At 39.4% G+C, this 126,020-nt stretch overlaps 1 long non-coding RNA gene across 1 annotated transcript; it reads right to left on the reverse strand.

Annotated features, from left to right (window-relative positions):
* Window positions 1-21,280: 21,280 nt before the first annotated feature.
* LOC125099938 (uncharacterized) lies at window positions 21,281-121,073 on the reverse strand. Its single transcript, XR_007127403.1, has 5 exons — window positions 120,967-121,073; window positions 62,874-62,916; window positions 35,119-35,206; window positions 24,786-24,881; window positions 21,281-21,582 (listed from the first exon to the last, which is right to left on the reverse strand). It is a non-coding gene; the product is annotated as an uncharacterized LOC125099938 (long non-coding RNA).
* Window positions 121,074-126,020: the final 4,947 nt, after the last annotated feature.

Raw genomic sequence — 126,020 nt, forward strand, 5'->3', positions numbered from 1 at the left:
AATTCATTTTTCCCCAAACGTCTCTTCTTTACGAACATGAATTATTGAAGATGACCAGGTTTGTTTTTTGTTTTCTTTTTATTATTAGGGATTTTATTAATCTTTTTTTTTAAAGATTTTATTTATTTATTTGACAGAGAGAGATCACAAGTAGGCAGAGAGGCAGGCAGAGAGAGAGGAAGGGAAGCAGGCTTCCTGCTGAGCAGCGAGCCCGATGCGGGACTCGATCCCAGGACTCTGGGATCATGACCTGAGCCGAAGGCAGCGGCTTAACCCACTGAGCCACCCAGGCGCCCCTTTATTAATCTTTATTATGTAATCAGCAGTAAAGATCTAACATGCATAACCTCTGACTTCATCTCCTATACAATATTATCTACACAGATCCAGCGGTCCTTTAGTCTTATTACTGAGTTTTAATTTGGATGGTTTTGTGCCTTCATGTGTTCCCTGTTTCTGATCTCTCTTTTCCCTATGCATGCACTGATCTCTGTGGTGATTCAGAATTTGCTGCGGACATTTGTCAAGAAAGAATTGGTTTCTCTTCCTGCTGAAACAGGTGAGTATTTGGATCTACCCATCCTACACTGTATTTTTCCTTCATGTGAATTTCTGTCAAGGGTTCAGAGAAGTAAAAAGCTTAATGTATGCTCAATTGTATTTTTTTTTAATAGCAGGAAAAAATTGGAAATCTATCCAACAAAATATTAATAGTTTGGTTATCTAAGGATGCTTATTTTTGCTTTTCTTTGTGTTTTAAGATTAACTAAATAGCATATTAACACTAATTTCGAAAAAGCCGAAGTTATTACAGACCTAAATCTGAGTTCATATTGTCATCTGGATAGTAATTCCCAACACATTTGATGAACATCATACTAAACTACAATTAAAAAAAAAAAAACAATAAAACGACTTTTTAAAAAAGGTCAACATGATAGGTTAAGACTGACAGGTTATCACAAAACAGAAGAAATTAGATTAAAATAAACCTACATAGGATTCTACTCATAGCACATTCCAACTTGACATCATGAAACAGAAAACACTAGAAACAAAAAGGTAGGAAGATTTTTTCTTATTTCTTTCCATATATTTCCAGACTCAAAGATCCAAGATATTACAACTGAAGAACAGGGTCAGTTCTCTCCCTATTCTCTTCTGTAAAAAAAGGAGTTACTATACAAATTTACCCTCCTGACTATCAGATATTCTACTCAGCTACAAAAAATAAAAACCAAAACCCAAAATAAAATTCATTTAACTCAAAGAGCAAGAACTGTACAATTTATACTTTCTCACTACAAAGGAGATTATAATACTTAATTTTTTTTAATTTAAGTACCGCTTGGAAATTAAAAGAGGAGAATTACTTGTAAATAACGCTTGGGTAAAACAAGAATCCATTAGAACTATAGACCATTTGGAAAATAACAGACATGAGAATACTGCATATAAAAACTTGGAAAATACTGCTGTATAGTCAAAGAAAGTTATTTTAAATGTTTCATTATTAATCTCTAAAAAATAAATAAATAATAATAAATTTGGGCAAAGTATCTCAAGTTAGAAAGAGTAAAACAAAACAGACTTCAGGAAAACAAGCAGAAATTATTAATAAAATACAAATCAATAAATTAAGAAATAGTAAAACAGAGATAAATTAGAATTTATAAATAAATGTAAAAGCTAGTTGTTTCAAAAGAATAGAATAAACCAATTTGGCCACATACAGTGTATTTTCCATTCCATGCTCTTGGATCGGAAGAATAAACATTGTTAAAATGTCTATACTGCCTAGAGCAATCTATACTTTTAATGTCATTCTGATCAAAATTCCACTGTTATTTTTCAAAGAGCTGGGGCAAATAATCCTAAAATTTGTATGGAATCAGAAGAGACCCCGAATCACTAAGGAAATGTTGAAAAACAAAAATAAAACTGGCGGCATCATGTTACCTGATTTCAAGCTTTATTACAAAGCTGTGATCACCAAGACAGCATGGTACTGGCATAAAAACAGACACATAGACCAGGGGAACAGATTAGAGAGTCCAGATGTGGACCCTCAACTCTATGGTCAAATAATCTTCAACAAAGCAGGAAAAAATATACAGTGGAAAAAAGACAGTCTCTTTAATAAATGGTGCTGGGAAAATTGGACAGTTATGTGTAGAAGAATGAAACTCGACCATTCTCTTACACCGCACACAAAGATAAACTCAAAATGGATAAAAGACCTCAATGTGAGACAGGAATCCATCATCTGATGGAATCTGATAGATTCTATCCATCAGAATCCTAGAGGAGAATATAGACAGTAACCTCTTCGATATCAGCCACAGCAACTTCTTTTTTTAAAGATTTTATTTATTTATTTGATAGAGAGATAGAGAGCACAAGTAGGTAGAGCGGCAGGCAGAGAGAGAGGGAGAGGCAGACTCCCCACCTAGCAGGGAGCCTGATGTGGGGCTCGATCCCAGGACCCTGGATCATGACCCAAGCTGAAGGCAGCCACTTAACTGACTGAGACATCCAGGTGCCCCATGGTCACATACAGTTTGAAAACAAAGAGATGAGAAAAAAAACACAAACATATTACCTGAAGTCAGAAAAGATGATCAAACAACAAAAATGAAAATCACTTCAATTTGGGGAAAAAAGTAAAAGATTAATAACCATGGGATAAACTGGGGAAAGTTGTTAAAGAAATTCCTTCAAAAAATAATGTATGGCCTACAACCATGCAAACTGATGGGTAAATGTTTCTGTTCTTTCAAATAACAATTCCTTTGTTAGTTAAATTATTAAAAAGTAGAGAAAAAAGGTGAGATACCTCATAATTAATTTAGTCAATCTAAAATAACCCTTCTGCAGAAGTCTGACATAGCAGATAAACCCCAAACTCATCCAACTTACAAATATTAATATAACATTTATAAATAAAATATTAGTAAATACAAACCTTTTAATGTAATGTAAACATTGAAAAAAGTAAAAAAGACCCTATAGCCAGGGCCAGTTAGTAAACATTCCAAGAGTGCTAGGAGTATACTTCTTTAATACATAAAAGAAAAATCTTTAATGTGATTTATCAGATCAGGAAATGAAAGGAGATAAAAAAACCATTTCAAAAGATGCTGGAACAACATCTGTAAATAATTAAACATTCATTCTTGATCATTTGAAAAATATTAATAAAATAGAGAAAAAAATGTTCCCAATCCAAGAACTAATAGTCAATTTCATGTTTACTGTCAAAACACAAGAAAAATTTCCACTGACAAGTGTGCCTGAAAGCAGTTATGTATCACTGTTCTAGTAGTCTGACCAAAACTAATAACATAAACTATGAATTTAAAAGAGGCAGAGATAGAATGATTATTATTACTCACATGTAGTGTGGGGTTTTTTGCCTATAAAACCCAAGAGAATTAATTCAAAAAATTTAGATGAGCTAATTATTTTAAGATCCATAGGTTAAAACATATTTTCAGCTCTTGGCTGCCCAGAGGAGTCCTCTAAGACTGTACATTCCACTTCCTAAGGTTAAGGGTTTCTACACCAAAGTGGTAAATAGAACACATGACTATTTTTCTCCATCCACTGGATGAAGGTGCACTTTGATGAGACTAAGTTCTAACTTTTTTTTAATTTTTCTTCATTTTTTTATTCAGTGGAGTAACTCAGAATCCACACCCAAGGTTTTCATTGAGTCATTTGAGAAAAATCCCATCTAAAATGGCATCATATATTCAACAGTTGCCATATACATTTATTCACAACAGAATACATTATAAGCCCTAGAGCAAGGTGATATGCACTAAATGTTTATATACAGATGAACCTGACCTCACCTGCCCCTTGTTACACAACTGCAGAAAAAGACAGCCATGAAAATTCAAGTAGGATGTAACTCACAATAATAAAAGCGTGTGCTATGAGACCACAAAGAAGGCAGAGCCTTTACTCCTAGGATCCTTTGAAATACACATTCAAAAGTGCTCAGATAGAACCACAAACCCCCTACTATGAACTAAGAATAGTTTTAAAATGAGTTTTAAAATGACTCAAAACAACTTGAAGATACGGTCCCTGATTTCAAGGCAATTACAGTCTAGTTGATAAGTCATATACTCCCATAGTACTCTAAGATTATTCTTCAAAACTCTTAATAGAATTTTAAGTACTTATTTGACTAATTTTTTAACTTCTATTTCCCTGATACTCTAAATTCCACAAGCTCAAGGACAATAATCATCTGGACTGCTACTTAGTTCCAATGCCAAGTGCATAGTAGCTACAAAATAAATATGTCTTGGGGTACCTGGGTGGCTCAATGGGTTAAAGCCTCTGCCTTCGGCTCAGGTCATGATCCCAGGGTCCTGGGATCGAGCCCCACATCAGGCTCTCTGCTCCACAGGGAGCCTACTTCCTCTTCTCTCTCTGCCTGCATCTCTGCCTACTTGTGATCTCTGTCTGTCAAATAAAATTTTTAAAAAATAAATAAATAAATATATATGCCTTGAAGAGACAAAGAAATGGGTATATAATTGACATGTTAAAAACATTTTTTAGAAATGAAATCTTGCTATTTGTGACAACGTGGATGGAACTAGAGGGTATTACGTTTAACGAAATAAGTCAATCAGAGAAAGATAATTATCATATGATCTCCCTAATATGAGGAAGTTGAGATGCAACGTGGGGGGTTTGGAGGGGTAGGAAAAGAATAAATGAAACAAGATGGGATCGGAAGGGAGACAAACCATAAGAGAATCTTAATCTCACAAAACAAACTGAGGGTTGCCAGGGGGAGCGGGGTAGGGAGAAGGTGGTTGGGTTATGGACATTGGGGAGGGTATGTGCTATGGTGAATGCTGTGAAATGTGTAAGCCTGAAGATTCACAGACCTGTACCCCTGGGGCTAAAAATACATTATATGTTAATAAAAAAATTTTTTTAATTAAAAAAAAAAAACACCAAAAAGAAAAAGAACAACGACAAAAAAACATTTTTTAAGGGACACTTGGGTGGCTCAGTCAGTTAAGTGTCAACTCCTGATTTTGGCTCAGGTCATGATCTCAAGGTCTTGAGATCAAGCCCTGACTCCTCCACATGGGTCATGGAGTCTGCTTAAGATTCTCTCTCTCTCTTCCGCCCTCCCCACCCCCCCAAATGCATGTGTGCAATCTCTTTCTGTCCCCCACAAAAAAATCATTTTTCAAAAATGAGTATTACCTGAATTGTGTTTAGTGTAAATAAGCACAAAGAACAGAGAGAGCTCTAAGGATCCGAGTAGTGGGGGAAAGCTAATTACTACCTTTAATATCATCTATAAAGATTAAGACAAAACTGAATATACCCAAATATAGGAGCTCAATATGTCTATTTGATTTGTTAGTTAGAATCTAACCCTGGGGACGCCTGGGTGGCTCAGTGGGTTAAGCCGCTGCCTTCGGCTCAGGTCATGATCCTAGGGTCCTAGGATCGAGTCCCGTATTGGGCTCCTTGCTCAGCAGGGAGCCTGCCTCTCTCTCCGCCTCTGCCTGCTTGTGTGCTTTCTCTCTCTTTCTGACAAATAAATAAATAAAATCTTTAAAAAAAAAAAAAGAATCTAACCCTGTATCTCTTGGCATCAGGGAAATACAAATCAAAATCCCAATAAGATACCACCTCACACCAGTCAGAATGGCTAAAATTAACAAGTCAGGAAACAACAGAGGCTGGCGAGGATGCAGAGAAAGCATAACCCTCCTACACTGTTGGTGGGAATGCAAGCTGGTGCAGCCACTCTGGAAAACAGTATAGAGATTCCTCAAAAAGTTGAAAAAAGAGCTACTCTATGATCCAGCAATTGCACTACCAGGTATCTACTCCAAAGATACAAATATATGATCTGAAGGGGCACCTGCACCCCAATGTTTATAGCAGCAATGTCCACAATAGCTAAACAATGGTAAGAGCCTAGATGTCCATCAATGGATGAATGGATAAAGAAGATGTGGTATACTATATATATATATATATATATATATATATATATATATATATGTCATTTGCAATGATGTGGACAGAACTAGAGGGTATTATGCTAAGCAAAAGTAGTCAATCAGAGAAAGACAATTATATGATCTCACTGATATGTGGAATTTAAGAAACAAGAGAGCAGATCATAAGGGAAGAGAGGAAAAAATGAAACAAGATGAAACCAGAGAGGGAGAGAAAGCATAAGAGGCTCTTAATCTTGGGAGACAAACTGAGGGTTGCTGGAGGGGAGGGGAGTGAGGGGAATGGGGTAACTGGATGATGGACATTGGGAAGGGTATGTGTTGTAATGAGCATTGAGTGTTATATAAGACTGATGAATCATAGACCTGTACCCCTGAAACAATACATTATATGTAAATAAATAAATAAATAAATAATGTGCAGGGCAGGGGGAAAAAGACTCTAGGACTGCAGCTCGACAGCCCCACCAATCATGCCCTGCAGCTATGCTTTCCCTCTATTAGTTTGCTGAAAGTGTGAATAGAGTCTCATCCTTAATTCCCCCACAACAAAAACCCCATGAAGTGTAATAAACCTTTATGAATTTGAAGAATAACATAAGTAAATCCCAGGGGAACCTACAGTGTTAGTAGGGGTGGCAACTCATAAGCACTTTAGAAGTCCAAAGTGTCCAGCAAACACCTTTTCTGATGATCCCCATGAGGGTGCGGGTGCTTGCGTGCACTGCCTCACTCTTCACTTTGCCGTGTGTACAGAGGGTACCAGGCCTGGAATTACTGAGAAAAGCTTCATCAGAGTCCTATCACCAATGCCCAACACACAAGTATCTTCTTCTGAATTCATAATACCGTAACTGACCTGCAGTGGTAATGGGAACCTCTAGCCACATGCTTAAAAGGTTGTGTTGTTTTCTGGGGAGAGTTTTGTTTTGTTGTTTTATGTTTTCTTTGTCCCTTTTTCTGACATTGCGGAGAGAATCCAATCAGCTTTTCACAGTTGTCTGATTTGCCATTTCTTCTTTCAGAATCATTCTTAATCTTGCATACACACATGAACTTTATTCATTTTCTCCTTTTTTAAAGACAATTAGCTCTACTTTGATTTCTAGTGTAAACCCACACCCCTACTTATAAGGACTCTAATTTTTCTAACTGCTTTTGCTCTACTGGATCATGATGTAATTAATACTATTCATAAAATATGGTAAATAATCAAGGATCTCTAATTGGATTGCAAGTAGCCGAGTTTCATAACAGAGTCTCAAGAGTAGGCAAGCATGGGTAATTTCCAAGCAATGTATTACCAGATCTTCAGCTGCATTCTTAAAATACAGCTACAGCAGAGACATCTTGCTGGAACTTTCCTTCCTAGTACACAATGAAAATCCATATGCATATTTGACTTGGGAACCAAGTCTCCTAACAACTGTCATTCATCAACCTCTTCCCTGATTTATTTATGTATTTATTTATTTTTTTTAAGATTAATGTATTTATTTTAGAGACAGAGAAAGGGAGAAAGCACAGAGGTAGGGGCAGGGGGAGAGGGAGACAAGCAGACTCTGCTGAGCAGCTGAGCCTGTCTCCAATCCAGGACCCTAAGATCATGACCTGAGCAGAAATCAAGAGTCTAATACTTAACCAACTGAGCCACCCAGGTGCTCCCCTCTTATCTGATTTCTTATTCGTTCTCATCATATACCTGGTAGATTTACATTAATGAGAATATGCTATGATTAATATACCATTTATAGATTAAGTATCTTCCACATTTTTGGCTGTTGGAAGTCCACGGAATCCTACCCCATTCCAATAATCAGTAATATTCAGATGCAGGTAATGAGTTGATGTACCTCATTTTGAGCATTGGGGGAGGGGGGTTAGTTCCAGATGGCTATGTAAGAAGATCCTGAATGGCCCTCCTCCCATAAATACACTAAATCTATAGCTGCACATGGAACAACCGCCCCTGAAGAAAAACAACAACAAAGAACAAAACCCTAAAACCGGACTTCTGCACATTGAGCCTGTATCAAACCACTTACGAAAACCTGGGACACAATCATGCCATAAATTTCCATCCAGCTTGGGGCAACCCAGTGGGGAGGGAACTCAAAACCTGGAGCTTCTCCCTAAGAGGTGAAAAGTTTCAATCCCACATGGAGCATCTCTGACTTTGAAGACCTGCTCCTAAGAAAGGAGCCCCCAAAACACCAAGCTTAGGGCACTAACGGGGGGCTGGCGCTCCAGAACTCACCAGTCCCGGGGTTCCGGTGCAGAAGCCGCCCACAGAGGGGAGCCCGGACATGGCGAGGGAGAGGCTCGTTTGCTGGTCTTGGCGCTTTGGCCTGAGGGCCAGGCATTTGATTTACACACATTTAGGGGCCTGTGGAGGAGCTCTCCAGAGGGAGACTGGAAGGCGCCATCTTCACGCTCTCCCTCTGCCAGCTCCAGGGCAGCGCGAGTACTTTCCCGAGCTTTTACGGCACCAGCCCCGGGTTTTGCGACGGTGCCCAGCAGACGCCTCCAGCTCTGGACAAGTGGCCAGCTAGGCTTATGCTCGTGGTTCCGTAGGACTCTGCATATTTTTTTTTTAATTTTTACTTATTTATTTGACAGACAGAGATCACAAGTAGGCAGAGAGGCAGGCAAAGAAGGGGGAAGCAGGCTTCTTGCTGAGCAGAGAGCCCGATGTGGGGCTCGATCCCAGACCCCAAGATCATGACCCGAGCCAAAGGCAGAGGCTTTAACCCACTGAGCCACCCAGGTGCCCCGGACTCTGCATATTTGTATGAGACTTTTTCCTATGAAATCTGCTTTTATAAGTATAGTTATACAACCATAAAGTAAGGTACTTTGTGTCTAATGATAATAAAGTTAAGTTTATTCAGAATAAAATTGTTACTACTTAGAGACTTCTCAGAAAAATGCTAATTTCACATTTCATTTATTTACATAATGTTTGCAAAGTGTACGTGATCAGTAAAAGACATCCAAGCATTAAAAAATTACATTAGATTAAAAATATTTTGGGGGGTCCTGGGTGGCTCAGTTGGTTAAGCGGCTGCCTTCGGCTGGAGTCATGATCCCACGGTCCTAGGATCTAGCCCCGCATCGGGTTCCCTGCTCGGGAGGGAGTCTGCTTCTCCCTCTCCCTCTGCCTGCTGCTCTGCCTACTTGTACTCTCTATCTGTCAAATAAATAAATGAAATCTTTAAAAAAAATTTTTTTTAAATACTTGGGGGGAGGGTGGCTGGAAATGAATTAAAAAGAGAAGAAATGGTATAAAATTTCTGACCATTAAAATGACCTTATCCACATATTTTTTAATGAGACCTTACGGCTACTGGACTGCTATTTGTTGATTCCCCTAGAAAATGTTTACAGTGATTTTGATAGTTTATTTTAATGTTAGTATTTACAGTTGGGCAGGAATTACATTATCTTGAACAACTTAGAGTAAAACATTTTAGCTATAAATGTGAAAGAAATACATAGATTTTTTTTCAGTATATTTTAATTGACATGCAAGCAAAAAGTTTGAAGTCCCCTATGATAGACCAGGAAGACTAATGTGGATGTACCCTAGGCTCTGGTTCATCCTGAAATTCATCAGTTGGAGTACCTGGGTAGCCTGCATTAGATTCCCCAGAAATCTAGTCCAGATAGCCCAGCACCAAGTCCAGGCTAATCCCTTTCATGGTCATTCCCTTAACATAAGAGAAGAAAATGACAGACTGGTAGGTCCCTCCTGCAGGTTTTAAATTTTAAGGTCTATTAAAAATAACATATTGATCAATAATAAGACACACAGACACACACAGAGCCAGATGAGTCTAATTCTCTATTCCTCTAATTCCATAATGATATGGTTTTGCTAACAGTACACTTAATTTATATTATTAAACACAATACTTAATGTACTAATTTTCAACTTAAGAATTCAGATTTAACCAGGTTTTTTGTTTTTTGTTTTTTTTAGTTTGTTTATTTGACAGAGAGTGAGAGAGAGTATATGAATAGGGCAGAGGGAGAGGGAGAAGCAGACTATCCACTGAGCAGGGAGCCTAATGCGGGACTCAATCTCAGGACCTCAGGATCATGACATGAGCCAAGGCAGACACTCAACAGACTGAGCTACCCAGGCGCCCCACATTTAAGCAGCTGTATGGTTTTATCCTAAGAAAAATGAGTGGTTCATGTAGTATGTTAGTATTTAGGTACTGTATCAGATATAACTCAGGCACCATTTCAGATGTCCTCAGCTGCACAGGTCTCATTCCAGCCATTGCCATAACAGCCAGTTCTGCACAGATTCTGATCCAGTTTCTTGCAGGTGCAACCAGATGGTGCTTTGTGTCAGTCCTATGCTAATGCACACCTTGCCTTCTACCTTGGGCTTCTCTGTTGACAACACAGAGTGAGACACCACAGGAACCTGTTCATGCTAAACCACTTACAACCCAGAAGTACAGACACTTTATCCCAGGAGATGAACCTTTGACAAACAGGGGGTGGAAACTGATGGATAAATGTTTCCCTCTCTTTTCCTCAGGAGAGAAGGTCCTGAGATGCATTTTAAAAGATTTCTAGGATAATCCCATGAAGTGATGACCAACTTGATAACACTTTCTTATATAATCTCTCCCTCTTTTTCTCTTCACTGCCCCAAAACTCTGCTCTATGGAAATATACTCCCCAGTAAGGTATTTGTATACTTAGTTCAAGGATATAAAATCAAACAAGGGAAAACTTATTGAAAAGGAGGCCAGTCCTAATATACCGCTGAGATGCTTTCTTGAAGCTAAGACATGATGGGTCCATAGTGGATGAAGTAGACATGCAGAACTTTCTTAGCATAATACTAAGAAAGGGATCAGAAGACTCAGGGAGGCTGGAATGTTAAAGTGGACTTATTGTGTAAGAATCCAACCCATGTCTATGTTTCTTAGGAAGGCACAGGGGATAGCCCTTCACTAGAGCCACAAAGTGCATGGGTAAGGCAAGAAGGAGATTTTTAAGAAATATTCTTGGGGCGCCTGGGTGGCTCAGTGGGTTAAGCCGCTGCCTTCGGCTCAGGTCATGATCTCAGGGTCCTGGGATCGGGTCCCACATCGGGCTCTCTGCTCAGCAAGAAGCCTGCTTCCCTCTCTCTCTCTCTCTCTCTCTGCCTTCCTCTCTGTCTGCTCATGATCTCTCTCTGTCAAATAAATAAATAAAATCTTTAAAAAAAAAAAAAAGAAATATTCTTAAACTCAGTGAGGGCTGTCCTCTGAATTATAGTATTGACTATAGAAAATGGCACCATAAAGCTCTGCACCCTAGTGTCAAAGGGATGAATACTCCAGATTAACAGGTATCAGGTATTGACATTTACTCATTAAAAGAAAGTCATAGTAATTTGTTGATTTACTGACAAAACGTTAGAAATAATACATTCAGGACCAGATCCAGAAGGCACCAGTACATTATACAAAAACACAGCCCAAACTCCCATGTCACATACCTTTGTTGTACTAACACCAATCCCTTAGTTTACATATACCGTCTCATGGGGTAAGGAAGAGGTGGTCCTTTCTAACCAAATGATAGATGAAGAAAAACAGTCCTGGTGTACAGATGAGTCAGTTCAATGTTGATGTTGGCAAAAATGGACTTCTGTTGTAACACACTCCCACTCAGGAGTGGTCCTAATAGGCAGTGATGAATCTTCCCAGTACGTACTTCTGCAAGCAGTCTGTTTGGTTGTTTACCTCCTGTGCAGAGAGAAGTGATCCAACATACAGATATACATGGATTTCTGAGCAGATGAATGGCTTAGATGGTTGTTAGAGGTCAGGAAGTAATTATACTAGAAGACTGGGAACCAAAAAAAAAAAAAAACCCACCTGGTAAAAGGTATGTGCATGACCCATGGAGATGGCTAAGGCATGCAGACTTTTTTGTTTTATGATACCCACCTCTACTCATTGCGATTGAAAACTAGGTACTCAGGATGACTTGTTCAGTAAACATCAGCTAGCCTCTATCTTTGGTCAAGTCAGTACTGTTGTAATAACCATATGAACATAGTAACCATGTTGGCAAGAATGAAGATTTTGCTGTGATTAACTCCCACAAAATCTGATCTAGCTACTGCTATCACTGCAGATTGTCCAAACTGCCAATAGTCAAAATCAATGTTGCACATTCAATAACGAGTAATCAAATATGGAAAAATGTTTCAGGAGAACAACCAGTCCCTTGGTGGCAGGTGGATTGCATTGGACTCCCTCACCTTAAAAGTGCTGTAGTTTGTCCTTTCCAGAATTTACATCTACTTTCAGAAGAGTTTGTCTTTCCTGTCCTTACAACAGTACCATCTGAGACTTAAGAGAATGCCTGATCTATCATACGGTATTACATACAACCTTGTTTTAGATGAAGGGGCCCATGTTATTGCAAAGAACGTGTGACAGTGAACACAAGACCATAGAATCCCTTGGCCTTACGGTGCATTGCATTAGAAGTAGCTGACCCAATAAAAAGGGGGAGGCCTGTCAAGGACTCAGCTAAAGCACGAGCTCAAGGTGAACACCGTAGGATTGGGATGTTGACCTCCCTGATGTGATATATGTGCTGAACTATCCACTGAAAAATTACGTTCTCTCCTCAACAGCTGTAATCCATCGGTCTCAGGACCAAGGAGTAGAAATCAGATTGGCTCTTCTCACAGTCACCCCCCATGCTCCATTTCTGGAATTTGCACCACTGGCCTCCCATATTGGGGGCTTCTCTTTTGATGACAGAGCAAGAGCCACCATGGGAACCTAACTCAGAAGTGCAGTGGGGTTATTCCTTGTGGGGCAAACCCTTGACCAGTGGGGATGAGAGCTAATGGAAAAACATTTCCCCTAAAATGCATTTCATATCGCTCTGCATAAGCTTCCTTGGGATTGAACAACCTGTTTTTCCATAGTGGTTCCAACTTGGTAACACTTCCTTGTTTTGGCTTTTCTTCCTTCTTTGTTTCACTTGCCTTTCTCTCACTCCTGTACCCTGCAATAACACCACCAGTAAGGGACTGCCCAGGAGGACTCAGATTCCACTTTGTGGAGAAATCTGAATAGGAGAGGTCCTATACCAATAGTTTCCTAGAAAAAAAGGCAATTTTACTCCAAAACATAATTAGCCTCTCCTCTGCTAGAAACAAGGCTTCTAGCAATTTTATTTTTTTCTATCCTTCTTGCCAGCAAACTTAAAATTCTCTCATCCCAAAATAATTTAAACTCCTATCTCCAACAGGTGCTTCATTACATGTGGATTAATTCTCTTCTTTCTATAAATAAATAGCACTGCTCTAGATCAGGCATTCAGCATCTCTCACTACAACAGGCCTCCTCCGGTGTTAACTTCTTACATCAGTCCCTCACTGCCACTGGAGTAAGCTATCTCAAAGGCAAATCTCATCTTGTCAGTATCCTGCTTAAAACTCTTCAGTGGCTCCTGGTACCTAAAAGATGACACTGACGTTCCTTACCCTCATACACAAGACCCTCCAGGATCCAACCCCTGCTGGCCTTCCTAACTTCATTTTCTGCCACTCCTTGGCAGTTCTGGCCCATTTTACAGTGCCCTTCCCCCTGCTTCTCTACCTGAATAAATGTTACTCTCCCATTACACTTCAAACTGTAGCTGTCCCAACTGCAGGAAGCCTCCCCCAGCTACTTCTTCCCAAGCTCTCCCCGTAGTATCCTATGCACATCTTCCTTTTTATACTAATTGCTGGATATTTTAAGTAACAATTCACCATCTGCTTGCTTCTAAAGGCAAGTGTCATGTCATATGCACCCATATATCCCCAGTGCATGGCTTGTTACATAAGTCATAATATGCAATTAATAAATTTTTGAGCAAGTAAGTTAAAAAAGGAAAGAATATATGACACTTTACTCAACAACTCTGTTCCTAGAAACTTAAACAGAACTGCTTTTGACAAAATCAAATCCCCCATGATTTGAAATTCTTGGTTAAGGAAGAGAGATCACACCTGTAATCATATGTCTGACTTCCCATCCTTCTGATACGCAAACACGTGTTACCAAGAGAGAAAACTGCTCTGACGCAGGCCTGAGGCATGAGTACCTGGCATGAGGCCTGGTACTCTAAGGTGCCCTGGTTACCCACTGCTCTCTGAGTCAGCGTGGAACAGTTCTCACTGATGATCCATGTACCATAGGTCCCAACCTACTGGTTCTCATGTCCCGTGTCCCTGGTATTCAGTTTCAGTGACTGCTTTCTTTTTCATGTTTCTGCTTGATATTCTAGTTCTTGTGAAGTCTAGGTCTTTCTCCCTTTATCCTAGTCTTTCAGAGACTAGGTCTATGCTCCCTGCTGGCCGCCTTCCAACTGTACCTGGATTAACTGTCTGACCTCTGAATCTCTATGAGTCACCCCTTCCAGACCTTAAGCTTGGCTTGGACCAAAGGTCCATGTGTGTTATCTGTCCCTCCTGCCTGTTGGCCTGATCCAGTTCTGAACCTTCCTTCAGGCCCATTTCATGTCAGCTTGCCTGGACTTATAATCTTGAACTTCACCTGGCCATTCTCACCCTCCCTCTCAGAACCCAGTCAGAACATCCGCAAATTATTAAGCTTTTGTATAAATCCATATTTTATTATGTGGAGCTTCCTTAAAGTGAGTTATATTTATGATACAAAGAAGAAAAATGTTTTAGGAGTAAGTTCAGGGGTAATAACTCTCTCTGACTGGACTCAACAGTTCAGAACTTTGTGCAAGATCTAGAGGCATGGTTCCTCGGCTGAAAAACACCTCGCAGAGCCCCACTGGGTGTAAACAAGCTTTTTGACATCAAGCTTTCAAGGAGTCCTCAGAAATTGTACATGTACCTAACAGCCATTTCTTAGTTTATCAGCCTCCTTCTAACTACCTATCTTAAATTATTTCATTACCAAGATTGATTTAGCTTATCCGAATGTCCTAAAATGCAAACCATTTTGGCATCCCCCCTAAATTTCTGGAATAATATTGATAGGAAAAGGAAATGGAAACTCTGTCCCAAATAAGATTTCAGCCTGATTTGTAGGTTCTTATGTTCACCATGTTTCCTTTATGCTCAGAATGAATTTGTTGATGTTTCCCTAATTCATCTGCATCCTTCTTTCAAGTAATGAATGACATCCCAATTTAATGAGTTGGCTATCTTCTTAAAGAAACACTTTATCCCTGCCTTTCCCTGTTACTATTGAGTTGTTTTAAAGTCTACCAAGTCACTACATTGTTTAATCTGCAGCTTTTCACTGAAAAGAATTGTGTTTTGCCGAGTAAAGTACAGCATGCTGCATTCTCTATGCTGAAGAGCGGCTATTGATTTTTCTTTAATGATATTTGATTTGGGGGCGTAAATTACTGTTAAATTGTCATGTCTTTTCGAACTGAACACTTCGCAAATGGATTCAAGATGGCCCTTTATGGATTAAAACACTTCCAAACAGCACATTATTTGTAACAACAAAATAAATCACCAGTATGTGACTAAAATATCGATTATATCTTTCTTTCCTGCATTAATTTGAACTTTACATCTAGCATTTCAGCTTTTATGTACTGACATGCACTATGTCCACACTGATGACAGCTGAGAAATGTTTCCAATTAAAATTCCAACATAAACAGTATTTTCGTTTCAGTTAAAACTGGTTTGAAAACGGAAGTTAACGTGGCACTTTCAAAATAATTTGATGCCAATAGCCTGTCATTGACTTTTTCATGAACTTGGAACAATCTCGTTGGAAAAGTGTCTATCTCATGAGCTGCCACAAATAGCTGAGAAAAGAAATTTCAGCCTGGCTTTAAGCATAGCTCTTGATTCACTCAAAAAGAGGATGGAGGCACCTGGGTGGCTCAGTGGGTTAAGCCTCTGCCTTCAGCTCAGGTCATGATTTCAGGGTCCTGGGATAGAGGCCCACATCCGGCTCTCTGCTCAGCGGGGAGCCTGCTTCTCCCCACCCCCACGCCTGCCTCTCTGTCTACTTGTGATCTCTCTCTCTGTGTCAAATAAATAAATAAAATCTTAAAAAAAAAAAAAAAAGAGGAAACATCCATAAAACTTATTTCACCCAATGAAGAAAAGTGTTTTTTCAACTCATGTTCTCCCACTTAACCCACAATGAAGGCTCTTTTGTATTGTAATTGCAGTGAAGGGTCCTGGAAATTGCATCACTCACCATCCTCATCACAAGCACTACCCATGTGTTACAATCTTAACAAGATTAAAACTAGGGATTTTCAAGGGGTTAATTCTAAAGAAAGAGGATATCAATATCAAATATAGTTCCAAAATACCAAGGAAGGAACTGACAAGGGCTCAAAGCCAAGGATGGTTATCAGAATAGCCCAACAGACACAAGATCTCATTTCTTGACTTTCGAACTGCTCCCGGCTATTATCATCAATCACAGGATATAAAGTGCTGGTATGGGGAAATATTGACATTGTTTTAAAAGATTATTTATTTATTTATTTATTTGAAAGAGATCACAAGTAGGCAGGCAGGCAGAGAGAGAGTGGGGAAGCAGACTCCCTGCCAAGCAGAGAGCCCAATGCGGGGCTGGATCCCGGACCCTGAGATCATGACCTGAGCCAAAGGCAGAGGCTTAACCCACTGAGCCACCCAGGCGCCCTGATATACTGACATTTTAAGAAGACAAAAGGAAATGACACTATTGGCTAAAAGAAAAAAAAAATGTCACCAGTGAAGAAAATTGGGACTGTCTTATTAGAGGGTTGTACTTGGAGTTAAACCTCTATTTGAGCCTACAAAGTGCTAGACATGTCATGTCTAGCTTTTCTGGTGGTGACACAATTTGTGGGTTGTACTTGGAGTTAAACCCCTATTTGAGCCTACAAAGTGCTAGACTCGTCAGGTCTAGCTTTTGTGGTGGTGACGCAATTTGTCCTACATTACAGAGGAGGAATTGGCCTCTGAATGTGTAAGAGATATGTCCACTCAGGCAAGTATTAGGAGGCAGAAGTGAAAGCCATGTTCAACTGAGACGAAGATTTGCTCATCCCAGGGCAGATGTCAGTGGTTCTCAGACTTAGCCTCATGTTGCTATCACCAAAGGATCTTTGGAAAAGTACCTCTGCTTAGGCACCACTCAGGGTCAGTCAAACATGAGTCTCTAAGGGAGCCAAACATGAGTACTTTTAAGAAGCTTCCCCTGTAATCATAATGTGTAGCCAAGGTTGAAAACACTGTGCTAGTAGGGAGACTACCTAACCGCTGTGAATTAATGGGCAGTGACAAGGCCACCTGTCCAGGACACAGAGTAACCAATATTTCTAAGACTTATCAACCGAGTTCCTGCAAGTGGCCAAAACAAATATTTTTGGCCAGAAGCATAACTGCAGATGATTCCTTTCAGCCTGTTTATAGCTAATTCATAGCCCAAAAAGGAAGTTGAAAAACAATGATAAGTGGATATAACTTCCCGACAAAAACTTAGAATTGCATAGATACTTCCTGTAGGAAATATCTAAGTTAATTGAGGCCCAAGAATTCACTCAAAAGGCCACTGCAAGAAAACAAACAGAGCTTAAAACTTGCCCCTTCCCTTGGCAATAAGGCCTCTTTACTTTTCAGAATAATTCAGTATCTGAAACGTTAAGAAATGCAGAGAACAAGAGGAAAAGAGGGATACAGTTGGAGTCTAAGAAGCATGTAGAGCTATTTAAAGATTGGGAATGAGACCCTCACTTTAGAGAGATGACAGCCACACAGAGAAAGCAGGCTAGGATAGAAGTTTAAGTACCTCAAGAGACTCTTAGAAAGAGGGGCAGACAGGTAGAAGGAAAACAGGAGAATGGTACTCGAAGGTACTCGAATAGGTACTCGAAGCTTTCAGAGGAAAAGGTTTCCAGAAGTGAGGAGTTTTCATCTGATCAATTGCTGCTCAGAAATCAGGGAGGATAAAGACAGAAAATCGCCCACTGTGTTTGGCGGTATGGACGTCACCAGTGACCAGGGATGCTTGTTGCTGTCCACTTCTTTCTATTCAATAAAAGTTATACCTCATTTGTGCTCTGCCAGGAAATTATACCTCCTATTGTGTTTGATGGTCAAGTAAGTTGGGAATCCTGATGTAGATCAGTTTTACAACCAAAAATTTTAAGTTCCTTTTAAACCTCAGTTCTCACCCTCACGGGGTGGTGGGGGGAGGGGAACAGGAGCTGGAAAGGCTAAACTAGGAAAGAGGAAATACATATTTAATCTTAAAATTTATCTTGCCAGTTCTGAAAAATTAACCAGCAATATAATTCTAGTTATTTGTCTTGACTCAAAAAAATTATAATAAAATGTGCTGTAAGTTTCTTTAAATTTCTTCACACCGAATATCTGTAAATGACAAGATGCTCTTTAGAAAATTGGGTTGAAGGTCTGTTTTTAAAAGTGTGGGTTTGGCACAGACATCAAACTGATGGTTGCCAGCATTGGAGGAGGGGTAGGAGGATGGTCAAATTGAGTGAAGTGGGTGGGAGACACAGGTTTTCAGTTATAAGGCATGTAAACTGATGAAGTTATTTCCCACAGGAGTACAGGGGTAAGGGACGATCATTCTGACACTGCTATACATATGTATTATGACTGCACATAAATAAACCGATAGATAGTGGGAACCAGGTTTCTCAATGTTGGTGTGGGAAATCATGGAAGGGCAAGGGGAAGAGGCTAGCATGAGCCATTTGGTAATTGATAAGAACTGGAGATACCAGTATGAACTAATGCTTGACCTAACAGAGACACATATGGTTACACATAGAAATAGTTACAGATGCTATAAATCTGTACAATATATAATGTACAAATACACACACACATATTTCCTTACTCCATTGGCAGAGAAGACCTAAAGCAACAATACATCAGTAATGAAAAGCACACTTAGCACCAAAATTACAGTGGAGAAATTAAACCTACTTCACCTCAGCCAGGTGATCAAGGTCAATATCAATAGTGATAAATCATGTTGATAGGATGGACCTTTGACATAAGGTGATAAAAAAATGGCACTTTATCCCTGTGAACTTCCTCCCCTAAACCCACAACTTCAATCTCATTACAAGAAAACCAACGGACAAATCGAACAGGTGCCATTCTATAACATGCCTGACCAGTATTCCTAAAAACTAGCAAGGTGTCCAAAAACAAGAAAAGCCGAGGCTGTTGTAGGCGAGAACTGCCTAAGGAGATACGATGACGAAATGTAGTGTGGCATCATCAATGAGATTCTAGGAAATCCAGCAAAGGGACATAAGAAAAAAAACTAAGGAAATTTAAATAAACTATGGACTTTAATAATAATGCATCCATATTAGCTCATCAATTGTAACAGATATACTATATTAATGCAGGATGATACAAAGTCTATTTTTTTAAAAAGCAAAGGAGTATCTTACAGAATCATTCAAGGCAATACCAATTTGAATTACTAACTGGATTATGATGTAATAAAATAAACCATCTTCTTAAGAGAGAACATCTATTTATAAGGCAAAGGCAGTAATAATCTCTGATAATCCTGTTTATCAAGTTGCGATATCTGAGTGTCTTTTTGGTTCTTGGACTCAATTCCAATGTGTGCGAAGGGTGTTCCCCCCACAACAAGAAACAATTCTTGGCCCCCCAGCAAGTGTCCGAGGATTCAACTCAATTCTCTCAATTCTGACACCTTCTGGCCAGAGACAGCATCAAGTTCCACAGATGAAGGGTTCAGTCCTACAAGACAGCCCTCCCTACTTCGGATGTCAATTGCAAACCCATGTTTTATCAGTAATTCTGACCGACCAGCTATAAATCAGAGGTTCCCAATCTTGCTCCTTGGATTTGATTAATTTGCTAGAACAGCTCACAGGCTTTGGAAAAACATTTTACTTACTAGGTTGCCAGTTTAGCATAAAAAGATATAACTCAGGAACAACAGATGGAAGAGCAGCCCAGGGCAAGGCTTGGGGAAAGGGAGAGGAGCTTCCATACTCTCTATAGGGCACCACTTTTCCAGTGCTTCCAAGTGTTCACCAACCCAGAAGCTCTCCAAATCCTGTCTTCCCGGTTTTTATGAAGGCCTCATTCCATAAGCATGATAGATTAAATCATTGCCCTTTGATAATGAATCCAACCTTGAGGGGCTCTCCCCTCCCCAAAGGTTGGGGAGTAGAACTGGGAGTTCCAACCTGATCATATGGTTGGTTCTCCTGGAAAGTACCCCCTAGCCTTAGGTGCTTTCCAGAAGTCATCTCATTAACATAAGACACCTTTGTCACTCTCAACGCTTAGGAAATACCAAGGGTTTGCAGAATTGTGAGCCAGGAACTGTTGACCGAGACCAAATATATATGAAAAATACAGTAGTCCTCCTTTATTCGAGGGGATACATTCTAAGATTCCTAGTAGATGCCTGAAACTGCAGATAGCAGAGAACCTTGTACACCCTATATTTTTTCCTATACATAAATACCTATGATAAAGTTTAATTTATACAATAGGCATACAAAGAGCTTAGCAATAACAGTAACAAAATAGAACAATTATAACAATATATTGTAACAAAAGTTACATGAATGTGGCTTCTCTCTCTCAAAATTTCTTATTGTGCTGTACTCACCCTCCTTGGGATAACGTGAGATGATAAAATCCCTACACAATGAGGTGAAGTGAGGGGAATGAGGTAGGCACTGTGACGTAACATTAGTCTCCCGATGAACTTCTGATAATGCGTCAGGAGGATCATCTGCTTCTGGACCCCGGATGACCTCAGGTAACAAACTGTGGAAAGCAAAACTGCAGACAAGGGGGGCTACCTTATATCATGGTCATCTAAATGGCCAAACACATATTTCTTATAAATCACAGTCTCACAGAGTGTGTCCTCCCAAAATCCATACATCAAATTCTTACCCCTAAAAGTGATGGTATTAGGGGGTGGGGCCTTTAGAAGGTGATTAGTGCTTTATAAAAAAGACTTACATGAGGATACAAGAAATCTGTAACCTGAAAGAGAGCCCTCACCTGACCAAGCTAGCCTTAATTTCAGAATTCTGGCTTCCAGAATTGTGAGAAATAAATTACTGTTATCCACAAGTGACTCAGTCTGTGGTATTTTGTTATAGTAGCTCAAATGGACAAGACGTAAGTCTTTCAAAATAATGATCTTATTCGATGTTCACCACACCTCTGAGAAGAATGAAAAAGAAAAAAATTTGCACTCCAGGTTTGTATTTATTGGAAAACATAAGAGATACTAAAATGTACAATATATCTTCTTAATCGCTGCACATGAAATGAATAAAGCAAAGACCATGGAAAATGCAACATACAATTAAGTAGGCATATTTCTTAACATTTGTGAAGCAACTTGGGCGATTTCTCCCTGGTGAAGTACAGTGCCTCTTTACGGAGCATTCTCATTACCCAGCCTTTCCCACATCTGTAAATTTCTGTGTGGACACTCATAGGTAACGGTAAAACACCAGGTCCCACTTCTCAAATAACCTTGATTGTAGCCTCCCAAATCTGAAAATAGAAATTTAAACAATTTTCACTGAATTGAATAGTTACACCTTATATACTATGCAATATGTTCTATTTTTTTTTTTTAAGTTAACATTTCGAGTTGTAAAATCCAAATAAATTTTACTGGATTCTATGGTATCTGGTGATTAGTGACTAAATATCTGGAATACTTAACAATAAAAATTCCAAAAATCCAATAACTTCTTAACAGCTTAAGAAGTGAAAATTCTGGAGGTGCCCTGGTGGCTCAGTGGGTTAAAGCCTCTGCCTTCGGCTCGGGTCTTTATCTCAGGGTCCTGGGATCGGGTCCCACGTTGGGCTCTCTGCTCAGTGGGGAGACTGCTTCCCCCTCTCTCTCTGCCTGCCTCTCTGCCTACTTGTGATCTGTGTCTATCAAATAAATAAAATCTTAAAAAAAAAAAAAAGAAAAAAAAAAGAAGTGAAAATTCAGGAAGTTCTCACTGGGTAAAACATCACATGAAGTTTCTTCTCAATTAACTCATTTTAGATATGTCTGCAAAGCCCCTGAAATTGGCCATTGTGTCCAGTACCTGCTTTGTTTCTGACCTTTGTCTTGAGGGAGTGGCTCAGGCTCCTTTTTTTTTTTTTTTTAATTTTTTTAAATTTTATTTTATTTTTTAATATTTTATTTGTTTATTTGACAGAGAGCTAGAGAGAGAGCACAAGTAAGCAGAGCAGCAGGGAGAGAGGGAGAGAGAGAAGCAGGCTCTCTGCTGAGCAGGGAGCCTGATGCGGGGCTTGATCCCAGGACCCTGGAATCATGACCCGAGCCGAAGGCAGCCGCTTAACCAACTGAGCCACCCAGGCGCCCTAAATTTTATTTTTTATAAACATATAATATATTTTTATCCCCAGGGGTACAGGTCTGTGAATCGCCAGGTTTACACACTTCACAGCACTCAATATCCCCAATATCCATAACCCCACCCTCCCTCTCCCAACCCCCCTCCCCCCATCAACCCTCAGTTTATTTTGTGAGATTAAGAGTCACTTATGGTTTGTCTCCCTCCCAATCCTATCTTGTTTCATTTACTCTTCTCCTACCCCCTTAACCCCCCATGTTGCATCTCCTATCCCTCATATCAGGGAGATCATATGATAGTTGTCTTTCTCCGATTGACTTATTTCGCTAAGCATGATACCCTCTAATTCCATCCACGTCGTCGCAAATGGCAAGATTTCATTTCTTTTGATGGCTGCATAGTATTCCATTGTGTATATATACCACATCTTCTTTATCCATTCGTCTGTTGATGGACATCTAGGTTCTTTCCACAGTTTGGCTATTGTAGACATTGCTGCTATAAACATTCGGGTGCACGTGCCCCTTCGGATCACTACGTTTGTATCTTTAGGGTAAATACCCAGCAGTGCAATTGCTGGGTCATAGGGTAGTTCTATTTTCAACATTTTGAGGAACCTCCATGCTGTTTTCCAGAGTGGTTGCACCAGCTTGCATTCCCACCAACAGTGTAGGAGGGTTCCCCTTTCTCCGCATCCTCGCCAGCATCTGTCATTTCCTGACTTGTTCATTTTAGCCATTCTGACTGGTGTGAGGTGATATCTCATGGTGGTTTTGATTTGTTTTTCCCTGATGCCGAGTGATATGGAGCACTTTTTCATGTGTCTGTTGGCCATCTGGATGTCTTCTTTGCAGAAATGTCTGTTCATGTCCTCTGCCCATTTCTTGATTGGATTATTTGTTCTTTGGGTGTTGAGTTTGCTAAGTTCTTTATAGATTTTGGACACTAGCCCTTTATCTGATATGTCATTTGCAAATATCTTCTCCCATTCTGTCAGTTGTCTTTTGGTTTTGTTCACTGTTTCCTTTGCTGTGCAAAAGCTTTTGATCTTGATAAAATCCCAATAGTTCATTTTTGCCCTTGCTTCCCTTGCCTTTGGTGATGTTCCTAGGAAGATGTTGCTGCGGCTGAGGTCAAAGAGGTTGCTGCCTGTGTTCTCCTCAAGGATTTTGATGGATTCCTTTCTCACATTGAGATCCTTCATCCATTTTGAGTCTATTTTCATTTGTGGTGTAAGGAAATGATCCAATTTCATTTTTCTGCATGTGGCTGTCCAATTTTCCCAACACCATTTATTGAAGAGGCTGTCTTTTTTCCATTGGACATTCTTCCCTGCTTTGTCGAAGATGAGTTGACCATAGAGTTGAGGGTCTATTTCTGGGCTCTCTATTCTGTTCCATTGATCTATGTGTCTGTTTTTGTGCCAGTACCATGCTGTCTTGATGATGACAGCTTTGTAATAGAGCTTGAAGTCCGGAATTGTGATGCCACCGACTTTGGCTTTCTTTTTCAATATTCCTTTGGCTATTCGAGGTCTTTTCTGGTTCCATATAAATTTTAGGATTATTTGTTCCATTTCTTTGAAAAAAATGGATGGTACTTTGAAAGGAATTGCATTAAATGTGTAGATTGCTTTAGGTAGCATAGACATTTTCACAATATTTATTCTTCCAATCCAGGAGCATGGAACATTTTTCCATTTCTTTGTGTCTTCCTCAATTTCTTTCATGAGTACTTTATAGTTTTCTGAGTATAGATTCTTAGTCTCTTTGGTTAGGTTTATTCCTAGGTATCTTATAGTTTTGGGTGCAATTGTAAATGGGATGGACTCCTTAATTTCTCTTTCTTCTGTCTTGTTGTTGGTGTAGAGAAATGCAACTGATTTCTGTGCATTGATTTTATATCCTGACACTTTACTGAATTCCTGTACAAGTTCTAGCAGTTTTGGAGTGGAGTCTTTTGGGTTTTCCACATAGAGTATCATATCATCTGCGAAGAGTGATAGTTTGACTTCTTCTTTGCCGATTTGGATGCCTTTAATTTCCTTTTGTTGTCTGATTGCTGAGGCTAGGACTTCTAGTACTATGTTGAATAGCAGTGGTGATAACGGACATCCCTGCCGTGTTCCTGACCTTAGCGGAAAAGCTTTTAGTTTTTCTCCATTGAGAATGATATTTGCGGTGGGTTTTTCATAGATGGCTTTGATAATATTGAGGTATGTGCCGTCTATCCCTACACTTTGAAGAGTTTTGATCAGGAAGGGATGCTGTACTTTGTCAAATGCTTTTTCAGCATCTATGGAGAGTATCATATGGTTCTTGTTCTTTCTTTTATTAATGTGTTGTATCACATTGATTGATTTGCGGATGTTGAACCAACCTTACAGAGTGGCTCAGGTTCCTGAGCAGATTGGGGTTTTGTCCTCTTCTGCATGGGCTTCTAAATGGCTCCTTTGCATGTCACCCCCTCTCAGTTCTGCATGGGAGAAGATTAGAACTCAACTAAAATCTTAATATTACCATAAAACAGTAAAGTCAGCATTCCAAATCCTAAAATGGTATCTTATTTCACTGGAATTTTCATTACCTCTTAACAATTAGTTCCTGAAAACTTACTTAAATTTTACAGACTTGAAATTTTAGACAGCTAAACTTATGGCTTGGTTTAGAGCTGCATAAAATGGAATGCATTTTCCAAAGTATCTTCCTTTGCAAATTCTTTTAAAACTAAAAGACTGTATGTGCGTTGTCTCAGGCAGCAAATTGCTCAGAACCAGGATCTTAAAGCAAGACTTAACTTTTACAAGTCATCTTACCTACTTCACTCTCCCTTCTACCGTCAGGGAAAAAATTACCTGAGTTATTATTTGCTGAGTTCCCTCTTTGTGACAGACATTGTGCTAGATGTTGAATATACATGATATCATTTAGCCTGGTCAATAACTTCATGCAGAATTCAATAGTTTCGCTTTTTTAAAAAAGCAAATTAAAAAAAAAATTAAATTCCAGAAGTTTAACTAAAATAGCTGAGTCACCCTGGAAGTAAAGTCTTCAAGGAGACTCGAACTCAGAGTGGTAATTCAAAGGCTGTGTTCTCCTTCCAACACCACACAGTTCAAGGAGGTAGACAGATTGTTAAGCCAGGAAGCCCACTGCAAAACTTTCACCATCCCTGAATTAAACATAGCACTTCATTCCACTATAAACATGGACCAGTAGTCACTAGTAGCCTCAGGTATTCAGGCAATTTTAACTTTACCTCCAAAGAAACCTCAGATATTTTAATATCACAGGATAGTTGTTGCAGAGAACTTAAAATATTATTTGTGTTCATCACCACTATGAAGTTATGAAATCATCAAGTCTGTGGACTAGATCTTGTTTTTAATTCGTTAATAGAGCCTATCACTACTTTTTAAAAATTTTGATGAATGCCTTTCTGTACTATCTGTTTTCTTTGAACTTTTAAGTGTTTGATTTGATGCACTAAAAATGCTATTCTGGGGGCATCCAACTCTTGGTGTTGGCTCAGGTCATGATCTCAGAGCATGAGATGGAGCCCCATGATGTGAGGAGTCTGCTTGAGATTCTCTCCTCCTCTCCCTATGCCCCTCCTGCTCATGCTCACCATTTCCCTGTCAAATAAATAAATCTTTAAAAAATAAAAACAAAAATACTATTTTGTCAAGGGACTGACCCAAAGACTTCACAAGACTGCCCCAAATTTCACAGCACTAACAAGATAAAGAACACCTATCTAAAGCCATATAATTAGAAATATTTGAATAAATAATGACATACATATTGGTTTTGTTTATTGTATTTTGACGGAGCTAAGACATTAGTTCTACTAGTCAATGATCCCCAATCTGGGCATCCCATATTTCTCACATAGTTCCTCATAATATATACTCCATGAAAGGATCTCTTTTGGTTAACTTAGCAAATTAGCTTTTCACACTTGCATCATCAGAAGAAACTCCATTGTTCTCTGCTACGCCACCTGTTCCTAGATACTCACCTTACACAAGGCAGGACTGCAATGGGACGTCAGGGACACCCGGAAAGATTCTGTTCCCTTCTTCTTTCCTCCTCCACCAGATTTATGTTAATTATGGGTACCTCTGATCTCTTTAGGAATTTAGGGTTTAGGAGAGCCCTTCTAAATTTTTCGTATCATTATTAGAGGTGAGAATCTATAGTCAAGTGTCCTCTAGGAGGATGATTAATATTTACACAGAGGTATAAAAAACACACCGTTTCCCCAAGGAAAGTTTTAATAGGAGAACTATGCAATCAGCAAGAAGTATCAAGAAGGGAGGGAAAAGAGCACAGCAAGAGAAAAAAGGTACCAAGGTCTTTCTCACAATTTTGCCCTGAACTTCAGTGATTCATTTCATTCTAGTTCCAATTTCCAGTTCCTCGGTTTCCCATTTGCCAAACAGGAGTAGTAATATGTGCTTGCCACTCAGGTACTGGCCGTGCAGTGAAGACTACCAGCCTCCCGGGCATCCAGTGCTTTGCAGTCAGTCAAGCAAATGTCACATGCACAGTCAGTGATGGCTAAAACCAGCTCTTCCTTATGATGGATGTCACCATGGCCTGTCCTTTCCTGCTAATAATGTAGTTCTTCAATCTCTAGGCTTCCCACAACACAGGAAGACTGCAATTACATGTGTTTTTAGGCTGACTCATTTTCTAATGGTAACAATCAGTATTTAAGTTAATTAGGAAGATTCTTTTGATGTCCTTTATTTCATTCACAATTAGTCTCCTGATTTTTTTTTTTTTTAAATAAACTCTCAGCCAGTGATGGGAGGAGAAGGAATCATTTTACTATCCTCAACTTCATCTGCTTTCAGAGACTTGCTCATCCTCTGGCTAGTTCTCACTTGAAGCGCCTAAACAGAGTTTGAATTACTCTGAGCTGACTCTGATAATGGAATTCTGAATCCAGGTCTAGAACGGGTGCTTGATGTGAGAAAGGTCAAAAGCTCCAGAATGCTCTCTCTCTGTTTGGGGGCAATTCCCTGTTTTAAGCTGAATTTCCAGACTCTAACACCTTGGCACAGATGACTTTAGCCATTAGCGCAACTTTAGGACCTAAGGGAATGGACAAAGAGATGGGTAAAATTAGATGAGATGCAAAGCTTGCAGATTCTGCTAGAGAAGTGCGAGGTGAGGGGTGCTCTTCAGGAAACAGCAGGGATAGGAGGGCCCTACAAAGGTCTGCAAAAGAGGTGAGCCCAGCCCTCCCAAACAAAGTCTTCAGTGTTTTAACCACTGGCTTTTTCATCAAATGACTGCTGTTCCCGCAGCTTGAAACAAGAGAATGTAGAACATTAGTCTCCAGATGAATGTTTTTTCTAACAGGTCACAGAGGCAGAATTAGGGGCTGTCAATGGCAACCTGGACAAAGAGGATGAGTGTGGTCAGTAGCCAAAGCCAAGGTCAGACTACTCATAAATTCTCTAGGATGGCCTGTGACTGGAATTCATTCAGTCATTCACTCCACATTTAAGGCAAATCCACGCAAGCTACAGAGAATCTGAAGGAGTGATCCTTCCGCTGAAGGTACTCACCACCTTGGGTGGGAATGAAATGTTCCGACCACTCACAGACACTGACGGAACTGGGGTGAGACTCCGTGAGTGAGATATTATAGGGCATGGTAAATGGGGCTCAGCAAAAGCACGCCACTGAGCCCTCAGCAGGAAGCTCCATTTCTATTTAAAGATAACACCACAGATGGAGATCACTATCTTGTGTGTGCGGATGTGGCTGACAAAACAATAAATGGTCTCCTCTTCATTGCCTGCACATGAAGACTGGCATTTGGTTTACAGCTGCAGAAACTGCTTGCTATTCCAGATGTCTGGGGCTCCATTACACTACTTCACACACAATTACATACTGCTCCAACACAAACACAGGGCACCATCCCCACCCCCACGTTGATAAAGCTGTGAACATCTTCTTTCTCTTCTTTGCTTGGTGAAATCCTATTCATCCTTCAACACCCAGTTGAGCCATGACTGCTACTGTGATGCCTCTATCACTAAAAGTCATCCCTCCTCAGTCACCACATTTGCCTCTTATCTCTACTGCAGCACTGATACAGCATTCGGTTATGTTGTTTCTTCAAGTGCTTATCTCTCCAAAGAGTAATCATTATTTTTCAAGCATTTAGAATGGTTTCTGACAAGGCCAAATGTCGATTGATGAATGGATAAAGAAGATATGGTATGTATATACAATGGAATATTACTCTGCTATCAAGAAGAATGAAATCTTGCCATTCGCAATGAGGTGGATGGAGCTAGACTGTATTAGGCTAAGTGAAACAAGTCAGTCAGAGAAAGACAATTACCATATGATTTCACTCATGCATGGAATTTAAAAAACAAAACAGATGAACATATGGGAATGGGGGAGAAAAGAAAAGGAGAGAGGGAAACAGACCATAAGATACTCTTAAGGGTAGAAAGCAAACTGACAATTGATTGAGGGAGATGGGCAGGAGATGCCCTAAATGGGTGCTGGGTATTAAGGAGGGCACTTAATAAGTGATGAATCACTAAATTCTTCTCCTGAAACCAATATTGCACTATAAGCTAACTAAATAGAATTTAAATAAAAATTTGAAAAAAAAAAAAGAATAGTTCCTAACAAATAAATCACTGATAACTTAATGAAGAAATTAATAGCCTACTCTGATAAAATTGTTTTTCAGGGTGTCTGGGTGGCTAAGTTGTTAAGAGACCAGCTCTTGAGTTCTGCTCGAGTCATGATCTCTCAGGGTCATGAGATCGAGCCCTACATTGGGCTCCAAGCTCAGGAAGGAGTCTGCTTGAGAGTCTCTCTCCCTCTCCCTTTGCCTCTGTTTCTCTCCCTTATTTATTCCATCTCTTCCTCTCTCTCTAAAATAAATAAATAAATCTTTAAAGGAATTGTTTTTCAGCAAGAATTTAGTCCTGGCATACCAACTGTCCTACAACATATTTGGATGATCTGAACTTGTCATTTGAAGCCATCATTGTAGCTCAGAGATGAAGCTAAAATAAAGGATAAGAGGTTGGGTGCATGTTTGTTTCATGAAGAAGTCTCAGAGTTCTTTGAAAAAATAAGACAGAGTTTCTCCCCTATAGACCTCCGGTTTGCTCTATAATTTGATTTACTCATGGTCGCAGACTCAATCTTAAAGACAGAGCAAGACCACTCTGAGCTTGATTCAGGTCAATGAGAGCAGCATCAGTAATAGCCCTCATCATCTCGAACTTGAACCAATCACTACTTCAAAGCAAGAGAGAAATTCAAGTCTTCGTCAGTCCTTGTCAAACATTACTGACCACTCTAGATATCCACCCCTGTACTCCATCATTAGCTGGTGCAATGCTAAGCACTTACACCTGGAAAGGATCTGGTAATCACCTGTTCTGACTCACCCCCCAAAGTAGGAACATTTTCTATTCCATTTAGAGCAGATGGTCACCAACATCTGCTTAAAAACGTCTACAGCCAAGAAGCTCCTTCCTCTGTGAGGTATCTATGTAACTCTGAACAACTGTAGAGATTAATGAGCAAATACCCAGGAAGCACATAGTACCTGGCACCAGTAATTGCTCAGTACGTGTGACTGACATTATTTATCATTATCTACTCTCAAACCCCTTTTATTTCACTGACAATCCCTTCTTTTAAGGTATGAAACAATGTACAAGTGAGCAAAATGTTATGTCTAGTACACTTTGGTTTATGTAAAATATAAAGAACCTACATATATGTATTATGATGTATGTGTGTGTGTGTAACGATGCTTACAAAGCTTTCATTTATTTTTTATTTATTTGCTCACAAAGCTTCTTGAAGGAGTCCCCAGCTGCCACTGCCGATGATACCCATTGTGAGAAACCAAATGCCCACATCAAAGATTCTGTCTCCAGTCCTTTGATGCCAGAAAGGTGCTGAGCTCTGTGTCAAAGGTGAGATAAAAAGCCCTCCCACCAGTCTTATGCTATACATTGTCACCTGGACCTTGAAGCAATATGTCTATATCCAGAGCCCTACAGAATCCATCATTCATCTAAGCTGACCCAAGACACCGGGCATGGTGCCATCTTCCTATCTCCAACTTTTCCAAAGCTCAGCTACTAACTTCATTTGGAGAAAATGAATACACACAAAATATGTGCACAAGAGTAAGAAACTATTTCTGTATTGGTAAATTTAGAAATTATCTAAAGGGCATCGTATTCAGAGATACAGCTTTGGCTAGAACATAAACACCTTTCAACACTGTCACACAGAGCAGTTTAGTTACTGAGAGCCATAGCTCTCAAACATACACTTTTCTCATTATGGGCAAAGCTCTGTAATTATAAAACCAACTACCCCAGTCCTGCGGTTTCCCTAAGAAAAGAACTCTTCTGCTAAAGATGTCTTCAAGTCTCCAGTTCAAACTTTGAAATGACAGGTTGGTTTTGTCCTCACCTTCTACCTTTGCCATTCAGCTCTAAACTCTTAGACTGAAGGGTCAAGTTTCAATCAGAACTTATATCCTGGGTATTTAGGTTGGGAAACGGTATATTAGCTTTACCATCCAGTCATCTAAAATTTATTCATTAATTCATTAAGTAACATTTTGAGTACCTGTTTTGCATGAACCATATACGCTCACTACTGCGTTCCCCTGGATATATTTCCATTTACAGAATACCCCTATGAAGTGTGGGAAATCATGAAGAGTGCTCTTCCTGACAATTCCATGAACATTCTGTTTGGCTTATTTTTCATGACCATGGGATTTTTCTCTGAATTTGGGACAGAAATCAATGCAAAGGTGTGGTATGTCTAGTATGTTACTATTCTGTAAGAGGAAAAGACTATACATAAGCATGTGCTCATATAGACATGAAATACGTCTGAAAGGAATAGTGTTAGTGATGCTGCTGAGGAGAGAAAGTAGATAGCTTAGTGAAAAGGTAACATCCTATGTGATAAGAAAAAAACAAAGTAAAATCCTGTTTCTGCCCTTGAAGCCTGAAGAAGCAAATACTAAAAAGCAAGTACATGCTTATCACTGTATGTTCTACACTTTTTCAATCTCTATGTCCAAGTATGGAGCATTCAAAAAATCATAAACATTGCATAACACGGACATAATCTCAGTAAGTTTAGAATTAACTTTTGAATAAAAAAATTCTGAGGTCATCTCTTTCTTGACATAGCAATTCTTAGATTTTTCTTTTCTCTCCTATCAGTAACAAGTCCTATCTCCCACCCACCAGACAAATTACCAACTCCTCACTTACTGTAATTAACTGAGTGTATTACTTTCCTATTGCCAATGTAAAAAGTTACCACAATGTCTCAAAACAACACAAATTTATTATCTTATGGTTCTAGAGGTCAGAAGTCTGGCAGGCTAAAATAAAAAGGTAGCAGATTTGCAATTCTTTCTTGAGGTTCTAGGGGAAGAATCCATTTCTTTGTCCTTTCCACTTCTAGAAGGTGCCCACAATTATAGGCTTGTGACCCGTTATAATCTGTAAAGCCTACAATGGTGTCAGTCAAAACTTTTTCATATTTCATGACTCTAATGATGACACTTTTGACTCCCAATACCACTTCTAAAGAACCTTTATGATTACATTGGGCCCAGCCAAATAATTCAGGATTATCTCCTAATTTTAAGGTCAGCTCATTAGGAAAATTGATTCCAGGAGCACCTGGATGTTCTGTCACTTAAGTGTCTGCCTGCAGCTCAGGTCATGGATCCGGGGGTCTTGGGATCGAGCCCTGCATCAGGCTCCCTGCTCAGTGGGGATCTTGCTTCTCCCTCTCTCCCCTGATCGTGCGCTATCTTTCGCTCTCTCTCTCTCAAATAAATAAATAAAATATATTTTTAAAAAAATCTTGATTCCATCTGCAACCTTGTAACAACATATGCACAGGCTCTAAGATTAGGACACAGACATCTTTGGGTGGCCACTATTCTGCCTACCACAGTAAACAGTAAATAGGTTACATAGCTAGCTAGCTAGATACCTACATACATACATTAATACATACATACGGTTTCTGAAGAGATATAGCCTCTTCCATGGGATGACTTTTAAGTTATAAAATGTAACAGTCAAAGTCCTTGTCTGAAACAGGTGCTGTTGAAGTCCTCTGGCGCTGTTGGGAGACATTCCAAGACAAATGAGGAAGTAGCTGATATAGGCTATTAATACATGCTCTGCAACCTGACTTCCTGGTTTCAAATCCCAGGTCTACCAGTTAGACAGTGTGACTTGCACCTCAGTTTCCTCATTCATAGAAGGAAGTCAGTATTAGTACCTCTATCATAGGATTGCTGTAAGGCTTATACAAGTTGCTACCATTTAGAACAGTGCCAGCACATGATAAGTACTCCATATGCTACTTAGTTTAACTTGATTCACACTTCCATGACTCAGAGTACTCACAAAGGAATCCCTGCCAAGACCCAGAAACGTTCAGCCCCAGAGCGAAAATCCTGTCTCTGTCCTAGGAGTATTGAGAAGAAAATATTGATGGTGTTTTGGGGCTTCTGGGTGGCTCAGCAATTGAGCCTTCAGCTCAAATCATGATCCCAGGGTCCTGGAATGGAGCCCCGCATGGGGTTCCCTCCTCCACAGAAAGCCTGTTCTCCCTCTGCTACTCCCCCTGCTTGTGTTCCCTCTCTTGTTATCTCTGTCAAAAAAAAAGAAAAGAAAAAGAAAATATTGACGGTGTTTTAAAATCCACCTTGCCATCTAGGTTTTCCCTTTTTCCTTTTGATTTTAAAAAGGAGAGTTAAAAAAACAGCCTGTCCAATAGAATATCAGGTCAGACCCTGTTGAGCCTACTGGCTTCTACTACGGGTTACATGGATTGAGCTAGACAGTCTTTGCCCTCAAGGAAATTGCCACATAATGGGTTGGCAGAACAAACAAAGATAGAACATAATTAAGCAAATTTAACAAAAAGTTAATTTCTATTGCCCCAGATAAGCTGAATCTAATAAAGTAAAGGGAGTGGCTCTCCACTTTGTTCTGTTTGGCCCCCAATGTCCCAAATCTAAAAGGTCTGTATAGCAATTCTCATTGCTAACACCAAAGAAACAGAATGCAAGTGTCAATCAAAGTACCTACTTTTTTTAAAATTTTATTTATTTATTTGAGAAAGAGAAAGTGAGAGAGAGCATGAGAGGGGAGAAGGTCAGACGGAGAAGCAGACCCATTGAGCTGGGAGCCCAATGCGGGACTCGATCCCGGAACTCCAGGATCATGACCTGAGCCGAAGGCAGTTGCTTAACCAACTGAGACACCCAGGCACCCCAAAGTACCTACTTTAAACTGTAACCACACAATTGGACCAAACTATCTTTCATCAGTCTCTCAGTAAATTTTTCCTCTAGTTTCTAGGGACTGTTTCCAGGAAATCACTAAAAAGATAGCTAATTCATCCCTCTGGACTCATTATGCTAAAGTATTATCGAATGCACAAAGCTCAAAGACAATTGCAAGAGCCCATGGTATCTTAGTTCGACAACTAAACACTCTTTAAAACATAAAGATTACACTGAAAACCGTATGGAGTTTTACTATTAGAATGTTGTAACAGCCTATCCTCATTTCTGTAAAATTACTGCCAAATTGGAATCAGTAAATCTCTCTTTATCCTCCTTTCGAGTACTTTGGCAGTCACTCCAGCATATAATTTAAAGTACTAAGAAAACTGATAATACCTGAATGTCAACACCATGGAAGGGGAGAGCATATTTGCTGTTTTGTACTTCATCATGATTGCCAAATGAAATTCAATTTTATACTGTCAAATACAGTGATTTCTCTCAATGTGATAAGCTATGTTAACTAATGATCTAAGGAGATATTAAATATTGCCTGCTAAGTATACTACTATAATCTGATTAAATCCAGTCTTCAGCCAATCCATAATTTTCATTACCCCTATGAAAATGTTCTGGACTAGGATCTTTTAAGTTTCCTGTAAGCAAAATGAAATTTCCTTTGAGGTGAATAATGTAGCCTGAATCTATGAAATAAATGTTTGGTAAAATTTGTCTATAGCTCCATTTACAAATATCAAAGTTATAAAGCATATTAGTTGGTAATATCACATTTATTGGCATTTATGTTATATCGGCTTATAAGCACCTTTTTTGAAAGTTTTTATTTATTTTTATTATTACTTTTAAGTAGGCTCTACCCCCAGAGTGGAGCTCAATGCGGGGCTTGAACTCGTGACCCTGAGATCAAGACCTGATCTGAGATCAAGGGTCTGTTGCTTAACCAACTGAGACACCCAGGTGCCCCAAATTACAAGCACTTTTAAGTGAAAAACACCTTTCCTCTTTGCTCAGAAATTGTCCAACTCTCCTGGTTCAGTGAGGAGAGAAGCAAAGCTTTATCAAAGAGGTTAAGAGTTTAAACCAAATGGGATACTGTGTAATCACAGCAGAAGCCTCATTCTGACTGTTTTTTTGTTTTGTTTTGTTTTGTTTTGTTTTGTTTTGTTTTGTTTTGCAGGGTGGGGTGGTGGGGTGGGGTCAACTTATTTGGTCAAAGGGAGTTTTTGATTAAATTAAAAAAATTTTTAAATAACACCTGAATCTCTGCGTTCATTCAAGAAACATTAAACATCACCACAAAGCATTAGATACTATTCTAAGAACTAGGGATACGTACCTGAGGGACATGGCCAAAGAGAGGCATTATCAGGATTCCAAACATCAGGCAATGGCTAAAAGTGGGTGCTTGAGAGCAGCCGAAATGTCTGCTGAAGAAAAAAAGTGCCATATTCCAGGCGTAGGGCCCAGCCAACTAATTTTTTAAAAGACAGAATGATGCTTCAAAGAACTGCTGTCAAAAATAATTACAAATTAATAAAAAAATTTCTGAAAACAAGGAGAAGATGCACAGCAGACCAGACAAGCTCAAGAAGAAAGTGGTCAGCAAATAAAAAATAAAGAATGGGTGCAAAGAAACCCAGAGCAGAAACTTCTGGTGATGAATGAGACTCTCTGGAAAACTACATCTGATGACTTGGAGTGTATCAGTCTCATCTGACTGTGTTTATAAAAAGGAAAAAAATGATGAACTTGGGATCGTTTCCCCTCATATTGCAATCAATAGAAACTTCCTTTTTGCAATGAGACTTTAAACAATTAGGGAAACATTTTGGTTTCCAGCTAATGGGTTTAATAGTGATTGCCGTTTCAGGAAAAGCACTTCATCCAATTGTAGACATGCCAAAGGTGGAAGAGAGGGGAGCAGAAGCAGCATAAACTGTACTAAAGGCCCTCACAGCTGGCTTTGAGTCACTGAGAAAATAATATCCTTCCTCTAATAATCCCTTAAAGACTTGGGTTTGCTTTCGTTCGGGAGGAGAATGTGCTGGCCTAAGAACAACTGTTGTTTCAGCACTTGAGCATCAGGGAGCTAGATGTTCTATTTATTGTACCAATGCCAGGCATTCCTAAGTAATATGTGAGCTGACCTTGAGAAAATACACATATAGTGGAGGTTCAAATACAGAGAGACCAGTTTCTAGTTAATGGCGGTGTCAAACCTCCCACATTTTTTCCTTCTGTTCATCATCCTAGGGTCTCTAAATATTTTCTTGTTCCCTCACTCTTCACTGGGGACCAAAGCTGGGCAGAGAAAGGACACATACCTTGGCCATAGACATCTTGAGCACCATAAGTAATCTGTAAGTTTGGAGCCTGCTTTTCCAGAATTAACCACCGCATTTGCCTCCACCAGACCATATTGTTCTAAATGTACTGAATTTATGATCTTGCTTTATGTAGGCATCAATATTAAAGTCAACCTACAAACACAGGTATATAAAAATTTGCCATAAATACTGATGTTAATATGATATAGGAGGATGATAATTAAGACTGGATTAAATATAATGGATTTATATTCATGAATTAAAAATAATTGGCATTGAACCAATAAAGCCTACTTATGCATTATGTATTCACTAAGCTAATTTCTTGTTTAGTTCCTTAACAAAATATCCAAGTGTCCTCTCAATTTTGTGTCATTGGATTATGCCATTTGCTGTGCAAACTGTACTTTTAATTAGTGTAAGAACTCCTGTAGTGTGAAATTGAACGTTTTGAAAAGCAACATGTAATACACAATTCCCCTTTAGGATATTCTATCAAGTAGGAATAGTTTCAGCTGCAAGTAATAGAAAACTTGACTAGTGGTCTTAAACCAAAGGGACATTACTTAACAAAAAGACCAGAGAAAAGCCATCCCAATGTTGAATCAGTGGCTCAATGATGTCACCAAGTATGCAGGTTCCTTCAAATTTTCTGTTCAACCATCCTTGGTATGCATTCAGTATTTTTCTTCAAGGTATAACTCTCAAAGCATCTTGTTCACATATAACATCAAAGAACAGTAGGATTTTCCTGGGGCACCTGGGTGGCTCAGTCGTTAAGTGTCTGCCTTCAGCTCAGGTCATGATCCCAGGGTTCTGGGATTGAGCCCCGCACTGGGCTCCCTGCTCAGTGGGAAGCCTGCTTCTCCCTATCCCACTACTGCTTGTGTTTTTCTCTCTCTGTGTCTCTCTCTCTGTGTCAAATAAATACATAAAATCTTTAGAAAAATTACAGTAGGACTTTCCCAACTTCCTAATGTATTACTTAAAGATTATTTTCCAGAACAGGTTCGTGTGCCCACTCAAACAAGTCACTGGCAAGGAACAACAAGACTGTCATTACTGCTTTACACCAAATGTGACTTACACCCAGGAGCTTGGTACATTGGCATGGCAGGTAAGCCACCAAGGGAGTTCACCCTATATATGGCCCCTCTGAAGCCAAGCATTTAATGCAGGTCCTTCTATGCAACTAAATGGTGATATTCTAACTCTTGCACACTAGAATCAAAGCTGAAAAGATGCTTACTGGCTTGGGCATTGGAGTGTCCCCACTGATTTATCTCCAAGTCAGGAGGTCCTCTCTTTTGCATGGAGAGGCAACAGCTCTAATGTCAACAGTAGGAAACAAATGCTACTGTCTCCCATCCCCAGCTAGGATTTGACAAGGATGAGAGGGGAAGCAAAGAGACAAGGAGTGAAGAGCATCTTCATTTTTGCAGATGGAAATGGAAAAAATTATGAAATCTTAGGTCTAAAACTTTCAGCAAGAACCCAAGATAACATTTTCTTCTACTAACTGCCCTGGGAAGACTACAGGAACTTTGAAGTAAGGATCAGAACACTGCTTCAACTCTGCAATCAAAGAGCTTAGGAATGACATCTACCCTCATCACCGTAAATCATCTTTACGTAAGTAATGGGTCAAATTTCTGGGTTAAACAATACTGTTTAACTACTAAATATACATATATTGCAAAGTAATTCAAAATTTATGCCAGAGCATAAATCTGGCATTTTGGCCTATTAAGAAAGAGCTTTCTAGATTTGTCATCAGAATGTACTAAAGGGAAAGAAAACAAAATATGAAATTAAAGCCATAATCAGCTTAAGTGGAAACAATACTATCTGTTCATGATTGCCATTCCCATCATCAGCTGAATTAGCAAAATCCCAGACCGCATGACTCCAAGCTTCAAATGACTTAGGACTTATAGTAATGCTGTGTAATGGAAGGAAGACAGGTGGTTCACCAAGGTGGCCAGTGGTGAGCCTTTAGAAAAGCCGCTTCAACTTTATGGGTCTTGATTTCCTTATCTATAAAATTATAAAAACAAAGTCCACGCTATAGGGTTGGAATGGGACCAAGTCAAATAAAGGGTTCTTGTTTATTATCATATTGATATATCAGGTTAAGTTCCTTTTATTTATTTTTTAGTTTTTAGTTTCTTGAGAGAGAGAGAATTTTAAGCAGGCTCTATGCCCAGCCAGGAACCCTACCTGGGGCTCAGTCTCATCACCCTAAAATCATGAGATGAACAGAAATCAAGAGTTGGAAGCTTAACTGACTGAACCACCTAGGCAACTCCAGGTTACATTCTTTTTAGGAACATCTTAAATATATGGGACACTAAAGAAAACAAATATGTGGTGGGGGGGAAAGCCAAGAAAAGAATCCTTGTGCGATGCACTGTTCTGCCAATATATTTTTTCCAGCACAGTGGTTTTTATCCAGACAGTCATAGTGTCCCATAGGACCTGTTAGCTACAAATTACAGATATTTCATATATGTCAAGAAACTGAAGAACGAAAATGAGATGAAATCCCAATGCAAGTCTATATGCCAAATGTGATTAGAAAAATTTTGACATTAAAGCCTGATAGTCAAAATAAATCTCTGAAGTTTAAGCATACGCTTAAGGAATTTACATATTAAGCCATTTGGCATTTCATTTTCTTGTCCTTTTCGCACATCAACTGGGATATAATTGACACATTGTAGGAAAAAGAAATGAACAAACGCTCTTGCCATTTGCTATGTCTCTGTTATTTTCTAACTTTGTCTTTATCTGAGTTATCTCTGTAACACACACACACACACACACACACACACTTGTGGACTACGGAGGCAGGCATTCATTTACAGAGAGTGGCCAGAGGGCATCTGGATGGCTCTGACTGTACAGCGTGCGACTCTTGGTCTTGGGGTTGTAGTTGCAAGGTCCACATTTGGTGTAGAGATTATTTTTAAAAAAAAGAGAGAGAAGGCCAGGAAGCCAGATCACACTAAGAGAGGTGAGTTGCAAAGTAATTCATCAACAGTTTCCCCTCCGGCTGTAAAGCCCTCTAGGGTGTATGGGTATGTGTGTTTAGCCAATATGCTCTCATTTTCCTACTTTCCTCCTTAAGTGCTACCTCAGGGTTTATTTTAGTCTGCAAGAGATTAGGCAGGTAGGGAGGGAAGATAATTTCCAATATAAGATGCCAGTTCCCTATATCCATAGGCTATCCTCCTAGTGCCACCATTGCTGAACACTGTCTCTGCTTTATTTCTCTGGTTGGGAATTTACATACCACGTTCCTCCCCTTCTCAAAACTGAAAGGTCTTCTCTAAGCTACTAGTTCACTTATTATCTGCAACTGATCCTTAACAGACATCTTCAGAATCAAATTTTCATTTTCTCCCATTTTTAATGATAAACCACATACAGTTCTACTATTTTGACTTTGTTTCTCAACTTCCTGCTTTTTCCCTGATTAGAGGCATGAGTTCCTTAATGAAGTTCGTTTTCTCATTCTCATTCTTAAACACTATGTGTACTTGTGGTGATATCTCTTCCCTTGTTGACTTCAAATTAGATTTTTTTTAATTAGGCAGGCACCCTCTAGATATGTACCCTTGAGAACAGATGGGTGCCAAAGTCTGCAATGTACACAAAAAAAATTTCAAGAGACAGTTATTATATATATTTTCTTAGGATCCCAGAAATTGATATTAAGAAGGCATTAGGTTCAACTGCTTTATAGAACACCCACCCCAATCTATAACATGTTAGAGTAAATGGGGAAATTCAAAAGACATATTTACAGAGCATATATATATACAAGATAATGTAAATCATCCACAAAAGACAACTGATCCTAAATTATGGATGATTCTACTTTTTTAAATGGTCACACCCTTCAAGTGATGGTTTTCCACTGAGAAGAAATGTAAAGAGAAGAAAATGCATCTCTTTCTTTCTTCCTCTCTTTTTTTTTCACCTAGAGAAAATAAGGAAGCAAAGAAGTTTGTCAACAGATTGAATCTCTTCAGGCAATTCTGTTTAAAGGTAATGAGATTGTTTAGATTGTTTCAGATGCTCCTGAGCAGAAAGAATAAGGGAACCTTTGGCTCATACCCACTTTCCCAAGCTGCTGCCTTTGATTCTACGAGAAGAGACTTTTCAACTCCACAAACTGCATGAACTACCTATGCTGTGCCAGGCCCTAAGCTAGGGTTTGGGAAGAATAATACATAGTCACATCTCTAATGAGTTCCCAGCTTGGAAGGAGAAACAAACATATGAAATAATAATTAAAATACCATGTGCTGAGAAGTGTAATAGAAGTACAGGCAAGTACAGGCAAAGTGTTCAGGGCTCATAGACAGTTCTTCCAGCTGGCATCAGGGAAGGCTTCCCGGAGGCAGTGGCATATTACAGAGAATAAAGAATAAAGAACAAAATGTATACCAACGAGTCCTCGTTCTCCCTCCTAGTTTCCCCAGAAGGATTCTGTAGAGAGAAGCCCAACAGCATATTTCTGTAGCATGAATCACGAGAGTGCTAGGCAATTGTCACCCCAATAGCATTTCTAAGGAAAGCAATTAACTAGCAATTTTCCTTTATTATTTCACTCATTCACATAATTAAATATTCTCAACATACTTATTTCATAGTACTTTATGAAGAACGATAACACTATCTACTATATACTAATGATAATATAATTGGGCACCAGTTTCACATGCTTTGATGTACCCTTTCAAAAAATTATCTTAAAATGCAAGTTTAATGTGAGGTTAAGATTGCCCTCTTTTCTCCCAAGACGCTAGTGCATGTCTTTATTTCACATGGGTAATATGCTAAAGGCTTGCTTAAATTATTGCAGTTTTCAAGGAAAATTTAAAGGTTTATATGAATATATTTGGGTGAGCCTGGTGGTGGGTATTATGGAGGGCACGTATTGCATGGAACACAGGGTATGGTGCATAAACAATGAATTTTGGAACACTGAAAAGAAATAAAATAAAATAAAATGGAAAAAAAAAAAGACCAGTACTAAAGCTAACCAAAAAAAAATAAAAAATAAAAAAAATAAAATGTCACTGGTCCCTCAAAATCACTCCCAAGGGATTTTGTCAGTTTTTCCGTTTTGTTTTCCAATATATGATTACTGTCATTGTGCTGCATTTATTATACTGTATAGACCTTCACACATATATATACACATACCTATGTACAAAACTTCTGTATGTTTTATATATACAAACATATACATATATGCTTATATAGATGATGCATAAATATAATAAAAAGTCCCTTAACCTTGCCTCAGATCTCATCTCTAGGTCTTACAAATATCGAAAGCTATTTTTCCTCAATCCCTTTCCTGAGGTCTTCATGTGCCAAGATAAAAATGTTCAACCCTAGATATGGTTTCCTTAGAGTTATGGACTATGAGGCTCATCCTAACTCCACTACTGGACCCTCTGTATATGACTTTAAGTCCACTTTTCTCAAAGTAAGGAGGCGTACATTTGTTTCATTTACTTTCCCCATTATTTGTGCAGTTTCAGGCCATGTTGACACCTAGTTCAGAGCAGCAGAGCAAGACTAATAATAAAACAAACTGGTCCCAGTTAATAATTATACATACAGCTTGGCCCTTTCTATCCTAGTATCTTTTATGAGAGTTTTCTTTGAAAGTGAATACCTCTTGCTTTTTGAGGCAGATCAAAGCCAATTTTTGGTGTGCTCCATATTTCAAGAGATGTCTTAACATTTCCAGTAATACTATTTCCCTTATATATATTCTTGTTTTCAATGCATTTTTGTAACTAGCTTCCTAATTATGCCCACAAAATGTGGGCATGATCAGGTGAAGCAATTTAAGATACAAACCCCTTGAAAGTCAGGAGATAAGCTTTAATAGCTATATTAAAGTCCGTGTTATAGGAGGAGTCAAGATGGCGGAGAAGTAGCAGGCTGAGACTACTTCAGGTAGCGGGAGATCAGCTAAATAGCTTATCTAAAGATTGCAAACACCTACAAATCCAACGGGAGATCGAAGAGAAGAAGAACAGCAATTCTAGAAACAGAAAATCAACCACTATCTGAAAGGTAGGACTGGCGGAGAAGTGAATCCAAAGCAACTGGAAGATAGACCATGGGGGGAGGGGCCGGCTCCCGGCGAGCAGCAGAGCAACGGAGCACAAAATCAGGACATTTAAAAGTCTGTTCCGCTGAGGGACATCGCTCCAGAGGCTTAACTGGGGTGAAGCCCAGGCGGGGTCAGCGCGGCCTCAGGTCCCGCAGGGTCGCAGAAGGATCGGGGGTGTCTGAGTGTCGCAGAGCTTACCGGTATTAGAACGGGGAAGCCGGCTACAGAGACAGAGCCGAGGAGTGACTCTCAGCTCGGGGTTGCCTTGAACCGGTCGCAGGCTCGGTCAGCTCGGAGCGTGGCCGGAGGCCAGGGTGACGGGAGTCATTGGGCGCTGTTCTCTGAGGGCTCACTGAGGAGTGGGGCCCCGGGCTCTCGGCTCCTCCGGGCCAGAGACCGGGAGGCCGCCATCTTCATTCCCGTCCTCCGGAACTCTACGGAAAGCGCTCAGGGAACAAAAGCTCCCGAAAGCAAACCCAGCAAACCCGAGCAGATGACTCAGCCCGGCCCCGGGTAAGGGCGGTGCAACTCCACCTGGGGCAAAGACGCTTGAGAATCACTACAACAGGCCCCTCCCCCAGAAGATCAACGAGAAACCCAGCCAGGACCAAGTTCACCTACCAAGGAGTGCAGTTTCAATACCAAGGAGAGCGGCAGAATTCCAGAGGAGAAGAAAGCAAAGCACGGAACTCATGGCTTTCTCCCCATGATTCTTTAGCCTTGCAGTTAATTTAATTTTTTTTTTCTTTTTAAATTTTTTTTCTCTTCTTCTGCTAAATGTTTTTAACTTTTACCATTTTCTTTTTTAACGTTTTTTAAATAGTTTATCTAATATATATATTTTTTTTCCTTTTTATATTTTTTATCGGCTTTCTTTTTTTAATAGTTTCTTTTTTTTTTTTCTTTCTGAACCCCTTTTTATCCCCTTTCTCCCCCCTCACGATTTGGGATCTCTTCTGATTTGGCTAAAGCATATTTTCCTGGGGTTGTTGCCACCCTTTTAGTATTTTACTTGCTCCTTCATATACTCTTATCTGGAAAAAATGACAAGGCGGAAAAATTCACAACAAAAAAAAAAGAACAAGAGGCAGTACCAAAGGCTAGGGACCTAATCAATACAGACATTGGTAATATGTCAGATATAGAGTTCAGAATGACGATTCTCAAGGTTCTAGCCGGGCTTGAAAAAGGCATGGAAGATATTAAAGCAACCCTCTCTGGAGATATAAAAGCCCTTTCTGGAGAAATAAAAGAACTAAAATCTAACCAAGTTGAAATCAAAAAAGCTATTAATGAGGTGCAATCAAAAATGGAGGCTCTCACTGCTAGGATAAATGAGGCAGAAGAAAGAATTAGCGATATAGAAGACCAAATGACAGAGAATAAAGAAGCTGAGCAAAAGAGGGACAAACAGCTACTGGACCACGAGGGGAGAATTCGAGAGATAAGTGACACCATAAGACGAAACAACATTAGAATAATTGGGATTCCAGAAGAAGAGGAAACAGAGAGGGGAGTAGAAGGTATGTTGGAGAGAATTATTGGAGAGAATTTCCCCAATATGGCAAAAGGAACAAGCATCAAAATCCAGGAGGTTCAGAGAACCCCCCTCAAAACCAATAGGAATAGGTCCACACCCCGTCACCTAATAGTAAAATTTACAAGTCTTAGTGACAAAGAAAAGATCCTGAAAGCAGCCCGGGAAAAGAAGTCTGTAACGTACAATGGTAAAATTATTAGATTGGCAGCAGACTTATCCACAGAGACCTGGCAGGCCAGAAAGAGCTGGCATGATATATTCAGAGTACTAAATGAGAAAAACATGCAGCCAAGAATACTATATCCAGCTAGGCTATCATTGAAAATAGAAGGAGAGATTAAAAGCTTCCAGAACAAAAACTGAAAGAATTTGCAAATACCAAACCAGCTCTACAGGAAATATTGAAAGGGGTCCTCTAAGCAAAGAGAGAGCCTAAAAGTAGTAGATCAGAAAGAAACAGAGACAATATACAATAACAGTCACCTTACAGGCAATACAATGGCACTAAATTCATATCTCTCAATACTTACCCTGAATGTTAATGGGCTAAATGCCCCAATCAAAAGACAAAGGGTATCAGAATGGATAAAAAAACAAAACCCATCTATATGTTGCCTACAAGAAACTCATCTTAAACCCGAAGACACCTCCAGGTTTAAAGTGAGGGGGTGGAAAAGAATTTACCATGCTAATGGACATCAGAAGAAAGCACGAGTGGCAATCCTTATATCAGATCAATTAGATTTTAAGCCAAAGACTATAATAAGAGATGAGGAAGGAAACTATATCATACTCAAAGGAACTATCCAACAAGAAGATCTAACAATTTTAAATATCTATGCCCCTAACGTGGGAGCAGCCAACTATATAAACCAATTAATAACAAAATCAAAGAAACACATCGACAATAATACAATAATAGTAGGGGATTTTAACACTCCCCTCACTGAAATGGACAGATCATCCGAGCAAAAGATCAACAAGGAAATAAAGGCCTTAAATGACACACTGGACCAGATGGACATCACAGATATATTCAGAACATTTCATCCCAAAGCAACAGAATACACATTCTTCTCTAGTGCACATGGAACATTCTCCAGAATAGATCACATTCTTGGTCCTAAATCAAGTCTCAACCGGTATCAAAAGATTGGGATCATTCCCTGCATATTTTCAGACCACAATGCTCTAAAGCTAGAACTCAATAACAAGAGGAAATTTGGAAAGAACCCAAATACATGGAGACGAAACAGCATCCTTCTAAAGAATGAATGGGTCAACCAGGAAATTAAAGAAGAATTGAAAAAATTTATGGAAACAAATGATAATGAAAACACAATGGTTCAGAATCTGTGGGACACAACAAAGGCAGTCCTGAGAGGAAAATATATAGCGGTACAAGCCTTTCTCAAGAAACAAGAAAGGGGCGCCTGGGTGGCTCAGTGGGTTAAGCCGCTGCCTTCGGCTCAGGTCATGATCTCAGGGTCCTGGGATCAAGTCCCGCATCGGGCTCTCTGCTCAGCAGGGAGCCTGCTTCCCTCTCTCTCTCTCTCTCTGCCTGCCTCTCCGTGTACTTGTGATCTCTCTCTGTCAAATAAATAAATAAAATCTTAAAAAAAAAAAAAGAAACAAGAAAGGTCTCAGGTACACAACCTAACCCTACACCTAAAGGAGCTGGAGAAAGAACAAGAAAGAAACCCTAAACCCAGCAGGAGAAGAGAAATCATAAAGATCAGAGCAGAAATCAATGAAATAGAAACCAAAAAAACAATAGAACAAATCAACAAAACTAGGAGCTGGTTCTTTGAAAGAATTAATAAGATTGATAAACCCCTGGCCAGACTTATCAAAAAGAAAAGAGAAAGGACCCAAATAAATAAAATCATGAATGAAAGAGGAGAGATCACAACGAACACCAAAGAAATAAAGACAATTATAAGAACATACTATGAGCAACTCTACGCCAACAAATTTGACAATCTGGAAGAAATGGATGCACTCCTAGAGACATATAAACTACCACAACTGAACCAGGAAGAAACGGAAAGCCTGAACAGACCCATAACCAGTAAGGAGATTGAAACAGTCATCAAAAATCTCCAAACAAACAAAAGCCCAGGGCCAGATGGCTTCCCGGGGGAATTCTACCAAACATTTAAAGAAGAACTAATTCCTATTCTCCTGAAACTGTTCCAAAAAATAGAAATAGAAGGAAAACTTCCAAACTCATTTTATGAGGCCAGCATCACCTTGATCCCAAAACCAGACAAGGATCCCATCAAAAAAGAGAACTACAGACCAATATCCTTGATGAATACAGATGCAAAAATTCTCGCCAAAATACTAGCCAATAGGATTCAACAGTACATTAAAAGGATTATTCACCATGACCAAGTGGGATTTATTCCAGGGCTGCAAGGTTGGTTCAACATCCGCAAATCAATCAATGTGATACAACACATTAATAAAAGAAAGAACAAGAACCATATGATACTCTCCATAGATGCTGAAAAAGCATTTGACAAAGTACAGCATCCCTTCCTGATCAAAACTTCAAAGTGTAGGGATAGACGGCACATACCTCAATATTATCAAAGCCATCTATGAAAAACCCACCGCAAATATCATTCTCAATGGAGAAAAACTGAAAGCTTTTCCACTAAGGTCAGGAACACGGCAGGGATGTCCATTAGCACCACTGCTCTTCAACATAGTACTAGAAGTCCTAGCCTCAGCAATCAGACAACAAAAGGAAATTAAAGGCATCCAAATCGGCAAAGAAGAAGTCAAACTATCACTCTTTGCAGATGATATGATACTATATGTGGAAAACCCAAAAGACTCCACTCCAAAACTGCTAGAACTTGTACAGGAATTCAGTAAAGTGTCAGGATATAAAATCAATGCACAGAAATCAGTTGCATTTCTCTACACCAACAACAAGACAGAAGAAAGAGAAATTAAGGAGTCCACCCCATTTACAATTGCACCCAAAACTATAAGATACCTAGGAATAAACCTAACCAAAGAGACTAAGAATCTATACACAGAAAACTATAAAGTACTCATGAAAGAAATTGAGGAAGACACAAAGAAATGGAAAAATGTTCCATGCTCCTGGATTGGAAGAATAAATATTGTGAAAATGTCTATGCTACCTAAAGCAATCTACACATTTAGTGCAATTCCTATCAAAGTACCATCCATTTTTTTCAAAGAAATGGAACAAATAATCCTAAAATTTATATGGAACCAGAAAAGACCTCAAATAGCCAAAGGAATATTGAAAAAGAAAGCCAAAGTCGGTGGCATCACAATTCCGGACTTCAAGCTCTATTACAAAGCTGTCATCATCAAGACAGCATGGTACTGGCACAAAAACAGACACATAGATCAATGGAACAGAATAGAGAGCCCAGAAATAGACCCTCAACTCTATGGTCAACTCATCTTCGACAAAGCAGGAAAGAATGTCCAATGGAAAAAAGACAGCCTCTTCAATAAATGGTGTTGGGAAAATTGGACAGCCACATGCAGAAAAATAAAATTGGATCATTTCCTTACACCACACATGAAAATAGACTCAAAATGGATGAAGGATCTCAATGTGAGAAAGGAATCCATCAAAATCCTTGAGGAGAACACAGGCAGCAACCTCTTTGACCTCAGCCGCAGCAACATCTTCCTAGGAACATCACCAAAGGCAAGGGAAGCAAGGGCAAAAATGAACTATTGGGATTTTATCAAGATCAAAAGCTTTTGCACAGCAAAGGAAACAGTGAACAAAACCAAAAGACAACTGACAGAATGGGAGAAGATATTTGCAAATGACATATCAGATAAAGGGCTAGTGTCCAAAATCTATAAAGAACTTAGCAAACTCAACACCCAAAGAACAAATAATCCAATCAAGAAATGGGCAGAGGACATGAACAGACATTTCTGCAAAGAAGACATCCAGATGGCCAACAGACACATGAAAAAGTGCTCCATATCACTCGGCATCAGGGAAATACAAATCAAAACCACCATGAGATATCACCTCACACCAGTCAGAATGGCTAAAATGAACAAGTCAGGAAATGACAGATGCTGGCGAGGATGCGGAGAAAGGGGAACCCTCCTACACTGTTGGTGGGAATGCAAGCTGGTGCAACCACTCTGGAAAACAGCATGGAGGTTCCTCAAAATGTTGAAAATAGAACTACCCTATGACCCAGCAATTGCACTGCTGGGTATTTACCCTAAAGATACAAACGTAGTGATCCGAAGGGGCACGTGCACCTGAATGTTTATAGCAGCAATGTCTACAATAGCCAAACTATGGAAAGAACCTAGATGTCCATCAACAGACGAATGGATAAAGAAGATGTGGTATATATACACAATGGAATACTATGCAGCCATCAAAAGAAATGAAATCTTGCCATTTGCGACGACGTGGATGGAACTAGAGGGTATCATGCTTAGCGAAATAAGTCAATCGGAGAAAGACAACTATCATATGATCTCCCTGATATGAGGGAGAGGAGATGCAACATGGGGGGTTAAGGGGGTAGGAGAAGAATAAATGAAACAAGATGGGATTGGGAGGGAGACAAACCATAAGTGACTCTTAATCTCACAAAACAAACTGAGGGTTGATGGGGGGAGGGGGGTTGGGAGAGGGGGGGTGGGGTTATGGATATTGGGGAGGGTATGTGCTATGGTGAGTGCTGTGAAGTGTGTAAACCTGGCGATTCGCAGACCTGTACCCCTGGGGATAAAAATATATGTTTATAAAAAATAAAATTTAAAAAAAAAAAGTCCGTCTTATAATAACTTCTAAACCATGACATGGTCACATTTGGAGGAAAGCAAAGCCAAGGATTTGCCTTACGTGGTGATCAGTCTTTTGTAGGACTGAGAGCAAAGTCTCCCCGACTCCTCGCTCATCAAAACACACTGCGTCTCTCCTTTTCATATGCATACCTTGTGCACAGAATTATAACTCCCGTGCTATGCCAAAGTTCATGTGCTGCTTTCTTCTAGTTTGCAAACACAACAAGACAGTTGACTCCACAGTTCTCTTAAGCTGGCTTTGGTCTCAAGCAAGCTGGCCAGGGTTGTGCTGAAAACCTTCTGCTGAGATTTTTTTTTTTTATTTGTTTTGGGCACAATTATCATTAAGGTCGATGCATAACTACCTATCCAAGCAAGTCATTTATCTGTGCAGTGCCTTAACAAAAATTAGGTTGTATCATTCTTTAAATACCTCATTACTCAGTGCTGCTGATGCTCCTTTGTCATTAACCATAAACCACCTGGGATTTTCCAGCTCTGCTGTATATCCCTGGTTGCCTTGCAAGAATGGAGGCACAGAAGCATAATTAAAGACCTATTTATTAATGTCATACATAAGTGTGGGGTGTACACTTTACAGAACATTTTGTCTTAAGAGAGGAAGTCGGTTTTTCCAAAAGCTTAATTCACATGCTTCCATGGTTTTGAACACTAACCATCCAGCATGAACGCTGAGATATGACAAACATGATTTCTGAGAATGCTTTCTCTGTTTTTGCCATAAATATGCTAATTGCTTTTTTAAAAAAAAGAATGTAAAAAGGAAAAATGTCAAACATGAAAGATTTACCATCAATCCCAAATCAGAATGAAAGCTTTGCTTTCATTAAAAAGGATTTCTACATAACAGTTAATATTTTAGCATTCCTCTCCCCCTCACCATTCACCATTTCTCAACTCCTTCACAATATCCCTTATTTTCTTATGTTTCTCATTGTTAAGAGAAACAGCAGAATGAACAATTCTCCTGTTTACTTCTGTAGAACACTAAGGTTCCAGGAGGTGGACAGAGAAATCATTTTTTTTTTTTTCTATTTGACAGAGAGAGAGATCACAAGTAGGCAGAGAGGCAGCCAGAGAAAGGGGAGGAAGCAGGCTCCCCACTGAGCAGAGAGCCCAACTCGGGGCTCCATCCCAGGTCATGATCTGAGCCGAAGGCAGAAGCTTTAACCCACTGAGTACCCAGGTGCCCCCAGAATTCATTTTTTTTTAAAGATGTATTTATTTGAAAGGAAGGAGAGAGAGTCTTAAGCAGACTTCGTGCTGAGCACAGAGCCAGATGTAGGGCTTGATCTCACAACCCTGAGACCACAGCCTGAACCGAAAGCAAAAGTCAGATGCTTAACCAACCTCACCTTCCAGCCGCTCCCAGAGACATCTTTTTAAATCAAATCTGGATGGTTTTAAGACTTTCATAAGGTGGGACAATTCATGGACTGATTTTTCTCAGTGGAATGTGTTTGCTCCACACATTTTTCTTAAAGATTTGACATATCTGTTGTTCATTTACACTAGAATTTGGTACAAGATGGTATTTATTGAATAAGATGATATTCTTAGTTGTTTTAAGCTGAATATAACAATGGTTCATCATAATCTACAGAGTTGAGTATGACTTTCAGGAGTTCTGTTACATGAGCCAGTTTGAGTTTCTAAATTTTCTTCCAGCTTCCAGTTCCTCCCAGAATCATCTTCCTAAAGGACCTCTAATCTCATTCCTCTAGGAGAACCTTGAACAGGCTTGCTATTATTTGTTGCACAAAATCCAAACATCTGAGCAGAGACCAGGGGTCCTTTCAGCTATACTATAGTGCATTGATTTTACAAAAACAAAAACAAACTTTCCCTATTTTGTTTTTTACAAAAACAAACTTTTCCCTATTTTACACCATAGGGCTTGATATGCACGTGTGTGGTGTGTGTGTGTTTAGAGTCAATTCACACAATACACACTCGGGAGGGGCATTTTCACTCATAATACAATGTATACCTGGAATCTATATGACTTATTTTTGCAAAGAAGCCATGTTTAATTACATATTATATTCTGAACCAAGAAACTTATACGAAATAAATTACATACCTACAGTAATAGGTGAGAAAATGCTGCTGAAGATATATACCCTAGTACTCCTGGACATAACAAAATTATCCTACAGGTCAAATAAGACACATGACCAAATAGTGTAATTGTAGATCATCTAAGGGACTGATGCCTATATAGCACATAGGAGCACTCTATTTCATAATATTTGATCTAAAATTAATATGTAGGGGCACCTGGGTGGCTCAGTTGGTTTAGCACCTGCCTTCAGCTCGGATCATGATCTCAGGGTCCTAGAATCAAGCCTCATAGCAACCTGCTCAGTGGGAAGTCTGCTTCTCCCTCTCCCTCTGCTGCTCCTCCTACTTCTGGCTTCTCTTTGTCTCTATCAAATAAATAAATTTTAAAAATCTTTTTAAATTTTTAAAAAGTAAAATTAATATGCAGGCTATAACAAACACTAAATTGCTTTAATTTGTACATTTATTTATAGTTGTTTAATTCAAAACAGTAATATTTATATCCTAAACATTTAGAAATACTTAGTTGAATAATGTGGAGTGCTCCAGTCTCTCTAAGAAAGCTGTCCAAAGAAAATTAGATGGGTGTCTTTTCTTACAATAAATGTCTTTGGTGTGCAGTAGTGTTTCAACTCATTCTAGTTCCTTCAGAAATATTTTCAGACAGATACGTCAGTATGTTTTCATAGGCATTGTTATTTCCCTTGCTGAAAAGCATTTTTTTCTTTAAATAAGGACTGTTCCACTATCTCTGCATTTTGCTTTGTTTAGCAGGAACTAAAAATTTTTTAAGAAATGGGTTCCATTCGGGGCACCTGGGTGGCTCAGTGGGTTAAAGCCTCTGCCTTCAGCTCAGGTCATGATCTCAGGGTCCTGGGATGGAGCCCCGCATCAGGCTCTCTACTCAGCAAGAAGCCTGTTTCCCTTTCTCTCTCTCTGCCTGTCTCTCTGCCTACTTGTGATCTCTGTCCATCAAATAAATAAATAAAATCTTAAAAAAAAAAAAAGAAAGAATGAAATGGGTTCCATTCAGCATTTTTTGACAGTAGTCAGAGAGGGGTAATCTTTAAAGACTCACATTTTTCAATTTGTCTTTAGTATAGACAGCTTAAAAATGATTTTAAACTACTTCATATCTCTTACGGGAACCTCAAAACAACATCATTTAAGTGTTACCTTCATTTGAACAAGAGAGGAACAGTAATTTATGATTTCATTAAATAAGAGTTAGGGAAAGATCAGATCTTTGGGGAGGTAAGGTACATTCAGCAGGAGTCTACCTTTTATCACAATTCAGCTTTAATATCAGAGCCATTAGTTCAACTACCTTTTTTCAGTTGCACCTTTGGGAATACCAGGATGAAACCAAGGATGAGCTCATAAATTGTACGACTTTGGAAAACTGGCAGCATCTAATAAAGCTGAACTTACGCAAATCTTATGACCTAGCAATTCCACTCCAAAGTGTACCTCCAACTCAAAGACATACATCTATTCACCAAAGACATGCCCTTGCATATTCACAAACTATTCATAAAGACCACAAATATAAAAATACCCAAATTCCATCAATAGTAAAATTAATAAATACTGCCTATTTACACATTATTCAGAAATGAGACTGAATGATTAGCACCTATATGTAACATGATGACTCTCACTAACATAATGTTGAATGGAAGACGTCAGATCCAAGAGTACATGGTGAATAATATCTTTAATATGACCAAAACGTGATTGAAAGTATAAAAACAGGCAAAAGTAGTCTATGCTGTTAGAAGTCAACATCATAGGGGCATCTGGGTGGCCCAGTCAGCTAAGCAATGGACTCTTGGTTTCATCTCAAGTCATGATCTCATGGTCCTGAAATTGAGCCCCATGTCGGGTTCCATACAACTGAGTCTGCTTGAGATTCTGTCACTCTCCCTCTGCCCCTCCCACTCACGCTGTCACTTTCTCTCTCTAAAATAAATAAATAAATCTTTTAAAAAAAAAAGTCAACATCGTGGTTACCATTGGTGGGGAGAGGAGCTAGGAACTACAATGGAGCATAAGGGGGCTTTTATGGTGCTGACAGTGTTTTGTTTCTTGATTAAGAGCTACTTACATAGTTGTGTTCAGGATCTGAAAATTTAATGATTTTTACATGGATGCTATGTGTACTCTCCTGGTGTGCATATATTTTACTTAGGTAAAGGTTTTTTAAAGGGACCCAGGAAGTCAAAAGTACCTTTCTGCTTCCATAAAGGAAAAATGACCCTTTAAAGATTTTAAGGTTTTCGGAGTGTCCCAGTTAATACCAAATGGAAATATTATTCAAAGGAGGCACAACTTAGCCAAAATTCAATCCAGTTGAATTGGGGTTTTTGTTTTTGTCGTCTTCTTTTTTTTTTTTTTTTTGTAAAGACCAACAGAAAACTGGAAATGAAAGTAAGTCAATATCTCAGTTCACACTTTGCACTAAGTAGTTTGAGGATCACCTTCAATGCAGTTCCTATTAAAGAAAGTATTTACAATATACCAGCCGATTTTTAAAATCAGATCTCATTTCTATGAAGTAGCAAACTGATGGAGAATCAAACTTCCTGGGGAATCTCAAAAGGTCACGAAAGTGACAGCTTGTCTTCCTCTGGAAATTTGCTGTGGCTTCATCACCATGAAAATATGTTTCTCCACCCTCACCATCACTTCCCCAAAATTGTTTTTCTTCAACAAGTCAAACATGTAGAAAAAAACATTCTCATCAACTATTCTGCCATTGTGACATTGCTATAAACTATACTTCTCAAGACCAAGACATGAATGTATTGTAATGATAACAGCTGGACATTTGGAAGAAGTTAGCAAGTTACCAGGCTGATATTTTAAATCTGGACTTTCTTCGGATGCCAAATAGCATATTTCTGAGATCACATTATCTTCTTCAAGAGTCAAACATACAATCTCTTCACTCAGGAAATTCCACAGGGACAAGATATAGAACAAACCATAAATATTCAAAGAGGATATGTTGATGTGTCTGGTTCCTGCTCACTGAAAAATTAAATACTCAAATACTCAGAACTGGGCAAGAACTCTAGCCTCCTTCTTCATGGGAATAAATGAAAAATATCTCTTCTAATTGGCACATCTTCTTTAAATTCTTTTTCATTCATTTCTGGAAGATACAAAGACACAGGATGATGGCTGTAACACAACCCTTTGGGATGTCTTCATTTCACCTAAAGAGCTCTCTACCACTGAAAAGGACATATGAGCCAAAAATATGAAAGTATAAGTATGAAAATAAATATATGCTTAGATCATGTCACACTTTTGAGAACATATTCCTCTCAACTTCACAGATGCTGAAAGTGGTAAGATTTGGAAAGAATATTTAGATTACTGAACAATCAAATCAGGAGACCTGGCTACGGGCATGCAACTAATTAAAGCTTAAGCTAAGACTAGAATCCAGGATTGCTAATTCCTAGTTCAGTACTTTTTTGTGCTATCTCAAAATGCCTAGACTCACAAGAAATTATGTGAATGAATGATGATGCAAATGAATGACAATCTAGTTTTGTGGGTTACGCATTGCTACTCAAGCAAAGCCAAGAGTTGTAAACCACAGAATGTAAAATAAAACTCTCTACGAATGGGACATTCTTCAAGGAGGTACTTGGTATGGTGGAAATGCCCAATTCCACCAATTCACACAGTTATTGTATCACGTGAACACAAAAGGAAATAAAAGGAAAACAGGGGCACATCCCTGGCTCATTCACTGGAACATGTGATGCTTGATCTCAGGCTGTGAGTCCAAGCTCATGTTGGGCCTACAGCTCACTTTAAAAAAAAAAAAAAAAAGGAAAACAGAGCACATATGCACATGCATAAACACAGGTGCTCCCTTTATTTCATTTATTTCATCCTGAAAAGACATTTACAGTCTAAGAGTAAAGGTGAAAAAAGAGGTAAACAATGGCCTCTCAACTTTACCATGGTAGAGAGAAATGGAGGGATTAAGTCCATCAGAGATGGACTTCCTGAAGGACCTAAAAAATCAGTAAGAAAGGAATTCTTCTCATTCATTCTATCATTCAGTCAACAAACTTGTATTCCATGCCTGTCATGTCCAGATGTGGTGCTAATCAGTAGACACACAGATGATACATACTGGTCGGTGCCCTCAGAATGTGGCAGTTCATTGGACATACAACTGCTACCAGGCAATGTGTTAAGTGCCATCCATGGTAGAATATGGCAGCTGGGACAAAAGGTTTCCAGGGGGTGAGGTCTGGGGGATGTAGTGAAGTAGAGGGGAGAAGAGGATAAGAGAAAGAGTTAATGTTAAGAAGATCTTCCTAGGAATGACTAGTAAAAACATGAGAAATTGAATCATTTTCCTCTCTGAGGGACTTTCCCACATTCTTACTACTTCAATGGTTCTCAATGTGTGGCCCCAAGGCTAGAAGCATCGACATTATTTGAAGACTTGTTAGGAAAAAAAAAAAAAAATTGGGGGGGTGCTACTCAGAACTGCTGAATCAGTAATTTAGGATGGGGTCCAACAATCTGAGTTGTAATAAGCCCCCCCGCCCAAGTAATCTTGACATGTGCTCGAGTTTGAGAACTGTCGTACCATATCCATCAACGTGAAGTTGGGTGCATGAAATTCCACATATTCAAACAATTAAGAGCAGGTCTGGTCGGGTAAATTTTAACTCTGAAAAATCATTTTTGTCAAATATGTTCAAATTTATATTTCAGAAAATACAGTTCTCTATTTATGTATGGAGGCTTATGTTTCTGAAGCAAATGCTTTGCATTTTACCTGGAGTCAGGTGTCTTGGATGGGGATCAAAACAGATCAAACTCCAGAAAGCAGAGGAGGGTCTTATGGAACCGACCACAGAATATACTGATGGGACTCACAGGGACTGCACTGTTGAACCTCTCAGGCCATGTGGTCTCTGATGTGCAGCACTGATTTCTTTCTCTACATCCCCTCTATACAAAAAGTTTTCTATTTCATCTTTTTTCAGAACATATAGTTTGCTAAATGTCTACCCTTCTCCCTAACTCTTTGTGACCATAGAGCTCCAGGATCTAGTACAACTAGCTACATTCTCTGAGTTTCTGGCTTTCATGTATGCCTCTTGGTTCAGATTCTTAAAAAATATTTGTCCCAGTTTGGCTCGGTAGTTCACCTAGCTATGGCCTCAGGTATCAGTAAGGTAGACAGGGCAGAAGAAAAGGCTGAGTACTGACATCGGAAGAGGCTATATCCTTGGCAAGGAGAGTGCTCAGGACATTTAATAGAGTAAAAACGATCCCTTCAACCCCTGAGAGCTCCATGTAACTTCCGGAGTCTCTGAAACAAGAGTGCGTCCTTAACTTCTGTGATTCCCCAACAAATGGTAAGAAATCCTTGTAAGAATGCAACAGCTTTTGAAAAGATAATTTTATTACCTATCAAAAACTTTAATTATAGGGGCGCCTGGGTGGCTCAGTGGGTTAAGCCGCTGCCTTCTGCTCGGGTATGATCTCGGAGTCCTGGGATCGAGCCCCGCATCGGGCTCTCTGCTCAGCGGGGAGCCTGCTTCCTCCTCTCTCTCTGCCTGCCTCTCTGCCTGCTTGTGATCTCTCTGTCAAGTAAATAGATAAAATCTTTTAAAAAAAAAAAAAAACCTTAATTATATATACACACTCTTTACCGCAGAAATCTATTATCTAGGTTTTTATCCTACGGAAAAAATTGGAATGTGTCCAATAAGAAATAAGCAAACGGGTGCCTGGGTGGCTCAGTCAGTTAAGCGTCTGCCTTTGGCTCAGGTCATGATCCCAGAGTCCTGGGATCCAGCCCCACATCAGACTCCCTGAAAGGTGGGAATCTTCTTCTCCCTCTCCCTCTTCCACTTCCCCTGCTTGTGTGCTAGCTCGCTCTCTCTCTCTGTCAAATAAATAAATAACATCTCTTAAAAAAAAAAAAGAAACAAACAAATAAATAAGGATTCTTTTCACAGTACTGTCTTTCAGAGCAAAATGTAAAAAAAGGCTTAAATGTCTAGGAAATAAAGATATTTATTAATGGAAGCCATGCTCACTATTTTTGTTTCTATTTAAAAAAAAAAAATCCACCTAGACCTGTTTTGGGTGAACTTTTTTTCCTTCATGGAAAAAAATCAGTAAGCCCTAACATTGTTTTAATGCTGGCATAAGGAAATTGCAAGTAGGTTGCCTCCCACATTCTGTTTTTCTTGTCTGGGTTACAGTCACCACGATGACCCAGCCACAGCTGCTGGATGATCTCCTCCAGCTGCAGATGTCAACTGCTCCTACCAGCCTCTAATTGAATTGAGTTGCTCCCCTTGTCTCCTCCGCTTCCTAAAGTCCAGGTCGGTCTCCTTGCCTCTGTCCTCTAGTCCAACAGCAGAAAAGCCCGTGTCTTGCTCTAAAGTTCAACTAGAACACATTTTTGTCACTCTAGCCAATAACTTAATATAATTTTCATAATCCTGGCTAAACAGTTCTTACCTTTGATTTGATATAAAGTACTTGAGTTTCCAAGCCCTCTGATTATCTTAATAGATAAAAGCAACATAAGCCAGAATGCTGGACACCTAGAATGAGATGTATCTTTTCTTTAAATATTATGTCCAAAGACTACATAATTATAGTGTTAAAACATAAATAGATAAAATTAATAGTTTCCCCTAACCCAGAATCTTCTCCATCAGAGTGTTTGTTAAGAAGACATGATAATTCTTAGTCTATCACTAAGAATATAACTACGAAATTGTAAGACAGTAAAGTCAGGACTTCAGCTGGAACCACGGGCAAAAAAACCAGGAGTGAACATCAATAAAGGTCAAAACAATTTGCATTGCACTCAACGACTGCAATTTCTTAATAGCCCCGAAGTCACATTTGCCATTAGTCAATGCATACAACATGACCATCTGAATGCAATATGACTGGCTTGGCTAAGGATCCCAGGAACATGCTAAATATGAAACCTCCTCCTAAAACAAGTATAAACAGCATAACGAATATCATGCAACTCATTGTTCTGGCAAATGGAAGGATCCTATTTTTTGTGCCTTCTTAGCCCACCATTTGTTCACCTCAGATACTCACTGTCCCTAAATTTCTTCATCTGTAAAAGGAAGAAAATTCAAAAGGGCCAATAAGTAAAAGTTTGGAGCTGTTCTGGTTGAAGACATCAGGATAGCACCAGAATTCCATTACTTGATCTCCCCTTTGGTTCTCTCCATTTCTCCCTGTATCCAAAGATGGCTGTAGATAGACCTTGGCAGAACCCAAAGGCTGTGTGGACTACAGAGTGACAATCAATAGGTTCTGTGATTTCTAAGGCCCTTCCTACTACAACATTCTCTACTTCCACACTCTCATCCAGTATATAGCAGATGCTCCCTGAATGCTGAGTGAATTGAACTTGAAATTGTTTGCTCAGTGATCTTGAAAAACTTTTATAAAAGCAGATATTTCTAGGTGGCTTACTCATTTTTTAGCTTACTCATTTTTTAGCAAATAGAACCAAATTTTAAGCCAATTTTAAAAATTAGGATACCTCTTAATAAATTGTATGACTTTAGGTTTCTATTGTTAATATCCACTTAGAGATACTTATGGTTACTCTTTCTAATTACATCAGTCTCAGACTATGTCTTGCTTTTTTATCTAAGTCAACTAGAACAGGTGATAGAGTGTAAATTGTCTTTTTTGGAGTCAGTCTGGGTTCTAATCCCAGCTCTAACATTTACTCTTGGTGGGACCTGGAGCAAAACTTTAACCTTTACACCCTCTTCATCTGAAAGACAGGAATAGGGATGTAGGGACAAGACTGTTGGAAGAGCGACTGGCAACTAATAAGTGCTCCATAAATGACAATTGTAGTTATTATTACTTTTTAAATCGATCCAAGTAAGGGACAGATTGCATAGCATATCCCAGAAGATTAGAAGGTATAGAGCATAGGAGAAAGCTAGAAAATCCATAAAATGATTTTTTCTCAAGTTCTTAAGATTTTATTTTAAAGTGATCTTTACACCTAACATGGGCAAACTCATAACCCCAAGATCAAGAGTTCCATGTTCTACCAACTGAGCCAGCCAGAAGCCCACATAAAATTATTAAATAACATATACCATATAGTAAATAACAAAAAGAATAATAAATGAAGTAACACATATGAGGCATATTGAATAATTTTAGAACACTATAAGCTCTCGATAATTAATAACAATTGTTATCACTACATTTCATGATAGAACTACCTAAACCTTTCTAAGGCCATGGATGAGACAGTTCCTAAAAAGTTAAAAGGCATTAAATAAATAAAAATTATAATTTATCTCCTTAACAGAAGAAATAGTCCTTCATGCCAGCAATCTGAAGCAATTATTACGAGTTCTCCCTGGAAAGAGATTTATCTAATAATTGCGGCAGAATTTTCCATCTTTCTAATTTTGGCACCTTATTAGAGGAAAGGCAAGACTATGTAATCATGGATAGAATGAAAAACAGAAATAGCTTTACCTCAAGTATTGCCAGGCAGTTTATTTTTTTTTTTAAGATTTTATGTATTTATTTGGCAGACAGAGATCACAAGTAGTCAGAGAGTCAAGCAGAGAGAGAGGGAGGGAAGCAGGCTCCCTTCTGAGCAGAGAGCCCAACGTGGGGCTCGATCCCAGGACCCTGAGTCCAGACCTGACCCGGAGGCAGAGGCTTGACCCACTGAGCCACCCAGGTGCCCCTATGTAATATCTTTTCATTTACATTTCTTTCTCTCATAGTATTTTAGTTGTAAGATTTTATTCATGCTTTGCATTTCAGTTTATAATTATTACTGAACTCCTCTGAAAGAGATATCTCTAAGTTTCTTATGCTACAAGTTTAGCCAGGTATACAGTCTTTGCCTTTGACGGGCACCAGGCAGTTTATTTTTTAATGTTGACATACGGATGGTAAACAAAGGTACACAAATGGAAACTTAAGAAGTTTCCCTCTTAGCCCAGTTGGTTTAAGGATGACTTTTTAGAAAATTTTTCAACAGGCAAAATTACCAGAAAGGAAAAGAGGAAAGTACAGAAAACACAAATGTATCATTATGTCATGAGAGATGCTAAAGAACACAGTAATATTGTGTGACATTTCCTCAGATGCCTTTCCTCCTCCCAAGCAGTCTCCCATTATACATATTAAACCACATTAAGTCGTGAGTCATTTCAAAACTTGAGGGTAGGAGGTAGATATTAATAAAAAATAGAGACACCCAGGATTTCTACATGAATTCTCCTCCCAAGAACACCAAGTAATCTAATTTCACAACACTCCTGGGAAGAGCAGGCAAATGGGCACTGCTCCTGCTCACTGGCCCGGAAAGTTTCACAGGAAAGTGGAGTGAACGTACACCATAGGGTTCCACTGCACTGTAACCCCTCTTTCTTCTCATCTCTTAGTAAAGGGAAAACTGGGGATGATGAGAAATGTCTCTGATAAAATGGGTGATTTAAACTGCTTATTGATCAGCTATAAAATGGTTCGTGGGCACTCTTTTTTAACAGACATAACAAAACACAGTACATCCCCAATTTCAGTATTGTAAGTGTAATTTATGAATATAGGTCTTTATTACAAAAGTGGACTCACACTGTATATACCGTTTATAGCCTGCTCTTTGGCGGGTAACAGCCCATTTGTAAACAACCTTCATACATCTATATCAACATTTGCAAAGGCTGCAGTGTATTCCGCTTATAAATCTATCCTAACTTACTTACTTTTGGAAATCTATCCCTAAGACCAGGCATGAATATGTTTCTTTGAAAAATACAGGGGAAAAAATCACAAAAATAAATATAGATTGTTTCCTTCAGCAAATAATTGTCACTCCCATAGGAATCTCCATGAAAGACAGCATCATCACACTCAAGCACCAAAATTCACAGAGGGACAGCAAATTAGCTAGCAATGCCAATTGTATGTGGTCAGCCACTCCTATAAACTGGGGCAACGTTTCTCTAGAGATTAATTTGGTTAAATATATGAAAGTCCTAAAACTATAAATACCCTCTGCCCTAACAGCTCTCCCCCCTCCACGACCCCAGAAATGTATCCTTAGTTTATAATGGATAAGTTATAAAGCGGTCTATACAAGGCAGGAGGTTAAACAACAGTGAGAAAAAGGGAGTAATCTACATACCCACGAAAAGAGAATGGTTTCTTTCCTTATTTATCTAAGGATTTTATTTATTTTATTTCTTTGTCAGAGAGAGAATGAGAGCAAGAGCAAGAGGGGGCACAAGCGGGGGTAGGGGCAGGCAGAGGGAGAAGCAGGCTCCCCACGGAGCAGGGAGCCTGATGCAGGACTTGATCCCAGAATGCCAGGATCATGACCTGAGCCAAAGGCAGACGCTTAATGAGCTAAGCCACCAGGTGTCCCAAAAAGAGAACAGTTGAAATAAATTGGGATATATCCAAAGTAGGTACTCTGAAGCCTTAAAAATGATGAGGCAGATTATGGAACAATATTCAAGATATAGGATTCTGTTTAAAAAAAAAAAAAACAAAACATGCTATGTCAACATGTGTGTACATGTGTGGCTTGAAGAGATAAAACCCAAAATACAAGTAGTGGTTCTCCCTGAGTTATGAGGTTATAGGAGACTCCTTCATGTTCACCAGATTTTCTAATTTATATAAAATGGACACAGATACTCAAAGTAGAAATTAACATGAACACTTTTGATAGAATGTGGTACATGCTATTATAAAGATAAATAAAGAGTGCTCCATGAGCCCTCCTAATACTCTGAAACTGAGAGGAAGACAGGGTATGGCCTCCCAAATTAGTGCCACTCACATGAACTCTTCAAGGATTCATGGCAGTCAGCCAAGTTAAAGAGAAAGAGCATTCTAAAATGTGGGAAAGGGCTCCTGGGTTGCTCAATCAGTTAAGTGTCAGACTCTCGATCTCAGCTCAGGTCCTGAGCTCACAGTCATGAGTTCAAGCCTTGCATTGGGCTCCACGTGGAGCCTACTTAAAAAATTTTAAAAAATAAGAGAAAGTAAAATAAGATAAAATACAGGAAAGCCTGGGAGGGATGTGATAACGTGAGCCAACTGAAGCAGTTTAAGTAGTTCCAGGGGGCAGAGAGGGCACCTGAAGTAAGAACAAACAGTTCCTGCTAGCTTTTGAAATAGGGGGATTCACTTTTGACCTAAGCTGGCACAACTTCAGGGAGAAGGTGAAGGCAGAAGCCACATAGATGTTCACACGCTAAGGAATGAATGGGAGGTAAGCAAGTGTTGGTGAAGGGGAACACTAACTAGAGAAGTGCATGTGTGACAGTGAAGAGAGGAACAATGGGATCCAATACTGGATTACAGGTTTCTTTTCTTTTTCTTTTTCTTTTTTTTTTAAGATTTTATTTATTTATTTGACAGAGAGAGCATAAGCAGAGGGAGAAGCAGGCAGAGGGAGGGAGAGGCAGACTCCCCACTGAGCAAGGAGCCTGATGCTGGGCTGAATCCAGGACCCTGGGATCATGACCTGAGCCGAACGCAGGCACTTTCTGACTGAGCCATCCAGGCACCAATTTCTCTTTTTAAAGATTTTTACTTATATATTTGTCAGAGAGTGAGAGAGAGAGCACGAGTGAGGGGAGAAGGAGAAGGAGAGGAAGAAACAGGCTCCCCACTGAGCAGGGAGCCCAATCCAGGACTCGATCCCAGGACCCTGAGATCAGGACCTGAGCCAAAGGCAGACACTTAACAGACTGAGCCACCCAATCCAGGTGTTCCAGGATTATTTTCTAAGTTGGGAGAGCTGAAGGATGGTCACAGGAGAGAGCGCCAATATAAGGAGAAGTTGATTGGGAAAAAAGAGAAAAGGAATGAGAAGGTGTGGATGACAGTTTGATATTCCCAGGTGGGGGAGGCGAGGGGAATCCAGCACAGAATGGAAGGCTTAGGACTCTACAGTCAGTCCAGTGGGATCACAAGAAATCCCCAAGCCTCAAACTACAAAGTCAATTCCTGGAAGGAATCATGACTTCACTTTCTTAGAACACAGGACCAGTGAACAGCTGTGGCCAAGAGAACCCAGAAAATATTTAGTATAATCAGAAAATGTGGTATAAACAAAGCAATAATTATCTCACCTCTGTATGACAAGAAATTTGTGTGAAACTTCTATCACTCCGCCTAAGGAAAGACGTAACAGTATTAGAAAAGGTGCAGAAGACAGAAACCAAAGTGTTGAAGCAGAGGGCAGTAGATTTGAACTTTTCACCAAGAAAAAACAAAGCTCATTAAGGGACATATTTTATGTTAGTGGCTTCTCATCTTTCTGAGTATGAAAACCTTATCAAAATGGTTTGAGAATACATGTTACAGTATTTAAACACTTAATAATTATTGATTGGGAAAATACATTATGACAAAAAGTGTTTAGAAATGAATCATTTTATAATTAACTTGCACGTAATTCATCTCAGCACTATCTACATATATCTGGTACATGTCTATTTATGTCTGACATTATATATTTATCCTACCAGAGATAATGTTTGGGCACACATGAAATTGCAACCCCTTATGATAATTCTGCACTATTAACCACCATCCTGCACATGCCCAGGATCCTCAGATCATATTTTAGAACCACTGTCCTAGTTTATAAAACCCTGAATTGGATGAATATGCATCTCATCAGCTAATAACCAAAAACTAGAATTAAAGTATGAAACTTGAAAGACGTATGTTAGGAACATAGTAGTCTTTTGGAAGATTTATAAACATTATCTCAAGCAATATAAAATGAAATACAACCTGGGTGGCTCAGTTGGTTAAGCATCCAACTCTTGGTTCTGCTCAGGTCATGATCTCAGGGTTCACATTCAAGCGGGGAATCTGTTGGAGATTCTCTCTCTCCTTTGGTCTGCCCCTCCCCACTGTTCCCTCTCTCTCTAATAAATAAATCTTTAAAAAATATATAAAATGAAAATAGAATTGTTTCCAAAATGTTTATATAAGCCACTAAATGATATTTCTGTATTGTGTTTTAAAGAAAAGCTGTGTGTTTCTGAGCCTTTTCAATGACGTCAGAGAGTGTAACAGTGATAGAGCTACAACTTGACATTTCTTGGTGTTGCTGAGCCAAACAAACTGTAAGTCCTGTCAATGTTAATTCCCACATTTGTATTCTAATCAGGCATAACAGAGAAGCACACATTCACTCAAAATATTCTTGGATAAAGAATGAATTAATCAATCAATGAATCAGTGAATTTGGAAAGGATGGGAAGTGGAAGAAAAGAAATCCAGTTTTAGGACTCAGTAATTTCACCATCCTAAAAATAATTTAAAGTATAGAAATCACTTAATGCCAGGTTCTAAGAATCAATCCCATCTGGATTTCCAGATAAAACAGAAACTATACAGATTAGAGAAAATGAAACAGAGAATGGTTTTACTTTTCAATTGACTAGAGTGTATTTTGAAATTTGCATATATAAAATGCCACTTGATGTATTTTCTAGGGAAATTCAGTCAGCTGGTTGTTCTGCTATTCCTTTAAACAGATCTAAACCTGCCTATTTAATCTCCCTGTGTAAGTTGCCTTTGAATCCAACAACCTCCCTATTGACCACAATCTCCATACCTTACTCTACAAATTTCTGGACTAGACTTTCAAGATGGAAGACAAGGGACAAGATAATTATAATCTTCATGAATAATCTGTGTTCTAGCAAGATCTGCTTTTGTCATTAAATAAGAATATGGGGGCATTCCAGTCAATTAGTCAATAGATAAATAAAATTCTAAAATTTCAGTAAACTGGGATGGGAAAATAAACTTACATACTCTTCTTTTTTAAAATGAAAAACCAAACACTACATAGTTTTTCATTTTGATTTGTTTTAAAGAGTATGGTGCAGAGCCCAGTTTCCAGTTGTGGCTCTCTTAACGCCTATGTGGCCTTGGTTAATGAGCCCCTCTGGTCCTCAAACTCTTTTTTGACAATACGTGGAGGTTGTCAGCTGATCTTTAATATCTCTATGAGCACAAAAACTTCACTGACTCTGGTTATTAAGAAATTTTATCTATCTTCCAGGGTGCCTGGGTGGCACAGTGGGTTAAGCATCCAACTCTTGGTTTTGGTTCAGGTCATGATCTCAGTGTTGTGAGGTTGAGCTCCATGTTGGGCTCCATGCTCAGCACAGAGTCTGCTTGAGATCCACTCTTTCCTTCTGCCTCTCCCACTGTGCTCTCTTGTTCTCTCTCTGAAATAAATAAAGAAATCTTTTTTTTTTTTAAGGGAAATTTCGTCTATCTTCCATATTCTTCATGTTAAGTAAATGGTGAAATTTCTAACTGTGGTTCATCAAATCATCTTCTCATTCATTAACTAAGCCCCTAAAATGCTCCTGAATTGCTCCTGAAATTAACAGTATCTTTATACATTCTGAAATACAAAGACAAAATTGGAATCACTATAGGCCAGTCATTTCACATCCACATTTAGAAAAACATGAATCCATATATTGATTTAATATACAATTAAGCACTAAGTGGATGTCAGAATTAGCAAACACTAGGAGCACAGAGAAGAAATCTAGGGCTTTCCCTCAAACCTATTAGAATTAGAACAGGGATGGCTATTAACTCGATGTTTATAACTTACTGTGAAAATTGTTAGGATGGAATAAATTATACACAGTAGAGTAATGAATGACATTTTGATTGATTATGTCCTTCTTCAACTTGAGTCTAAGGTCTATGAGGGCAGGAACCCAGATTTTTCCAGTCACTATCCCCCAGGGCCTGGCCTACGACTAGTTCTCAAACCCAGAGAGGAAGACAAACCATAAGAGACTCTAAATATCAGGAAACAAACTGAGAGTTGCTGAGCGGTGGGGTGGTGGGGGAGGAATGCGGTGTCTGGGTGATGGACACTGGGGAGGGTATGTGAGTGCTGTGAGTTGTGTAAAACTGATGAATCACTGACCTGTACCCTGAAAACAAATAATACATTATATGTTAATTTAAAAAAAATTTTTGGGTGAACAAAAGAATGAATGAAAGGTCAAGTCACAGGGACATTAAAGAAGTGAGCCTAAGTCTGCTAGAAAACAGATACAGTTAGGGGCAAGGTTAGAGATTACCTTCTGAAAGCCCACATTATTCGACAGTTGTTTTTTCATTATATTGGAGACATAAAGAATAAAATTCAGCGATTTGCATTCCCCTTATTCACTCCAAAACACATTTTAAACATCATAGAGCTAGGGCACTTATGAAAGTAGAGAATTTTCTATGTGGAAATCAATGCCTAGAACCTATACATTTATGTAAGAGAAAAGTGAACGGTCCAGATGGTAACCACTGCCACTTCTCATTTGGGCTCATTTACGTGACTTCTATCCCACTCTATCAAACTCCTCACCCCCAAAAACAGACAGCATCACATTAAAAACCACTTTAGATTTATTACTATCATTTTTATATTTGCTGGTAGCTAAGGGCATGGAATCTGGAACCAGGTCCATTCTCTCTAGATATATGACCTTCAGCAAATTACTTTATCTTTTTGGTTTTTTGTTTCCTGAGGAATAAAGGCAATAATATCACCACATAAGCTGCTAAAAAAAAATTAAATCAATTAATATGTGTAAACCTGTTGGAAGAGTGTCTGTCATACAATAAGCACTAAGTGTCTGCTAGCTACATGAGGTAAATAAAATCAATATATCAGCCACTCCATTCAGTTGGAGCAGTGAAAGACAACGCATGATGAAGGCAATTTGGGGGGATTATGTTGGTGCATTTTTCAAAGCAGGAAGCTGAGGATTCAGAATATCCCAAAATAAAATGTATTGGTTGAACAGAGAACTTGAAGAGGGGGGGAAATTCTAGAACATACTGAAATGAACAAGTCGCCTAATTTCTTTCATTTTATCATAAGAAATATTTTTCTCAGGGAAAGTGAAGGCTCCAAGTTAGAAAAGATAGGAACAGTAATATTATTTTTGAAGTTGTGCATAAAGATTATTTTTAAAGGTACAAGGTTTGGCAAAATCTAGTGAAAAGGGCTAAAAACCCAGCCAGTAAGTGCATTCATAAGGTTTTGTAAGGACCTATTTAAAAACTGTCCCTGCTCCCCTTACCCCAGGGGATTTACTTGGAGACAAGTCCCGGAAACCAGCTTCAGGTAACAAAGCCCAGATACAAAGGTGGGTCAGGCCAGGTGGAGACATCAGTGGGGGGATGCATACTGTCTCCCTGGTTACCAAGGAGTATGGGCCCTGCCCTTTGGGCACCAATCCCAATCAAGGTGTAATAGGCTGGTTCAAATGTCTACTAGGGTAAATTGTAACTCAATTGGTCACCTAGCATCACTGTGGAGTTTCCTGTGTGTGTTACAATCTCATTGGCCGCCTGTGCGTGGCCAGGCCTGACCGCATGGCCTTTGCCCTTAAAAGCTAGTCTGTTTGCAAATGACAGTACAGACAAAAGGTTGATATCCAGGATCTATAAAGAACTCCTCAAACTCAACACACACAAAACAGACAATCATATAAAAAAATGGGCAGAAGATATGAACAGACACTTCTCCAATGAAGACATACAAATGGCTATCAGACACATGAAAAAATGTTCATCATCACTAGCCATCAGGGAGATTCAAATTAAAACCACATTGAGATATCACCTTACACCAGTTAGAATGGCCAAAATTAGCAAGACAGGAAACAACATGTGTTGGAGGGAATGTGGAGAAAGGGGAACCCTCTTACACTGTTGGTGGGAATGCAAGTTGGTGCAGCCACTTTGGAGAACAGTGGAGATTCCTCAAGAAATTAAAAATAGAACTTCCTTATGACCCTGCAATTGCACTACTGGGTATTTACTCCAAAGATACAGATGTAGTGAAAAGAAGGGCCATCTGTACCCCAATGTTTATAGCAGCAATGGACACAGTCGCCAAACTGTGGAAAGAACCAAGATGCCCTTCAACGCACGAATGGATAAGGAAGATGTGGTCCATATACACTATGGAGTATTATGCCTCCATCAGAAAGGATGAATACCCAACTTTTGTACCAACATGGACGGGACTGGAAGAGATTATGCTGAGTGAAATAAGTCAAGCAGAGAGAGTCAATTATCATATGGTTTCACTTATTTGTGGAGCATAACAAATAGCATGGAGGACATGGGGAATTAGGAGAAGGGAGTTGGGGGAAATTGGAAGGGGAGGTGAACAATGAGAGACTATGGACTCTGAAAAACAATCTGAAGGGTTTGAAGAGGTGGGGGGGTGGGAGGTTGGTGGAACCAGGTGGTGGGTATTAGAGAGGGAACAGATTGCATGGAGCACTGGGTGTGATACAAAAACAATGAATACTGTTATGCTGAAAATAAATTTTAAAAAAAATGATTAAAAAAAAAAAAAGCTAGTCTGTGAAACAAAGGGTCACTCTCTCTTGTAAGAGGTGCGTCCCCGAACGTTCGGTTAGATTCTTGATGCTTGGCGCGAAATAAAGCTTTGCTTGACCTTTGCTTTGTATCAGTCTCTCTCCTTTAATCAGGGGCCCATTATTGGGGCATAACAGTTTGAACTAGAGAGCCTACATTAAAGTGGCAGGTCCCTAAACCTGCCATGTATCCCAATTACCTGGAAGCTTTGCAAAAATGGATACCTTGGAGAAGATACTTCAAGAGGTGTGGGGTAAAGTCTGCTATCTTTATTTTTAAAAAATTCTTCCAGTGATTTCTGAGTACAACCAGTCAGAATGAGTGGACTGAATGCTTGCTACGCAGAGGTCTCCAGCGGTATGTGGCCGCATTGTCTCTCCGACCTTACCTCCCTCAACCTTATTATCCATAACGGTATCAAAGCCATCAGTTACAGATAGGACAAAGTCATGAGCCAGGACCACATGCTGCCTGACCAGCCGAACTGTCCAAAAAGGCAGGAAAAAAGAGACCATAAATCTCATGATAAACGAGCCTGCATTCAGGTTCAGAAGTCAAACGCAAAATTGCACAAAGTAGGTGCGATAAAAATGGCTCCATGGGGCCTCAGTTGAAAATACATCCGAGATTTGTTCTGTCTGCAAGCTGATACAGTCCCACTCTGTTCTGTGCCTACGTCCACCTCTACTGTCACGTTCCTAATTGGCGTTCTGTTTTAAGAGGGAGCTTGATGAGGCCGGTATTTGGCAAGTGTGCCCCAAGATGGCTAGACTGACAGCTAAAATACTGAGATGCTTTAGTACCGGCAGGTAAATAGCTGCTGTTTAAGCCCCGTGTCATTTCAGTCCTTGTCCCAGGACCCTGACCCTTCCCAACAATGTAAGGGGTAATGACAGGTCCACCCAGGGGCTCCACTCTGATCGGTTGCTACCTGTTGCCAGATGCATTGTTTATCATTGCAATAGTTTCAAAGTGGAAATCCCTAGGAAAGCAACTAACCAGGAATTGGAATTGCCTGGAATTTATATCAGGGGAAGAACTATTCAAAGTTCAGGCATCCTTAGCCTTGAAATGAGAAAATATGAGATGGGGTAGGAACAGGAGGAATGGGAGTGTTGCCTTCATACGTGCGAATGGCCTTGTGTGGGAAACATTAGATTTAGTCTACGTAGCTCCAGGGAGAGGAATTACACACAATGATTGGAAGTAACAATGACACTGACGTCAGTCCCATATAAGGAAGAATGCTTGAATCCTGGGGGCATCCAACAATGGAACAGGCTTTAGAGAATAGGGAGCTTCCCGGAACAGCACAGAAAGGAAGCAGCCGCTCTGAGATGAGCTTTCCAGCTGCAGGCACTTCTGTTCTGCATGTCCCCTCAGTGAGCTTGGTGGCTCCCAAACCTGAATGTTCATCTGAATCCTCAACAGACCTTTTTTTTTTTTTTTAAATAGACTTGATTTACTGCTTGCCACAAAACTGAGAAGAAAGTACAGAAAATACCCATCTACTCCCTGTGCCTACATACACACAGCCTCCACCACCATCAACAGATTGAAGCACATCGGTACATCTGTTACAGTCACTGAGGACTATTGCTCCTTTCTCACCTAAAACTACTACCTCTTTTCTATCAAAAATCACCTTCTACAAACGAAATCACCATCCACATCCATGAAGAAAATAGCACAGTAAGAGGACTCAAGTTTAGAAGGAAATATAACAGGGGCTAAAGACCCACTATAATTGCCAGACTGAAGAGGGTACCAGGTGGATAAGCAAACACATTCTGAGAAAGCCTGTGTGTTGAAGTAGGGATGTTCCATACACAAGCACAGATTGACAGCCAGCAAATACGGAGCCCCTTCCTTAGAATTATATGGTATAAATGAAAGATTGGCTAACTTAATGCAGAAGGGATCCATTTCTGATTGATGGGGCCATACACAGCGTGAGTGGATTTGTGGGGTTAGTTTGATGGGGTAGAAGAAAATAACTCACTTAAACTCCTTTTACAGACTACTTTTTAAAAAAAGCCTCTTTCTTTAGACCATTAAAATGTAAGGCAAACTAAAACTGCATTGTTTAAGGACTCATAATTAGGTAAGAAACTACAGTGAAAAGCAAGAAGGCATGAATTCCTTGCTATTCTTGGATAGGATACTATTTTGGATAGGATACTGTGGGAGAAAGGTGAGGGTTAGATTAGATGAAACCATTCAGGAAGATTCCAGCACTGTTTGTTGGCTTTCATGATGATTCATCCTGGTGCTTGTTTTTTTTTTTTTTTTATTTTTTATTTTTTTTTTTTAAAGATTTTATTTATTTATTTGACAGAGAGAGATCACAAGTAGACGGAGAGGAAGGCAGAGAGAGAGAGAGAGGGAAGCAGGCTTCTTGCTGAGCAGAGAGCCCGATGTGGGACTCGATCCCAGGACCCTGAGATCATGACCTGAGCCGAAGGCAGCGGCTTAACCCACTGAGCCACCCAGGCGCCCTTGTTTTTTTTTTTTTACACACCGATATTTTTTACACAGGGGTTTGTTTTAGAACTCAGTGAAATAAATTAGTTTTATGCAGAAATATTAAAACATTTATCAAAGAAGTATGTATTCTAATAGTGGTTAGTTCTGGTGGATAAAGAGTCTATACTTATATATTTTCCTTAAAATAGTTCAGAATCATTTTGGGATATTAAGTGCTGATCAGCTCAAACTTTAATTCTCAAGATATTCAGCAACATTCTTTCAAGAGTGCATAGTCCAAAGATGCTAGCTAACATTGTATCAGAAATGGCCACTCTCTAGGGGTGGTAACTCTTTTTTCTTTTTTTTAATTTTACTATTTTTTAAATTTAAATTCAACTAGCCAACATAGTACATCATTAATTTCAGATCTAGAGTTCATTAATTCATTAGTTGTATATAACACCCAGTCCTCGTGACATCATGTGCCCCCCTTAATGCCTATCATCAAATTACCGCATACCCCCCACCATCTTGGCAGTAATCCTCAGTTTGTTTCCCAGAGTTAAGAGTCTCTTATGGTTTGTTTCTCCTTCTGATGACTTCCCATTCAGTTTTCCCTTCCGTCCTTTATGATCCTCTGCCTGTTTCTTATATTCCACACATGAGTGAAACCATATAACTATCTTTCTCTAGCTGATTTATTTCACTCGGCATAATCCCCTCCAGTTCCATTCACTTCAATGTAAATGGTAAGTATTCACCCTCTCTGAGGCTAAGTAATATTCCATCATATATATGAACCACATCTTCTTTATCCATTCATCTGTTGATGGATATCTCAGCTCTTTCCAGAGTTTGGCTGTTGTGGACATTGCTGCTACAACCATTGGGGTGCAGGTCCACCTTCAGATCACTAAATTTGTATCTTTGGGCTAAATACCTAGTAGGGCGATTGGGGGGTCATAGGGTAGTTCTATTTTCAACGTTTTGAGGAACCTCCCTACTGTTTTTCAGAGTGGTACACCAGCTTGCATTCCCACAGACAGTGTAGGAGGGTTCCCCTTTCTTCACATCCTCACCAACATTTGTTGTTTCTTGACTTGTTAATTTTAGCCATTCTCACTGGTATGAGATGGTATCTCACTGTGGTTTTGATTTGTATTTCCCTGATGCCTAATGATGTGGAGCATTTTTTTCATATGTGTTGGGCATTTGGATGTCTTCTTTGGAGAAATATCTGTTCATGTCTTCTCCCCATTTCTTGATTGCATTATTTGTTCCTTGGGTGTTGAGTTTGAGAAATTCTTTATAGATCTTGGATACTAGCCCTTTATTTGATATGTCATTTGCAAATACCTTCTTCCATTCTCTAAGTTGCCTTTTAGCTTTGTTGACTGTTTCTTTTGCTGTACAGAAGCTTTTTATCTTGATGAAGTCCCAAAAGTTCATTTTTGCTTTTGTTTCCCTTGCCCTTGGAGACATGCCTACCAAGAAGTTGATGTGGCTGAGGTCACAGAGTTTGCTGCCTCTGTACTCCTCTAGGATTTTGATGGAATCTTATCTCACATTGAGGTATTTCATCCCTTTTGAGTCTATTTTTGTGTGTGGTGTAAGGAAATGGTCCAGTTTCATTCTTCTGCTTGTGGTTGTCTAATTAACAAAAAAAAGTAAAAAATAAATTTAAAATGCCTATACATAGTGTGCAACACTACTGTGTTAAAGTCTAGATGAAAACAAATGCTTTATCCTACTTCTTACATCAAAGACACCTGGTCAGTATTTAGCTGACCTGAATTGTTTTTCATGCAAGCCTGAGGTTTGGGAGGTTCTTGTGGGTTTCCTTTTTTACATTTTTCTGCTGCAGCTATCACACGCCAAGCAGAAGTCTAGGGGCACCTGGGTGGCTCAGAGGGTTAAGCCTCTGCCTTCAGCTCGGGTCATATTCTCAGGGTCCTGGGATTGAGCCCCGCATCAGGCTCTTTGCTCAGTAGAGAGCCTGCTTCCCGCGCTCTCTCTCTCTGCCTGCCTCTCTGCCTACTTGTCATCCCTGTCAAATAAATAAAATCTTTCAAAAAAAAAAAAGAAGTCTAATAGTTCTCTGCCTTTCTGCAGCTTTTTTAAAGTGAAGACTATATCAAGAGAATTAGAAGGCAAGCCAGAGACTAGGAAAAAAATATTTGCAAAGGCATATCTGCTAAAGTGCTATTATCCAAAATACATAAAGAACCCATAAAACTCAACAATGAGAAAACAAACAACCCAATTAAAAAATGGACCAAAGACCTTAACAGACATCTTACCAAAGAAGATACGCAGATAAAAAATAAGCATATAAAAAGATACTCCATATCACATATCATCAGTGAAATGCAAGTTAAAATAACAATAAGGGGCTCAGTGGGTTGAAGCCTCTGCCTTCGGCTCAGGTCATGGTCTCAGGGTCCTGGGATTGAGCCCCGCATCGGGCTCTCTGCTCAGTGGGGAACCTGCTTCCTCCTCTCTCTCTGCCTGCCTCTCTGACTACTTATAATCTCTGTCTATCAAATAAATAAATAAAATCTTAAAAAAATATAATAAAATAAAATAACAATGAGATATACCACTACACCCCTATTAGAATGGCCACTATCTGGAACACTGACAAAGACACAACCAAATGCTGGCAAGGATGTGGTGCAACAAGACCTTTGATACACTGCTGGTGGGGTAGCCAAATGGTATGGTGACTTTGATGGCTTCCTATAAAACTAAACATAATCTTACTGTGCAACCCAGCAATTGTGTTCCTTGGTATTTAGGCAAAGGAGTTGAAAACTTACGTCCACATAAAAACCTACACACAGATGTTCATAGCAGCTTTATTCCTAATTATCAGAACTTGGAAATAACCAAGATGTCCTTTAGTAAGTAAAGGGATAGATTAAAAGATACATTCAGACAATGTAATATTATTTAGCACTAAAAAGAACTAAACTCTAAAGGCATGGAAAGACATGTAGGAACTTTAAATGCATATTACTAAATAAAGGAAATCAATGTAAAAAGGCTACATATTGTGTGGCCTCTACTATATGACATTCTGTAAAAGGTAAAATGACAGAGTTGATAAAAAGATCAGTGGTTGCCAGGGGATGGAGATGAACAGACAGCACAGAAGACTTTTAGAGCTGTGAAAATACTCTAGATGATATTATAATGATGGATATATGTCATTATACTTCTATGCAAACTCACAGGATGTATAACACACCAAGAGTGAACCCCAAGGTGAACTATGGACTTTGTGTTATTACCATGTGTCACTGCAGGTTTATCAGTTGTCACAAAGGTACCCCTCCAGTGGAGCATGTGGATAATGGGGGAGGTTGTTCATGTTTGGGAGCAGCAGGTATATGGAAAAAAATCTCTGTGCCTTCCTCTGAATTTTGTTATAAATCTAAAACTGCTCTAAAAAATTAACTCTTTAAATAAATATGTATATAGAAACTTGACGATAACGTTCATGTGTTGTTGTCACCAATTTGCTTAGTTGTAACACTATCAGATGTTAAATAATGCTTTCTATAAAGTTTGCAATCTATCAGAAATACAAAACAACGTATTTAACTTGAATTAAGTAGGATTAGTCAAAAGCCACACATTGAATAAATAACAAATATGAATCTACTGACACATCCATCATCCTGAGAACTATCTGAATGCCATATGGTAAGGTAGCTGGTTGATCCAGCTTTGTCATTTATGAATCAGAACCAATTATGTACAAGGCTCTGTTCTAGATTCTGAGGATGGAGAAGCAAATGGTAAGGTATCTGCCTTCATGAAGCTTAAATTCTGGAGTTGTACATAATGTCATGTCATAAGCAATGATACGAAGAATGCAAGACATGGAAACAGGGAAAAGACACAGTAATCTTGGAAGCCTCGCTGAGAAACAGAATGAAATATGAAACTGAATCATAGATAGGGTAGGACAGTCCACAGCAAAGAGCAAAGAAAAGTCCTGAGGTGGAAGATGTCTTCAGGTATTGAAGGAACAGTAAGGCCAATATAGGGTAGAGGGGAGACTAGTAGACATTTGGGCACCCTGGAGACCCTGATAGGAGTTTCACCTGCATGGAAAAGGAAGGGAGTGTAACTGGAGTGGGTTCAAAAGAGGCTAGGCAAGGAGGAATTCTTTTGAGGAATTTATTAAAAAAAAAAAAAAATGTCAGAGAAAAAGAAAATATGCCGTATGCCAAAAACCTAGATGTGTGTCTCATGACTTTGAAAGAAGGTAAGATTGCTCTACAGATTGTCCTATGCAGATAACATCTTTCTAGGGAAGATTGATTGACAGAAATGCCATCAAGAGCAGGAGTCCCTCAAGGATCTGTCTTTGGCCTCCCAATCCTTTCTTTTATGTCTATTCCCTTAGAAAACCTTCTGACCCAAATCTTTCTCTTTCTTCCTCTCCTCTGCTTTCCTCCTCTCCTGTCCCTCTCTTCACCTAGGCCCTCTGACTGTAGGATTCATTACAGGTCTCCTCACCACCCACCCTTCTTCTGCACAGAACCACCCAGAAGCTGACAAGCTATTCCAGGTCAGGAGCTGCTTGTATCTCCGGTCCCCTCAGCCTATAATCAGTACCAGAAATGCCTTCAGGCAAAATTGTTCTTTTTCTCTCAGATGGCTAAACTAGCCGGAGTTTGGGCAAAATTGGTTGACAACTTGTTCTCTTCTTGTTCTAGCCTGTTCCGAGAGTCTCCACAACCACGGGAAGATGGCTGCTATCTGAAATCCAATTTCTGATAACAATGGGCAGGATCTCTGGGTCTGGAGGCCAAGCTGGGGGATACCTCTTTTCTCAGTTGCCCCTAATGGAAAGTGTGGGAGGTCCTGATCATTTTATAAAAGCACACCCACCTCCCTTCCAAGCCCTACATGGGTCCATGCAAGTGAAGCACCATCGGAAAACACTCATGGCAGACCCATGCTAGCACAGATTCACAAAGAACCAGAAAGGCAGACCTTTAGATCTGTATCACCCCTTCACCTAAATTGTTTTAGACTCACTGACATCTCTCTCAGCCTCAGAATCCTAAGACACCACCTTTCTGGTATTGATCAGTTTCGAGGGTCTCTGAGAAAACTTGTCCTTCAGAGATCCCACAAGAAATGGTGGGGGGGAGGGGAGGGAGGGAGGAGGGGTAGGTGAGTGAAGACCAAAGGGTAAATGTGTGGGCACTGCAAACAACCAGGGACCTTCTAGCCAAGAGGGATCCTTTCTAACAGTGCAAAATGAGTCAAAGAGCCATCACATCAGTTCAGTAGAACAAATGAGAAATCCAAACTGTGAGTTAATAGGCATTGGTTTACTCCTGTTATACTTTAAGTTTCAAAAGAAAAAATCACACACCAGCAGAGGCTCATATCAACAGTGGCCAGCTTTCCTGGTCAGTCAAAAGTCCCATAGATTCACTGCATAGAATTTCTGTTTAAGCTTTATTGAAATAGAAATCTAAAGTTTTGCAAATATCACACATGGGACCAGGATATTTGTCTTCTCAATTCATTAAATGCTTGCCATTTTAACTAATTCAATTATAAGGGCACCAAGTGAAGTGGAACTTAGGGTTGTGAATTAGTTCCAAGCTGCATAAATCTTTTATATTGAGAAACAGGCTACGACCTGAGTATTTTTCTTCGAAATACTAAGACGTTTTAAATGACTTCAGAATCATTTGAAGTTATTCTGTGTCTAAGAAAAAAAAATTAATTGAATCAGGTTTTTTTTTAATACACCCACTATATACACAAATTCTCTCCACATAAGTTCAAAGATCATGGTACACATATACTGATAAGAAAGAAAAAAAAAAAAAACTACTCAGGCCCAAAAAGAACCTACAAATGTTACAAAAAGGAGCTCTACCCTTTTCAGAAAGTGCCCATGGGAACAGCTCCTGTTATAGACACTGGGCTGGTCAAGGAGGAGACAGAAGCTAGAAACTGGGAAGAGGAAATAGCAATGCTATCAGCCAGTTCAAGGGCAGGAGAAGGGGATGGAGGGAATCTCTGGCTTACCATTTTCAGGGGGAAGTCCCCTACTTGTTATTTCCTCTTTTACAGAATTATCCTTTTCCAGATAAAATGTATTGGCTTCACAGTGAAGCTCCTCTTGAAGCTTCCTTGAGAACATGTTGAGGCATGTTCACACCTCAAAGCATACCCATAATTTTCAGAAAATGAGAAGACCAAAGCTGCTAAGCCCAGCTAACAAGGACAACTACAAAATGAAATAGGACATGTGTTTCAACAAGCTCAGGGGCAAAGGCCGGTAGGCTGGGCTTTGCTGGGTTCTATTAGGATAAACACACACTCTAAAACACTAACCCATACTAGAAACATACATTCTGAAATATCATAGGCCAGCAATCAATGTAATCTCAGATCAGTTGATTAACACCTTCCTCTTTTAAGAAGACAAGAAAGAGATATTACAGAAAGATGAAAACAAGAATCAGCCAAGATTTATCTTTCAGTAAACCTCAAGCTTATACAAGGATATGAAAAAAAGACAATCTCTGAGAGGAAAATTAAGTATTTCTCTATATTAACTAAGCAGTTCATGAGAAAGCTGCTTCTCATTTCCAATGATGTTGAAACACTTCTTACAAGAAGTCTTCTGACTAGTGGGAAGAGAGTTGTAGCAAACCACTTTAAAGTTCCTCTCTGGAGCAAAATTGTACACTTGGTAGAATCATCTTACAGATTTTCTGATCTCTGCTCTATTCTAAGCACTCTGTTTTATGTAGGACTATCATGCACATCTCCATTCACAGGGCCTTGCTAGGTTAAGAATACATCCCATACTCTGAATATTTTCCTACATTTTCCCTTCCATGTAAATGTATTTGTCCCATGACCCTGTTCTCAATCAAAGTCACAGTAAATTAGTCACATAAATAAATTAGCTAGTCCATATGTTACCCTGATGTGTTACAGATTAAGGTCTGTAATCTTGTTTTTGTCAAAAGACGTTTGGTTGGGCTAGGTGATCTTCAAATTCTCTCCCTATTACTGTAAAATTTTATGAGTAACTCTGATCCAGAAAAAATCTTAAACCTTGGATTAGTTGGCAAGTTGAAATTTTGGGGCTCTTGATATTAGAACATTTGTGTTGGTGTAAAACATCACAGCTGATAGTTGCCCTTCAATCAAAAAGTTTAATGGCCATTTTTAGAAGTTATTATTATATGTCTTGTACATTGGTGAATTGAAGATGACCCAAATTTTTGGCTGTTCTTCTCATCAATAAATTAGTCTCCTTTCTCTCTGACATGAAATCCAGGCTGCCCCTGTGACTCTCTTTAATCAAGAGAATATGGGGAAAGTGACACTTCGCCAGTCCTGGCCTAGGCCATAGAGATATGGAAGCTTCTGCTTTCACCCTCTTTGGGGCTCTCAACCTCCATGTAGAGATGTCCAGCTCCTTTGCTGCAGACACTGTGTGGAGAAAGAGAGAGAGAGAGCAAGGGAGGCAGGGAGGGAGGCAAGGAGAGAAAGAAATATATTCCCAGCCAGCCCCCGCCTGGTCCAGGTATCTAAGCTGAGAAGCCAGACATATGGGTAAAGCAATTTTGGATTTCCAACCCTAGATAACCTCCAGATAACAGAGGCTGCATAACCCCAGACAAAACCAGCAGAAGAACCACCTACTTGAGTTCAGTCCATAGACAGTTGCTATTATTTTAAGCCACTAAGTTTCAGAGTGATTTGTCTCACTACAGTAGATGACTGAAACACATCCCTAAAAGCTGGCCTAATCCTTTCTTTGAACAGAGAAGAAATGGATAACAAATAAAACAAGTTTTGAAATGAAGTTCCTAAATTATTATCATAGTTATTCCACCATTCAGTATATATTTATTCCTTCCTGTATACAATGGCACACCCATAAATTCATTCAACATTTTCTCAACCATGTATCCGTCCTCAATATCTGTTGCCATGGGTGTGAAGAGAAATCATAAGCTCCTCCTGGCCAGAAACCAAGAATTCTAACAGGTCTTTTATAAAGACTTCTTAGCAATAATAATTTCAGCAGAGATCTTCAGCAATGATCAACACTACCTTTAAGTCGTGCTACTTTTTCACACTGACAAGTCTAGAAATGGAACCTCAAGTAGAAACTCCACTTTGAAAGCCTAGGTCATCCTTTCTACTTTAAAGGGTACTGAAGGTATAAGCCCCTCTCTCTGCACTCCTCCCAACAACAAAATACATTACACTGTGACCACAGGCTTCTTCTACAGGAGTATTTTTTTTTTATTGGTTGGTTACGAGGTTGGTTATTCCTAAAGGGAAACTTTAAGTTCTTCCGTCTTGCATTCATGTGTGCCCAATCCCTCACCCTTTGTGGAAGCTCCCAGGCCAGAAGCTTGGGTCCCTGTCCTGCCATTATGCCTAGGAGTCATCCTGAAAGAACCTGTGGATAAAAGAGATTACAGTGTGCTCACTTCAAATGCTGAGAGTTTGCAAACCTTCACCAGGATGCCACTAAAGCCCCTCATCATCTTTCAAATGGTGATAAACGCCACTGAGACGCTGACGAAATTTTTTTCAAAAAATTTTCAAAGTTAAAATTTCTTTAAGGTAATTTTCTCATCTATACTTCTGAATGGTTAGGGTTTTTTTTTTTTAGAATAAATATGCATTATTTCAGTAATTTAAAAAATAAGTAGATCAATTGAGAAATTAAACTGTATCTAAAATATGCATAAATATTTTTTTGCATTCTTTCTGGAATAAAGTCTGGAAACCATGAGGTATTGTAATGGAGGTAGAAAAGCCCATTTTATATGTCATCAAAGGACTAATATTGTCATGCTTTATCTTAATGTAGCAACAATTGACTTTTAAATGCACTGTGCCCTTTCCTGTCCACTGCATTAATGCCCACATCAAACACCAAAGTCTTAAGCTCTGAATGTAAAATGCCACTGCTGTTTGTTATGTAAACTGTCTTCCATATAAAAGTCCAGAGTAGGTCATACTCCCTGAACCTTTCTCCACCAGCCTGACTCTGCTTGAAATTCCTACTAAAGCCATTCTTTGGGTTAAATTGTTGTAATGTTTATAGGATATCTATCAAAACGCAAATAGCTATTTTCTTAAAGGAGTAACCAATTAACCTGTTAGAACCAAGACTTTTAGCTGATGAAACCGCTACAATGCAAGGCCCAACTCAAAAAAAAAAAAAAAAAAGTCACTGTCAATTGGGCTGAATTTTCTCATCTTTTTTCTCATATTATCTGAGTAAAAATGATCATGATTATCAATACAATTTATTGAGCACCATAATGAATTTGGCACAGTGGTTAGTACTTGCCACACATTATGCATTACTTGTCCCATTTCGTGGATTAGGAAGCTAAAATCAAAGAAGTTAGGTGAATAGTCAGCATCAAAATAGCTCTAAGAAACAAAATCAAAGTCCCCAAGATGGTGGTGGAGTAGGAGGACCCTAGGCATCTCATCCCACAAACACAACTAGGTAACTATCAAATCATCCTAAATACCCCAGAGAAAGAGAGAAAGAAAGACAAAGAGAGAGGAACAACCAGGGGAACACACAAGAACACTTCCTCAAAGCCCTCCCCACCACTCACCCTCCCCACCCCCTCTTGGAAAACAAGAGTCAAGGAATAAAGCCTGGGGTTCCAAAGGTCAACAGGTTTGGCTGGGATAAAGCCTGGAGGACCCTCCCCTGCTCCTGGAGAGAAGGCAGGCAAAGAATTGGGGAAAGACAATGTGGAAATGGCACCTGAAAAGTGCCTGGGGCACACAGTGGGAAGGCACCATTCCTGGTGAGGCTTCTCCAGGAGCAGGGGAGCTGGCCAGCATCATTTGCCACCCCTGCCCCTCAACATCAACACAGAGCCATCTCGGAGGCAGTACAGTGCTGATACTGGGTGCCCCACCTGTTCACACCAAGCCCTACCCTGCTGTGCTCTGGTGGGACTGCCCATCTCCGTCATGCTTGCCTCAGTGCCAGCATGGCAGGACCCTCCCCCAGAAAAACAGCACACACACCCCTGCCCACATCATATCTCTAAAGCCTAGAGTTTTAAAGGTCAGCAGCTTGGCTCGGACAGATCCAGGAGGGCATTGTACTACTCCTGGAAAGAAGGCAGGCAAACATCCTGGGGCAGACAGTGTGGAAATAGCAATTCGAGAGTGCCTAGGCACACAAGGAGGACATTATTCACTCTTTTCTGAGCGCCTCCCTGAGAGGCAGTGTTCATGGAGACCCTTCTCCAGGAACAAAAGAGCTGGCTGGTGCCATTTTCTTCCCCCACCCCTCACCAGGAGGGAGCAGCACAGCACTGACAATGGCTGTCTAACTCACACCAAACCCCACCACCCTGAGCTCCAGTGGAATTGCCCTTCTCAGTCAAACTTGCCTCAGTCCCCCGGCAGCACATGCCCCTCCCCAGAAAATGAGCACAAGCCCCTACCCACAGCATGTCTCCAGACCAGAGCGTTCTATAGGGTCTCGGTACTGGTGGAGTTGGCATCAGGTCTCATTTCACAAGCAGATTTGAGCTTGTTAAAACTCACCACATTCAGGCCATGGACCAAACTGTCCACAGCAGGCAAGGAGAGCCTCTGCAGATGACTGGCCTGAAGGACAGAGCAGCCAAAACACAATAGCAATGTGCACACAGCACACAATGGAGTCACTCTCTGAAGTGCCATGCCCTGAGCACAACAGGACCTCTTCTTCACAAGCCATTCCTTTCAGGAGCAGAAGACATAACTGACATGTCTAACATACAGAAGGCAGAGACTTAGACAAAATGGCAAGATGGAGAAATTTATTCCAAATGAAAGAACAAGACAAGGACACCACCAAGACCTAAGCAAAACAGATGTAAGTAACATGCCTGATGGAGAATTTAAAGCAACAATCACAAGGATACTCACTGGGCTTGAGAAAAGAATAGAAGACATCAGTGAGACTCTTACCACTGAAAGAAGAGTTAAAAAAGAATCAATCAGAGATGAAGAGTACAATAAACAAGATTAGACACAGGACCGATGCAATGAATAGTGTGCCAGAAGGAGAAAAGGAATTAATTAGTGACCTAGAAAATAAAATAATGGAAAATAATGAAGCTGAACAAAGGAGAGAAAGAAAAACTATGCAGCACGAAAACAAACTTAGGGAACTCAGTGACTCTATCAAATGTAGTAACACTCACATTACAGCAGTCCCAGAATAAGAAGAAAGGGAAAAGAGAGCAGAAAACTTATTTTAAGAAATAATAGCAAAAACTTCCCCAATCTTGGAAAGGAAACAGACATCCAGATCCAGGAGGTACAGAGCACTCCCACCAAAATCAACAAAAGCAGACCAACACCAAGACATACTGTAATTAAATTTGCAAAATAGGGGCACCTGGGTGGCTCAGTGGGTTAAGCTGCTACCTTCGGCTCAGGTCATGATCTCAGGGTCCTGGGATCGAGCCCTGCATCGGGCTCTCTGCTCAGCAGGGAGCCTGCTTCCTCCTCTCTCTCTGCCTGTCTCTCTGCCTGCTTGTGATCTCTGTCTGTCAAATAAATAAATAAATAAAATCTTTTTTAAAAAATTTGCAAAATATAGCAATAAAGGAAAAATCTCAAAAACAGCAAGACAAAAGAAATCCTTAACTTATAAGGGAAACCCCATAAGGCTAGCTGGAGATTTCTCAACAGAAACTTGGAAGGCCAGAAGGGAGTGACATGATATATTCAAAGTGCTGAATGGAGAAAGTCTGCTAGCCGAAGATGGCCACCAGGGCTATCACTCAGAATAGAAGGAGATATAAAGAGTTTCCCAGACAAAAACTAAAAGAGCTCATGACCACTAACTAGTCCTGCAAGAAATATTAAAAGGGACTCTGCATGGGAAAGAAAGACCAAAAGTAACAAAGACCAGAAAGAAACAGAGACAATCTACAGGAACAGCGACTTCACAGGTAATGCAATGGCACTAAATTCATATCTGTCAATAATTCTTTTGGGGCATCTGGGTGACTCAGTCAATTAAGTGGCTGCCTTTGGCTCAGGCCAGATCCTAGGGTCCTGGGATCGAGGCCCACACTGGACTACCTGCTCAGCGGAGAGCCTGCTTCTCTCTTCTTCTGCCTCCTGCTCTGCCTACTTGTGCTCTCCATCTGTCAAATAAGTAAATAAAATCTTTAAAAAATAATTCTTTTGACTGTAAATTGATTAAACTTTCCAATCAAAAGACACATAGTGTCAGAATGGATTAAAAAAAAAACAAGACCCATCTATATGCTGTCTACAGAAGACTAATTTTAGACCTAAAGACACCTGCAGATTGAAAGTGAGGTGGGGGAGAGACATTTATCATACAAATGGATGTCAAAAGAAAGTCATAGTAGCAATATTTATATCGGACAAACTAGATTTTTTTGTTCTTGTATTGTTTTTATCCTGCTTTGATATCAGGGTAGTACTGGCCTCATGGAATGATTTTGAATGTGCTCCCTCTATTCCATTATTTGTAAGATTTTGAGTAAGACTGTCATTAATTTCTTTTTTAAATGTTTGGTAGAATTCAACCAATGAAACCATGTTGTTGGGCTTTTCTGTGCTAGGAGATTTTTGATTCCTAATTTAACTTGATTCTGTTATTGGTCTAAGAATATTTCCTGTTTCTTGGATTGAAGAGTCATGATTCCATTTTGGTAAGCTGTATGTTTTTAAGAATTATCTGGTTTCTTTTTCTAAGTTATCTGATTTGCAAGTATATAATTGTTCATAGTAATCTGTTACCACACTACATATTTCTGTGGTTATCTGTTATATTGTTTTCTTCCATTTCTCATTTTGGATTTTGAGTCTTCTTTCTCTTTCTCCTTAGTTAATATAGATTACAACACTGCCAATTTTATTTTTTGGGAAAACAGGTCATTACTTTCAATGTTATGTTATTGTTTATTCTGGTCTCCATTTTATTTATTTCTGATTTTCTTTGTTATTTCCTTTCTCTACTAAATTTCTGCCAAGTTTCTTCTTTTCCTGGTTCTTTGTGGTATAATGTTAAATTGTTTATTTGAACTTTTTCTCCTTAGTACAAGCATTGGTAACATAAATTTCACTCTAACATCTGCTTTTATTGTGTCCCACAGGTTTTAAAACAATGTGTTTTCTTTTTCTTTTGTTTTGAGACACATTTTGATTTCCCATTTGATTTCTTCTTTGGTCCATTGCTTGTGCAGGAGTGTGTCATTTAATATTTGCATATTAGATATTTAATATTTACATATCAAATATTTTACATTTACATAATATTTACATATTAAACATTTTATTTTTTAAAAAGAGAAACAAAGTCAAGATTCCAGCAAGAACTGACTGATGTCAAAGCCCATGTTCCTTCTATACTGTGCTTATAATACTTGAGGCCAAGAGAATACTATACCTATAACAAATTTATAGAGTTAGCTATTTATGAGGAAAATTTCCTTTTCTCTGCCATATTCTTGCCATCCAGAGCCAGTGCCAGAAAGAAGACCATGGCAATCACTTGTGACCCAGTCCTTCTGCATGCACCTCTTCTTAAGTCCTAGTCCTTAGTCAAGCTTCCAGTCCACCACATCCCTCTCTGGTTTCTCCAGTCTAATTATAGCTCTTAGAATACCCGCTAATTCAGACAATAATCACAACATCCTGTTGCGTTCAAACAAAATGTTTTTATAAAAACAAGGATAATTACACTTCAAGGTGTTTTATAAATAATGAAAAGATAATATCTCCCTAAGTTCATACAATGGGTGCTATTCCTTCTCAAAGAACTTCACAACTATTAACTAATCAGTGCTTTAATAGAATACTAAATGCCTTTTAACCCTTGGAAGCAAAAGTTTCGGAGGGTAAAGCAATTCTGACTCTTGCCAGACAGCACAGGGGTTCTGACCCTCATTTTGGGGACTGCAGCCTCCTGAACATGATGAGGATAGAGCAGAAAGTAAAGTGAGAACAAAGTCTGGAAATTAATGGATATCTTCCCATCTATTAGCCATGCAGCTCACAAGGCACTTGTTTTGATAAGATGTTCCTTCAGCCATATAATTTGGTATTTTAAAAGGTGATTTCCATCAATTATGATAACGTGGTATATGATGTAAGGGAAAGCTGAAATCCCAGGGAACTATATTATACAACAGCTGACCTCACACTAAGGTCTAAAAGACTAAGCTAAGAGTAAAGGCACATGACGTTGCTGCCAACCAGCCCTCTACAACCTAAGGAAATGGTTCAGATAATCAAATAACACTTCCCTGGTTCTGTGCTGGCTTTTAAAAATATTAATATATGGTTGTTTATTGTTATTTTATTTTTAAACTTACTTTTATATATTTTTATTCAAGTATAATTAATATACAGTGTCATATTAGTTTCAGGTGTTCAATATGATTCCATCAGGTGTTCAATAATTCCATCTTTTACTCAGGGCTCTTAATCTCCTTCACTTGGCTCACCCATCCCTGTACCCACATTTCCTCTGGCACCTACCTGTTCTCTGTGTTTAAGAGTCTGGGGTTTTTTGTATATCTCTTTTGTTTGTTTGTTTTGTTTCTTAAATTCCACATATGAGTGAAATCATATGGTATTTTCTCTCTCTGACTTCTTTCACTTATGATTATACCCTCTAGATCCACCCATGTTTCTGCAAATGGCAATATTTCATTGTTTTTTATGGTTGAGTACTATTCCATAGTGTGTGTGTGTGTGTGTGTGTGTGTGTGTGTGTGTGTGTATCACATCTTTATCCATCCATCTATGGATGGACATGGGTTGTTATATGGAACGTGGCCAGTTTCATCTACTGTTTTATTGTAACTTATTATAATAGTTACATAACTTAATACTTCTCTATTAATTTCTCATATTATTTGAAGGCTCTCTTTAAGGATTTACAAATGACAATTATTTACCTGAAAACATGGTCTCTCAGGAGCACAACTTCAAAACTAAATCTGAGAAATACATATTACCCTTCTTGGGTTCCTAGAGCTGAAAGATACACAACTGTAATTCAAACTATTCTCTACAGAAATGTGACCACATGCAACATTCTAGAAACCAGCTCTTAGAGTCAGTAAGAAAAAAAAGAGATAAAAGTCTTGACAGATGGGTTTTAAAAAAATTGCAACAACAACTTAAACCAGCCTCCTAAAGGCTTATTTCAATATCTTGAACAACAAAAGAATCCAGATTAATATCTTCAGTATGAAACTTTGGTTCTCCTTTGACTTAAGGAAGATGCTTGATATTTTGGTAACTTTTCCTGTGTTCTAATCATTCTCTGAGGCAAGAGGAACTCATATCTTTTTTTTTTTTTTTAAAGATTTCACCTATCTATTTGACAGAGATCACAATTAGGCAGAGAGGCAGGCAGAGAAAGAGGAAGGGAAGCAGGCTCCCTGCTGAGCAGAGACCCCCCCCTCCCCCCGATGTGGGGCTCGATCCTAGGACCCCAGGATCATGATGTGGGCCAAAGGCAGAGGCTTTAACCCACTGAGCCACCCAGGTGCCCCGAGGAACTCATAAGAAAGCCTAAGACACTATTGACTGAATGTTTATATCCCCCCAAAATACATATGCTGAATGCCTAACCTTCAACATGACTGTATTTAGAGAAAGGGCTTTTAAGGAAGTAATTAAGATGAAATGAGATCATAGATGTAAGGCCTTGATCTAACAGCAACAGAGTCCTTATAAGCAGAAACCTGAGAGTTCAGCTCATTCTCTTTGTCATGCGTGGACACAGTGAGAAGTGGGCCATCTGCTTTCACAGGAACCAAACCGGCTGGCACCTCAATTTTGTACTTACCAGACTCCAAAACTGAGAAAATAAATTTCTGTTATTTAAATTCCCAGTCTACAATACTTTGTTATGACAACCTAGCAGACTAACACAGATACCAAATGAAAAAAATATATATTCTACAGGTTGGATGAGAACCACAGAATGGAAGAATATTTGCAACTTAAAATCTACAATGGAACTTGCTTGTATAATTATTTTTCAGTTGCACTTCAATAGAAGAGTCCAGTTAAAGATCCTGAAGAATCATGGCATGGCAAAAGGATGACTTGATTTTTTTTTTAGTTGTCTTGCATGTTTAACTTATTTTAATAAAAGGTTTTCCTGGAAGAAGAAGAATAAAATACCTAGGAATAAACTAAACTAACCAAAGAGGTAAAAGACCTCAATAGCAAAAACCCAAAAGCAAAACCAGACAAAAATTCCAGTTAAAAAATGAAGACATACTGGCACCTGGGTGGCTCAGTGGGTTAAAGCCTCTGCCTTCGGCTCAGGTCATGATCCCAGGGTCCTGGGATCGAGCCCCGAATTGGGCTCTCTGCTCAGCAGGGAGCCTGCTTCCTCCTCTCTCTCTGCCTGCCTCTCTGCTTACTTGTGATCTCTGTCTGTCAAATAAATAAATAAAATCTTTGGGGCGCCTGGGTGGCTCAGTGGGTTAAAGCCTCTGCCTTTGGCTCAGGTCATGATCCCAGGGTCTTGGGATTGAGCGCTGCATTGAGCTCTCTGCTCAGCGGGGAGCCTGCTTTCCCCTCCCCTCTCTCTCTGCCTGCCTCTCTGCCTGCCTCTCTGCCTACTTGTGATCTTTGTCTGCCAAATAAATAAATAAAATCTTTTTTTAAAAAAATGAAGACATACAGATGACCAACGGGTGCATGAAAAGATGTTCAGCATCAGTAATCGGCGGGAAAAATGCAAATCAAACCACAATGAGGTATCAGCTCACACCAGTCAGAGTGGCTATTTATCAAAAAGACAAGAAATGACAAGTGTTGTCAAGAGAATCCTTGTGCACTGTTGGTGGGAATGTAAATATGTGCAGCCTCTGTGAAAAGCAGTATGGAGGTTCCTCAAAAAATTAAAAATAGAACTACCATATGATCTACCAATTCCACTTCTGGGTATTTCCTCAAAGAAAATGAAAACAATAACTCAAAAGGATATATGCATCTTCATATTCATTGCGGTGTTATTTATAATAGCCAAGATATGGAAGCAACCTAAGTGTCTATTGATGAATGAATGGATGAAGGAAATGTGGCATTGATATAGATATAGATATAGATATAGGTATTATCAAGTGATTAAAAGAATGAAATCTTGACATTCACAACAACAAGGATGGACCCTGAGGACATTATGCTAGTGGAATAAATCAAACAGAGAAAGACAAATACTAGATGATCTCATTTATATGTGGAATTAAAAAAAAAATTGAACTCATAGATGCAGAGAACAAATTGGTGGTTGCCAGAGGCAGGGGGGTGTGGGTAGGCAAAATGGGTAAGGGCATCAAAAGGTACAAACTACTAGTTATAAAATAAGTAAGTCATGGGGATATAACGTACAACGTGGTGACTACAGTCAATAACACTATTGTATATTAGTTGCTAAAAGGGCAATCTTAGAAGTTCTCATCATTAAAAAAATTGTAACTATTCATGGTGACAGATATGAATTAGACCTATTGTGGTGATCATTAAATAATATATACATGTATCAAATCATGTACATCTGAAATTAATAAACTGTTATGTGTCAATTCTACTTTGCTAAGAAATAAATTAATTTTTAAGGTTAAAAAAAAAGTATTTCCCACAGAACGAAGAAAAGTCTGGCTCATCTGTATGTTTACATTATTTGGCATCCACAGGTTAGTACCTAAGGCTATAGTGGAATCCCCAGTGCTCCACAGAAATCCTGATGTGTCAAAGACAGTTAGTATTCATCTAATATCCTCCATGAACTCCCCTATATTTCAAAGTAACATCTGGGGTCATATAACTAATTCTAGCCCAAGGACTCCGAGTAGAAACACATGTCACTTTCAGGCCAAAGCAGTTGAGAACCAATGCACCTCTACCATCTCCGTTTTCCCACTCACAACCACCACAGAAACCACATGTTCCAAATTCTATAGCAGCAAAATGGGGTAGGCAATAAGTAAGAATTAAGTACTTATTTGGTAAGCCCCCGAAATTTCAAGATTTTATTTGTTGCAGCACCTAAGATTAATTACCCTCACATATCCTGGAACTCTGATTCTGTAGATTTTGTGACTTCAATGCTATTTGAAACTTGACCGCAGACTTAAACCTACCTGTCAAGTCGCGACAGACCATCAAGAATTGAACATGGCAGTAACTGGGTAGATCAAGCATCAGTATCTCCATAGGCACCACTTACTAAACTTCTTTTCTGTTCCTTGGTCTGAGCTACATGATATGGAGAGACAGCAAGGAAAAAGACACAGTTTAGGATCTCACAATCCTTCCAGTATTGTTATCAGCAAGGGTTTAGACTTCTGCCTCTCCTAACCAGGGTACTAGAACTCCTCTGTTTAAGGAATTACATAATTATGCCACACTGAGATTTTATACATACCTAGAATGATGATCACATGAACTAAGGAAATAAGAAATGAGGACTTAATTGATGTCATAGGTTTCAACTGCAATTATAGCAATAAATTTCATAATTTGGTTTATAGTAACTTTCTCCATCACATCCCTGCCAAAGTGCTTAGTGCTTATAAGGGTAATTAAATATAATCAAAGAAAATAATGCTAATTAAAACCAAAAGCTAGAACTATGGTGATGGTTAGATTAATGGACATCTTAGCTAATGGCACATTCCCTTATCTTATTCCAAAAGACCGAGCAAGCAAGGAACCTTCTTTTGTCATTCATCTTCTTTTTACTAATGGAGAAACCAAAGGACGTGGAGGCTGTCTGGATGGAAAACATGGAAGACAGGCCAGACAGAAACCCATGTGGAACACAGAGATTATTTATGGGTCTGTGCCTCCTCACACCCCCATGCTCTTTGCCATTGTCCCTCTCCACTGCGATTCTCAGATGTCACTTTCTCTGAGGTTAAAAAGTTAATTTTTGTTGTTTTGTTTTTGCCTCTTTTGTATCCATGGTATCTACATGATGCCTTTGAGTGCCTAGAAAACCAGGAGCCCTGCCTGGTTCTCTTGTGACCCTCCTCCACTGGTTTCTTCCAGTGTCTACTTTCGAAAGGAAGAGAATGATTTACTTAATGGATCATCCCCTCCTAAGGTGCAATAGAATCCTAATCATGAAAGCCAGATACAGTAACCTGTCAAGACTATGAACTGACTTTTTTTTTTTAAAGATTTTATTTATTTGTCAGAGAGAGAGAGAGAGAGAGTGAGCACAGGCAGACAGAGTGGTAGAGGGAGAAGCAGGCTCCCTGCGGAGCAAGGAGCCGGACGCGGGACTCGATCCCAGGACCCTGGGATCATGACCTGAGCCGAAGGCAGCCGCTTAACCAACTGAGCCACCCAGGCGTCCCCTGACTGACTTTTATTAGGTGAACTTTCTCTATTGGAACTTCCCTTTGCTCATAATAACTTTTATATTATCAATTGCTTCTTCTAGCTACTATAATAAAAAAGCATTACAATTGCTTCGTCTGAATGCCTCAGGACAGAAAAAAAATTCTGAGTAGAGAATGATGTATTAAGAAAAAGAAGAAAAAGAAAAATATTGAGCACTTGCTAAACTATGCTTCAAACACAGCTTTGTCATTATATGAGTTTACTCAACTAATTAACTCACAAAAAAAATTATGAAGTATAAATATAGGTGTGACATTTGTTCAAATACAGCACTCAGTAAAAGTCATCAGCATGTGACATTAACACTAAAACATTACAATTTTTATATAGTCTTCCACTGAGAAGACTCAGTTCTTCCATCTTCTTTATGAAGTCCCAAAATACCATGAATCTTACACTGACTAAGGGGTGTTTCTCCATTTGCATTATTCCAAAATACGCCGGGAGGAATCAACACACCCTCAAATGAAGGAAGCTTATTTTGCAGGGTGTTTTCCCCACATAATCAGAAAAGAACTATATTCATCCACTGTCCTAAAATGAAGTACATTGAGGTAGTCTGAAAAGAACATGGATCTGAGAAGTAGAACATCTGCATGCTGAACCTGGAGTCAGCTGTGACACTTGAGGAAGTCACTTTCCCTCTGCTCTGACCCACTACCTCATCTATAAAGTGAGAAGCACATTTCCATATTGTCGGTTTTGACTAAAAAAGCTAATTTAAGATACATGCTATTTAGGATACATCCACTTAAGATTATTTTCCATTTCTTACTATAGGTCCCTGTTTCCATCATTCACAAATCAATGATCAGTCACCTACTGAATGTCAGACCCTCTGAGGTACTACATGGATATATAAAGTTTTGGGGATACAATACGGAAAACATTATCTTTGTCTACAAGACCATAATTGGGTAGGGGGGAAGCAGTCATGTAAACAGGTAATTCTAATGCAGTGTTATTACTCTAATAGCAGAAGGGGTCAACAAAGAGAACAAAGAGGAGTTAGAGTGGCCAGGCAAGGCTTTGGAGACGATGTGACATTTGATTAGTACCTTGAAAAATGAGTATCTCATATTTTTCTATAAAACCTCTCCTCCATGTAGCACTAATTTAATGGGTATCTGGTCTACTTTCATGATATATTAAAAAAACCAGTGCATCAGCCAACTTGACCATGGCCCTAAATAAAATTTCTTCTGTATAGCAGCAATGCTGTTATCAAAACCAAAACCACATTTCATCTCTTTTGGTGTGACAATGGATCCAACCATTACAATGGAATATGGAAGTGGCCTGAAGATATAAACAGAGTCAACTGAAGTCATCCAAAGAACCCACATTGCCTGTTATCATTTCAAAAAAAAAAAATTAACTCTGTTTTTAGAAGTTTGTAGGTTATGCCCTGTGACTTTATAGCTTTCTCTAGCTTGGATATCCAAAACCCTGTTCAAAGAGCTCCAGTCAAAGAATTAAGCTTCAGTTTCAATTTGGGGATATACTAACACATATGTCACATGGTGTCTTGAGCATCTCTCTTAGGCAATCCACAGCTGCACATGCCTACCAGTCTCTATTGTATGCTCAGAGCAACACATTCAAACCAAGCCAAGGAACTTGTTTCTTCCTATCAACAACTGCATCTGGGTAGCATTGGTGTAGAAAGATTCACAAGTAGCTGTGGCAATATGCCAAAGTGAATGGAGTAAAATCATAAAGACAGGTGCACCGTGGGACTCTGTAAGAGGATTCTTAAATAGAATAAAACTTATCTTTTTGATATTAAAAATAAGTCCTCAGGGGTGCCTGGGTGGCTCAGTCAGTTAAGTGTATGGGCTCTTGACTTTAGCCCAGGTCATGATCTTGGGGTGGTGAGCTCAAGTCCCACATCAGGCTCCATGTTAGTGTGGAGACTGCTTGGGAAACCCCCAACCCCTTAAAATAAATAAGTCCTCAAGTCTGACAAGAGTTCATTAAAAGGGGAAATACTGATGCACTATTGTCAGGGCTGTGGGAGATTACAATCTTTTGGGAAGCAGTTTATTCACATGTATCAAGGGAGAGTCAAGATGGTGAAGGAGTAGCAGACTGAGATGACATCAGGTCACAGGAGTTCAGCTAGTTATCAAACCACTGTGAACACCTACAAACCCAACAGGAGATTGAAGAGAAGAAGAGCAGCAATTCTAGAAACAGAAAATTGACCACTTTCTGAAAGGTAGGACATGTGGAGAAGTGAATCTGAAGCAATGGGAACATAGAATGCAGGGGGAGAGGCTGGCTCCCGGCAAGCAGTGGAGCAACGGAGCACAAAATCAGAACTTTTAGAAGTCTGCTCCACTGAGGGACATCACTCCAGAGGTGAAGCAGGGGTGGAACCCTCACAGGGACAGTGTTGTCTCAGGTCCCGCGGGGTCACAGAAGGATCGGGGGTGTCCAAGTGTAGCAGAGCTCGCAGGTATCAGAGCAGGGGAGTTGACGACAGAGTCGGAGCTGAGGAGTGAGCCCTCAGCTTGGGGTTACCTTAAACTGTGATCCATGGCACAGTTGGACCACTGCTCTTTGAGCAGGGACCCCACAAGTGGAAGATCTGGAAGACCCACCTTCCTTCACTGGAAGAGCAGCATGGCAGGAATCTCCTGGGTTTGGAGACTCCAAACAGGGCTGTGTGTCAGAGAGAGAGAAACGCTCGGTCACAGGCTGGGTGAGCTCGGAGAGCAGCCAGAGACCAGGGAGATGGGAGTGATTGACCACTTTTCTCCGAGGGCACACTGAGTGGGACCCCGGAGGCCGCCATTTTCATTCCTGTCCTCCAGAGCAGTATAAAAAGTGTTCAGGGAACAAAAGCTCCTGAAAGTGAACCTGAGCAGATTACTTAGCCCGGCCCCTAGCAAGGGCGGTGCAATTCTGCCTGTGAAAAAGACATTTGAGAATCACTGCAACAGGCCCCTTCCCCAGAAGATCAGCAAGAACATCCAGCCAAGACCAAGCTCACTGATCACGGAGAACAGAGGAATTCCAGAGGAGGGGAAAACAAAGCATGGAATTCATGGCTTTCTCCCCATAATTCTTTATTCTTGCAAAGTTAATTAAATTTTTTTAATTTTATTTTTTTCTTATTCTAATTTTTTTAACTTTTCCTCTTTCCTCTTTTAACCTTTTGTAACTAGCTTATCTTAACAATACCTTTCTAAAAAAAATCTTTTTAAACCTTCATAATTATAGTCATATTTTATCCTTCATTGTATCTAACTTTATTTTTTATATACATATAGGGGTTTTTTTCCCTAAAAAATGTTGGGATACAATTTCTTCTAATAGATCAAAATATACCGGAAATCTAGCACAGGGCTTTGTTCTAGTCTCCAGCCTGAGCAAATTCTCTCCACTTTTTGTTTCTTTCTTTTTCCAACCAACTTATCTTATCAATTCCTTTTTTAGAATTTTTTTAAAAATTTTCATCTTTACAATCATATTCCATCCCTTCACAGTCTTTACCCTTATTTTAGTATATATATAAGTTTTTCTTTCTTTAAAATTTTGGGAGGTAGTTTCTTCTAAGAGATCAAAATACACCTAAAATCAAGTGGGTGGCTCTGTTCTATTCACCACAGTAATATATATATTTTTTCAATTTTTAAAAAATTTCTTTTTGCCTCCTTTCTTCTCCCCCCCCCCCATTTGGGGTCTCTTCTGATTTGGTTAGCGTACATTTTTCTGAGGTCTTTGACACCTTTTTAGTATTTTATTCTCTCGTTCATATATTCTTATCTGGATAAAATGACAAGGCAGAAAAACTCAAACAACAACAAAAAAGAACAAGAGGCAGTACCAAAGGCTAGGGACCTAATCAATACAGACATTGGTAATATGTCAGATCCAGCGTTCAGAATGAAAATGCTCAAGGTGCTAGCTGGGCTCAAAAAAGACATGGAAGATATTAGAGAAACCTGTCTGGAGAAATAAAAGCCCTGTCTGGAGAAATAAAAGAACTAAAATCTAACCAAGCTGAAATTGAAAAAGCTATTTTACTGAGGTGCAATAAAAAAATGGAGGCTCTTACTGCTAGGATAAATGAGGCAGAAGAGAGAATTAGTGATATAGAAGACCAAATGGCAGAGAATAAAGAAGCTGAACAAAAGAGAGACAAACAACTACTGGACCACAAGGGAAGAATTCGAGAGACAAGCGATACCATAAGACAAAACAATATTAGAATAATTGGGATTCCAGAAGAAGAAGAAAGAGAGGGGGCAGAAGATATATTGGAGCAAATTATAGTAGAGAATTTCCCTAATATGGCAAAGGGAACAAGCATCAAAATCCAGGAGGCACAGAGAACCCCCCTCAAAGTTAAAAAAAAATAGGTTCACACCCCATCATGTAATAGTAAAACTTATAACTCTTAGTGACAAAGAGAAAATCCTGAAAGCAGCTCGGGACAAGAAGTCTGTAACATACAATGGTAAAAATATTAGATTGGCAGCAGACTTATCCACAGACACCTGGCAGGCCAGAGAGAACTGGCATGATATATTCAGAGCACTAAATGAGAAAAACATGCAGCCAAGAATACTATATCCGGCTAGACTATCATCAAAAATAGAAGGGGAGATAAAAAGCTTCCAGGACAAACAAGAACTAAAAGAATTTGTAAACACCAAACCAGCTCTATAGGAAATATTGAAAGGGGTCCTCTAAGCAAAGAGGAGTCTAAAAGTGGTAGACCAGAAAGGAACAGAGATAGTCACCTTATAGGCAATACAATGGCACTAAATTCATACCTTTCAATAATTACCAGAATGTAAATGGGCTAAATGCCCCAATCAAAAGACAAAAGGTATCAGAATGGATTAAAAAAAAAACAAAACCCATCAATATGCTGTCTATAAGAAACTCATTTTAGACCCAAAGACACCTCCAGATTTAAAGTGAGGGGGTGGAAAACAATTTACCATGCTAATGGACATCAAAAGAAAGCTGCGGTGACAATCCTTATATCAGATCAATTATATTTTAAGCCAAAGACTATAATAAGAGATGAGGAAGGATACTATATCATCCTCAAAGGGTCTGTCCAACAAGAAGATCTAGCAATTTTAAATATCTCTGCCCCTAACATGGGAGCAGCCAATTTTATAAACCAATTAATAACAAAATCAAAGAAACACATAAACAATAATACAATAATAGTAGGGGACTTAACACCCCCATCACTGAAATGGACAGATCATCCAAGCAAAAGATCAACAAGGAAACAAAGGCCTTAAATGACACACTGGACCAGATATACATCACAAATATCTTCAGAACATTCCATCCCAAAACAAGAGAATACACATTCTTCTCTAGTGTACATGGAACATGGAACATTCTCCAGAAGAGATCACATCCTGGGTCACAAATCAGGTCTCAACCAGTACCAAAAGATTGGGATCATTTCCTGCATATTTTCAGACCACAATGCTCTGAAGCTAGAACTCAATCACAAGAGGAAAGTTTGAAAGAACTCAAATACATGGAGGCTAAAGAGCATCCTACTAAAAAATGAATGGGTCAACCAGGAAATTAAAGAAGAATTTTAAAAATTCATGGGAACATTGGAAGGGGAGGTGAACCATGAGAGACTATGGACTCTGAAAAATGATCTGAGAATTTTGAAGGGGTGGGGGGTGGGAGGTTGGGGGCACCAGGTGGTGGGTATTGTAGAGGGCACGAATTGCATGGAGCACTGGGTGTGGTGCAAAAATAATGAATACTGTTATGCTGAAAAAAAATTAAAAAAAAAATTAAAAAAAAAAATTAAAAAAAAAATTCATGGGAACAAATGATAATGAAAACACAACGGTTCAAAATCCATGGGACATAGCAAAGGCAGTCCTGAGAGGAAAGTATGTAGTAATACAAGCCTTTCTTAAGAAACAAGAAAGGTCTCAAATACACAACCTAACCCTACACTTAAAGGAGCTGGAGAAAGAATAGCAAAGAAAGCCTAAACCCAGCAGAAGAGAAATAATAAAGATTAGAGCAGAAATCAATGAAATAGAAACCAAAAAAAAAAAAAAAAAAAAAAAAAGTAGAACAAATCAACGAAACTAGGAGTTGGTTCTTTGAAAGAATTAATAAGATTGATAAACACATGGCCAGACTTATCAAAAAGAAAAGAGAAAGAACCCAAATAAATAAAATCATGAATGAAAGAGGAGAGATCACAACCAACAACAAAGAAATACAAACGATTATAAGAACATATTATGAGCAACTATATGCCAGCAAATTTGACAATCTGGAAGAAATGGATGCATTCCTAGAGACATATAAACTATTCACATGTATCAAGAACTTGAAAATACACATCCTCCTGGCCATAGCTTCTAGAACATAATGCTATTCATAGAAAATTCTTTATGCATGAAGATGATCATCACAGGATTATTAACCGTAATAAAAAACCAGAATACAATCCAAAAGTTCAACAAGACAATGATTTATTAAAATTATTATACACCCATATATTAGTATACAATAGATTTTTAAATAAAACAAAAGGTTTATAAACCCTTGAAAAATACTTAATTTAAAATGTTAAGAAATAATCCGAATTATACAACTGAGTGAACGGTTGAATTTTAGATCACAACTCTGCTTTAAAAATGTACAGATACAAGAAATTTCACCAATTCCCAGTGATGGTCTCTGAGTGAATAACTCACTGACATTTTATTTTTTCCACGTTTTTTCCATGTTTTCTTTAATAAGCTTCAAGAAATAAATTAAGTGCTTTAAGTGCAATAACTCAGAATGGCCCTGTTTAGGTATGGTGTTAGATATTCATAGATCCACAGACAGCCAGACAGATCAATGACCAACATGAGCCAACACAAAATTCAGAAGAATGTGAGTCAACTAAAAAGCTAAGGGAGGCACAGTATATAAAACAAGAAAGTCAGATTCCCAGAACTTATGAGTAATAAGAAGATAAATGCAGAGAAAAATTGCTATTAGAAATGTATCCAAGGGGCACCTGGGTGGCTCAGTGAGTTAAAGCCTCTGCCTTTGGCCCACGTCATGATCCCAGGGTCCTGGGATCGAGCCCCACATCGGGCTCTCTGCTCAACGGGGAGCCTGCTTCCTCCTCTCTCCCTCTCTGTCTGCCTCTCTGCCTACCTGTGATCTCTGTCAAATTAAAAAAAAAAAAAAGAAGAAGAAGAAAAGAAAAGAAAAAAACCTTTAAAGAAATGCATCCAATTTCTCAAATAATCTGCAAGACGGATGAATTCAGAATGTCTCTGTTAATAAAGTTGAATTTGACCAAGGGCTAAAGTAATTAGTTCAACAAGCTTGACTGAGAACCTATTGTATGCCAGGTACTTGTCCATGTGTCTGGGACACAAAGAGAAATATGTCATGGTCCCTGTCTTCAAGATGCTTAGCAGAGTATGGTTCAGAGCTACAAATTTTATTATATTTGGATTTAATTAATGTAGTTACCTTCTCCAAAACTGCCTAAAGATAAGAAATTTTTATATATTTCAGTTGGACTAGTGGGAAGGAAGGAAGACTAAATTCCAAAGACCTGACTGATGAAAAAGATTAAAATTTGGAGTTGGAAATCAAGTTAAGAGTTCAATAATTCATGTTGAGATTCCACAGCTGCTAACATCAGAGGAGGCTGGAGGAAGAAGTCAGCTTAGCAGAAATGAGTCAGTTGGCAGAGACGATTTGTGGAGTGCCCACAGCAGCCTCAAGCAGTGTAAAAATACTTGTGAAATGCTGTCCAAAAAAATAGACCATGGACCTCTTCCACAAGAAGCCTCCACACTGATTAGGGAAATAAAACACACAAAAGCAAAAGGCAAAGAAAATTTTTATAAATTTCATTTGTCGATATGTCCAAATGGAAAAATGGAGCATAGAAGTAAGGAGCGCACCACACAGAACAGGGACCATAATCTAGGTGTGAATCACGGAACAGTGTATTTGAAGCTGCCTTCTGAAGGTCACGCGGGACAGTGACAGAGAAAAGAAAAAGGAATGGCGCACCAAATGGAAGGGGAACAAAAGAGTGACAAGTGGAATAAGGCCTGGAGGTCAAGTTTGGCTTGGCTCTAACCCAGTAATTTCTATCTCCAATTGCACCTGGAAACCTTTTAGACACACCCATACCCAGAGTTCTAACATCACTGATCCAGGCAAGGCCCAGGCATTAGTATTTTAAGAAAATGCCCATGTGGTTCTGGTGTTCAGCCAGTGTCAATTATCTCTGAGTAAAGGGACCCTATAACTCAATAAGGAAAGATGATGTACTTGAAATGGGAACAGATATTTGCAACTTAGTTAAAAGACGGCGTTAAATTCCATCATCAGTTTGGCTCATTAGACTAGGAACTTCTTGGAAGCAGAGATCATCTCTTTATCCATTTTTGCATAACACAATATGAAACTAAAATTTCTGAATGAACGTTGAATACAAGAATAAATCATTACTGTAGGCCCTTCAGCTAATAAATAAGACGATGATAATGTTTAAGGGAGATTGTGTCAATACTGTAACAGAAGGAAGGAGAGAGACAGCAGCTAACATCACTGAGCGCTCCCTAGGTGCCAGCCGCTTCATATGCGTGTGTCATTTCATAGGCGAAACCAGTTTATTAAGTGGACACGATTATCCCAAATTAGGGAATGGAAGCCCAAGGTGAGTCAGTGTTGATGAGTAGCAAACCTGGAATCTGGCTTTGCACAAATGACAGCAGCTCTTGGTGGATGCCTACCTGTGTAGGAGCAGTATACAAATAGTCTATGGAAGATAAACCAACACACTCCCATTCCTGAACAGAACTTCAGCTCTGGACTTATTCTAACGATGCAGGAATGGCATGTGATTTAATTAAGGTATTTACCTAACTACAAGATTAGACCTCTTAACAGTAACCAGACAGGTGGGTCAACATCTGGTGTTTCTGGAAAATAATTTCTATTGCTTTGTCTCTTCCCACATAAGATTTTATTAGAAATGTAATAGAAAAGAAAACATGCCCTGGTGCGCTTTGTTTTGAAACAGGAAATATAATTGCTTTAGTAATTTAGGGGAAATTGTTCACCAGGCATTGTTTCTCTGTTCACATTTAAGGAGAATTTTTCCTTTCATTCTTTCAGAGCTTGTCTGAAAAGAAGTACCTCCACTCCACTTGGTGCTATGTAGGATCTACAACAGAATGTCAGGAGAAGTTGGGGTACCTGGGTGGCTCAGTGGGTTAAAGCCTCTGCCTTCAGCTCAGGTCATGATCCCAGGGTCCTGGGATCGAGCCCAGCATCAGGCTCTCTGCTCAGCAGGAAGCCTGCTTCCTCCTCTCTCTTTGCCTGCCTCTCTGCCTACTTGTGATCTCTGTCAAATAAATAAATAAAATCTTTAAAAACAGAATGTCAGGAGAAGTAAGAAATTAATGAATAGAAGAGGGCTTCTCATACCCGTGTGTTAAAAACTATGACAAAGGGGCACCCGGGTGGCTCCGTCAGTTAAACTGCTGCTTTCAGCTTAGGTCATGATCTCAGGGTCCTTGAATTGAGCCCTGCATCAGGCTCCTTGTTCCACAGAGAATCTGCTTCTCCTTCTCCCTCTGCCCCTCCTCCCGGCTTGTGAGCACTCTCTTTCTAATAAATAAAATCTTTTTAAAAATCTATTTAAAAAATAGATTTTTAAAATCTATTTAAAAAAAATAAAATCTTTTTAAAATGATTGACATTAAAAGGTTGCTTTGGATGACTTTATACTGGGAACTGCAAGAGAACTAGCCACTCAAAACAATAAACTTGTTTAAAATGTAAAATTGAGGACACTTTAGGTAGCATCTCTCTACTCAAGGATAAGTAGAGGTCCTCAACTACCAAAAGAAAAATTAAGCTTTCTCAAGAAGGAAAATGGAAAACCAACCTATCGGCATTCATCAATACAAATATAAACTTAAACACATTAATTGCTTTCTGATTTTTTGAGAAGCTCTGTGTTTGGGCATAACCAAAGCTGATTTACCTGAACAACAATTTGCAATATATTGCCAACTGGAAACACAGCTGAATTTTTCTTCTGTCCTTAAATCACCTCAACTTTGTAACCTCAAAAATCATAACCTTTATCTATTTCCCTTTCCACCTCCTTTTTTTTATTAATGCACTTATCATTTGAAAACCCTATATTCCCTGTTAGAATTTCAGGCTTGAGCTCAGCAACTATACTCTCTAAAATATTCATTCATTTATTAATGAAGTTTGCTCATATTTTTAAATATCAAGCTTTTAATGTCCCTCTTTCTGGTCTATTCCTCCTTCCCCCATCCCTGTACAACTCTATCATAAACAATATCATTTATTTTTAATTGGCATCAAAGCTTCAATGTTCTAATTGGGAGCTTTCACTTGGCTTGGACTGTGCACTGGGGATACTCGACAAAGCTCTTACAACAGTCTCTGAATTGCTCTAGAAGTAAGAAAATAGCATTATCTAGAAATTTCTGTGAGCTATCTTGGGACTAGGTTCCTGCCCTCTCACAAGGAAGCTTACTCTCTGGATCTCCTGAATTACCTGGAAGGATACTTTTCAAAGGTGGAAGGGTCTTTCTAACTTATCAGATGTAAGACTGGAGCTTGTCCATCAGCCAGACTACTCTGAAAAAGCTGGAGGCCTTCCTTGGGCAGGGCTGCCTGGAGGAGACACAGAAATCTTCCTTCTTGAGGACACAGCCTGTCAGCTTTTACAGTAGCTACAAATTCCATTTCTTCCATACTCACTCACTACATTTCTCATCACTGTACACTCTGTGACTTGCTCTGCACCTCAAAGTGAAAGAAAAAGGGAAGTGAAGGATGATAAAATAGTCAAAGATTACATAATCAAGGGCAGAACTCAAGCCATAAAACAAGTTGCTGCCGTAAAACCGCCAGACCCCAGCTGGATAAAAACACTATCAAGAGAGCTGAAGTCTTCTGACTAAGTCTGGTCCATTGAAAGGAAATTATTTTTGGAAGGGAGGCCAGGCCGGAAAGCATCTCACGTGTGGGTTGCAGGGGTCACACATCCTTCATCCCCGAAGAGGCAGAGCAGAGCTCCTGTCATCAGCAGCCCGTAAAAGGCAAAGTTCTTTGCCTGGCACAGAGGCAGATCTGCCTTTCCCAATCAGCTGTGCACATGTTGATGTTCTTCCTTGCCCTCTTTTCCTTCCTTAAATTACTACTTTGCAGAGATGGCGTCTTTAGTCATCTGCCCTTCCCTGCAATTCGATACTTTGCAATGAATGCTTGTTGAATTAAAAAAATTCTAAATGGAAGTTGTGCCATTAATACAGGTCTTTTAATTACAAATGCACCATTTGAGATCTATATCTCAAATACACACCCTTTCCTTCGTATTCTAAAACAAACCAAAAAGGCGGGGGGAGGCAAATGGGCATTTAGTAATTATGCAACACATAAAAATTACTTTAGCTTAGATACATACAAATATTAACACCTTTCATATTTCAAAACCCTGGTTATAGTTTCTTTTTTTTTTTTAAGATTTTATTTATTTGACAGAGAGAGATCACAAGTGGGCAGAGAGGCAAGCAGAGAGAGAGAGAGAGGAAGCAGGCTCCCCACAGAGCAGAGAGCCCGATGTGGGACTCGATCCCAGGACCCTGAGATCATGACCTGAGCCGAAGGCAGAGGCTTAACCGCTGAGCCACCCAGGTGCCCCTCTGGTTATAGTTTCTATTCCAGCACTAAAAGACAGCAAAACGCTTTCCTTTCACTGTTTAACCAAACCAGACTGAGAAAAAACTGAACATAGTTCCTCTAGCATCTCCAGTCAATAATCTTCACGGCTAATCAATTTTCTCTAAATTTATTTCCCTACTCTCAAAACAGAAGGCAAGGAAGTTAGAAGAATTTTTCAGATAAAAACAACAGCCCTGAAGTTCTCTGTTCATCAAGGTTAGGTACAAGAAGGGAAAAACATTTCTACATACAAACTTCTGTCCCCACTTCCCTTTGTGTGCGAAAGAATTCTCTAAACACAGCAGCAGTAAGAACAACAATCTGGAATCCTGACTTTATTCATTGCTTTGCCCACACTATTTCCAACTAACTTCCACTTCAGCCTGATGGGATCAGTATTGTTGTTGTCCCCACTTTACAGATAGACAAACTAAGGGCTAGGGAATAAAGTAACTGGCTTAAAGTTTCTTTGGGTAACATTTTTCTTTCTTATAGAAAAAGAGGAAAGGGTGACTTGTCCAAGCTCTTACACCAGAAGAACAGAAGAAAGAGGACTGAAGTCTTTAAAATTCTGAGGGAAATGAGGCTGAAAAAATAAATTTACATGGGAGCATGGGTGATGAAATCAGCTTTTCTTTCTCTTATGCAAGTTGGAAAGTATTGGCTCCTTTTCTCAAATGGAACAGAAACAAATTCCCCATATGATCACAAAGGGATTCCAAGTTTTCACTGACAAGCTGTGTGGCTTTGGGCAAGATCCTCAACTTTCTTAAGGCCTTGGGTTCCTTACCTCTGAAATGGAAATGAGAAAAAGACTTGTCTCTTGTGGTACTTGTAAGGGTTAAATGAGATGAGCTATGAAAAGCCCCGAGTATACAGTAGACACTCAAGCAAGAAACTTACACTAAGTTCTCACCGGAAAACATAGAGACCCGGGGTTCAGAAACTAAATTCAGAAGTCTGTAGCCTTAGAATAAATATCTCCGCATTGAGAAGCTACTGGTTTCTGTCAGTATCAGAAGAGGATCGTATCTGGAACCCACTTTTCCCGACCCCTACTCTGTCCTCAGGAACATAGGCCTCCACCTGGGTGTTAGGACAGGTCACTGGATCCCAAGGAGGCCTCCCTTTCACTCCATTCACAGTTACAAGGAAATCTGTGAACCACAATTTATTATACAAATCAAGGTGCATCAAAAATTCAGTGTCAAAATAGCTCTGTATTCCAAGGGTTGGGATCTAGACCTTCCTCCTTAAAACTTCCTCACCCCAACCCTTGCTAAGCCTCAGCTTATAACCACAAAGCAATATGCAAATATGCTAAAGCCTTCTGCCCTTATCAACTTTATAAGGTAAGTATGAACAGGAAGACACATGGAGAATGATTCGATTTATGTGACTGCAAATCCCTTTATTGCTGAGGAAAGCCTATATTATCAGTTATATAAATTTTCTAAGCCAACAATAAAATCAAACCAAAAGGTTCCACAAAGCCACTATCAATAAGGTCCACTCTTACAAACTATTATATATAACTAATTATCTAATGATTCCTATCTTCAGGCCCTGGTTCTAACATTTCCTCTAAATAATAAAGTTTAGTTCTTTACTAGAGTTCTTTCTCAGTGATCAAATTTAATGTCTTTGGGACACATGGATTAAAATAATTACTGTAAACATTTCTAGGTCTTTGATTCCTGTTGCACAGAGATGTTACAAGAACCCAAACATGAACTTTTTTGGGATACATCAGCATAAATAATAATATCAACAACCAGGAACACCATGAAACCTCTCATTTGATTTATACAGTATCTACCATCAACTCCACAAGGAAGGAAGTTAGGAATGTCCTTTATGAGACAACCATACATAGGGGAAAAAAGAGTAATAGGAAAAAAGCCTAACACTTTAAAATTTTTAAGTGGTTGTTTCTTTGTTTGTTTTACAATTTTTTTTATTTTTTATTAACATATAATGTATTATTAGCCCCAGGGGTACAGGTCTGTGAATCACCAGGTTTACACACTTCACAGCACTCACCATAGCACACACCCTCCCCAATGTCCATAACCCCCCCCCCCCTCCCAACCCCCTGCCCCCCAGCAACCCTCAGTTTGTTTGTAAGATTAAGAGTCTCTTATGGTTTGTCTCCCTCCGATCCCATCTTGTTTCATCTATTCTTTTCCTACCCTCCGAACCCCCACATTGCCTCTCCATTAAATGGTTGTTTTGTGCTGTGAAATGCAGGTAGTTGCTCCCCTCCTTCTGCTGTTATATTCTCTGTATTTTATTTTATTTTATTTTTTTTAAAGATTTTATTTATTTATTTGACAGAGAGAGAGATCACAAGTAGGCAGAGAGGCAGGCAGAGAGAGAGAGGAAGGAGGCTCCCCACTGAGCAGAGAGACTGATGCGGGGCTCGATCCCAGGACCCTGGGATCATGACCTGAGCTGAAGGCAGAGGCTTTAACCCACTGAGCCACCCAGGTGTCCCTATTCTCTGTATTTTAAATACAATTTTAAATAGTTTTAAAAATAGAGAAAAATCCATATTGCATGCATTCAAGATCTAAGATACCATCAATTTTCTATTTGCCTTTTTTGGGTCAGCTTTCGTCATGTATAATTTACATACAAAAAAAATACCACTTTTAAGCATAGAATTCAATGAGCTTTGACCAATACATTTAGTTGTGTGACCACCACCAACGTCATGACAACACTTCCACTGCTTCAGGCTGTTTTCTCCCACGCTTTTGTATAGAGTCTCTTCACCCTAGTGCCTGGTCCTGGGCAACTACTGATCTGCTTTCTATCCATATGGTGACAGGGTTTTTGCCTTTTCCAGAATTTTATATAATTGACATGATACAATATGAAGCTTTCTGCACTGGACTTTTTTTCACTTTGAGATTCAACCATGATGCTGTATGTATCCACAGTTTATTCATTTTTATTGCTGAATAAAATAATTCATTATACAGGTATGCCACAATTGATTTATCTAGTCACAGTTCATAGACATTTGGGTTGTTTCCCACTGGAGGCTACTACAAACATTTGCTTACACGTCTTCGTGAGGATGTGTTTTCCTTTCTCTTTGTTTAATACCCAGAAGTGTAATTGCTGGGACATACACTAGGCGTGTTTTTAGTAACAAGCTGTTTTCCAAAATAGTTGTATGATTTTCATTCCTTCCAGCAATGCAGGAAGGTTCCTGCTGTGCCACGCACTTACCAGCAACTGGTTTTCTTCGGTCTTTTCAATTTAGCGATTCTGATAGATATGTCGTGGTATAATGTTGTGGTTTTAATTAGCATTTGCTTATAACTGATCATGAGTGTAAAATGCCACTGACATTTAATGATAACTAAGAAAGAAAAAAACACTCTCTGTTAAATACTGACACAATGCATTTTTATTACTTCTAAATTTTACTTTGTAGCCTCCTTTATTTTTTTTTTAGAGATTTTATTTGTTTGACAAAGAGATCACGAGTAGGCAGAGAGGCAGGCAGAAAGGCAGGCAGAGAGAGAGAGAGGGAAGCAGGCTCCCTGCTGAGCAGAGACCCTGATGAGGGGCTTGATCCCAGGACCCTGAGATCATGACCTGAGCCAAAGGCAGAGGCTTTAAACCACTGAGCCACCCAGGCGCCCCCAGCATCCAACTCTTGATTTTGGCTCAGGTCATGATCTCAGGGTTGAGGTCAAGACCCATGTCAGGTTCTGCACTGGGTGTGGAGCCTGCTTAAGATTTTCTCTCTCCCTCTCCCTCTGCCTCTCTCCCTCTAAAAAAAAAAAGAAAAAGAAAAGAAAAAAGGCAGAAGATATGAGCAGACATTCTTCAAAGAAGACATCCAGATGGCAACAGACATAAAAACATGATCAACATCACTCATCATCAGGGAAATGCAAATCAAAGCTACAATGAAATATCACCTCACACCTATCAAAATTGCTAAAATCAAAAACACAAGAAACAAGTGTTGGCAAGGATGTAGAGAAAAAGGAAACTTCATGCATTGTTGGTGGGAATGCAAACTAGTTGAGCCACTGTGGAAAACAGTATAGAGGCTCCTCAAAAAATTAATTTTTTATGACCCAGTAATTGCACTATTGGGTATTTACCCAAAGAATACAAAAACATTAATTTGAAGTAATATATGCACCCTTAATGTTTATTGAAGCACTACTTACGAGAGCCAAACTATGGAAGCAATCCTAGTGTCCACTGATACTTGAATGGATAAAGAAGGTGTGATGTGATATAGATAGATAGATAGGAACATTATTCAACCATAAAAAAAATGAAATCTTGCCATTTGCAAAAGCATGAATAGAGCTAGAGAGTATAAATGCTAAGCAAAATAGGTCAGTCAGAGAAAGACAAATACCATATGATTTTATCATTTGTGGAATTTAAGAAACAGAGAGAAACCAAGAAACAGACTCTTATCTACTGAGAACAAAGAGATGGTTACCAGAGGGAGGTGAGTGGGGGATGGGGGAAATAGGTGAAGGGGATTAAGAGCACATTTGTCATGGTGAGCACTGTGTGATGTATAGAATTGTTGAATCTCTGTACCTGAGACTTATATAATGCTGTATATTAACTATATCAGAATTTAAAACAAAACAAAACTTAATAGGAGTGCCTGGGTGGCTCAGTCTGTTAGGCATCTGACTTCATCTCAGTCATGATCTCAGAGTCCTAGGAGGGGGCCCTGCATTGGGCTCTGCACTCATTGGGGAGTCTGCTTGTCCCTCTGCTCCTCCCTCTGCTTGTGGCTCTCTCTTTCAGGTAATAAATAAAATCTTGAAAAAAAATTTTAAATAAAAAATTAATAAAAAACTAATAAAGAAAAAATATGCTCAATGGTTTGTAAGTTAGTTTTCTCTCCCCAAGTAGACTACAGGTCTCTCTCCCTTTACCTTCAATTCCTCTCATATTGTTTACAGCATTGATTTTTACATTTTGTGTAATGAATCATTACAGTCATGATATCACTTCAGAGGGTCATGACCAGCACTTTTTAAACAAAACAGAATAAAAAACATAAAAGTGCAATACGTAGTAAAGGTAAGAACCATTTCATACTTTGGGGTTTTTTCAATTATATTAATTTATGTGTATACTGTGATATCAAATATATTTCTTATAGTATGCTATAATCAAAAACATTTGGAAAATATTACCATAAGAGCATAAGAAACATTCAGGATATTGATTAATTGATTTTTTTGTAGACTGAAGCCAATTTTAAACTTTTTTAAGAGGTCCCAAACTGCAATTTAATTTCCTAAAAGTTATTACCAGGTTGGTATAGTCTTACCTTCTTTCAATGAGGACAATATTAGAAAAAACCTTGCAATCTGTTTATCTATATGATTACAATATCACAACATATTTCTGTTGTGATAAATCTAACATATTTATTTTTCCAAAGGGGAAGGGTCTCGATTCCCGACTTGCAAATGAGAAAGTCAGAGTTTGATCATCTGGACTGGATCCAGACTTTTGAATCCTGAAGAGGCAATCATTTAGCACCCTGTCACACTGAGATTCTTTAAACAAATATTCGACGTTTATTTGAAGGAAAGCACTCTCTTCAGTTCTTCCATCAGCAAGTCTAGCCCCAAATCCGCAAACTCAAACCAATGACACAAACCCCAATCCATCCAACCTTCCTTGAAAGCAATTTCAGGACTATCTGCGTTTCCCAAACACACAAAGATGAGGGGAACTCAGCGTCTCACGCTCATGACTGACCACAATACTTCTTCCAACAAAGTCAGTAGTCTTTCAGGGTAGAGTTCTGCTAATTTTTTCTTTCCTGTTACCTTCCGTTACGTTTTCAGTAATGCCCAGCTCCCAGGCGAACTGGATTCCTCTGGGGCTGCCGGGCTAACCCACTTCTCACTCCCCTTAATCTAGCTCTGTCTGTAATAGGAAAATCTCTGCCCTGGAGCCAAGAGGTCCGAGTGCCTAACCCAGTCCCATCACACAACATATAGCCTTTGGCATTTTATTTAAACTCACTGAGCTTCGTTTTCTTCTTTGTGGACAAAATGAGCTCTCTGCCTTTACGAGATCTAATGCTGTATTCACCATGGTTTCCTATCTTTGATGAGGAGTCTTCATATCTGCTCCAAAGAACAGGGTTGTGAAAGATGGGAGGATGGACTTCACAACCACGCCCCTGTTTTAGCCGCAAAAATTCTACTATAATCAGTTTTCTTTGCTAAATCTAAGTAAGGTTTTATTTGAATATATGACCCCCTGGACAAAATTAATACAAATATTATAGGAAATTTACTCATTTCAAGCCCCAATGTACAAGACGTTATTGCTCTAGGTACTAGAGTTTTCCTTGTGAACAAGACAGAGAAGACCCCTGCCCTGGTGCATATTTGAATGACCATTTATGTTAATTTGTAAACTTGAAAACACTACACAATTGTATGTATGTTTGTTTACATAAGTGAATACAATTCTGTTAAAAAACAGTAATTCCTTATTTAATTGTTAAAATATTTGTCATACCTAGTATTGTTCTGGCCCATATGAATATTTTTGAAAAAAAAAAAATCTCTAAAGTCAACTAGGAAAGAAAAACATTTCATAAAGAGAACTGAATTTCTGTAAAATGTATCTCACTAAAATGATGTTAACAAAGATATTACAGCATTTCCTTTCAGATAAAGAAGTACAGATAATATATAAGATTAACATCATGAGAACAGAGGCTAAAATAAGTAAGAACATAACAGTATTGTTTTGACTCAATAACAGCCATCTCTTTCTCAACATTGTAAACTCGTTGAGGGTAAGAGATGTGTATCTATTTCTCCCATAGCACCTACAATAGGACTTTATTACATATTAGCTTGAGGAGTGAAATGTACCAAGCACTCAACTCTGGGAAATTACACTCCACTGCCACCACCATTGTTAGTTGAGTAAATACAGGACCCTGGTTTACCCAGAGCTGTTAAGCCTGTTGTGGGGTAAGAGTGCCATGTTTGGCAAGATAAATCATATACCAGCCCTAATCGTAAGTCTCATCCTGTTTTTCAGTTGCTTTTAAGGTAAGGAACTCTAGAACATTCTGGCTCAGGTTCTGATTTGATTTGATTTGATTCTATAAGCAAGCAGGATAATGGTAGGGGCACCTGGGTCACTCAGTCAGTTGAGTGTCCAACTCTTGATTTTAGTTCAGGTCATGATCTCAGGGTTTTGAGATCATGCCCCCTGTCAGGCTCTAAGCTAAGCCTGGAGCCTGCTTAAGATTCTCCCCACCCCCTCTTCCTCTGTCCCTCACCACTCAAATGCTCGTTCTACAAAAACAAACAAACAAAAAACAAAAACAAAAACAAAAAACCAATAATAAGAGTAAGTATAGACCTTGAGAACTGCACTTTCATTATAGTATGGAGAAGTACAGTCCCTTAGTGGGGAAGTTTGTCTTTGGGATACTGAGCTAAACCACAACGTATCTTGCTCTATGAAGACAAGGCCCGGCTGAAAGGCAAAAAGTCTCATGTTTCCAGCACAAATAAAGATATGATTTGAAAAGAACCTTTCACCTCAATCCTGGTGATCCAACTGTTTCTGTTGGTTGAATATGCTTTTCTCCCCGATACATCCAGAGATTTAGGAGGATAATTGGATCACATCTGTTAATCTCTTTGAGTTCTATAAAAACAGATGCCAGATACATTCCTGGCATTGTTAGAACAACGTTACAAAGGCCAGACCGAAAGGGAATTTTTCACGAGTCATAACTTCAGGGAAATTATCCCAACCTAGATTTCAGCTTTCATCAAACATGCATCATAATGATAATAGTAATAATAGCACAAGAGCATCTATCTGCCTCTTGCCGCTGGCTTTCACACAACAACCCTGCAAAAGTGAACAGGGAGGTAACAACATGGAGAAGACAGTGGACCACCTTTACATCAGGGAAATGCTTACGTGAGTGGCCAAGCTTTGAACTAGAGAAGAGTCTTGAAGAGAAATAAAACAAAAGCAGTCTGCATCATTTGTATTGATATAAATAAAGTTCAGATCAGGGGCACCAAGCGAAGGCCTTCTGATCTCTAATCCCCTCTGTCCTGGGCCTGGCAGGGATGTGGGCAGCTCTGTGGTAGCCCCAACAATATACCAAGACACCCTATGGAGAAGGTCCTAGAAAAGGAAGCAGCATCCTACCTTCTTCCCAAGGTGAAGCTAACTCTGCCCCGTCCTAGAGGTTCAAATTAGATAAACGAGTTCTGGAGGCATCAGTCTGACCCGAGGGGAAGTTTGAAGCTAGGTGCCACACCAAGTATTCTTGAGGACAAGAATTTACAAATCTATGTCAAATTGACAGGTTTATGTCACCCTGGACATGTATAAGACAGGACATATAACCCAAATTTAATCTGGTAACAAATTAACTTACCTCCCCTTTTTCCTTCTTTCCTTGTTACTTCTTGTCTACCCCACTTTCTTACCCACAAGTGAAAATCAGTTAACCTCTCTAGATTTTACTCTCTTCACTGGCAAGACTGGCAGGGCAGTGGAAGTGGGGTAGGGACAACCCCAGAGTGTTAGAGAAACCCCATATTCTTTCATGAGGCAAAGGCATAGCTATTATCTCCCTTCCCCAATCATGCTGAAAAGTAAGAGGACCGAATGAAAAGGAACCGGAGGCACAGACTCAAAGGCAAGCCAATTCTGTTGCTACAACAAAGGATGGTTAGAGTGTAATCAGAGGCCAATACAAGGTCCCATAAAGCACCTCATTCACCACAATACTTACTTCAGTGCTTCCTACTTTTTCCACCCTCTGTCCTTCAACTTGGGCTTGAGTGCAATGTGACTTGCACCCTCATTGGCCCCATCTGCCCTGCCTATGGAAGGGGCACAGAATTGGAGGCTGGGAGCCTGGGATCTAACACATTCCAAAGAAGAGCCAGTGGTGTGGCCTTGACACAGAAATTAAACATCCTAGACTGTTCTCTTCTTCACCATGCAGTACAAGGATTTGGGCTCCGTGAAATTGAAGATTCCCTTCCTACTTAAATAACTGCCATTTCCTAACACTCCTTACTCTTCCCTCCGTGTCCCTTTCTGACTTCTTACCAGGTCGTGCTTGCCACTCCAAGTGCCTAGTATTTAACATCTGGCAGAGGCAGAATAACCAGAGATTAAAAGTACAGCTTGGCACCAGAGACAGCCAGAATTCAAGGTCCAATCCTGCTACGCACATGCTGTATAACTTTGGGTAAGTTATCATGACTTCCTTGTAAAATGTCATTAATAACATTATCTACCTCATAGGGCTGTTGTGAGGATTCAATGAGATACTGCATGTAAAACAGTTGACAAAGAGACTTATTGTGGTGATCATTTCACAGTGTGTATAAATGTCGGATCCTTATGTTGTGCACCTGAAACTAACATAAGTTATATGTCAAGGTCATATATATGTAATCATATATATACACATACATATGTTTTATGGAGTCAACGTGACTTGCACCCTTGGCACCCTTAACATACATTCATTGAATGAATATATGTTAAGCATACGTATGTATGTGTATATATATACTTGACTATATTCATCCAATTATTCAAGCACCTACTATGTGAGAAGCCCAGTGCTAGACCCTGGGAGCCCAACGATAAGCAAAACAGGTAAGGTTCCTGCCTCTATGGTGGTTATCATCTAGTGGGGGAGCGAGCTCTTGAACAAATCATTGCAAAAGTACAAGAGTGATGCATGTCATGAAAGAGCCGTCTAGAGAAAGGACACTGAGGACTGTAATAGGGAAGTTAATTTGGGTAGTGGCATGGCAAAAGAAAAAAAAAAAAAGGCTTCCTTACAGAAACTCTGAGTCTGAGTTAAATGGGGTCAGGGAAAGAGCAGGAACAAGATCCCAAGCAAGGCTGAGAAGGGCTTATGGGAAAACTGGAGAGCTAGAAGGAGTGGCCATGACTGGAGACCCTGAGTGCAGGAGGGGCTCCAGAAGCACACAAGGGCTCCTGCCTAGACAGGGTAGGCACGACATAGCAGCTGCTGGCATGATTCGTCTCCCCACAGATGTATCCCAAATCGAACCTGTCTTTCTGCCAAAGGCAGCTCTTCCCTCCTGCCTTCCCCATTTCTTGTCCTGGCGTTATTTTGCTGACTCTCACAGTTTGAAGTCCTCTCTGGCACTCTTCTCCCTTTCCGTTCATTTATTCCACAACTTTTCAGGACCGACTGTGCTTGAGATGCATAATCTAGCGCTTCAGCTTTTGAGACATTCCACCTGGGATCCTATGTGTAGTCTGTGTGTTCCGGAAGAAGGCCTGAGGGTCACACCTCTTCTGACCCCCAACAGCGGACTCACACTCAGTAACGGGTATTTTTCTCACTACTTAGAGACCCCTTCGTTTCATAGGTCATTAACCCCAAGGTAGACAGAAGCCTGAAATAAAGTGAATGCGTAGGAGAGACCCTCTTGTTGAGTAACTCTGTATTACTTACAGAAGTGATTCTGCTCTTTGGGTGGGAAAATTGCAATAGGCAGTGAATGACCCACAAGTGAGGGTTAGAATTAACATCCCCACCCCCATCCCAACCATAAGTCAAAAAAAAAAAAAAAATCCAAGTAGCTTTTGTACTGCATTAAATACATGTTTGAAATGAGAGGGTCATGGACTTAGACCATTTCCTAAATATTTACTTGGGCCTCAGGATGCACGGCTAGGTCCTTGAATGTATTCCATGACCCCCACATAATAAAGGCTCCCAGGCTATAACCTTATACACAAGCATCTGAGAGGCCTTTCCAGGATACCCTTCATGTCCAAAACAAGACATACGTAAGATTTGGGCCAAAGTAAGCACTCATATCTAACATGTTATCAGCAGCTACTAAGTAAGATAAGATTTGCCCTATTGATAATCTCTGCTTACTGAACTTGTGGTAACTACTTTAAGGCATATATTTTCCTCCTCCCTGAAGCTCCTGTTCTTTCTCAAAGAAAAGTAAAAACTAAGGCTATTTCTGCACCTGCTTTGCTATTATGGCATCTTTGTACCTGCAGATAAATCCTTCTTTGTGCATTGTGTTGGTGGTTTCTCTCTCTTTCTCTCTCTCTCTTTCCGCCCCTCCCTCCCTCTTAATTGTTGGAAACTTAAAATGAAAATGAATCAGCAACAGTGAATGCTGCACTTAAGGAAATGTATGATCTGGTTTATAATTTATGCACTGACTCCCAAAGGAACTTAAGTATTTAACTCCTAATTTATGAAGAAAGTATGAGTAACAGCATCTCTCCATTTGATTCAACTTGTTCATTTTATCCACATCTCACGTCTAGATTTAGTTCTCACTCAACATTCCTTTCAGCAACAGCTGAATCCCTAGATGTGGAGCTGAAATACAGTATTTCTGTTTATCCAAAATGCCTTATTTCTAGTTTCAAGACAAACCATAGCAGAGTATCTTTGATATTCTCAGAAAATAGCAGTGTTCTACCTGATGATAAACAGCAATGGACAAAGGACTGATTTCTTAGGGAGCTAAGGGAGAGGAAAAGAAAGGGACAGGAAGGCAATCACATAAGAGAAGCATTTTGTAATCTGACGAATTAGGCATCAACTAAATACTTTCAAAATGTTCTAGGGATCATTTTATTCATGTCTTTCTCATCAGCACACCTAATCTAAACTTCTCTCTTTGGCTTTGCAGACTTGGCACTAGCCTTCCTATCTACTCGTATCTTCCACTTGTCCCCCAATGCAAAATGCCTGTCCCTCGCACCCTTTGTAGCTGTGACTTGAACATCTAGGAGGTGTGCACATATGGGGAAGAACACTAGAGTAGGAGGTGGTAAGACTGGATTTTTATTCCTCTCTTGCTAATAACCTGGGTGACCTTAGCTACATCACTCCACCTCCCTGAGTATCAGTTTCCTCATTTTTAAGATGAGAGGGTTAGCTTGATACAATCTGATTATATCACTTCTTAGGGCATTCTCTAAACCTACCTTATTAGCCTAAATATTCTTTTTTTTTAATTTTTTATTTCTTTTCAGCGTAACAGTATTCATTGTTTTTGCACCACACCCAGTGCTCCATGCAATCCGTGCCCTCTCTAATACCCACCACCTGGTTCCACCAACCTCCCACCCCCTGCCCCTTCAAAACCCTCAGATTGTTTTGCAGAGTCCATAGTCTCTCATGGTTCACCTCCCCTTCCAATTTCCCTCAACTCCCTTCTCCTCTCCATCTCCCCTTGTCCTCCATGCTATTTGTTATGCTCCACAAATCAGTGAAACCATATGATAATTGACTCTCTCTGATTGACTTATTTCACTCAGCATAATCTCTTCCAGTCCCATCCATGTTGCTACAAAAGTTGGGTATTCATCCTTTCTGATGGAGGCATAATACTCCATAGTGTATATGGACCACATCTTCCTTATCCATTTGTCCGTTGAAGGGCATCTTGGTTCTTTCCACAGTTTGGCGACCGTGGCCATTGCTGCTATAAACATTGGGGTACAGATGGCCCTTCTTTTCACTACATCTGTATCTTTGGGATAAATACCCAGTAGTGCAATTGCAGGGTCATAGGGAAGCTCTATTTTTAATTTCTTGAATATTCTTTTAATTCCAAAGTACTTATCACTTGATACAATATATATTTTACTCTATTTTTCTAAAATCCCTCCATTAGAATGCAAGCTGTGTGCAAGAATTTCTTCCCATTTTGTTCATTGCTGTATTTCCAACATTTAAAGAAGTCCAAAGCATCGTAGCCACTAAATAAATACTTGCTGGATGAATTAATGTATTAAAGAATCATACATATTATTCTTCCTTAAAGATGCTCTGCAGGTCATATCTGCCCCCTCAGACTCTGCTGACAACTCCAAACCCAAATCTTTCCTTTCTGTGAACTTTAATACAAATACAGTTAGTTTTCATACAGTTTAGTTTTTAAGAATTATCTGAAGAGCTCAGATATATCAGCACCAACTTGTTTTGTTAAAAGTATACATTTGTCGGGGTGCCTGGGTGCTCAGTCGGTTAAGGGTCTGCCTTTGGCTCAGGTCATGATCCCCAGGTCCTGGGACTGAGCCCCACATTGGGCTCTCTGCTCACTGGGAAGTCTGCTTCTTCCTCTGGCTCTGCCCTCACCCCTCCCACGCTGCTCATGCTCTCTCTCAAATAACTAAATCTTTTTTATTTTTTTAAGTATACATTTCTCAAAACCAAGGGCTATCACTTAGACCTCATCTGTCACATATTTGCTAGGTATTTGACTAATTGGATTTAGGAAACATTTTTGCTTTGTGTTCAGCAACTAACTCAGGTTTCAGTCATCTGCACCTCTTATCTGCTAATCTCTGCCTAGGACTTATATGGGTGATGAAACCACCCAAGAAACCACCCACACCTTGCCAAGTCTCTGCAAGCAGCAAAGGAAAAAAACAGTCAAACATTTCCTTTGCCAATTACTGTCAGTGAAAGCATACAGTATCTACTGGTATGAGTATGGCGGGGGGGGTATGTGCAGGGAGTTTTTTTGGGAGAATCAGAATAAAATGGGTGGAAGGAGCTTTTAAATAGGAGAAAGGAGTGGAGAACTTGCCTTCACACAGCATTTTAGAAATAAAGAAGCATCCTAGACATTGTCTCTTCTCTTACCCTGTGTTTGTCTGAGAAAAGGGAGGATCACAAAATGAAGCAACTTGTTTAAATGCACACGGATTAGTAGTGAAAGTACAGTGCAATCCTACTCCTCCAACTCTTGTCTGGTAAATTGAATTTTCTCATTAAAGTTGTACAAGACACCCATTTGATTTGTAGTGGTGATCAAAAAGCTTTCTAAAATGTAGCGGCAAGGACATAAAATATATTGAGACATATTACTTCTAAGTATGGCCTAGTTAAAGTAATTAATCTGTCTTTGATATTTTAGGGACATATTACTGAGCATCAATTATAACAACAGCATATTAAAGATGTAAAGATCAGGAGATAAAACTGAATTGTGCTAGGTCTTGACAATTGATTTGAGGATACTTGGTTTGTTGGGGTTTTTTTTTAAGATCTTATTTATTTATCTGAGAGAGAGAGAGAACACACAAGTGGGGGGAGGGGCAGAAGGCAAGGGAGAAGCCGACTTTCCTCTGAGCATGGAGCCCAAAGAAGGGCTCCATCCCAGGATCACAACCTGAGCCCAAGGCAGATGCTTAACCGACTGAGCTACCCAGGCACCCCTGGGAATATCTGGTTTTTATAATAAACTATTTTCTTTAGATTTGCTTCTTTCTCCTAAAAGTCAAATACTTAAAAAATAAGAAGAATAATATTAACTAATTTAATTTGAAGTCTGAATCAGTTCATTTCCTGTTCTCATAATCACAGGTTTTTTTCAAATATAGGAATTGACAGTATTATTGCAGAAACTCTGACTTTGCTTTTATGAAGAGGTATAGTGAGCTAGTGAAATAGATTTTTATTGACTATACTTCTACTTGAATCATCATAAACCACTGAATTTGGATGGAAATTTGAAGAACACCTTGCCCTATCCCCTCACGCATGAGGGAAGTGAGGTCCAAAGAACTTAAGAGACAAGCCCAAAGCCATAAAGTCGGGTAGGACCTCTAATAACATCTCAATGGTTAACTTCAGGACTGTAACCAAAGGTATCCTAGGTGTTAGAGGAGGTAACCTCCCATAGACAACACATATCTCCCAGTTCCTATGAACCAAGACCCATGCCCACAACTTCCCTGTGATTCCACTGGGATTCTACTTGTAAGCACTCACTTTCCAGTTGCTGGGCATTGACCTGTGGGCCCTCAAAGGCTGCCAAGTGAGTGCTCTTGGTGTCCAATGTCCTGTGTCCTTGATCCTTCCTGCTAAGTAACTCACCACCCTGAAGCCACACCGGCAGAGTTCTGAGGAAAGGTCATTCCATGCTCTAATCAATTTCTGGACTGATTCCTTTGTAGGTAACTATGATCAATCCCATCTGGACTTCACTTCAATCAGCTCATGTCTTGACCATTCACTCGGGGCACAGCACTCATGGGAAAAGATCCAAGGGGGCCACTGCTGCTGAAGGCTTGCGCCATTGTTGCTCCGCTGATAAACAGTCTGAAATTTGGTCTGGGCAGTATGTCTTAATTTCACAGGTTAAAACTTACTTTGCCAGCGAAATGATTTTGCTTTGTTTGTTTAGTTGAATAACATCACAAGTGTAGGAGACCGAAGAAAGTAGCTGGGTTGGGAGTCAGGGGTCTACACCTATTTCGATGAACTGATAAAGATATCCTAAAAAGCAAACACTTGGAGCACTTATGATGCACTGACCAACTCATTAAATCCTGAGGAAAAACCCTTAGAGGAAGGTATTAATATCATCCCATTTTATAAGGGAAACTCAGGCACAGATACAGAGAACTGGCCCATAGTCACACAGTGAGTTAATGGCAAGGCTAGGATGACGACCACAGCAGTTCACATTTTTACCACTATGCATACCTACCACAGGTAATTTGAAAAAAGAAACTGAAACAACATTTTAGGGATGCACGGGTGGCTCAGTCAGTTAAGCGGCTGCCTTCAGCTTGGGTCATGATCTCAGGGCTCTGGAATCCAGTCCTATATGGGGCTCCCTGCTCAGAGGAGAGCCTGCTTCTCCCTCTGCCTGTGCTCTCTCTCTCTCTCTCTCTCTCGTGTGTGCGCTCTCTCTCTGATAAGCAAATAATCTGTAAGGCATTTTAACCATTTTCTAAGCATTTCAAATTAAAGTATTTGGGGGTCTGAGAATTATTTGAGCAACTAACCCAAGAGCTAAAACCTCACCCATGCAATCATCTGACATTTGTTCTCATAGTTTACATTTCCACAGTTTTACAAAATAATCAAATGTATGAGAAATCTTCTATACTACTTGGCCTTAATAAATATTTTACTAGCTACCAACTATGTGCCGGGGTCTAGAGCAATAACCATGAATTAGTCTTGGCCCTTCCCAAGATGCTCACTGCCTTATTGGTGGGGACAATATTTGAACATGGCAAAACAAACAAACAAACAACAACAACAACACAGGCAACGTCTGGTATATGTCAAATTGAGAGGCTGGCAGTAAGTCTAAAAAGAATTCTTCTAGAAATAACTTGAGCATTGAGCATTCTAAACACTAAGGAAGTAAAACCTCTTGAAATAACTCAAAATTAGAAAATTGTGAGATGTGTTATATTTTCTATTATAATTGTGCTATTACGTTTCAAATCTTGGAATATCAAATATTTTACTAAATACATACTCTGATTAAAACACCTTGATTATGCTTTTAAAAGGATTTTAAATTGGATACCAGGTAAATATTTCCTTTGTTACTGAATAAAAGCTTCAGTGCGTTTAATGTTTACGCTTTCTTGCCATGTCTGCTTTTCTTTAAAATATAATAAGGTAGCATACATCCCTTGACTCTAATAGTAGCGAGATTTCAACATAAACCACACAAACAACAGAACTGCCACCTTCCTCTATAAATGTACAATTTCTTGGTTATTCTTCATGCATTAAATGTGTAGCATATCTTTGCTTAAGTTTCAGTTCGGTATTGTTTTAATTTCATTTTGCACAATGGTCTAGTGATCATCTCTTATTCTTCAGTAAACTGTGGTTACTTTGAGTCTGAATATTTTTTTAAGATTATTTATTTATTTATTTATTTGACACAGAGAGAGAGAGATCACAAGTAGGCAGAGAGGCAGGCAGAGAGAGAGGGGAAGCAGGCTCCCCGCCGAGCAGACAGCCCAATGTGGAGCTCGATCCCAGGACCCTGAGATCAATGACCTGAGCCGAAGGCAGAGGCTTAACCCACTGAGCCACCCAGGCGCCCCGAGTCTGCATATTTATAGTCATTTTCATTCCCAACTCATTCTCACTAAAATCCATAAAAATAAAAAATAAATAAATAAAACATATACATATATATATATATATACACACACAAAATACATAAAAATAAATAGAAAAATAAAAAGAATAAAAAACCGTGGATGGAAAACATATCCATTGTTACAGACTGAATTGTATGTTCCCCCCATTCACGTGTTAAAATCTAAACCTCAGAGTGTGACTGTATTTGGAGATAAGGCCTTCAGAGAGATAATCAAGCTGAAAGGAGGCCTCTGAGGTATGTCTCATCTAATCTGCTTGGTTTTTTTTTATAAAAGGAAATTAGGACATACCAGGATGTGTGCACACAGAGGAAAGACCATGTGTGGACACAGTGAGAAGGAGGCCATCTGCAAGCCAGGAAGAGGGCCCTCAACCAGGAACTGAACCTGCCAGCATCTTTATCTTAAGCTTCCAGCCTCAGAAGTGGGAGAAAATAATTTCTGCTGTTTAAGCCCCCCCAAGTCTGTGGTGTTTTGTAGGGCAACTTAGCAGACTGACACACCCACGGAAGGGCTTTACTTTCCTCCCATCAAGCCAGTTCCTTAGAATGGTGCTTCAAGAATTCTGGTGTGTCCCTATTACCTCAAGTCTGCCTTCTCCTCCATGTCAAATTCCCTCTCCTGTTCTTCATTCAGCCGTGCCTAATTTTAAAATATAAACTATAGCTCTGGTGAGAGGATCATTTCTGAGGCACATGCAGACATGCTGACAAGTTGTTTTATTTTTAGCAAGGACGATACAGTAGTCAGAGTCTCTCTCCAAAATTAAATGCATTTGAGAGCTACTAGTTTTTGTCCTGATCGTTCTTACAAATGCAATTTACCTCAATTATGTTTTTGTTTTTTAAAGATTTTATCTATTTATTTGACGGAGAAAGAAAGAGCAAAAGCAGGGAGAGGGGTAAGCAGAGGGAGAAGCAGGCTTCCACATGGGGCTCGATCCCAGAACCCTGGGATCATGACCTGAGCCAAAGGCCGCCCCTTAACTGACTGTGCCACCCAGACATCCCAACATCCATTATGTTTTTAAAAATCAAACAATATGAGTGTATATAAAGTTAAAAATGGAAGCTACCCCTATTTGCTGACTAGCCACCAAATCCTTCTCCAAAGAAATACTCGCCGTTGATTATTTGGTATGTAAAACTCTTGCTTTAAATGAAGAGACCTATATTTTTTTAAGATTTATTTATTTGAGAGAAAGAGTGGGGTGGAGGCGGGGCACGAGGGGCAGAAGGAGGGAGAATCCCAAGCAGAATCCACACTGAGCAGGGAGCCTGACTCAGGGCTCAATACCACGACCCTGAGATCACGACCCAAGCTGAAAGCAAGAGTCAGATATCTAACTGCTGCACCACCCACGCGCCCCAGTGGAACCTTTTTATTTTTTATTTTTATTTTTTTTAAAGATTTTATTTATTTATTCGACAGAGAGAGAGATCACAAGTAGGCAGAGACCAGGCAGAGTGAGAGAGGGGGAAGCAGCTCCCCGCCAAGCAAAGAGCCTGATGCAGGGCTTGATCCCAGGACCCCGAGATCATGACCTGAGCCGAAGGCAGAGGCTTAACCCACTGAGCCACCCAGGTGCCCCTGGAACAACCTTTTTAAAAACACGTTTGCAATACTCTACAGCCTACTCTATAGACTTCTCTGGGAAAGGTCTCATTCCCTGCCAGAAAAGATACCTCCTTCATTTCTAGAGACACAACCCAGTCATGGCTTCATAACCCGGGTACCTACCACCCAGAGAAGAATGACAACCTTTACAGAAAGCCTTCCATAAAGTCCTAATAAAAGAATCCTGGAATTGCTTAAACATGAGATTAGTAACTGTTAAGATTTATTTGTTCCTAACACAACATGTCAACCCTTGTCGTTGAAAATTAAACGATAATATACTTCCCCCTCTGCTCCACAAAGCAATAACCTGTTTCCCTGGTGGATGATCAGAGGCCAAAGGGTGGGTAATTTATCACAAAAGAGAAATTGGAGGATCGCCAAGAGTAACAAAGGGGCAGTGATATCCTTGCTCCTACTGCACTGCACCAGTTTAATTAAAACAGAGCTAATAAACTTCCCCAACGATTCCCAACCATACATTACCAAGTTCAGTCTTCTTAAAGCCAAGATGGCCAGCTAGATCCCAGGAAATATGTAGGAAGTCATAGATACACCACGTCAATCACCTTTTTCATGTTCAAGAGCTATGTAATTTGGAATCAAAAGACTGCTATGTTACAATCTTGTCTGTTTCTTTCATGATCTCTGACAATATTTTATGCGGTTATGTAAATTAACGTAGTACCAGGAACTAAAAGAAATCAAGACAGGTCTCAGGAAGAAGAAAAGTTCTGTATCTTTTTAAAAAGAAATATATTTTTTAAAAGATCCATTTATTTATTTAAAAGAGAACAAGTTTGTGTGCATGTGTGTAAGCGGGGGAGGGGCAGAGGGAGAAGGAGGAAGCAGACTCCCCATTGAGTGTGGAGCCCAACATGGGGCTCAATCCCACGACCCTGAGATCATGACCTGAGCTGAAATCAAAAGTTGGACACCTAATCAAATGAGCCACCCAGGCTCTCCTAAAAAGAAAGAATTTATAGGTTATTTTTCATGAGAATTATCTGTGTGTGCATGTGTGTGTGTTTGAAGCCTCCGCATTCATTCTCATAATTGGGTGATAGCTCAGCCTATTTAACACTTGCTGGAAATGACACTGAGGAAATAGAAAGTAATATTAATAAACAGATGGGGAGTTAATGCAAATTTCATAGCTGCTAAACTGTGTTTGCAGGTTCAAGCTTATATATTTGGAAAGGGTGACTATGGCTTTATACATAAAGTGAAACACAGAATTCAAATTCAATGCCTAGATAATATAAATGTATGTGTAATGGTACAAACAGAGAAGAGACTAATTGCATGGCTCACGTGGGACACACATGCACATGTCTGTTAATTCAGACCGAAATAATCACTTTGGGTCATGGACTCCCCAAACTGAAAACATCTTAAAGGTATTCTATTTCAGTCGCCCACCAAAACTTGAACAGAATTGCCCCAGCTCCCTCTGGCCCTCTCTTCAGAAGAAGAAGTAGCTCACTGAGGAAACCTCACACTAGTCAATTTTTCCCCCTATAACTTTCAGTTATGCGTGTAGTGTTTGGTCTACAATCCAGCCCTAGAGAAACTCATTCCCCCATTCACTAGACAGCTATTGAACGTTTGTGGAAGACCGTCACGTTACCCCAAGGCTTCTCATTACTAAATATTGAAAGTGATTTTTCCCTAAAGACAAACCAGATCACATCATTCCCTATTGGAAACGACTCTTCACCTATGAGATAATGTCCAAACTCTTTTGCATAGCAAGCATATGCCATTGCTCAAACCCAAGGAGTCTGTTTCTTACTTTTCTTACTTATACTGAATCCAAAATGGGTGTTTCTTATCTGCAGCCACCTATGCTCCAAAAGGTGATTCAAGAACCCAGGTGTTCTCCATCTTGTGGCTTTGTTATCTCCTGCAAGTGGCTTCTGAAGTTGCCACAAATGTCTACAGCGATGGAGACTAGCTCAGCTCGTAGGAGACTTTTAAGGGCCAGACCCAGAATGGTGCAAATCACTTCCACACACATTGTAACCCTGAGAACTCTATCACATGACCTCACCTAACTGCAAGAAGGAAATTTGTGTGCTCAGGAAGAGGAAGAAAGGAGCTGGTGAGTAGCTAGCTACTCTCTGATGAGATCTTAACTTCTTCTTTCTGCCTCATATCCTACCACTCTCTCTTAAGCAACTATATTCAAATGTAACCCAACGTCTTATTATTCCAAAGCATATCAGATCCTCACTTAGCTTTATGCATGCTCTTTGCTACGTGTAACTTCCCTTGTTTTGTAAACTCCTATTCATATGTGAAGTCCCAGTTCAAATATCACTCCCACTGTTCTCCATCTCATTTCTGACTACAAGTGTTATTTTCTGCCTCCTGAGTTCCCACAGAACTTCACACATGTAATGCACTGTAAGTTTTATATATCTATACATGTATACGTAAAAACCTCATTGTATCAATTTCCTTTGTCTGTGTTATCTTCATTATCTTTATAACTCGTAACTTTTCCTTTTTTCATCTCCAGCGGCCTTCCATTTTCTCTTACAGAACCATCAGCAAAAGCTTCCACACTTTTCTCCCTTTCTGACCATCTTACCACCCTCTGCACAGCTTCCAGAGCAATATTATCTACATTTCAAATCATGTTTAGAACCTACTGAGAACCTTCTAACACCCTTAGGGCATCTAACCTTAAAACTCAAGAGTTCCTCCTCGAGAGGGTCAAGAGTATGATATGACTCCACTAAGTCCAGAGTAGGATTCAGGAACCTGCATTTTTAATAAGTGCCCAAATGATTTGGATGTGAGAGGCTGGTAGGCCACATTTTGAGAAATAATGAGTTACAGAATATAATACAAGTCTTGCATACCATATGTACTATCAATAACATGTTCCACATAAGTCCATGTATATACATAACAATTTCAGTCCAGTGGTTCTCCTCTACATGTTCTTCCCTATGTTCAGGTTGTTCCTCTCTGTGTGGTCTTCCTAATGGATTTCTTTTCTTTTCTTTTTTTTTTTTTCCTAATGGATTTCTACTCATTCTTGAAAATGCTGCTTAAACATCATCTGTCTTGGAGCCTTCCCAGTCCTCCCTGCCCATAGCAGAATTAATCTCTTCCTCCATATTATTTCTGTGTCTTTAAACACTTACATTTTTACATACATCACATTACCATAGACACGACCAGCTTAGATGGAGATAGAATGAATACAAGTGACAAGAGGACTTTACACCCCCAAACTTCTACAAGGAGGAAGTTAGCTTCAAAAAACTGCTCAACTGCTAACACATACCTTTCATCGGGGTGGGGGGCGGGGGAAGAGGGGGGGAGGCTCAGAGCTTAAAAATAAGAACAAAGAGCCTTACAGCATTATTTCCAAGCCTTGATTCCTAATTAAGAACTGTTCACCTGTGCGCTGATGGATTTCACAATTGCCATAGACCATGGACTGCAGTGCACAAGCCGTTTGCCCCTGTCTACAGTGGTTATGCTAGGCCTATCCCACCATTGTACCACATTGGCTGTGGGTGGAGTAGATAACTTATCTCTTCAGTTCTTAAGCCTTAAGATCAAGAGGAATGGTATTAAAAGAGCTATACTTAAGGGTCTACACCCAGGAACTTGTCTCTCCACACTTGGACCTGATGTTGAAGCTAACATCCTGCATTTCAAGCTCATAATTTAAATGGATACAATTCTTAGGGGATAGTAGGAGGAATTTAGTATATTTTGCATGTGGAGGCAATATAAGTAATTTGTGGCGAGAGGAAAAACTGGTGGTTTCCAAAAGGGCCCCCACCCCCGTTCTTCCAAAAATGCCCTCCTGTTCTCTAACACCTCTCCCTTCAAAAGATGGAGCCAATTTCCTTTCCCCTTACGTATGACCTTTACTTGGCGACTTTCTTTTAACAAGTAGGATGTAATGAAACTGATCATATGTGACTGCCAAAGTTCTCTTTGTTTTTTGGGTCATCGCTTTAGAAGAAGCCAGCTGCCATGTCTGAGGAACACTCCAACAGCTCTATAGACTCACTATGAGGCATGCAATGGAGGCCTTCTGCCAATAGCCTTGATAGTCCACAGAAAAATAGAAAAATTAGTTAAATTTTTAAATTCCTGGCTCAACAAAACATAGGAACTCTTTGTTGTTTTAAGTAAACGTTTAAATTTGTGCCTTCATTTGTTACACAGCAGGAGATAACTTACACATTGGGTAACAACAAATCTTTACTTGTATATTTTCAGGATCAGGCGCTGTGCTAGGCACTGGGGATACAATGAGGAACAACATAGCCTTAAATTTTTCCCTCAAAACATACTAGTGAGAAAAACAAACACATATGTTTATATTTACAAATTGTGAAAAGTTACTGAGAGAAAAAGAATACATGATGAGAAACACTAGAGAAACATAATTAGACTTGGAGGATCTCGCTAAGGATGTGGCATTTGAACATAGATGGAAAACAGGCAGGAGTTAGCCAGATGAAAACTGTAGGAAGAGACTTCCAGGCAGAGGGAACAGCCTGCATGAGGGCCTTGAGATAAGAAAGGGCCTGCATGAGTTAAAAAACACCTTGAATCTCACAAAACAAACTGAGGGTTGCTGGTGGATAGGGAGAGGGTGGCTGGGTTATGGACATTGGGGAGGGTACGTGCTATGGTGAGTGCTGTGAAATGTGTAAGCCTAATGATTCACAGGGTACTTGTGGCAAATAATACATTATATATTAATATACCTGGGGCAAATAATACATTATATGTTAATAATTTTTTTTTAAAAAAAAGAACATCTTGAGTGTAATGAGCAAGAGAGAGATGGTACTGAGTTGACTTGGAAAAGGGAGCCCAGAAGCAGATGGTAAAAGAATTTGTGGGCCATGATAAGGACTTTGCACTGGAGGAAATCCTCTGAAGGATTTTAAGTAGAAGAATGACATGATCCAATTTATTTTATTAAAAAGTCCACTCCGATAGTAAGGTGGAAAACTGACTGGAAGGGGGCAAGAATATAAGGGGAACCAGTTAGTAGCCCCTGGCTGCAGACCACAAAGGAGAAACAGGTGTGTCAGCCCAGGGCAATGGTGGAGGTGAGAGATTGGATTCAAGCAATATTGAGGGATCAGAATCAAAATGACTTTAATCTACCAAGTCTAGCAGAACAAGCAATATCTCTAATTAACGTCATTGAAAGCAGGAAGCCTGGGTGGCTCAGTCAGTTGGGCGTCTGCCTTCAGCTTGGGTCATGATCCCAGGGTCCTGGGATGGAGTCCCACATTAGGCCTTCTGCTTCTCCCTCTGCCCCAACTCATCCCTGTTTCTCATGAATAAATAAGTAAAATCTTTAAAAATAAAAATAATAATTGAAAGCAAAAGCCAAACCCCATAAAATTTTTCTATGAATTATTACCTAGTATCTGACTACTTAGTAAGCACTCTGCTTTTTCTTTTTTTCAAGATTTTATTTATTCACTTTAGAGATAGATGGAGAGAGAAGACAGGAGCAGGGGGAGGGGGAGAAGCAGAGGGAG

The sequence above is a fragment of the Lutra lutra genome, chromosome 5 (genome assembly GCF_902655055.1).
Source record: "Lutra lutra chromosome 5, mLutLut1.2, whole genome shotgun sequence".
In the NCBI taxonomy this organism is placed as follows: domain Eukaryota; kingdom Metazoa; phylum Chordata; class Mammalia; order Carnivora; family Mustelidae; genus Lutra; species Lutra lutra.